The sequence below is a fragment of the Chrysemys picta genome, chromosome 13, assembly GCF_011386835.1.
Source record: "Chrysemys picta bellii isolate R12L10 chromosome 13, ASM1138683v2, whole genome shotgun sequence".
Classification (NCBI taxonomy): domain Eukaryota; kingdom Metazoa; phylum Chordata; order Testudines; family Emydidae; genus Chrysemys; species Chrysemys picta.
In genome coordinates this window covers 15,455,977-15,600,155 of record NC_088803.1, presented here as the reverse complement: position 1 = coordinate 15,600,155, position 144,179 = coordinate 15,455,977, and the positions used below count along the sequence as shown (strand labels likewise).

Genomic DNA, 144,179 nt, shown 5'->3' with positions numbered 1-144,179 from the left:
GTAGGTATGTCGGGTGAATGACGCATCTGGTTTCCACCTTAGGGCTCTGAACCGCCGACGGGCATGCTCGGGTGTTAGCCCCATTCTGAGTCTGCCACTTCTGCTAAGGGTCCACTGAGCTGTGGCCTCAGCTCTACCATGTACTGGTCTGTAGTGATACTGTATCCAAGGCAGGCCCTTTCAAAATTCTCTAAGAAGGCCTCAGTATCGTCACCTGCCTTGTAGGTGGGGAATTTTGGGATGGGAAGTGGTACCTGGAGAGGGGTTGTTAGGATTGGCTGTTGTATCCGGCCAGCCTGTGCTAATTCCAGTTTTTCTCTCAGCTCCATAGCTCTCTTGTTGGCCTCCTCTTTGGCTTTTTCTTCTCTTTCTCTTTGCTCCATCTCGGGTTTTTTTAATTGAAGCAGTCTCTGATGGTTTTTTTTTCATTTTCTTCTACTTCTAGTCTGGCCAGTTCTATTTTGTTAGCTACTTCTTTGGTAGTCATTTTCCTGTTTTCTTGTGCTGGGCCACACCTCCTGCCGTTGACTGAAACTGGGATGCACTCAGCTCAGGCTGCTGCTGAGATAACAGAGACTTTCTAACTGGCTATCCCCGAGTAGAAAGAAAAAAAACAACAACTCAGGTTGTAAATTCCTTTTACCAGTTGTTTGCTCACTGATTGAACCCTGCTCTTAACAAAGACCCTTGTTAAAAATAACTTAACTTAACTTAACACCTCTGCCTTCAGGCAAGGAGAGATAAGATATGCATCTACCTTCAGCTCTGCTTTCCAAGCAGCTAGAAAGGAGAAAAAAATCTTACTGGCTTTTGGTTTAAAATGATCCCACCGCTCTGCCAACATGTCAAGGCTGCTTCCCCACTTTAAACTTTAGGGTGCAAATGTGGGGGTCTGCATGAAAACTTCTAAGCTTAACTACCAGCTTAGATATGGTCCGCTGCCACCATCCCAAAGCTAATTCCCTTCCCTGGGTAGCCTTGAGAGACCTTCACCAATTCCCTGGTGAATACAGATCCAAACCCCTTGGATCTTAAAACAAGGAGAAATTAACCATCCCCCTCCTTTCTCCCACCAACTCCTGGTGGATCAAGATCCAAAACCCTTGGATCTAAAAACAAGGAAAAATCAATCAGGTTCTTAAAAAGAAGGCTTTTAATTAAAAAACAAAGAGTAAAACTCCTCTCTGTAAAATCAGGATGGAAAAATAACTTTACAGTGTAATCAAACTTAAAGAGCTCAGAGGACCCCCCTCCCCCCCTCTAGCCTTAGTTTCAAAGTACAGCAAACAGAGATAAACACTCTAGTAAAAGGTACATTTACATGTTGAGATATCAAAGATAAACTAATGCACCTTGCCTGGCTGGTTACTTACAAGTTTGAAATATGAGAGACTTGTTCAGAAAGATTTGGAGAACCTGGATTGATGTCTGGTCCCTCTCAGTCCCAAGAGCGAACAACTTCCCAAAACAAAGAACACAAACAAAAGCCTTCCCCCCCCCCCCGCACAAGATTTGATAATATCTTGTCCCCTTATTGGTCCTTTGGGTCAGGTGTGAAATCAATCTCATTTGATGGTATGTGCTATTGTCTTATGTGAAGATATGGAATTTGGCTAGGTATGTGTTACTGAAGCATGTTGTGAGGTTGAAAACACCCACAAGCAGCCTTTCAGGCACAATAGTAAAAAGACCTAACAATCTTAATGGCTCATTTAGAAAAAGCACACAACCACAAGGATTACCCCAGGAACTGTATACAGTGGAAACCTCTCAAAGATAGCACTATACAATGGGAACCGTTTGACTCCGGTCACAGCAAAAGAGCTTTCCAGCAAGTGGGAAGAAGATATAAAAGGGGGGAAATGACATCATGATGGTACCTCACTCCTTCAACAACACACCTGGAACCACCTGAGGAACAAAGACTGAATTGTGAGAAGTGATGGTCCCAGGCTAGAGGGATTTTTAACCTGTGTATGAAAACCTGGGAAAGCCAAGGCAGCTTGTGCCTTAAGAATCTACCAGCCTGTTTATCACTCAGGATGAGAATTTGCTAATTTATATCCTACCTATTTAATGTGTTAAGCTCCATTTGTGGTTTTGTTTATTTACTAAGATAATCTGCTTTGATCTGTTTTCTATCTCTTATAATCACTTACAATCTATCTTTTATAGTTAATAAACTTGTTTTGTTTTTTTCTAAAACCTGTGTGTGTGTGAATTATAACTTGGGACAGAAAGCTGTTGCATATCTCTCTCCACATAGAGGGAGGGGGAAATTTTTATGAGCTTACTCTGTACCGTTCTCTGTACACCAGAGGGGGGTGCATGCCTTAGCAACTGGGAGGTGCTTTAGCTGAGCCTTCACATGCAGAGCTGATCTCAGCATCTGTGCATGAAGCTGCAGCTGGGTATGTCCCCATCTGTGTGTATGCTGCTGAAAGAGCAAGCTTGGAGAGCTTGGCACCACAGTGTGAAAGGGAGCCCAGACTGATGGGTCAGTTGGGCTCAGTGGTACCCAGGTTCCAAGTAACACCCTGGGGAAAACCCGTCACAATCATCATGGTCTCTTGTGGCCTTGGAGTCCATAAATCTATGATCTCCAGTAAACTGTCGCGTTTGAGTGACTAAAAATGAACATAAAGCAAATGAAAAGCTCCACAAACTTTTAAGGATTCCCCTTGTGACAGAACCCCCAAGGCTCTGAAGTAGCATTTTTTATCAGGCTCTGTAAATCTCCGGGGGATTTTAGAGAGTCATTGATGTTAGCTCCACTCTTAGTGTATGGGTCAGACATGATATAAAGGGAAGATTTCTGGGACTTGCTCCTTTTTAGAGCCAAATACCCTTCCCCTACATGTTGGGAGAACAATGATCAGTGATTAGTTTTGACTTCCCCAGGCCATCCTTAACTGTTTGGAGGCAGCTCAATTTGAGATCACTGACATGGCAGGTTGTGTGAGGTAGTGAGTATTTTTGTACAAAATCTGAAGTGTATTACTAGTGATAGGCTTTGTTATTGTGGGCAGGGCGCAGGGGAGGAGACACACGGATGGGCAGCTTTTGAAATATTGGCTTGGTTTTTTTGAGGACTGTAAGTGAGATAGGAGAACAGCCCCAAGAGCCTTCACTACCAAACCTACTTGAGACTTTTGTAAGAATAGCTCTGTCTGACAAGGCTTTTCCGTGGGTAGTGGACCTGTGCAACTCTGATATCAAAGATGTTATCTCTAGAGGAGGCTGGAGCTGCTAAGTGAAAATTGGAAAAGGTCCAGAGATGTGCCCTGATCTATGGTTAAATCTTGAGTGAGATTCCTTGCACTTAGCTTCTTTTTTCCCCTGGAAAGTCCAAGACTGAGGGGGGATGTGAGTTATCCAGGGTGCTAGAAGTCATCCATGGTATGGCAAAAATTGAACCCAACTCCTCAGAATCCAAAGAAAGTGATTTACGCACAAAGCCATCTTCCCCTGTCCCCACAGCATTCTGCCTCCTTTAAGGGTCAAATTTTTAGATCTGGCTGATATTTTTTGCCACAAAAATCAAATCAAATCAAATCAAACCAAATCAAATCAAATCCTGCATAAATTTAGATTTCCACAAAACCCAAATTTGGGGGAAGGAAAATCTTTTTCCTTTAATAAAACAGATAATATTAACTGGACATTTCATTTCTTAACTTTTCATATTCAAGAAAATGTTTTTTTCCACCCCTGACCACAAACATACAATTTTCTCACATATTTTTATTTTCTTCTCATTTTTACCTTTGGAAAAAGTGAAGTAAAATAAGAAACAAAGGAGCAAACTAGTGCACAGGGACACTGAAAGTGGCACAGCCTAGCAGACAGAGAACAGCACTAGCACTCAGAAAAACTACATTTTTGTTCTGGCTCTACAGGCTATATAGAACAACTCCCCTCCCCTCTCTGTCCTTTGGGTTACCCATCTGTAAAACTGCAATACTGATAATACATATCAGAGGGGTAGCCGTGTTAGTCTGGAACTGTAAAAAGCAACAAAGGGCTGGTCTACACTGGGAGGGGATCAATCTAAGAGACGCAACTTCAGCTACACGAATAGCATAGCTGAAGTCAAAGTATCTAAGATCGAATTACCTGGGGTCCACATGGCGCAGGATCGACAGCCCCGGTTCCCCCGTCGACTGCACTACTGCCGCTCACTCTGGTAGAGTTCCGGAGTCGACGGTGAGCACGTTCGGGGATCAATAAACAGCGTCTTAACTAGACGCGATATATCGATCCTGGATAAATCGATCGCTACCCACTGATACGGCGGGTAGTGAAGATGTACCCAAAGCGTCCTGTGGTACTTTAAAGACTAACAGATGTATTGGAGCATAAGCTTTCGTGGGTGAATACCCACTTCATCAGATGCATGTGACATGCATCTGACGAAGTGGGTATTCACCCACGAAAGCTTATGCTTCAATACATCTGTTAGTCTTTAAGGTGCCACAGGACTCTTTGTTGCTTTTAATAATGATAATGACCTCCTTTGTAAGGTGCTTGGAGATCTACGGATATAAAGCACTATAAAGAGCTAGTTATTATTTAAATTGAAAAAGATCTTTATTTTGTTTCCCAGGAAAGGAACCAAAGTTCACATTTCAATTTGAATTTGGTATTTAAAAAAAAATGAAATGAAAACTAAATTAATACCAGTGAAATCTGAACTTTCATATTTTTTGCTTTAGAAATTTAACCATGATTTTTTTTCTAAAACACCCAAATATTTCATTGACATGTTTTATCCTGGTTATGTGACACCTAAGGCATGTTGTGCATACACTCAGAAGAAGATTGGGAAAAAATGAGTTTTCAACAGCCCTAGAGATTTTCAAAAATGCTAGTGGAAGTTCATTAACCAAAATTCCTTGGCAGCTTTGAATATTTCACTCTAGATGCATACCTGGAAATCTCAATGGGTTCTCCATTTTCCAGTGCAGGTGTTTAAAGCTCAGCACCAGACTCCATCAGCACTGAAGTACAGTGACTTGATTTTTCAAAGCTGTTGATCAGATGCTATTCAAGCGGAAGTAAATCAGCCTAAATACTTGCTCTTTTGGCAGACACTACAAGGGCTCAAAGACAATTATCATGTTAAGGTGGGTTACAGGTGTTCGGTACTTCGATATCAAGTTCATGAATTAGGAATCTGGATCCCCTAAATTGGTGGTTCTCAAACTTTGTATTGCAACTCCCCTGCCATCTAATGAGAATGTAGCTGGGACCTCCATCCAATTTAACATCTGTGACCCATTTGATGGGAACCCCTGGACTCTAAGAATCTCCACCTAAGCATATTCCCTGCAAATCCACATTCTTCCCAAACCTGCAACTCGGGGCCCCATCACAAAACTGGTGACTGCGATAGGTGTGCACCATCAGAGCTGAAGGAAAGTGAATGGAGACAGTGGTTAGCAAGGGGCTTGTTTGGTTGTGTAGACCACTCCTGTTGACTCCCAATTTTCCCCAGAATTGTGGATGACCACTGGTGAAGCTTATAAGTTCTCCTGAAGCAGAGACACTCACGATCAGGACTGAGGATATAGTTGTATAATTTAATAAATTAATTCTCAAGCTAATGATATTGTTAAGGTGGAGTTAATATTCATTTAATATCAGTAATGTACTGGTTTTACACCATAATTATTGTTATCACAGTTCCCTCTGCAAGCATACCTTTAGGTTGATAAATGGAGAAGAAGAACATCATCAACCCAGTGACAGAATTTGTCCTCTTGGGCCTCACCCAGAGTCTTGAGCTGCAGCAATTGCTCTTTGTTGTTTTCTTAATTATCTATGTGAACACCTGGCTGGGAAACTGCACCATCATCACCACCGTGATCACCGACCACCAGCTCCATACCCCCATGTACTTCCTGCTGACCAGCTTGGCTTTCCTAGATGTCACTGATGTATCAGTAAATGCTGCTATATTGCTCTCAGGTCTCTTCTCACAGCGTAAAACCATCTAGTTCAATGAGTGACCTAATTTCAACTAATGAGGAATCCATGAAAATCAATATATTATCCAAAAAAAGTATCATAACTAATGTACTGATTGTAGTGAAGAAATTACTATAGCATGCTACAATAGATGAATAGGAACTTTCCCTTATGCCTTATTTTTTATGCTTTATACGTATATACCATCTATGTGCATTGGTCATATAACTTCTTATCAAAATGGCTTAATAATGTTGAGACTTTACTTTCACAAAGGTTTTTTTTTTGTAATTTTCTTACATTATATTTCTATTTCTATCTCTGATGCCACATGTTAAACTAAACTCACTTTGGTAGCTGTTTCTGCTAATCCTGATAAAAATGCCCCGTTATAAACAAAGGAAGAAAATATTTTTATTGGATTTTCTTAGCATCTCATTTTCTCTGATAATATATAAATAGTATTAAAAATGCTTTCATATGCTTTCCAGATTTACATTTTCAAGAAAAAAAGAGCAAGTAACTTTCCTAAATATATTTAGTTTATATTTTTCTTCATTTACTCCTTTTTTTCTAAGAAAGAAAGTTACATATTGCCCCTCTGTTGTGAAATTTGAGAATAAGAGATAAACACGGTTTATTTTAAAAAAAAATCCAAATGAAAATATTTGTGTAATTTTTTTAAAGAATATTTTGATTCTTCTTTTCTTTCCAAGCATGTTCTATATTTTCAAAGTTCAAGTACTAAAGAGACAGCTCTACACTGAAGAATATTTAGGTAACAATAAGCACTATTTCCTGAACAGATCTGCACTGCATGTGTATCAGAATTGGATTTTCAGATCCAAAAAATTAATTATAACTATTTATACCCCTGTAAGTCCTCTTAAGACAGTACTGCTCTGAGAGAATAACTACAGCCTATTTCTGTCAGTAATATCTTTTAAAAACCCACTTTCCATGACTTTCAAATAAATTACACACATATATATATATATATAATGGATCAAGTGAACAGGAATGTAAAAAAACAAAGGAAGTATAGTCAGCAGAGGTAAGTGGGGACAGAGAGTGAAGGGGAATGGACTGCACAGAGTCACTGAGGGCAGAGGCTGAAGGGGAAGAGGATTCCCAGTGTTTAATAAGGGCCAAGTGCTATAAGGACATTTCACTCTCTTTCCCTTGTCAAATGACCATGAATTGTATGCAAGGGAGTTTAAGCTGTCTGTCCAGAGGATGAAAATATCATTGATGTATCCCAGGTATATCATTGGTTTTATGATGCATTTGTCCAGAAATTCTTCTTCAATGTGGCCCTATTGTTATCATGAATGGCTATGAATTGCCACTACAAATTGCACTATATTCTCTGGCCTGAGTGATAGTGAGTATTACTCTTCTGCATGAGCACCCTGGATAATTTCTACTGCAATGTCCAACAAGTTATCAATCTGGCCTGCACCGACTTCTACCTGGTCAGGCTGCTGAAGGTCTCCTACTCTAGGATGCTTTTCAACGAAATCTTCACCCTCTTGCTCATTTCATAAACCACCATGTTAGTTAAAATAGCAACACACTTCATACAAGGGAAGCCAAGGCTCTGTCCACCTGCAGATCCAAGTTCTATGTTTACAATTCCTACCTTGGATTGTCAACTACGCTTGGCCCTTCCAGAAGTTCCCTGAAGATAAGTTGGTTTTAGGCATTTACATCATAATCACTCCAATGCTGAGCCAATCATTGACACGCTGAGAAATGCCCAGATGAAGAAGGTCATCAGGAGACTGGGAAGTAAAATGCTGTTCTTAGGGAGGAAACCATAATAACATAATTTATTTTTGAATGATCTTTTTGGTTTTGTAATTATTACTGTACATAAACTTTCCATCAGAGTATCAGTAAATCTCATTTATAACTATTTATTAATTTAAAAATGTACTGGGGGTCAACCTCTTCTCATGATGTTTATACTGAAAATGATCAAATTCCAAACATGGAAATAATTAATCACATACTCTGCTTGCCACTGATTAGGGATCTCTGATATTTTTTTCCATTGGAGGGACTCCCGGTACTTAATTTCTCCATGCTACTAATGTTGGTGTGCCTCTCTCTCTCTCTCCAAACATGAACTATCACAGGTCTGGCTAATAGCAATAATTGTGTAATCAGTGGGTCCTTCCCTGAGGAAGTCACCAACTTTGGACTATAACTATGTTTTCCGCAGGTGGTCTAATTTTAGGAGTCTTGAAAAATCATTCTATTTTCCTCTAAAATATTGTCCTATTGATGTCCTATCATCTTGGAGAGACAAGGTGGGTAAACTAATATTTTTTACGGGACCACATTTTGTTGGTGAAAGAGATAAACATTCCAACTACACAGAGTTCTTCTTCAGGTCTGTGTAGTTTTAAAGCTTTTCTCTTTTGCTAACAGTACTTGGACCAATAAAAATTATTACCTCCCCAAGCTTCTTTCTTTCATATCCTGGTCCCAGCAGAGCTACAGTGAAATTGCAAACTATTTTCTTAGGGAATTCCCAGCATAGATGAAGGAAGGCTACTATTCCTCCACATCTTCTTGAGCTTTTATGACTCCCTTTCTTATATATTTTCCTTAGCTTAGGTTCAGTGAGGTACCACTGATAAAGTATTTTTTGTTAAAAATTTTCCTTAATGATTACACAGACAGATGTGTTTTTATCCTGCCTCCAGATGTTTTCAACATGGTTTCAAGTGATATCTGCTTATAGCTTCTTTTCCCATTTTCCATAAATGTTATCTTGTCTTCCTAGTGCATCGGTAACAATTCATCATACCAGAGGTTTCACATTCCATAGCTTCTGCAGGCAGAACTCTTTGCACACACCAAGGACTCCTTGCATTTTCCCCATATCTCCCAGTTTGTAAGCTTCCCATATCCCTCTATTTTAGGCTCTCCCTGCAGCTCCCTGCAAACCTCTCCCACCAAATGTTCTGTGTGCCCCCCGTACCTCCTCCTCCCATACTTGGGTGCTGCTTCCTCTCCCCCATTCTCAACATGTGCGCACCCCATTCCCATCTTTCCCCCACATTGTATCTCTCCTAGTTATTTGTCTCCTTTCTCTCTGGGTAGGAAGACTGGCAGTGTGCCAAGATGGTGGATGGGCAGAGATGAGTTGGAGTATTGTTCTGATGGAAGGCCCTGAAATCTTGGAATTGACCAGAGACAGCATTCAAAAGTTATCTCATTACAGACAGACAGAGAAATTGTGATGAGTTTAAGGTAAGGTCTTGGAAAGCTCGGCCAACCACAGGGAATTCAGGCTCTTTGAGGTATCCTTTACCTTAATTACTGGTTCCATCATTGTTAACAGTCTGTTAAAACCTGGACTTCCCAGACCTCACATTGGAATGTAAAGCTTTTAGTTGCCTTTTCCCCCACCCTGACATAAAAAGTTGTTCTAGCCGTGTTGATCCCTGGATCTGAGAAAAGCAAGGTAGGAGATCTCAAAAACCTGTCTCGTCCACCAATATTAACTGGTCCAATAAAATATATATTACCTATGTTGGCTTTTGCACACAATGTGTTTAGCTGGTCAGAATTTTTTTTAAAAAAATAAAATAGCATTTCATTTAATGTTGAAAAACATAAAATTTTGCATATTTTTTTCAAATAAAAATTAGAAAATGGAAAAATAATCATATTTTTGTGTGTATGTTTTCTCCACCACTACCCTAGTTTTTCTACTTTCCCCACCTTTTATTAGGAAACATACAATTAATTAATTAATAATTAATTGCCGTTATTATTATTATTAATCACCTGACTATTTATAGTGAAAATGTTCAAAAATTGAAAAATCAGTTCTTTTCAGAAATGTAAATGTTAAAATTATTTTAATTATTTCAAAAATCATTATAAAATATGCTTTCTTTTCTGACCAATTCTATTTTTATAACAGTTAAGTAGTTAAAATGTGGTTCAGGTCTGAAAAGGAGAGATTAAATATGGCCTCTTCCTACTCAACACACAGAGTTACTAAGTATGTGTAGCCAAGCCAGATTTTCAGGGAGATATATAAATAAATAAATAAATAAATAAATAAATAAATAAAAGGTAAATACTGTTACTCCTGCAAGACCTGATCAGTCACCACAGATCTGTGACAGTGGCTGGCTGCAAGATCATAACACTTTTCAGAGCTAATTTCTCATCAACATCTCCTTTGCAAAACCACTGGAAGCAGCAGGAGGGTCACCGAAGGCAGGGTGTGAAGGAGAGAGGGCTAAAATTTGTGTTTGCTCACAGTTTGTTGCTGGTGATTATGAGAGAATATGAGACACAGCTTCACTCTCAGGCTATGTCTATCCCAGTAAACCAACCAAGTTATGCTACTCCAGCTACGTGAATACCATAACTGAAGTTGACATAGTTTAGGTCAACTTACTGCAGTGTCTACACTGAGCTGCATCCATGGGAGATACTCTCCTGTTGACTTATCTTACACTTCTCATTCCTGGTAGAGTACTGGAGTTGGCCAGAGAACACTTTGCCATCAATTTAGTGGGTCTTCACCATACCCACTAAATCAACCCCCTTGCATCGATCGCAGCAGCGTTGATCCTGTGGTAGAGTAGTCATAGCCTCAACTCCCCAGCTGAGGTCACAGAACACGTAGGTGGGGAAATAAAGTTTAATTTGTAAACTGATGCAGTTTCTGGAGGGTCACAACACTGTCCTTTTTACAGATACATTTCAACAAGTTCATAGAATATCAGGGTTGGAAGGGACCTCAGGAGGTCATCTAGTCCAACCCCCTGCTCAAAGCAGGACCAATCCCCAATTTTTGCCCCAGATCCCTAAATGGCCCCCTCAAGGATTAAAGTCACAACCCTGAGTTTAGCAGACCAATGCTCAAACCACTGAGCTATCGCTCTCCCCAAGTTGTTTAGTAGAGCTCAGAAACTGTCCTCAAAGTTTGGTATTTTCAAAGGAGTCTGATGGATTACAATATTTGACCTAAAAAAGCCAATAATCATAATAATAATCATAGGTTTATGTGGCTAATCTTAGCATGTAACCACACTGAACCACTTCAGGAATTTATTAATGAATCCCCTTGTGGCAGACTCCTGCAATCTCCAAAGAGGCAGCTCTCTTGATCCTGCCCAGCAAAGCTGATGGGGATTTCAGAAAGTCTTTGATCCTAGCGCCAGCCTTAGTGCAGGGGTCAGATATTATATAAGAAGATATCTGGGGCTGTCTCATGTCCACTTCCCCTGCCTATCAGCACAGCAGCCATCAGCTCTGAGATGTGACTTCCCCAGAGCTTGCTCATTCCTTTGGAGGCCACTCGCTCTGTGATCATACTGGGTGAGTTATTGACTCTTGGTTCATAAAATGTGTAATGTGGTACTAGGAATGGGCATTGTTATTGAAGGGGGGATGCTCAGAGACCATGGTGAGAAGAAAGGAGAGGTCTGGTTGGGGAGAAAACACTGAGTACTTATATCATCTTTTATTCATAAAGGTTTTCAGATATTGCCTCAGGCTTTCACACTCCTGCAAAGTGGGGAATTATCAGTCACCCCATTTCAGAGATGGGGAAAAGAGACAGGGAGATTTTACTTTTGAGACGATCTAGAGGGTTCAGGCATCCAACTTGCAGTTACGTTCCATGGGAATTGGACACCCAACTGTCTTCCTCTGTCTTGAAAATCCAGGGTCTGATTTTCCCATGGTCCACGGCAGGGCAGAAATGGAACCCATCACCCAGCAGTCTTTGGCAATAAACATCAACAGATTGGGGATGGAAAAATTCAGCTTTTGGGGGTTTTTTTAGGTTTCATCAGAAAATTTCAGTTAAAATGATTTTCCCCCTGGAATTTTAATAAAAAATCTTTTCTGTCAAAAAACAGGTTTTGTTAGAGTCACAATATTTGATGGGAATATGGCACTTTTAATGAAAATTTGTGATTTTCAATGAGAAAATTTCAAACTAAAATAAAATATTTTCATTTGGGTGTCTGCAGTGTTGTTGTAGCCAGTTTGGTCACAGGACATGAGAGAAATAAGGTGGAAAGTTTTTATTGGACCAACTTCTGTTGGTGAAAGGCATAAGCTCTGTGGAGCTTGAAATATTCTGTATTTCATCAACCGAATTTGGTCCAAAAACAAGGGAAAATAAAATACGTCTCTTATTTCATTGGATTAATTTCTTAATCTTCATACAATAAATTTGGGAGAAAAAGTTATTTTTTTCACTCTATCTCATACTTTTCAAATTTCATTTTCACAATTTTATAGTAGAAAAGTAAAGCAGTGAGAGACAAGGAGAAAAGGTATTGAAAATCCAAAAGCTGAACACTGAACACCAACATCTGGCAGGTCTGTTGCACCAGGACTGTGGGAGGGTGAAAGGGTGTTGTGGTGGGCAGGGGGCTCTTTTGGTGTGTAAACTACTCCACTTCCCTCCCAGGGCCCCTGGATGGAAGATCACCATGGATGGGATGACTCGGGTTTGCTGAATCAGGGTTTTTTCTTAAGTGCGGCTGAGGACATTGTGTTCATAGAGAAAAGTCCCAAGCAAAGTGTGTTTCCTAATGTGGATAAAAATAGATTTAATATCAGTAGCCTAAAGGGGGGATAGAAAAATGTCATGATTATTATTCTTTCTGTTTAATGTATATTTTAAGGACACCACATGGATCAGCAGAACCTTACCACAACAGTGACTGAATTTGTTCTCTTGGGCCTCACTCAGAATCATCAGCTGAAGTATTTTCTCTAAATGTTCTTCTTCCTAGTCTATGTGATCACCTGGCTGGGGAACTTCACTATCATCATCACAGTGATTGCCGACGACTGACTCCACACCCCCATGTACTTCCTGCTGGCCAACTTGGCTTTCATGGATGTCAGTGATTCATCAGTCAGTGCTCCCAACTTGCTGTCTGTTCTCCTCTCCAAGTATAAAACCATCTCATTCAATGACTGCATTCTCCAGATGTTCTTCTTCCACTTCATCGGGGGTGCAATGTTTCTTTTTCTTGCAGGGATGGCGATCGATCAGTACGTGGCTATCTGTAAACCTCTGAGATATTTGATTATCATGAACCAGGGAGTGTGTGTGGGGCTAGTGGCACTGGCACGGCTGGGTGGATTTGTTCACTCTGCTGTTCAAATTGGACTGCTCCTCCAGTTGCCATTCTGTGGGCCAAATGTCCTGGACAATTTCTACTGTGATGTCCCACAAGTCATCAAACTGGCCTGCACTGACACCCACTTGGTTGAACTGCAGATGGTCTTCAATGATGGAGTGCTTCTCATAATACTATTCATCTTTTTGCTAATTTCCTACGCTGTCATCTTAGTCAAGATCAGGACACATGTCATGGAAGGGAAATGCAAGGCTCTGTCCACATGTGGAATGCAGATTATCGTGGTGTGTTTACTATTCATACCCAGCACCTTCATCTATGCTCGGCCCTTCAAGAAGTTCCCCCTGGACAAGGTGGCCTCAGTCTTTTTCACTGTAATCTCCCAAATGCTGAACCCAATGATCTACACGCTGAGAAATGCAGAGATGAAAAAGGCCATCAGGAGACTGGTGAGCAGAATGCTGTTCTCACAGAGGAAAACAAAGACATAATTTATTTTTGAATGATCATTTCTTTTGTAAAATAGACCTTAACACCTATGTGCCATGTGAAATGTGTATCCCATCAAAGAGATTACAAAGGGCACACTCATGACAAGTTGTGTTTATGAATAAATAACAGCCCAAGGGCCACAATCTCCATTGAAGTCTATGGGGTTAACTTGTTTAAGTCAGGGTAGCTACCCTGGAGTTCATGTACCTCAACTGGTGTAAATCAACATAACTTAATTGGAATCGATGGACCATATCCCCAGCTCTTTTGAAGCTGTGTAGATCCAATGGAGCCAGTGGGTCAGATCCCCAGCTGGTTTAAGTCTTTATAAATCCATTGGCATCAGTGGCTGAGGAGAGAACTGACATTTTCAAATATGTTGAAAAAAATTGTGTCGTAAATAATTGGCATGAGAATTATTTGTATTGAGTGTTATAGTAGATGATATGGGTATTCTAACATTCTATGGCTTAGTTTTTAACTTATATTTATTTGCAGCTTATTTGTACTTTTCATGTGCCTAGTTAGCAGTTTGAGTTACTATTTATTTATTTTCACAGAGGATTATAGTTAATTCTTTTTGACTATATTTCCATTTCTATTTGTGTCTCTATAGGTTAAACTGAAGTTGTCTTTGGTTGCCTTTTCCCCTAATCCTGACATAAAATATGTATATATATGGAGCTAGTCAATGTTTCTCTGATGGAATTTTTGTTATTGTTGTTGTTAAAAAGTGGGATTTTCATGAAATTTAAAATTAAAGTGAAAATATTATCGCACATTTTCCAAAAAATTTTGGGGGAGAGGGAGGAAGGCAGAAAGTAATGCATTTATTTACTCTCTGGGGCTTACTTTTGTTCCCCCTTTTCTCCTCCTCTGTTAACATTTTGCTTAGAAAATTGGAAGAAAAGAAAAAAGGTAAAAAAAGGGAAGAAGTAGGAAAAAACTAAAACCTCCAAATCTAGCCATATTAGATAAAAATGCCATTCACATTGATTTTAAAATACAAGTTAGTTTCAAAACCTTTGCAATTAATTTTTTTTGAAATTGTTCAATAATTTTGTGAAATATTCTTTTCTTTTCCAATCAGCTTTATATTTATAACTTTTAAGCATTTCAATTCCTGATCTGCTGTGAAATCTAGTTGAGTACAAATGCTTCTTCTTACCCAACAGATCTGCTAGCCAGGTGCATCACAGTCACATTGCCATGGCGAAAATTAATTTTAATTACCTTTTCCTCCTGCTAGCCCTGCTGAGCCAACAGAGCTGTGGGACAGAGGATGGCTGTTATTTGCAGCAGGAAGAGCAAGAGAACTGTGAAATCAATGACTCCTGTGCAAAAGCATGGATGCTAGTAGGAGGGCGCAGGAATAGCTGAGGGCAGGATCATAAGGAATGGTATTGAACATGGGTCACTGAGGGCAGGGTGTGTAGAGGAGGGGGTTGCAGATGGGTCACTGGGGACAGGATATGAAGGGGAGGAGGATGCTCAGGAGTCACTGAGGCAGTGCTACATTGATGGAGACCATCTAGGTAAACAAAGAAAGGAAGAAGGAGGAAGGAAAACAGGGATACTTTCATGTCCGTAGGGTCACCAGACTTGGGTTGTGCTGGGGAAAATGGAAATCAATTCCAAAATCAAGATTTGCTGTAAATGAGATGCTCCTAACCCAGCAGGTTAGAATTCTATTCAATTCTATTTGATTCTATAACAAACTAGAAAAGAGGAGTCTAGTCTATTTTGTTCTATTTTATTTTAGGCCTACGGTCCATAATTTTTAAGGTATTTAGGGGCCTAGTGGCATTTTCAATAGCATTCTTTGCAATCAATGGGTTTTAAGCACTCAGATGCTTTTTAAAGTCCCACTAGGTGCCTAAATAGCTTTAAAAATCTGGTTCTAATTCTCCAAGGCCCCTGCTGCTGCCTGCACACATCCAGGCATGTCTGTCATTGAGTGAACAGCTCAGCCTACACACGCAGCAATGTCTATTAGTGATCCCATCCCAGTTGTTCCTGACCTGTCTGGGACATCAGTGAGAAGACCATGCTAGTGCATATTCTTATCCCTGGCCTCTCACTGACACATTATGTTCTCTTGCTCCTGTTAAACTGGAATATTGAAATTCATGGACTCTGACTGTTTATTGGCTGCTGAGTCCAAAAGGAAACCAATTTTGACCTTTCAGTCAGAGCTCACCAGAAGGACACCAGGATCTTAATCCATGCTCTTGGCTAAACTATGTTCTAGTGAACATGAGCAATTTGACACCACCCCTCTTTCTTGTTTCAGCCACTACATCCCACTCCTCAGATATTATACATGGGGAAGGCTTCTGGGAAGGTGTCATTTTTGGAACCAGGTCCTCTTCCCCAGCAGGTCCTGACCAGTGAACATCTCTGAAATGTGACTTCCCCGGCTGTCCTAAATCATTTTGCGGAAGCCAACTCTGAGATCACCAATAGCATAAATTGTGTGATGTAATGACCTTTATTGCACAAAATCTGCAATGTACTACTAGTTATAGGCATTGTTATTGCAGGTGGAAGGGCAGCTTTTCAAATATGGGCTTGCATTTTTAGAGGAGCTTATGTGAACTAGAAGGAGAACAGTGAACATACCCGTTATATTAAATCTGAGACAGTTGTGAGATTAGCTCTGTCTGCCCAAGCTTCTCCTATGGCAGTGGCTCTAAGCTGCTTTGAACTGAAACAAAATTAAAAAAAAAACATTTTCTCTGGAGCAGGTTGGAGCTGGGAAATAAAAAATGGAAAAAGACCCTGGGAAGTGCTCTGATCTGTGCATATAACCTGAGTGAGATTCCCTGCTCCTAACTCCCTTATTCTCCTTTGACAGTCCCAGCCTGGGAGGAGATGTGAGTTATCCAGGGTTCCCGAAAGATGTCTGTGGCAGGGCAGAAACTGAACTCAAATCCCTAGAATCCATGGTCAGAACTATACTCACAAAGTCATCCTCTCTCACTGTGCACAGCTACATGGTCCTGTCCTGTAAGGATCAGATGTTTAGGACTGGCTGACATCCTTTAGAAAGAAAAAAAGTCATACAGAAAAATAAGCTTTCCTGAAAACCCACGTTTTGGGTAGGAAAATGTCTTTGGTCATTTTGTTAAAAAGTTGAATAGGAAGTTTTACTTCTTAATATTTCAAATGTTAAAAAGTAAGAGGAAGAGTTCACCACCCACTCACACACCATTTTTTCACATATTTTATACCATCCCCGTTTATTTAATTCAGAGGAGGTAAATTTTAAACAAGGAGGAATAAAATGAGGGCAGGGGGAGATTGAAAGTAGCATGGCCATGCAGATCTACCACTGGTTTGGAACTCAGAAAATCTGGGTTCTATTCCTAGCTCTGCCAATGGCCTTCAAGTGACATTGGGTAAGTCATGTTCACTTTGTGTGCCTCAGTTTCCTTATCTGTAAAACATAGTTAAAACAGTGACTTCCTCTGTAAGGTCCTTTGAGCTGTATGGATTAAAAGTGCTTAAGGTCATTAAAACTGACAAAAATAGTTCAAAGTTTAAATGAAAACCTGAATTTGACCAACAGTAAGATGCAACCTTACATTTTCTTTACTTTAGAAATCTTGCCATCATTTTGTTAAAAAAACAATCAAATACTTATCTGAAGTGTTTTGTCGAGGAAAAATGAGCTTTTAATCAAATCAACAAATCATAGACATATAGGGCTGGGAGGGATTTTTGAGAAGTCATCAAGTCCAGCCCCCTGCACTGAGGTAGGACCAAGAGAACCTAGACCATCCCTGATGGGTGTTTGTCCACAATTCAAGAAGGAAGTTGACAGGTTGGAGAAGGTTCACACAAAGAGCCATGAAAAAGATTAAAGGATTGGAAAACATGGTTTGTAGGACAGACTAAAGGGGCTCGATCTATTTAGCTTACCAAAGAGAAGGTTAAGAGGTGACTCGATCACAGTCTAACGTACCTACATGGGGAACAAATGTTTAACAATGGGTTCTTCAATCTAGCAGAGAAAGGTATCACACAAGCCAGTGGCTGGAAAGTGAAGCTAGACAAATTCAGACTGGAAATAAGGTATAGATTTTTAACACTGAGAGTAATTAAACATTGAAAAATGTGTGTGTTTCCCGGACTCTTTTCTTGAAAATATTTCACACCATTGAACCCTCAAATTTTCTTCAAAAAATAAATTTTGAGAAAAAAAATAAATTTTGAGTTTTTCAACAAATACATTTTGAGAGAAAATGTTCCACTGGCCCTAATGTTCTTGTAGCTAAAGTACAGCCTGTGATTGTCTGTAGAGCTGGATTCTGCTCCTGCTTGGGCATCAGATTTACTGTGCTACTGTGACTAAGTAACCGTACTGTCCTGTGCCTCAGTTACCCCATCTCCAAAGTGGAGATAACCACACAGGATTGTCACATGGGGATGTGGTGCTGTGAGGACTGTAGCTGGAACTGTAGTGATGAGCAACCTAGAAATACCTAGCAAAATTTCCTCTTTGACCCAGTCAAGCCATCTGGACCCTATAGCATTTGCACTCAGGTTGGAAGCAACCTTCATTACATGTTCACAGTCTCTGGCAATGTACCGGAGAAGTTTTACCCATTACTCCTTCAGTAATAGTCAATGCATAGGAGAAGGCAGCTCAATAATTTTACTCAAACATCCTCAATGTCTGAGCAGAGCGGTCTTCTTGGATTGATGGAATTTGTCATTGATCCTTTTAATCCTCTAGGTGAAATCCGCAAAGTCCAGAAGTGGCAGGAATTCCTTCACAGCCCAGGAACTCAGGGAGGTTACTTATCAGGCCTATACTCCCTCACAGCTGTTATGATCAAATTATAATGACACAGGACAAAACAGAGGTCTGAATGGCACTTGCAAGTTATGATGAGCACACCCCTGGCATAGCTGCTCTCTCATTAACAGTAAAAGAAACCAACCAGACAGAAAGAACCAAGGAAATCTCCCATCCAGAAAAGAGGGGAGAAGGCTAGGGTTAATGGGAGTTGGTCATCTAACCCACTTAGGCCCTTTAAGAAACACAGGCCACAAAATCACTTTCAAGTACAAGCACATTAATTTGTTTAAATATAGATTTAAGAATCATTCATCCTGGAATTTCAAACAGTATCCAAACACACAGAGATGTATCTGCTTCCTTGCAGAAATGATATTGATGTCATATGTTGCAACGTCGGACCAGGGGTCCTTCTGGCAGAGGACATACGGGGTGCATAAGGATGCCCTGGGTCTGGTATTTTCATTCTCATTCACCAGAGTGTGTAATGAAAGCTGGCACCACACTGGTGCTCTTAATCATTGCGAGAAGTCTCCTGCCTCTCTTCTCAGGCCATTATGCAAGTAGGACTTTGGATCAAGCTATAGCACCTTGTTCCTTACCAGGCATGAATAACAAGAGATGTAGGTAAACAAGGAAAGTAGGGTTAGGCCCCCAGGACTTTACTGCTTGTAGTGTTGAGCTACTTATTGCTTCTGAGTTACCAGAGCACCTCATATTAAGCCAACAACTAACTGTTTAGGATACCTGGGTACTTTCCATATGGCCATGGTGTTCCATCTCGGTATTATCAAAAAGAAGACTGAGAGGAGACTTGATTATAGTGTAAAAATACCTTCATGAGGAGAAATTGCCTAGTACTCAAGTGCACTTTTAATCTACCAGGACCAGAACTAATGGCTGGAAGCTGAAGCCAGACAAATGTAAATTAGAAATAGGGCACAGATGTGTCACCGTTAGGGTCTAAAGGGGTATGCTGGCCTTACACTGGCTGGAAAGAGATTAATGATGGTCTGTGCTCTCAGTCAGCCCTACCCTTTTATACGTATGAGAGGTATCAAAGCCTGGAGGGAGGAATTAAAAGAGGAAAATCCCAATAGAGTAGGGGCTGAGGAGGAGAAGGAATGGAACTCCAGTGCTAGCACCTTGAAGGAAGGCCTGGCTGGGGCCAGAGAAAACCTATAGATTTCATGGAGGAAGGCTCATCTTGGGCTAGGGGCTATCTTGAAACTGCTAGATGCCAGAGCTTCCCTGGAGCAGATATGCCCAGCATGGAACACTTATATTTTTTTTGTTCACCATAACTTATCCTCTTTACTTCTGGGATCTGTGGAGGAGTGAGCCTGAGAAGGGGTTGTAAGGAAAGCCAAAGGACAGGCCAAGGTAGGAATTAGCTCTTTGAGGAAGAAGTGGGACTCAATAGACAGGCTAATGGGGTTGTGGGTGTGTGTGAAATTGTATATATTCCTGAGTTTTCCAGTTTGGAGGCGGAACACCTTTTTCCCGTGCCCCCCACCCAACTATGACCATGCTGGAAGGCCAATAAAACCGAAAGTGAGGGTGAAGAACCAGCATTCATCTGCTGAACTGATGTTGAACTGGACTCGGTTTACTCCACAAAGGGTGGCAATAGATGCAATCCAGATAGAGGGCTGAGTCACAAGAAATAGACCACAGCATGGCTGGAGTTACAGTCGGCAGGGGGCCGCAGAAAAGAAGACCCTTCTACGCCATCCCAGACATGAGGAAGCATGCCAGCCAGGGTGTCACTCCTCAAGAGAAGATGACTAACCATTGGAACAAGCTACCAAGGGAAGTTATGGATTCTCCATCTTTGACTCAAGTCTGGATGTTTTTCTGAAAGATAGTTTAACCAAACACAAGTTACTGGGTTCAATACATGGGGAATTTTGTGAAATATAATATCCTGTTTTATACAATATATCAAAGTAAATGATTCAATGATGATCTGTGAATCTATGAACCCTCTTCTAAAGCAGTTGTTACTCGCCACTTTAGAGCCAGGAGACTGAACAAGGTGGATGACTGGCCTCCTCTACAGTGTTAAATCCCATTTTCCTTAGACGTCGTAAAAGGAAACATCTCTTTTGACACTAGACATTTTCCTGTCTCTATAACTTTCTCATTGAGGTTAGGAGTTCACCTATTAAGCTCATTAATAAGTTCTAAAAATAAATGTATTATGAACTCGTTGAAAATTTCCATTTGTAGAAGTTTCCAGGGAGATGTTTCTCTCTCAGATAATGAATGAGAGGAGGCATTCACTTTCTGGTATCAGGTAAAAGCCGGCTGTGTAAGGCAGGAAAATAGAGATTGAGTCCTCTTCAGCACTCTCAGGTCTCATTATAGAGATCCATGAAAAAGATGGAGACAGGACATAGACTCTAGATCCTGTATTCTGATATATGAAAGGCTGCATGAAGAAGTCACATCAGCGATTCTAGTTCTTGTTGTACCTATTTTGGAGGAAGCACAACCTTTCTCATCAGATTCACAGAAGGTAAAGGATAATGTATATTCTCATGCCCGATCCCTTCTGTCCAGTACATATTTTTCCTGTACACAACAGGATGTACTAGGGTTTGGTGAAAGTTTTCCGTCAAAACTCTTCATGTTGGGAAACTGGGTTTTCATCTAAAGAAAAATGTTTATAGAAAGTTTCTGCTTTCCTTCAAAATTTTTCACTGAAAATTCAAAAACCTAAAACCCATCAATTTTTTCCTTTTTTTTCTCTGAAAAAATCAAATTTTGGCTTTAAATTTGGGAGTTTATAGATGCTTTTGCTTTTGGGATTTTTGACATTTTAATTAAAAGTCAAATCTATCCAGGGTGGAAAAATAAGATCCTAAATATAACTCTAGAATCTACTGTCCTGAATGACAGATAACAGAGACAGTGTCTTTATGTGAGACCCATCCAGACTAGATAGGTTTAGATGTATGTAGAAAACTTGGGTTTATAAAGAATCAGGCCTAGTCAGAGCTCGGATGGCTCATAATTTGTGATGATTTATAGGAATTTGAGCTGCTCCTCCTCTAGTGATCTACACTGTGACCATGGGTGGGAACATCCTCATTGCTGTGTTAGTTGTGGCTGATCATCACCTTCACACCCCCATGTACTTCTTCTTGGGGAACTTGTCCTGCTTGGAGAACTGCTCTTTCACATATAGTGGCACACCCACATCAGTGTGCCACTATATGTCAAAGAACATATTATTATTATTCAAGCATGCAACGTCTATCCATATAAAGTCTATGTAACAGTTTGATTCATTTAATATTTTAACTCCATTTGATTCTTTCACATATAGTGGCACACCCTCATCAGTGCAACCTGCTCTGTCATTCTTATCTATTTTGTACCCTTTTATTACGGTGTCCCATTGATTTTCATTGTTCCACCAAGTTTCTGTGACACCTATTATATGATCTCCAAAATAAGAAGTAAACAACAAATATGAGGTGAGATAGAAACCACGGCAGATGCAGAACAGTGAAATCAAACATCCATTACGGGATTCATCCTCCTGCGCTTTGGGAATCTCCATGAACTGCGAATTCTTCTCTTCCTGCTCTTTCTAGTAATCTACATTGTGACCATGGGTGTGAACATTCTCATTGTTGTGTTAGTTGTGGCTGATCATCACCTTCATACCCCCATGTACTTCTTCCTGAGGAACTTGCCCTTCTTGGAGACCTGCTACACCTCCAACATCCTGCCAAGGATGCTGGACAGTCTCTTGACTGGAGACAGAACCATTTCATTTGCTGGATGCCTCCTACAATTTGATATATTTGGTTCTCTGTTAGCTACTGAATGTTGTCTTTTATTAGCGATGTCTTATGATTGGTATTTAGCAATATGTAAACCACTGCCTTATGCAGCCTGTATGAATAATGGATTTTCCTTCTAGCTAGCAGCTGGGTCTTGGTTAAGTGGCTTTGTCACCAGCACCGTCGCAGCATGTTGGATATCACAAATGATTTTCTGTGGTCCCAATAAAATTGAACATTTCTTTTGTGATTACACCCCGTTGATCAAACTGTCCTGCAGCCAGATGGTTCTTGTGGCCTTCCTTCTCACCTCCATAATTACCCTGCCCCCATTTCTATTAACCCTCACAACTTACGTTTGTATCATCACAACCATCCTGAGAATCCCTTCCAGCAGTGGGAGGCGAAAGGCCTTTTCCACCTGCTCCTCTCACCTCATCCTGGTGACAATTTTCTATGGAACCCTGATCATTGTCTACATGCTCCCAGATACTGCTACACTGCGAGACCTGAACAAAGCGTTCTCTGTCTTCTACACTGCCCTGACTCCCCTGGCCAACCCCCTCATCTACAGCCTGAGAAACAAGGAGGTCAAGGAGGCCCTGGAAAAAGCTCTAAGTAAGACTATGACTTTTATAACCAATCACAAACTAGGCATTTACTCTAAGTTGTATTAAAATATGTATAGTAGGAGCCCATCATGTGGTGTAATGTAGCAAGCCACAGAGCATGTGGGTATCTTTAATTATTAGGGCTGTTCCAATACAAACAATGAGACCCCAGGTGTGAGGAAGGGCCCATTTATAAATAAGAACTGCAGTGCCATGTATTCTCTGACTCTCACGGTAGACTGGATGGACCCTAGACCTGCATGGGGCTACAATGAGGTGCAATTGCTGCACTGCAAGACAGTCAGAACACATCCAGGACATACTGAACTCAACTCCACTGCTAGACTTAAGGGGTTTATTAATGACGAAGTTTGTTACAGTGCAGGGTGTCTACATGCGTTATTCGTTCTTTGCTGTGTTGTTGCAGCTGCATTTGTCCCAGGATATTAAAGAGACAAGGTGGGTGAGGTAATATCTTTTATTGGAACAACTTCTGCTGGAGAAACAGGCAAGTTTGGAGCTTACAGAGGGCTCTTCTTCAGGTCGGAGGAAGGTTCTCAAAGAGTCACAGCTAAATATAAGGTTTCAGAGTAACAGCCGTGTTAGTCTGTATCCGCAAAAAGAAGAACAGGAGTACTTGTGGCACCTTAGAGACTAACAAATTTATTAGAGCAGAAGCTTTCGTGGACTACAGCCCACTTCTTCGGATGCATATAGAAGTGGGCTGTAGTCCACGAAAGCTTATGCTCTAATAAATTTGTTAGTCTCTAAGGTGCCACAAGTACTCCTGTTCTTCTTTTAGCTAAATATAAGTGTGGAACAGATAAAGAGTTAGCACATGTTGCAAGAGACCGTTCATGGTGAGCTGAGCAGTGAACACCTCTGCAGTCATAGGACAAAGGAGGGTTAGTTGGTTAAAGATCATTGCAATGAGCCATAAATCCAGTGTCTTTATTAAATCCATGATTTTTGCTTTTTATCAGTTATGAATTTAAATATCATTAAACAATTACAATCCATATTCTCTGGGGACTGAATGAAAATTTTCCCAATCCTCTTCTTATTGTTCTTCAAACAACTCCCCAACCCCACCAAGCTCATATTCAGAAGCAAGCTGCCCACAGACTAGGACCCACCATCTCAAAGCGGCACCAGCCCCCTGCCATAAGAACAGATGCAAAACCTGCAAGACGTATCTCCTCTGCTATGATGGTTAATATCCCCACAATTCACATTTCAAGATTCATGGGCCTGAGGCATGCCTATCCCTACATGTGGTGTACCTCATCTAGTTGGCAGTCTCAGAGCAAGTGCAACAGTGCATGAAATGACAGGGAGAGGAGAACGTTTCTCATAACTTTTAGCCCTCTGCTTAGGGCAGTCAGTGTATGGGAGACCCCAGTTTAATTTCCTTCTCTGCCTTAGAAGAAGGGATTTGAACATTGGGTTCATTGAGTCTGGAGAAGAGAAGACTGAAGGGGGATATGATAACAGTTTTCAATTGCTAAAAGGTTATTACAACAAGGAAGGAAAAAAAATGTTCTCCTTAATCACTGAGGATGGGAGAAGAAGTAATGGGCTTAAATTGCAGCAAGAGCAGTTTAGGTTGTGTAATAAGAGGAATGTAGTAAGAGTAGAAAGAGGGCCTGAAACCTAAGCCCATGAATCAGAGGCCGGGTATGAGGCCTGAGGCCTTGGCTAAAGTAGTCAAAACTCTGCTGATATAAAGCAAAGTTAAGTTGTGAGCAAGAGGCAGGCCCTGCTCTCAGAATTTGGCAAGCATAGGGATGATATTGCAAAACCACATATTACCTTAGAGGTCCTAGGCAGAAAGAATTCACGCAAGCACGTTCCAGAAGGGTAGTAACAGAACATCCCGATACCCAATATGGTACAAACACATTCCCCAAAGATAACAGGAACACCCTGACCCATCTTAAGGATGTCAGGATGACAGCATGATGAATAGAGATGTTTTGATCAAACGTACAGGTACAAGGCAATGGGTGGCACCTGATACATCAGAGGTGATACGTAACTTGTTTCTATCAGTGTATAAAATGAAGACTCAAAGGGAGCGTCTTTGGCCAGACGAAGGGTGAATGGAAAGTCCCGCCATTCACTGAGCTGCATCCATTGTCACAGGCATACATGTGCTAGTATAACTGTAGATATTGATCCGGGGAGTGAGGATCGTGCTTCATTGACAATAAACCTGGCTGGGTGCCTTCATATCTAAACGGATCAGGTGGACATTGGACGGTTTGCTTGAGATCTGCTGTGCAAGCTGTCTGCACACAGCTGGGATGGCCACAGGGAGAACGCACAAATGCAGCACATTAGAAAATTCTTCCTAACTGTCAGGGTAGTTAAGCACTGGAATAACGTGCCTAGGGAGGTTGTGGAATCTCTGTCATTGGAGATTATTAAGAGCAGGTTAGACAAGCACCTGTTAGAGATGGTCTAGCTAATCCTTATTTCTGCTATGAATGCAGGGGACTGGACTAGATGACCTCTCAAGGTCCCTTCCATTCCTACTATTCTGTGATTTTAACTGTCTGTTCTCATCCTCCCATTCTGATTAGCAAAACTGCAAACGTGTAGCTATTTGGTCTTGCCATTCAGAGTCCTAAAAATTATTCTTAGCTATGTGGTATTTGGTTTTCAGCTAACAGTGACTGGACACACAGCTGACTGCTGTAATGTCAAGTTTTATTCTCCCATAACAGGTTTAGGCCTCTTCTGAGCACAACTATTCAATTCGGCCCTGCAAGCGAGTGCAGCAGAGGAATGGCTGTCTTCTCCCACTTCGTGAATTGTGCTGATGTGTCAAGAAGTTAATAAGTGTCTGGACACCAGTGTGTTCAATTCCCTTTTCTGCCTGATGAGAAGGGATTTGCCCATGGGTGTCCCACCTCTCTGTGGGGTGTTCGAACCACTGTACTATGGACTCATTCTCACTCTCCTTGTTGCTCAGTTTATGTTTAATTATCTCAGACAAAGTGGAACAGCTTCAACAGGAGAGATTTTCAGCCTACAATATATCATAGCCCCGTGGATAGGGCACTCACCTATTGGGTTAGAAACCCAAGCCGCAATACCATCCACCCATGACACAGGGAGTGGAATTGAACTCAGGTTTCTGACATCACAAATGAGTGCTCTAACCACCTGGATAAAGGTTATAAGTGAGACCTCACTTGCCCCCCAACCATTAAGTGCCACTTTAGGTGTTGCTCCTAGCCCTTCTACTAGTTTGAGCCCCACAGGCTAAGTAGTTGGTGCAACATCTAATCTTAGGACCCCATTGGGGCCTATGTATGTGAGAGGCACTGAGGCACCTAGACCAAAGTTGCTGTGCACATGCTGACTGGCAGGAACTAAGTGTCTCAGGGACCTGGATGTTGGAATATCAGGTGCCTGCAGATTTTAAAGTTCCCTTGGGTTAAGCTTCACCTATTGAAGTCCCGAGACATCCACATCTGAAAGCCCACCTACATCTGAAATCCCCTCCCTCAGCCTAAGGGGAGGAGTTACTGAACCCAGGGCTCAAGCAATTCTGGGGACAATTAATGAGAAAACAGGGACACTAGTGAGGGTTATAGGTCAATAATCAGGGATTCAGAGGGGGACACTGAGCAAAAAAACCCAGAGAGTGCCCACTTCTCCTCAAAGGTATCTAGGGAGCCAGCGGATACGCCTGAGAGGAACTCTGCCCAGATACGTGAGCCAAGGGAGGAGCGGAAATAGGCCCCACAGTCACAGAGCACCTCCTTGTCCAACATCCTCCTCCTGGTATGGTGGATGGCCACCTTTGCCAGTGAGAGGAGTAGGTTGACAAGGAAGTCTCATGATTGCCTAGGGCTATGTATGAGGTGTGCATAAATCAGGAGGTGTGCCAAAAGAGCAGCCAGAATTGAAGAAGAAATATCTGGCAGAGCCAGGAAAGGGGCTGCAACTTGGCGCACTCAACATAGATGTACGTCAGAGTCTCCCTGGTGCTGAAGAATGGGAAAGTTTGGAGGGGGGGCGGTGAACCACACCAGGTATACCTCCATGCTCCTGGCTCCATGAAGGAGCCACCAACTAATATCCCTGGTGGGCCGTGGGACCAAGGTGGAATACAGACTGGCCCACCAGGGTTCCTCCCCTTCCACAGGTTGTAGGGGGTCCCACCACTAGTGTTGTGGTAGGACACATGTTTGAGGAAAGGGAAAGTGTGGAGCATTAGTGCATACAGCTGTTTCCTAGGAATGGTTTGGAAATGGCCTGCCTTCAGGTCACGCAGCTGGCTCAGGTTTTGGGGGGGAGAGGGATGCCTCATGGGGCAGGGGCCTAATGGGGGTGAGGGGTGGGTGGGGAGCACCCTTCCACAGGGCCCACTCAAGGAAGACCCGAGAGGCAAGTGGTAAGGCTGCCCTCACCCCCTGGAGTATGCACTGGTGGGTATGAGGGGTGGAGAGCCCCATGCATGGGCCAAGCACCAGGGGATCCATCCACTCCTTCCAATGGTAGTTCAGGAGGTCTCCAATACTGGTTAAGCTGCAGCTGAGCAGGGGTTCGTGGATCTCAGTGAACTCAGATGTTGGACTTAGGCACTTAAACTATCCATTAGGTGCCCTAGTCTTTTTGTGGTGTACACTAATTTAATTAGGATTTGGCTATGGCTTAGACCTATTCTTTGGATATAGGAAAAAATATACAAAAGAGTAAATACTTTCCTGCTGTTAACATGATATATCTTAACTTTTCAGAGAAATAGACATACAGCATCAGCCCAGTGTTCCTCCTCATCCAAGCACCCCTAGGTAATGGTGGACAGTATCAGTTGCTTCATAAAAAGGACAATTATAGGATATATTGTGAGGAATATTTCTTTTAGCTCAGGCAGTGACTAGTTGTTTCAAGTTTTGTAGCACTAAGGTCTCCATAAATGATAAAGGCATTTTAGAACACTGTAAATCTCTGAATAATCTCCGGCGCCACTGATGTGCACAGGTATGATTGGAGAACTAGCTAGAGAGAGACACAGAGGCAGGTGGTAGCAACAGTCAAAAACAGAAAGAGAGACAGAAAGATGAGCTGTTACACTACTTGTCCACCCACTTATCTCAAAAACTCGTGTTATAGTTGGACAGGAAATAAGGAAGAAAATCAATCAAACATTTTGTCATAATTTGATTTTACTTTTTCTACTTACCCCAGATTTTTTAGGGTAAATTAAAAAGAACCCTGACACGGTGTGCTCAGTCTCTATGTTCAATGGCAATGCTCATTTTGTCAAGGATTTGTGGCCCATAGCCCTGCTCAAACCTTCTCTCACATCCTTGTTCCTACATCTTTAGATGAAGGGATTCAACATGGGGATGACAAAGGTATAAAACACTGATACTGCTTTCCTTGGGTACAGAGAAGACAGCCAAGTGGGCTGGGCATACATGAAAGCAGTGGTCCCATAAAATAAAGTCACAACTACCAGGTGGGAGATGCAGGTGGAGAAGGCTCTCTGTTGGCCCTCGGCAGAGCAAATCCTGAGGATAGTGGAGATGATATAAAAGTAGGAGATGAGCACAATCAGGGCAGTGATTGCTATGGTGAGGCCACATAAGATAAACATCACAATATTATTGACAAAAGTGTCACTGCAGGACAGACTAATCAAGGAAGGGCCATCACAGAAGCAATGATCAATCTCATTAGACCCACAGAAGTTCAGCTAAAGGTGAAGCCTGTTTGTACCAACGGAATTCACACAACTGCAGATATACGACCCCACCACCAGCTGAATGCAAACCCACTTATACATGGTGATGGGATACATGACTGGGTTGCAGATGGCAGTGTATCGATCATACCCCATCGCTGCCAGGAGGAAACCTTCAGTGGTGAGGAAGACAGCGAAGAAAAAGAATTGAGTGGCACATCCATTGTAGGAAATGGCTTTGCTCCCTGATAGGAAGCTCACCATGGTTCTGGGGGCGATGGTGGAGGAGTAACAGAGGTCTATGAGGGACGGGTTCATGAGGAAGAAGTACATGGGAGAGTGCAGGCAAGAGTTGGCTCTGATGATGAGGACCAGGATGGTGTTCCCCATTATAGTTACTATGTAAATCACTGGTAATCTTGCAAAGGGGACCACCTGGAGCCCTCATCCCTTTCCAAACCCCATCAGGATGAATTCTGTGACTGCTGTGCGATTTCCCTCTCTTACTGTCTCCATGGCTGTTAAATCCTTGGGAAAAGGAATGAGATAAGGATTAATGAAAGGGCAAATGAAGAATATGCAATGAAGGGCTTAATGAAAAGAGGGAGGATGGATAAGGGGAAAAGACCCTGGTGAGAGACCCTGCTGATCAATGTTCATTTTCCTGCTCTGGCACAGCCTTCCCTTGCATCATTGGATAAATTTCTTATGCTGGGATTTCCAAAGCAGCCAAAGGGAATTGGGCACTCAACTCGCATTTGATTTCAACAGGATTTTGTCATCGCGGGCCAGATTTTTAAAGGTATTTATGGGCCTAGTGGAACTTTCTAAAGCACCTAGGTACCAAAATCTCACTGAATTAAATGAATGTCACCTAGAAGCTTTTGCAAATCCTGCTAGATTCCTAGATTAATAGATTCCAAGGCCACAAGGAGCCATTCTCATCAATACTTTTAATTCTGAATACATGAATATGCTAGACTGATCACAAATGCCTTTAAAAATCTGCGGTCTATCCCTTAAACTCCTGTGAAAACTCTTAGCTTTGATATTTCTGCCTCTCAGCTCCCCTTCCTGAAAATGAAGATAACATTATTACCTGAATCCAGAGCCACCCAACACCCATTGAATTTAAATAATACTTTAGTGCTTAATTCAATAAAAGTTCTATTGAAAATCTCATCCTATATGGATTGAATTTGATAGAAAAGTAGCTTTTGACTTCACTGTAAGCAAATCAGGCCCTCATAATCTAAGTTAAACAAATTCCTAATACAATTTGAGCTGCTCTTTTGGAAGGCATCTTTTCTAGAGTAGTAGCCAAAGTATCTAACTTTCCATGCAGTTGTAATACAGAGCACACCTACTCAGCCATGTTGGACCATTCCAGAATCTATTCACCCATGTGTGATCCCATTGATTTATAAAAAGTTGGCAGAATTTGGACTTTAACCTGAATTATTCATACACTATCAGTCTATGAATTAACATATATGATTTATTTATTGGACCTGAAAAAGCCAAACATAATACTGATATTAGAAAAGGGGAGCAAAGAGGATGTGCGAATTTGTAGAGCAACTTTGATACCTGGAACAATACAGGAATAAATTATTAAACAATCCATTTATAAGCATCTAGAGCATAATAGGGTTATAAGGAATGGCCAGCATGGATTTGTCAAGAAGAAATCATGCCAACCCAAACTAATTGCCTTCTTTGACAGGGCTGCTGGCCTAGGGGATGGGGCGGGGGGGGGGGGCGGGGAAGCTGTAGACATGATATAACTTGGTTTTAGTAAGACTTTTGATACAGTCCACATGACATTCCCATAAGAAAACTAGGGAAATGTTGTTTACGTTAAATTGCTGTCAGGTGGGTGTGACATTCTGCTGGGCATACCCAGAGTGGTGAGCCACTGTGTTACCTCCCTGCCTCAGCAAGAGTGAGCTCTGCTGGTGATAAGACTGTGTTAGCTCCCTGCCACACCAGCCTGTCTTCCCCACCAGCAAACTCCTCAAGGCTCTTCCAGCCGAAACCTTGCCTAGCCCATAACAGCCAGTGAACTCGAGGCCCCAAGCTCCTCAGAGAGGTTTCTCTGCAATGCACAGCAACTACCCTTGTACATTCACAGAAGACATTGAGGTTGCTGCTCTGGTAAAGAGCTAGTACATTACAGCTTATTAATGTAACTGAAGTATAGACACATTTCCCTGCAAACACAGAATTGGACTGGTTCACAGGAAAAGTAAAACAAGTGTATTAAACAAAAACTTGGTTCAGTGATACTGCGTAGCAGGAATACAGGCCGACAGGGTCACAAACGAACACACATAAAAATACACATTCTAATAGCTGAGACCTAACTCAATACTCTAGAGCCTTTGTAAAAGGGAGCTTCCTCTCCAATCTGCCTTTCCCAGCAATGGCTAATTAGGGTTCAGCCGGGATCCCCGCAAAGTCCAGGGCACTGTGTTTCCTTATCTCCTCAGTGAAGGATGACTTAGGAGTTCACTCGCTCTCTCTTTATAGCCCATTAAACCTTTGAAATGTGTTCTTCTGACACGTGTCCCCAGATAAAGTTCCTTTTCCCTGCTGGCTATGGATGCCAGACTGTCTGGGGTGGCTTCCATGCTGCCTTCTCCCCCACTGGCAAATAATCTCTTCCTGTGACCTTCGATACAAACAAATAGCTCATTCAATTTGGCCACACCTGCTTTGAGGTTTGGGCTGTTTTTCTTTATCTGGGGAAAACATGTTTAGCAAACCCTCCCTCCCCGCCCCCCCCCCCCCGACATGCTTGGTTTAAACTTCTTTTAGTCAGACTTAAAAGCACAATATCAGTGAGTATCCAGAATTCCACATGTAATATTATGACACACATTTCTTAATGATATTATTGACCAGTGTGTTATCAGTTTTTGAATGATACCTCAGAAGGCATATTTTGTACAAATATTATTGCAGTAGTGTGTAGGTTGTGAATACATGTGTGCCTAGACTGTACTTAAAGAGCAATTGTCAAATTGGAAGGACATGTCTAGTCAGGTCCCACAGGTTCCATTGGAGAAGACAGGGATTAATATGAGAATTGAAAGGTGGGTAAGAAACTGGTTGAAAAGGAGAGCACAAAGGGTCATACTGAAAGGTGAACTGTCAGGCTGGAGGGAGTTTACTAGTGGAGTTGCTTAGGGTTTGGTTTTGGGACCAATCTTATTTACAACTTTCATTAATAATGTTGGCAGAAAAGTGTGAGAGTGCTAATAAAATTTGCAAATGACACAAAGTTGGGAGGTATTGCCAATACAGAGGAGGACCGGAATATCACACAAGGAGATTGAATGACCTTGAAAACTGGAGTAATAGAAATGGGGATGGAAGAACAACATGAAATTTTTGCTATATGCTGCAGACATACCAGTTAGAAGCAAAGACAGTAGGAGAAAGACCCGAGTTTATTGGTCAATGACAGAATGACTATGACCTAGTAATATGATGTATCCATGAAAAAGGCTAATTTTATCATCGGATGCATCAGGCAAGGAATTTCCAATTGAGATAGGGAAGTGTTTGTACTATTATACAAGGCTCTGGTGAGGCCACATCTGGAATACTGTGTGCAGTTCTTGTGCAAATTTAGGCTTGACATTAGATGATAGTTTCAAACCATAAGAGGAGTCAAGTTCTGGAAAAGTATTCCAAAGAGAGCAGACGGGGAAAAAAACCTAACTGGTAACAAGACTGAGCATGAAAACCTTAAGGAGGGGATGGTGTGATGAGACTACCTATAATGGCATGTAACCCATCTGCAACTTCTACTTGCAAATAAATCCAACAGCCAGACACTAGATGGGGAGAGCTGTAAGTTATTACACTGAATTCTTTCCCATGTATCTAGCCAGTGGGTCTCTCCCACATGCTCAGGGTCTAATTGATCACAGTATTTCTGGTTGGGAAGGAATTTTCCCCCTGGTCATATTGGCAGACCACGGAGGTTTCAGCTTTCCTGTGCAATGTGGTGCGTAGGTCACTTGCTGGTTTTAATTAGAATAAATGGTTGATTCTCTGTAACTTGAAATCTTTAACTCATGATTTAAAGACTTTAGTCACTCAAACAGAGGTTATGGGTCTAATTCAGGAGAGGGTGGATGATGTACTGAAAACTGCAAAATTCAGGAGGTCAGACTAGATGATCATAATGGTCCCTTCTGGCCTTAAAGTTTTTGAGTCTGGGTTTGTCCTGGGTCCAGTACTATTCAATATTTTCACTGAAGACTTGGATAATGGTGTGGAGCAGGGGTAGGCAACCTTTCAGAAGCGGTGTGCCAAGTCTTAATTTATTCTCTTTAATTTAAGGTTTCGCGTGGCGGTAATACATGTTAACATTTTTTAGAAGGTCTCTCTCTATAAGTCTATATTATATAACTAAACTATTGTTGTATGTAAAGTAAACAAGGTTTTCAAAATGTTTAAGAAGCTTCATTTAAAATTAAATTAAAATGCTGATCTTACGGTGCCAGCCTGCTCAGCCCGCTTCCAGCCTGGGGTTCTGTTCACCTAGGCCTGCAGTGGGCTGAGCGGGGCGACTCGAGGTCAGGGCAGAGGGCTGGGGTGTGTGTGGAGGTGCAGGGCAGAGGGCTGGGTGTTGGGGTGGACTCGAGGTCAGGGCAGAGGGCTGGGGTGTGTGTGGAGGTGCAGAGCAGAGGGCTGGGTGTGTGTGAGCATGCAGGGCAGAATGCTGAGTGTTGGGGGGAGGTCAGGGCAGAGGGCTGGGTGTTGGGGGAGACTCGAGGTCAGGGCAGAGGGCTGGGGTGTGTGTGGAAGTGCAGGGCAGAAGTCTGGGTGTTGGGGGCGACTCGAGATCAGGGCAGAGGGCTGGGTGTGTGGAGGTGCAGGGCAGAAGGCTGGGTGTTGGGGGCAACTCGAGGTCAGGGCAGAGGGCTGGGGTGTGTGTGGAAGTGGAGGGCAGAAGGCTGGGTGTTGGGGGGAGGTCAGGGCAGAGGGCTGGGTTGTGTGTGGAGGTGCAGGGCAGAAGGCTGGGTGTTGGGGGCGACTTGTGGTCAGGGCAGAGGGCTGAGGGGTGTGTGGAAGTGCAGGGCAGAAGGCTGGGTGTTGAGGGCGACTTGAGGTCAGGGCAGAGGGCTGGGTGTGTGTGGAGGTGCAGGGCAGAAGGCTGGGTGTTGGGGGGAGGTCAGGGCAGAGGGCTGGGGGTGCAGGGCAGAAGGCTGGGTGTGGGTTGGGGTTCAGGGCAGAGGGCTGGGGGTGTGTGCAGGTGCAGGGCAGAAGGCTGGATGTTGGGGGTGACTCGAGGTCAGGGCAGAGGGCTGAGGGTGTGTGGAGGTGCAGGGCAAAAGGCTGGGTGTGTGGGGGGGTTCAGGGCAGATGGCTGGGTGTGTGTGGAGGTGCAGGGCAGAAGGCTGGGTGGGTGTTGGGGGGAGGTCAGGGCAGAGAGCTGGAAGGTGTGTGGGGGTGCAGGGCAGAAGGCTGGGTGTTGGGGGAGGTCAGGGCAGAGGGCTGGGCGTGTGTGGAGGTGCAGGGCAGAAGGCTGGGTGGGTGTTGGGGGGAGGTCAGGGCAGAGGGCTGGGCGTGTGTGGAGGTGCAGGGCAGAAGGCTGGGTGGGTGTTGGAGGGAGGTCAGGGCAGAGGGCTGCGGGGAGCATGGGGGTGCAGGGCAGAAGGCTGGGGTGCTCAGCTCGTGGGGGTGATCCCAGCTCCCTGCCCTGAGCGGCTCATGGCAGGGGGCTGGGAGGGATATGACCTGTTCCAGCCCCTTTCCCCAGGCCCATCCCTACCTCTCTCTACCTGCTCTAGGGAGCTGTGTGCAGGCTGCCGCTCTTCCCCCTCCCCCTCACAAGGGCCATCGCGGGCAGGGAGGGGGAGGGGAAGGAGGAGGAGGGGCCAGAATGCACCAAGCTGTGGTAAGAAGCGGGGGAGGAGGGAAACTTGGCTGCCGCAGGAACAAGTTTCTGCCTCCTGCCCCCGCAGAGGACAGCACTGGGCGGGGGGGCTGAGTTGGGCTGGGGGCCGGGACCCCACCACACCGCTCTCCCCTGCGGGGGGAAGGAGACAGAAGCTTGGCCCTGCCACAGCCAAGCTTTCTCCCTCCCCCGCTTCTTCCCCCAGCGTGGCACTTTCCGGCCCCTCCACCCTTCCTCCTCCTCCTCTCACCAGGCAGGCAGAGTGCCACTCAGAATCGGCTCACGTGCCGTGTTTGGCATGCGTGCCAGAGTCTGCTTATAAAATGTGTGGATGATACCAAACTGGAACGGGTCTAAAGCACTTTGGAGGACAGGCTGACAATTCAAAAGCATCAGGACAAATTGGAGAATTGGTATCAAATCACAGGATAAAAGTCAATAAAGAAATGTGCAAAGTACTTCACTTAGGAATAAAAAATCAGCTACAAATCTATAAAGTGGGAAATAACTGGCTAGGTGGGAGTACTGCTAGAAAGGATCTGGGGATAATAGATTCATAGATTCTAGGACTGGAAAGGACCTTGAGAGGTCATTGAGTCCAGTCCCCTGCCCTCATGGCAGGACCAAATACTGTCTAGACCATCCCTAATAGACATTTATCTAATCTACTCTTAAATATATCTAGAGATGGAGATTCCACAACCTCCCTAGGCAATTTATTCCAGTGTTTAACCACCCTGACCGTTAGGAACTTTTTTCCTAATGCCCAACTTAACCTCCCTTGCTGCAGTTTAAGCCTATTGCTTCTTGTTCTATCCTTAGAGGCTAAGGTGAACAAGTTTTCTCCCTCCTCCTTATGACACCATTTTAGATACCTGAAAATTGCTATCATGTCCCCTCTCAGTCTTCTTTTTTCCAGACTAAACAAACTCAATTCTTTCAGCCTTCCTTCATAGGTCATGTTCTCAAGACTTTTAATCATTCTTGTTGCTCTTCTCTGGACCGTCTCCAATTTCTCCACATCTTTCTTGAAATGCAGTGCCCAGAACTGGAAACAATACTCCAGTTGAGACCTAACCAGCACAGAGTAGAGTGGAAGAATGACTTCTCATGTCTTGCTCACAACACACTTGTGATGCATTAATCATGTTTGCTTTTTTTGCAACAGCATCACACTGTTGACTCATATTTAGCTTGTGGTCCACTATAACCCCTAGATCCCTTTCTGTCATACTCCTTCCAAGACAGTCTCTTCCCATCCTGTATGTGTGAAACTGATTGTTCCTTCCTAAGTGGAGCACTTTGTATTTGTCTTTGTTAAACTTCATCCTGTTTACCTCAGACCATTTCTCCAATTTGTCCAGATCATTTTGAATTATGACCCTATCCTCCAAAGCAGTTGCAATCCCTCCCAGTTTGGTATCATCTGCAAACTTAATATGCGTACTTTCTATGCCAATATCTAAGATGTTGATGAAGAGAGGGATAGCTCAGTGGTTTGAGCATTGGTCTGCTAAACCCAGGGTTCTGAGTTCAATCCTTGAGGGGGCCACTTAGGGATCTGGGGCAAAATCAGTACTTGGTCCTGCTAGTGAAGGCAGGGTGCTGGACTTGATGACCTATCATGGTCCCTTCTAGGAGGTAGGACATCTCCATAAATTTAAAAAAAGATATTGAACAGAGAAGGTCCCAAAACAGACTCCTGTGGAACCCCACTTGTTATACCTTTCCAGCAGGACTGGGAACCATTAATAACTACTCTCTGAGTATGGTTATCCAGCCAGTTATGCACCCACCTTATAGTAGCCCTATCTAAGTTGTATTTGCCCAGTTTAATTATAAGAATATCATACGAGACCATATCAAATGCCTTACTAAAAGTCTAGGTATACCACATCCACCGCTTCTCTATTTGTGAATAGTGGATCACAAACTGAATGCGACGCAGTTGGAAAAAGGGTAATATCATTCCCAGGTTTATTAATGGAAGTGTCATCTGTAAGAGACAGGAAGTAATTGTCCCACTTTACTTGGCACTGGTGAGGCCTTAGATGGGTAGTGTGTCTGATTCTGGCCACCACACTTTAGGAATGATGTGAACAAATTGGAGAGAGTCCCTAGGGAGCAACAAAAATGATTAAAGGTTTAGAAAACCTGACGTACGAGAAAAGGTTAAAAGAACTGGGCATGTTTAGTCTTGAGAAAAGAGGAGACTTCAAACATGCTAAAGGCTGTTATATAGAGAACGGTGAAAATTGGACAAGAAGTAAGCACAAGGCAGGGATGGTCTAGGTTTACTTCATCCTCCCACAACACAGGGGAATGGACTATTTGAATTCTCAGGGTTCCTTCCAGCCCTACATTTATATTATCACCACGATTATATCTTCTCCTGTGAGATTTTAGGGATTCCATTTGTGAGCTTTTACCTTCATCTCTGTCCTTATAAAGGTAAACTCCAAGGGAGCTTTGCCTGAGTAAGGAAGGAGTAAAGTCTTAGTAAGAATCTGAGGACTTTTATTTTAACTAAAAGACACTTCAAAATAAGCTGGATACAGACATTTAGTGCCAGATTCTGTCGCCTTTGCTCACATTCTGTGGAACCTTATTCCCAGAGTAGTTCCACTGATGACTGGATATTTTCTATTTACTGTATTTTGCTTCAAATTGTAAGGGGATTCACCAATATCCACCATCGGTATGCTTCTCTTCTATCAGATGAATGGCAGCTACGATCTTGTCAGGGAATCTTCTGAAGATGGAGACATGTCTCTATTTCTTTGGTTCTACTTAATTGTTCATTCTGCCTCACACTACATGAGTGAGCCTGGGATTCTCAGTGATGTTCATATTCTATTGAACTGTGTAATGTAGATTATTTTTTGGAGGGAAACCATTCAATGGTCTTCTTTAATTCTGTCTTTTCTCCATTTTAGCCCTATCGCAATCCCTTCCCCAAGCCCAACCTGTCCCTATACCCCCTGAAAGATGTTAGAGGTATGAATATATTCACTGTTGTGAGTACAGTAGCTTGGACACATCATAAAATCATAGAATAATAGCATATTAGGGTTAGAAGAGACCTCAGGAGATCATCTAGGCCAACCCCCTGCTCAAAGCAGGACGAGCCCCAACAAAATCATCCCAGCCAAAGCTTTGTCAAGCTGGGCCTTAAAAACCTCTAAGGATGGGGATTCCACCACCTCCCTTGGTAACCCATTCCAGTGCTTCACCACCCTCCTAGTGAAATAGTGTTTCCTAATATCCAACCTAGACTTCCCACACTGAAACTTGAGACCATTACTTCTTGTTCTGTCATCTTCCACCACTGAGAACAGCCTAGCTCCATCCTTTTTGGAATAGTTGAACGCTGCTATCAAATCCCCCCTCACTCTTCTCTTCTGCAGACTAAATAAGCCGAGTTCCCTCAGCCTATCCTCATAAGTCATGTGACCCACCCACCTCAATCCTTCTTATCAAATGTATGTCTCTGAATAAGGAGGTTAATTACCTTTGTATACGCCACTGGAGAGACCATTAATGTTCACTTCTTGTGTCCATTCTTCCAAAAAAGACATTGATAAAATGAAAAGGGTTCAGAAAAGAGATACAAGAATGATTTGAGGTTTTATAATGAACTAGTAAAGGAGATCAATCTATTTACATTATTCAAGAGATTATTAAGACTTGCTTGGATCACAGTCTATAAAGGCCTGATGGTAGAAGATGTTTGCTTTTCTGGACACAACATCACAATTGAAGCTCATTAATGCGCTGTTGCCCTCAATTCATGTAGGAAAATTGAAGAGGGTGCAGCCAAGAACAATAGAAATAATTTGAGTGGTGGAGAAAATACCTTGGAGTGAGAGAATTAAAATATCACTTATTTTAGCTTACCAAACAGAGATCAAGAGGTGACTGGATCATAGAACCTTTGAAATACAGTGCTGGAAGAGACCTTACGAGGTCAGCTATTCCATCCCTCTGAGAAGAGACAAGACCAAGTACACCTAGACAATCCCTGACACGTGTTTGTATAACTTGTATAACTTGTTCTTAAATTAAACCTTCCTATAGTTTTTTTGCCTAATATCTAACATTAATCATCTCTGCTGGAGATTAAGCCAGTTTCTTCTTCTCCTACCTTCAGTGGACATGGAGAATAATTGATCTCTGCCTTCTTTGTAAAACATCTTCACATATTTGAAGACTGTTATCAGGTGTCCTCCACGCCCTCACCCCCACTCGGTCTTCTTTTCTCAAGACTAAACCTGCCAAGTTTTTTTAAACTTTCCTCACAAGTTAAGTTTTTCTAAACCCTTTATCATTTTTGTTGCTCTCCTCTGCATGCTCTCCAGATTGTCCACATCCTTCTTAAAGTCTGGTACTGAGAACTGACACAGTACTCCAGCTGATGGTTTGGGAATGCCAAGTAGACTGGAACAATTACCTCCCATATCTTGCATATGACAATCCTGCTAGGATATCCCAGAATATTAGTTTTTTACACATCTGTGTCATATTGTTCATTCATATTCAATTTTTGATCCACTATAACCCCACCCCCATTCTTTTCTGAAGTTCTACAAAATAGCTAGTTGTTTCCCATTATAGAGTAGTGCCATTTAATTTCTTCCTTGGTGTAGTAATTTGTTCTTTTCTTTACTGAATTTCATCTGGTTGATTTCAGACCAAGTCTCCAACTTGTCTACGTTGATTTGAATTCTAGTCCTGTACTCCAATGGGCTTGAAAACCCCACCCAGACTGTTGTCATCCACACATTTTATAAGCATAGTCTCCACTCTATTATCCAAGTCATTAATGAAAATACTGAATAATACCAGACCCAGGACAGACCCTTTCAGGCTCCCACTACATATGCCCCCTGCCCCCCAGCTTGACAGCAACCATTGTCAAATGATTATTTGAGTAAAGTCTTTCAGTTTTGTACCCACCCTAGGCTAATTTCATCTAGACCACATTTCCCTACTTTGCTTATGAGAATGTCATGTGGAACATTCAAGATATGTCAAATCTAGAGCTTCCCCCATTCACTATGTCAGTAACCCAGTAAAAGAAAGAAATTAAGTTTGTTTGGCATGATTTATTCCTTACCTGTCCATGTTGGCTACAACTTATTACCCTAGAAGTTGAAATATAAAAGGGAACCATATCTTATAGTAAGGAGTTATACTTTAAGCACGTCTCCTTCTTGTTTGTATGCAGCAGATGAGGCTGAATGACCAGTGACAGGTGGGTCTTCTGATTTACATCATAGTGAGAATCAGCTCCAATGACTCCAGCTGACTTACTCCTGATTTAGACCACATTGAGTGAGAGGAGACTCAGACCCTCAGTCTGTAACCTGACCCTGACAAGTTCTTTGAACATCTTGAAATTTGAATTTAGGTTGATTAGATTTGATTGGGCAACTAGGGTAAATGGTATTTTTTTCTCTACTCCCTGAAACAATTAATTTAAATCTACTCCTAGGGGAATTCTGTGCCAAAAAATAAAAAAATTCTGCACCAAAACATTAAAAATTCTGTGCACAATATATTAAAATTCTGCAAAATTCTGCATACTTTATTTGTCAAACTGACACAATATAATCATGCCAGTTTCAATTATTTTGGTAATTTATTTTAAAATACCTGTCATCAAGAATGTCCATAACAACACAGACAACAAAAAAATCTGGTAATTTTTTTCACAAATAGATTCCTTATTAGGCATGTTAATACAGAACTTTGAGTAATTCATTGAAACTACAGAACACAGAAACATATTTCCCACACCCGTCAGAAGTTGTGCAAATGCTCTGGGGAGTTAGGGGTAACAGAGGAGCTGTGGGAGGGGGAATGAGCCTGGAGTGAACCTGGTGGGTTGTTGGGTGTGGGTAGGAGAAGTATGGAACAGATTTTGTTGGGGGGGAGGTTAGGGATTGTTAGGGAGTTGGGGAGCCTCCCTTGTGCAGACCTTGGCTGACCCAAAACCTCTCCCATTCAGTCAGGCACAACTGCCCCTTTCCCCACACACCCCATCCCCATGTGGCCTTGCATCCCCCTCCCCCATCTCCATGTGTCCCAGCAACCCCACTCCCATTCACCCCCTGGCTCAGTGCTGTCACCCCACTAGCTCCTGAATCTGTGCCCCAGTCTATCCCCATGAAAAGTCATTCTGAACCCCAGTCTGTGAGTTCCCAGCAGCCCTGTCTGCCCCATGTTGTCTGTCTTAATATGGGTCCATGGGCAATGTGCTGTGATGAACTTCTACTCCTGGGGGAATTCAGTGGCATTGCACACATTTTCTTTCTCCACAGAAAATACATTCTGTTGAAGAAGTGCTGCAGTTCCACCTTTTGCTCACCAGAGGCCTCTGGCTTGTCAGAAGAGCCAGCAACTGGCTGCATTCATGCCTCTAGCTGTTCTGGCACCACAGCTGTTCTGGCACCACAGTGGAACTGCAGCACTTCTCAGGCAGAATGTAGTGTGGAGGAAAAATAGTCTAAGGCCTAAACTTTGGTCAAGTGAACTGTATGTAGGGTCAGGTGAATTGTATGTGTGGCCTGGAGGAAGGAGAAAAGGGGGGGGAGTAAAAGGAGAAGGGTAGACAGAAATCATAAAAGCAGAACTAACTGTAGACATTATAAAAGTAGAATTAACCTTTGTAACAGATTATGATTAATAGAAAAAAAATTCTGCTGCTGGACAAGAATTAGGCACATACGCAGTAGTGAAGAATTCCCCCAGGAGTAATTTAACTCTGTGAATCAGGTCTTGGGTGTCACTCTCTGTATTTCTCTGTTTAATAATTCCCTGAGAGGTGTGAGGGTATCCGACAATTTACTGTGGGCTTTTAGCTCATGCAGTAGAGGCCTATGTACCCCACACACCTTCTGGGTGTGGTGTTGTGTCCCATATAGTAGTACCAAGGCCACTTAGAGAGAGCTAAATGAGTCTGCTCTACAGCCTTAACTAAAAGCCAACTCAGTATTATTAGATGGGACACAACACCATACACAGAAGGTGTATGGGTTACATACTTCCCCTAGCTGAGGAGACGCGACTTGAGCTTCAGAGACTTCCCAGTTGAAATCCCGGATGAGCCCGCACTTGTAACGCTGACAGTCCCTGGTCAGCAGGATTAAACCGGGATCTCTGAAGCTTAGTGCTTCAGCCTCTACCGCATGAGCTAAAAGCCAACTAGCTGTTAGCTAAGGCTGTAGAGCAGACTCATTTTATGTCTCTCTTTAAGTGGTCTCAGTGCCACTAGCTGGGACAGAACACCACACCCAAGAGGTGTATGGGTTACAGAGACACTTAGTGAAATTTTCAAAAGCATCCAAAAGCATCAGGAAGAGGGATAGCTCAGTGGGTTGAGTATTGGCCTGCTAAATACAGGGTTATGAGTTCGATCCTTGAGGAGGCCACTTAGGGAGCTGGAGCAAAGTCAGTACTTGGTCCTGCTAGCGAAGGGAGGGGGCTAGATTTGATGACCTTTCAGTTCTAGGAGATAGGATATCTCTCTTTATTTATTTATCCAGGCACTGAGGATCCACATAAATCAGTGATAATTAAGCACGTAGGTGCTTTTGAAAATTCTACTAGGCACCAAATTTCCTTTAAAATTTGACATTTAGTGTAGCTGCAGTAGTATTGATTGCGAACTTATTTATGGTTGTAGCAGAAAGAGATCTGAAAAATAAGGCCCTTGTATCAGAGGCCTGGTGTGAGTCCTAAGGCCTGAACTAACGTAGTGGTCAAGCTTTGCTGATATAAAGCAAAGAAGCAAAGTGAGCAGAAGTCAGGCTCTGCCTGCGTGCAAGCTCACATAATCTGACAAGAACGGGGCTAATATTGCTGAAACACACATTCATATGAATTACTAGGTACAGAACACTCTCACAAACACATTCCAGAATTGCAGTACCAGAACACCCCAACACGAAGATTGGTACAAGTATGCTCCCCATAGATAAGTGAAGCACACTGACCCATCTTAAAGATAAGGTCAAGATGATAGATAGAAATGGTTTGATTGATCCAACAGGTACAAGGTGATGGGTGGTAGCTAGCTATGTCAGATGGTGGCACATAAACATATCAAAAGGGTAATACATAACTTGTTTGTATTGGGATATAAAAAAGTATCATTGAGGGGGAGTCAGGGTCTGGCCGAGGGGATAGAGGAAAGTCCCACCACTAACTGAGCCAGTTCTTTGTTACAAGCATACATGGGTTAGTGTACCTGTAATCATTGAGCTGGGGCAAGAGGGGTGTAAAAGAAAGAAGGAAAAAAAGAAAGAAAATAAATCTCTTAGTTTATGCTTTGCCAAACAGCAGTGCAGAAAGGAATTCACATACTGGAAGCAGACAGAATTCAGCTCTCTTCATATTTAGATTTTTTTTCAAATGGTACATTCAGAATTTTATTAGTTATGTTTGCAGGAAAATCCTCATTGAGGGTTTGATCTGGCAAGACATACTACACCAAAATCTCTCCTGAAGTCAAGGTGATGTTATCCTCAAAAAATGGTTCAGGATTTGGCTCAAAGTTTGGTGTTCATTTCATGACCAAATGACAAGGGGAAATGATTTTTAGGTTTTTTTGTTTTACTAAGTTTATTACATCTTAAAATGTAGAGCAAATGGGCCTGATTCTCCATCAATTTACACAAGTTTTAGAACAATATAAGTGCATTTACTTCAGCAGAGCAACTCCTGAATTACGTCAGGGTGAACGAGAGAAGAGTCAGGCTCATTGTCTCTAGTGCAGTTACTCTTGATTTACAGAGAGGTAGTGAGAGAGGAATTAGGCCCATTGACTCCTGAGGTGTTACTGCTGATTTACATCAGCACGTGTAAGGACAGAATCAAATCAGACCCATTGATTTGAATGTGGATGCTAGTGATTTACACATGGGTGAGTGAATGTTCCTTATTTACACAAATATGAGTGAGATTTGAATCAAGAGTACTTGTGGCACCTTAGAGACTAACAAATGTATTAGAGCATAAGCTGTATATACATCTTCGGATGCATCCGAAGAAGTGGGCTGTAGTCCACGAAAGCTTATGCTCTAATAAATTTGTTAGTATCTAAGGTGCCATAAGTACTCCTGTTCTTTTTGCGGATACAGACTAACACGGCTGCTACTCTGAAACCTGTCATTTGAATCAAGACCACTCGCTGTATTGAGCTGTGTTGTAGATATGACATGGGAGTATTATACATAGGTGATCGCATTGAACATGGACTTCCTCAGTTTCTGTTACCTGATACATGTGTCCTATTGTTCACAATTTCCAAACTGCTATCTCAAGAGGGCATCAGTTAAAATTCAAGGGCTAAATCATGAACTAGTGTGGATCAGTGTAGATAAACAGAAATCAGATTAGTTAACCCAGTTCACATTATCAAAGGATTTGGACTGAGGTGATTCCAATTCATTATCTTAAATATGTTGTATGGTCAGTGTTCTGGAATGTTATAGGAAAAAGAAAGAACCATGCAGAAGAAGCCAGTCTCAGTTGTTTAAAAAAAGAAAAGATTTGTATGATAAATCATGGAGAAAATCTACTCCTAACTCAGACAGACAGTAGCAGACTCATACCCTGAAGCATGACTAAATTATATCCAGGGGCAATGGGTTCCACAGGTCAGCTGGTAAGATAGTAGGAGAGAGGGACAGAGAGAGAGTGACAGACAGCCATACAGAAGACAGACAACCAGATGGACAGACAGATACTGTGGATCCCAAGGGTTTATTTGTTTATACCTGGAAAAGCTACTCCCCTGACCCCACCCCACCACAAAAGATACACATTTGGTCACAACTTGTGTTGCTCTATACACTGACCCACTCCGTTTCATCTCTATGTTCAAAGACAAAGTTTATGTTTTCAAACTATTCTTGCCCATAGTCCTTCTCAAAGCATTTTTCACGTCTTTGTTCCTGAGGCTGTAGATGAGGGGATTCAACATGGGAATGAAAAGGGTATAAAATACAGACACCACTTTTCTTTGGTACAGAGAAGATAGCCAAGTGGGCTGGGCGTACATGAAAGCTGTCCCATAAAGTAAAGTCACAGCCATCATATCGGAGGTGCAGGTGGAGAAGGCTCTTCTTCTGCCCTCAGCAGAGCAAATCCTGAGGATGGTGGAGATGATATAGATGTAGGAGACAAGCACAATCAGGGCAGCAATTGTTATATTGAGGCTGCATAAGGTAAACATCACAAGATTATTGATGAACATATCACTGCTGGACACACTAATCAGGGGAGGGCCATCACATCACTCCTCATGTGTCTGTAAGAGCAGTGGGCCCAGCCGAAACATGCTAGATCCCACTGCAATGCCTTCCCAGCCTTAGTTATATTCAATACCATTTCTGTCAGCAACTTCTGGGTCATAGAACTAAGGGCAGAAATAACATTACACTGCTCTACAGCCAAAATGCTTCTGAAATGAATGTAGTCAAACTTTACTAATTCTGGGTCACGGAGAACAAAAATAATGCTTAAAATTGTTGATTGGCTCTAGTTTCCAAGATATGCTATTGGGTCAGTATATACGACCCTTGACTTGGGAATGGCAGAGGATAAGTGAGTTATAAAGGGAAGGGATCTCAATTTAAACCAGAAATGACTAAAATACATCTTTGACTGGATCTATGAATAAATCTATGACTGGGTTTGGACAGTACTTGCTTTTTAGGCAAAACAATGAATGATGCAATCTGAAGCTGGTATTGCATCATACATGATATGAATTGCATCATGTTATTCCTAGAAGTGATGGATGATGCAATCATAACGAAGCTTACATCACTCTGCGGAAAAAATTGCCCTATATCAGCTCTAGAAATCATACAGTGTCATGCTCTCTTATTTGTTAGTGTTTGATTTTGCAAAGGGACACATTTCTGTTTAGCCAAAGTGACCAGAGATGCCTCATACTTCTGTGACAGTACAGATAACTTCTGCTATGTTTGTGGTGAAGTGACTTTTGCATCACAAAAGCGCAGTATAACCACTATGGTTAAGAAAGCCTATCACCTTTATTTTGGCTGCAAAATTGGAGATCAGGGCAAGAGGTGGGCCCCACACATATGCTGCAACACTTGTGCAACAAATCTTCACCAGTGGTTGAACAGGAAAAGGAAATCTATGCCTTTTGCAGTGCCAATGATTTGGAGAGAGCCAACAGATCATACCAGCAATTGTTACTTCTGCGTGGTGCCTCCAGTTGGGAAAGGTGTGTCAAAGAAGAAAAAGTGGACTGTGCATTATCCAAACATTCCATCAGCTATACGCCCAGTACCCCACGGAGAAGGACTGCCGGTTCCTGATGCACCAGAATCATTCTCACTTGAGTCAGATGAGGAAGAGGATGAAACTTTGGTCCTGAACCATCAATGTCACAGGCCCCATATTTTCTCCCATCCTCGTCCTCTGAACCACACCTCATAACACAAGGTGAACTGAATGACCTTGTCAGGGATTTGGAACTACCCAAGAGTAAGGCAGAGCTGTTGGGCTCCAGACTACAGCAGTGGAATCTCCTGGCAGGTGATGTTAGGGTTTCCATGTTCCGTGACCGTCAAAAGGATCTTGTCCTATTCTTCTTCATGGAAGGTGATCTTGTAGCCTGTAACAACATCAATGGGGTGAAGACTATTCATTGATTCATTGAAGACGAGTCTTAAAGCTCTTTTACTGCATCATGGCAATGTTTTGCCATCAATTCCAGTTGGTCATCCAGTCCATATGAAGGAAACCTATGACAACATGAAACAACTTTTGATGTGCATAAACTATGACCAACATCAGTGCCAGCTTTGTGGTGATTTGAAGGTTGTTGCTCTCTTGCTTGGTCTGCAGACTGGATACACAAAGTACTGCTGTTTTCTCTGTGAATGGGATAGTCGTGCAAGAGATTCCCACTACATCAAGAAAGATTGGCCACTCCGACAGTCATTGGAGCCTGGGAAGAAAAGTGTTCAGCATCCACCACTTGTTGAATCAAGGAAGATTTTGTTACCACCCTTCCACATCAAGCTGGGTCTGATGAAGAACTTTGTCAAGGCCATTGACAAAACACAAGCAGCTTTCAAGTACCTCCGTGGAAAATTTCCAAGATTAAGTGAAGCTAAGATAAACGAAGGTGTCTTTGTTGGTCCTGAGATTCATGAACTTCTTCGAGATGATGCATTTGACCATGCTCTGTGTGGCAAGGAAAAGACGGCATGGAAAGCCTTCCAGTTAGTGGCAATAAATTTTCTCGGAAACAACAAGGCAGACAACTACAGGTTGTTAGTGGAAAACCTCCTTAAGGCATACAAAAGCCTTGGTTGCAACATGTCACTAAAGATACATTTTTTGCACTCTCATCTAGATTTTTTCCCACCGAACTGCGGAGCAGTGAGCGACGAGCACGGCGAGCGATTTCACCAGGATATTGAAACAATGGAGAAACGCTATCAGGGCAAATGGAGCCCATCAATGCTTGCAGACTATTGCTGGACAGTGACAAGAGATGCTCCATTTAATGAATACAAGAAACAAGCCAAGAAGCGCCGAGTAGACACTGAATAGGACTAAACTATGTACATAATAGTTTTTTGCCTTTTGTTTCATAATAAATTTTATTTATATAACCCATTTGCTGATTTTTAAAGTGTTATATAAACAGGACAGGTGAAATATTATCATGTAAAGCAACCATAAACACATGAAAAGACCTAGGTTTACAATTTATGATTAAAACTCTACTATCTACACAATATACATTGACATAAAATGTAAAAACTTGAATATCTTAGAAACAGTAGCCAATCAGTTGTTTTAATTGTCATATTTGAATTCAGCACATCAAAATACATAATAAATAGCACATTTTATCTCTGAAGCAGACGACTTCTAAAAAATTGTAGACCAGTGTTATTAGTTACTGGTATAATTTCTAGGCAGGTAAAATTTCCAGTGGCAGAACAAACTCTTTGGGTATTCATTTGATTGCTCACTAATTGGGTGACCAAATAACAATAAGGGCCTCTCTCATTTAACACAGTGCAAATTCCAGGAACAGCCATCATATCTACTTCGCTATAGAACCCATCAATTGCAATTACAGATCCTTGGGGTTCATTGGTAGTGATATCATATACTTTTATCTCCACCGATCCATTTATTTTCCACTCAATTGTTCACTTATATGGGATATCCTGAACCTTAAAAATATTTTTTCAAACAATATTTAAATAAATCACTAAAGTGTGAAGGCCTTAGTCATTGGTTTTATCAAACATATGGCATTGTCTGTATTGGATGTGTTACAGGGGTAATAGTGTAATGGGGAGATGGCGGGGCAATGGCAACAAGGTGCCTTTGGTACTTATCATTTAAATCCAATTAGGGAGGGCAATACATGCTGAAGGACTTATCCAAAACACAGGGCACAGCCTGTAGAATAAACCCCAAAATCCAATCAATACCACGTTCCCAAGCATGGGTCCCACAAGTTTCTTCCTGCCAGTGTGTAATTCTTTGTTTCTTCACCAGGGTCAGTTCATAATGTCTCTTGTAGTCAGGAATCCCCGGACTTTGTGGTTTCAATGAAGCAAGTGTTCCTTCTTCTCTTTTCCTGAAACAGTGTGGTTTAGCATCATACAAGGGAGAGGTTACTAGCACATCACCCTGTAATGGTTTTGCTTCTTCTAGAAAAATCCAAAGGCACAGTAGGTCTGTCAGTGGACAAGGGAGAGGTTACTAGCACTTCACCTTGTCTTTTTTTCTTTTTCCTGCTGTCCAGAAGGCACAGCAGAGCTAGAAGGAGAAATAGGCTCATCATCAGTCGGAGAGTCCTCCCGAGGTGGAGGGGTCTTTTTACAGTGAGAAGCATGGGTCCAGGCAGGTAGTCCTTGGCACTTCACAGCAGTGTTGGTGGTTAACAGGACTTGGAAAGGGCCTTTCCATTGTGGAGCCAAAGCAGTCTTTCATTGATGGACTTTACGTAGACTCAGTCTCCTTGTTTCAGTGAATGGCAGGGTGCTAGGGTCTTTGGGTAGCACTTCTTTTATCTGTGAGAAAAGAAACCTAACACATTTCATTAATGCCTGGCAGTGTTTTGCAGATCTCATAGTTGCTTGGGCACATTCAGGCCCCCCTTTTTCTTGGCTGTCAGCCAAGTCTTAGCTGTGGGCAGTGTCCTTGGATGGGGCCAGTGTCTTATCTTTGGACTGAGCTTGCTAGCTATTTTTTCCAGTTAACTCGTTCTGTTCTTTTCCCTTTTCCCTTCTTGGCTTCTTTTAACCTACAAAGGAAACTTCCACTCTTCACTCATACATCTTTTCCCAACAATGAACACATACACATTGTCATTACACAGTACATTAGTCTTATTATTCAATATATGCCATGTACACCCTTCCAGTAAAACAACTTTATTAAAGAGCTTTGGAGCAACAACCCAGGACAAGCACACCCACTTTTGAGGAGTCCACTTGGTACAATCTCTGGTGTCCAATAGCTTTCCTCCCTCCCCAGCCCTCTGGCTAGAAATCTGAGGTAGCCAGAAGGATCCCATGGGCAATATGGGGAGTGGGTTAACCTTCCATGTCCTTGCTTCCAAAGACTGTTGCCATGCAAATTTTAACAACAATTTTTCAATTAAAAAAAATCTTACCAATGAAGTTTCTTTTTCTTACTTAAGCAAATGTATTAGACTTTAGTATATCACATTTTCCTGATTTATCCAAACACTTTGTATTCCAAGTTGAATAAAACAAGTATCTGCTTTTTGATTTAACCCTTCTATTTAATTTTGAACTAGACTGTCTTATGAAAATATTAAACCCAACAATTTTGGCCACAAGACGAACACCACAAGACAGGACATAGAACACAAAAATAATTCCTATTGTACCAGTAAATGCATGGTACGTTGAATGCTGTTCAGCTGGCATCCGTTTTCTCTGATGATCTGAAAGACAAAAGAACAGAGGTCTACCCCTTCTGGGTAGTCAGTCATTGCTTAAAATATTTCCTTTAGATACACATACTCTTGTTGATTTTAGACAAAACAGAGGAATTACTCCATATTTCCTTGTATTTGTTTCATAGGCACAGGGTCGGCTTTAGGAAGTGTGGGGCCCAATTCGAACAGTTTCGACGAGGCCCCAACAGGGATGACTAAAAAAAAAAAAAAAAACCACATAAAAAAAATCACGTGGGGCTTGTACTCACCGGGCCGTGCTCCTAGTCTTTGGGGGCGGGTCCTTCACTCGCTCCGGGTCTTCGGCGGCACTGAAGGACCCGCCGCCAAAGTGCCGCCAAAGACCCGGAGTGCCCCCGGGTGAGTAAAAATTAAAAAGGCACCTCTAGCCAGGGAAGGGATTCTCTGCCACTTGCCCCCCACTCTGGGCGGCCCTGCCACTGGGCGCGGGGCACCCTTAGGCGCAGGGCCTGATTTAGGGGAATTGGTGGAATTGGCCTAAAGCCAGCCCTGCATAGGCAGCCCAGGTTTCAATGGCTTTTACCTTATTAGTTAGAAAATTGCATTAATACAGATGCTTTCTGGCTTGCTTCCAGATCCAAAGCTATCCACAGCTTAAAAATTCTTACATAAAAAGGCACACAATTAACTTTCCCAGACTTTTGATTGCCTTTTACTTCTAACTCCTGCTTTCAAACACCCAGTGATCTGAAAAAGACAACACAACCTATATTGGTAGGTTTGCATTTCTTTTACCTCTGCTACAATATACACTGTACATGTTCTGGGGAAAATGCACATCCTATCCACAATTCAATTTCCACAACACTAGCCACATCGATTTTTACACAAGGTGTAACTATTTCTTTTGTGCTTACAAAATCTCCATGCACCCCTAGTAAAGTGACAGCTCGACCACACAGAGCCAGGGGCACTGTCCTTCTCTCTCTTTTTACCAGATCTTTTATCTGCTATTTTGTTACCCAAAAACAAATTCAAATCTTTTATTCTCCTGGCTCTGACTACCCTGCTGCAGCCACAACCTTTGGTCTTTAGTTAAAACATTTTAAATCGTGTAAAGCATTAAGTCACCTTAAGGATTAAATGCTAAATACCATATTAAACAACACTAGTTTCCTGTGTCTGGCAAAAGTATTCTCGGTTTTTGCAACTTTAAACAATACCAATTCATCTCAAACTTATAAAACACAACAGAGGGTCCTGTGGCACCTTTGAGACTAACAGAAGTATAGGGAGCATAAGCTTTCATGGGTAAGAACCATCTGAAGAAGTGAGGTTCTTACCCATGAAAGCTTATGCTCCCTATACTTCTGTTAGTCTCAAAGGTGCCAAAGGACCCTCTGTTGCTTTTTACAGATTCAGACTAACACGGCTACCCCTCTGATACTTATAAAACACAGATCCCACAAAAACCAATAATCTATTTGTCCCGGTGCCTGGTTTTCCAGTACCAGGCGCAAGGTAGTTAAGTAAGTTGGAATGTCAAAATATCCAGATTCGGGCCAATCAGTGCCCAGGGCTGGCCAATCCTGGGTGCAAAGCTGCATCAAGCGTCTCTTCGACATTCTTTTCTGAACACCGGGTAAAGGACATTTACTTAACATAACTTAACTTAACAAAGTGCTATCCTTAGAGGGTTTTACGAGAGACCCACCCATCTGCCTGCTGACACTCTAACAGAGAATTACACAGAGAACAGAGGGAATTATGGCCTAATAGGATCCTATTACAGGAATTTCTACTAATACTGACCGCAACAGGGGACGGGACAGAAGGATCCCAATTCGACCTCAGAGCTTCATTGCACGCGATGGCTTCCACTCTGAGGAATTACGAATGAGAGGCTCAGTTCCATCCACACACCTATCGCCCAAATGTATAAGACAGAAATTCATTAACCGAAGTCACCAGTAACTGTCGCTGAAATATCGGGTCCACCTAGCTGAGAGCCAATAACAGCCAGACAGGGATAAGGAAGAGTTGCTTTATTCTGCAGAAGAAAGGAGAGCCTTGCACCTTGGTACAAAGACTCTGTCTTACACACATTTTACCATTCCAATTGTTATCCTGGGGATTTGAAATCCCCATGCTTATAATTACTTACTCCTTTCCTTCCACTATGCCCTCAAAGTTTCCAACCTGTTTTCCAATCTCTCTATCTGTTGCCTGCCTGCTTGGGCCTGATCCTGCTTTTCTCGCTGAACCATCCTTTCCATGGGCACCAGCTTTTTCACTACCAATTTAGCTAGGAGGGTGGGCTTCTCAACTAGCCCCCACCCTTCCTGGTCTCTTCTCTTAAACATTCTTACTCACAAGGCTACCCAAGTCCTCCCTCATGAGGTTTGCCACTTGGGCAAAACACATAGCCCATTGGCATTTAACTATTCAATTTTCTCTTGTGGCAAACACACTGCTGTTACAGCATATGCAAACACAAATTGTTAAATTCTGACAAGTCCCTGAAGGACTGGTACTTGCTTAGCCAGGGCTTCCTTTTCTGCCTGCAAGTCCTGTCTCAAGGCTTGCAACTTGCCCTGGACATAGGTTTGAGTTGCTGCCTGGTTCATGATCTATTCTCTTAATTGCACAATTCTAGTTATCAAGTACACAACTCTTCCCTTTTCTCCAACTTCTCTATTGCCCAGTCCTGCTACGACTGGGGTAGATCCACCTGACACCCTTCCTGGTCAACCAGGGTGGAGAGAGGAATGCTAAATTCCTCTCTGGTTCTCAGACTTACTGCGGCTGAGAGTCGGCACACTTTCATACTCACACACATACATCCAGACTGGCCACGTCTGTGTATAATGTTCAGAGAAGGTGCTGTGCAATCTTCAACTTGCTTCCTCTCTTGGGAGGGCAGTTCTTTTACACCCTGAGGTCTCCTGGGGCGTCTTTTCAGTGATTCCAGTCCAGACCGGCTGCCTGTGGCTTCTTCAGCGTCCCCAAACCACGCTGGCTCCAGGGTTGCAAAGGCAGACTGTTGGATCTCACTGGACAGTTAAGCTTTGCAAATGTAATCTTAGCACTGTAACTTGTATTGCCTTTGGTTTTACTAGGTCTGTATTTTTTCACAGCCAGCTGGGGCCAAAAGCAGTTTTTCTTTGTACTTAGCCTGGTCTGCATTGATTCTTGACCTTGAATGCAGATTAACTTTCTCTTTATCTCTGGACCAAACTGAATTTCAAATTAACCCGTTCCTTTCCTCAATAGACAAATTGCTCCCATTGTGTGTCAGAGGCTTTTTGGTGATTAAAAGCTAGTCTGAGATGTATGATTTATCTAGATTGAAGGTACCTTCTAGTGGGCATTGTTTAGATGAATTTTCACGTGTGTAATGATTCCAATTCTCTAAATACCTGCAGGTTTTAGGACCATAATATACGCACATGAAATCAGCTGGGGTACCCTTAGTGGGTGAGAGGGAATCCTTAGACTGTCCCCCACCCATTTTCCAATCACACACACAGGGAGGATGCCCTGTCTGCTCTAGCGGCACATAAACTAAGGATCTCTCCCTACAGGGTATTCACACAGGAGAGGCTAACGAGGATGGCCACGACCCTCCTACACCTCCCTTCAGCAAAGAGTGTCAGCTAGTCTCAGAGAGACGGCACCGCTTACTCTCGTTGCCTCCAGTGAGATGATCAGACTGTCAGTGGCTCACACAGAGAGGAAAAGGGGAGGGAAGATGGGTTCACACACTCCTAGACCCAGGTAGCCTCCTCACCGGACGATGCCAGGCCGAGTTAGCCCACCGTGGGTTGGATCTCCTAAAAGATCCTCTAGTTACCGGGCTTGCATTAGAGTAGTTCTGGTCACGAACCAAAAGACTTCACAGAGTACTCTGGGCGTCTTCCGGTAATTCTCAATTCACACTAGTGTACACACACACACACACACACACACACACACACACACACACACACACACACTCCAAAGCCTCTATTTCCAGGTACTATTCCCAAGTACCATGATGCATCTACACTATGAGGCGGTAACAATCCCTCTTGAGGCGGTAAAAACCCCTCAGCACCAGTGCATACCCATGCATCTCTCATATGCATATATGGGGGCGGCCAAACTAACAGGTCCCCAGAACCGCATACAACTACCTTATTGGGGGCGGCAAAACAATTCCCCAGAACCACTCTGCATCTGACCTTGCTGCACAGTCAATAAGTTTGGATGGCGTGAGCCCCACAGGGACAGATGGCCCCACGGACAGTCCTCCTCCGACACCCCAATAGAGATTTCAAAAGGTCTCCTACCTCTATTGTGGCACCATGGAGTTTGAAGGGGAACGATCCGCAGCAGCTGCCGGTACCTCTGCGGGCGTTGCCATCCCGGACGAACCCCCAAATGTATAAGAATAACAGAGTTCTCACTTTTTGTTTGGGTACAGCAAGTCAGATACTTTATTTTCTCTAACAATTGCTTAGAGGGAGAGAGCTAAACAGGTCTCTCTACAGGTAAACAATTACAGCAAACCTTTATACCTTTCATTACAGACAATAATAAGCAACAGCTGCATTTTGTTTATACATAGTCCATCTTGATATCTTATTTTTCTCACTTATTTTGACTCTAGTCTACATACAATATTTTCTACACATTATCTACACAAGGTCGCAACAACTTCTCACACATTTCTTTCCCATTTGCCTCACACAATTCTCGCTTCTACAAATCTTGTGTTATTAGGGTTACAGTTAGCCTGACTCTTGCTAATGAACTGTCATGCATTGCATCTCCTTCTTGACAGTTCTTTCTCTGCTTCCACACCATGAAGCTCAAATTAATCAACTTCTTCCTACAATCGTGATTCTACACTCTTCTTCTTGAATGAGTAAGACATGGGCAAAATCCTGCAAGAGCAACAGCATTGATTTATAAATGGCTAGTGGAAATGGGCCCCTTTACATCAACTAATCTATTCCTTTCAGTGTCTGAATATTTAATCATACCTATATCTATATCAATATCTATAGCAATCATATATCATATATCATATTATATCTATCACATATCATATCTATATCTATCTATATCTATATATAAGGATTTATTTAATTATCATTTCTGCTCTTGAGTGACTTCAGTAGTTCTAGTTGAAAGCTTTAACCTCTGTAAAGAATATCCTTACTCAGGGACATTCAATGGGATTTGTGCCTGAGTATTGACAGACTAGAGTCTGAATAAAAATGTATGGACTCGTTATTTCTTTTAAATAAATGTTTTAAATAACTTTAGCTAGATTGTCAAGTATCAGAGGGGTAGCCATGTTAGTCTGAATCTGTAAAAAGCAACAGAGGGTCCTGTGGCACCTTTAAGACTAACAGAAGTATTGGGAGCAGCTCCCAATACTTCTGTTAGTCTTAAAGGTGCCACAGGATCCTCTGTTGCTTTTAGCTAGATTGTGTGTTATATGTCTGATTACGACACCCATACTCACATTGAGTACATTCCTCCCAATGTAGCCCTCTTGATAACAATGGATTGTTCATTTCAACTGTTCTATAATCAATTTTCTGAATACACATATTCATGGTTCATCACCCTAAATGTGAGTCTCTTTCTTCAGATGAATGGCCTTTGGAATCTCTTCACTGGAATCTAGGTCAACAACTTACAGATGTCCAGTTAATTCTGTCACAAAATGTGGGTCAACCGGACCCTTCACAAAGCATTTCCTGGTTTTCTAAACTTTGGGTATCTAGCTACCTATTTAGATCACTGCTTGACAATATCTCTATTCAGGTCCTGATGCTGTGAAAAAAAAAACATTTATGCCTAATATTCTTGTAGCTAAAGCACAGCCTGTGACTCTCTGTAGAGCTGGATTCTGCTCCTTCTTGGGGATCACATTTACTGCGCTACTGTGACTAAGTCACTGCACTGTCCTGTGCCACAATTTCCCCATCTTGAAAGTGTAGAAAAACACACAGGTTTGCCTCATGGGGATGTGTTGCTGTGAGGATTGTAGCTGGAACTGTAGTGATGAGCAACCTAGAAATACCTAGCAACATTTTTTCTTTGACCGAGTCCGGCCATCTGGACCCTACAGCCTTTGCACTCAGGTTGGAAGCAACCTTCATTACATGTATACAGTCTCTGACAATGTACTGGAGTCGTTTTACCCTTTACTCCTTCAGTAATATTCAATGCATAGGAGAAGGCAGCTCAATAATTTTACTCAAACATCCTCAAAGTCTGAGCAGAGAGGTCTTCTTGGATTGACGGAATGTGACATTGATTCTCTTAATCCTCTTGGTGAAATCCACAAAGTCCAGCAGTGGCAGGAATTCCATCACAGCCCTGGAACTCAGGGAGGTTACTTATGAGGTCCATAATCCCTTGCAGCTCATGTGCTAAAATTATAAAGACAGGACTGCCATAAATATAAAGGGAAGGGTAACAAGCTTAATGCATGAAGTAACACAAAATCCCTCCCGGCCAGAGGTAAACTTACTTGTAAGTGGTTAATCAGTTCAATTAACCTAGGTGGCACCTGACCAGAAGGACCAATGGGGAAAGAAGATACTTTCAAATCTGGGTGGGGAAGGTTTTGTTTGTTTTGTTCCCTCTTGGGCCAAAGAGAGAGGCCAAGCAGGTAAACCAACTCCTAAAAATGATACATCTAAAATTTCAGAAATTGTAAGTAATAGCAAGGAAATGTGTTAGATTATCTTTTGTTTTATCTTCTGAATTTTCCCTATGCCAAGAGGGAAGTTTATTCATGTTTTTTGTAACTTTGAGGTTCAGCATAGAGGGGAATCCTCAGTGTTTTAAATCTTTTTATTACCCTGTAAAATTACCTTCCATCCTGATTTTACAGAGGTGCTTCTTTTACTTTTTCTTTATAAAAAGTTCTTCTTTTAAGAACCTGATTGATTTTAGTGTCCTAAAGATAAAAGGTCTGGTCAGTACTTTTATTAAAGGCAATTGGTTGGTATATTATTCTCAAGCCTCCCCAGGAAAGGGGGTGAAGAGGCTTGGGGGAATATTTTGGGGAAATAGATACTCCAAGTGGTCCTATTTTCCTGAATCTTTGGCTAAATCACTTGGTGCACTTGGCAGCAATACCGTCGAAGCACAAGGAAAGGATTTGTGCCTTGGGGAAGTTTTAACCTAAGCTGGTAGAAATAAGCTTAGGGAGTCTTTCACACGGGTCCCCACATCTGTACCCCAGAGTTCAGAGTTGGGAGGGAACCCTGACAAGGACAAAATGGGGCTCTGAACAGTACTCACAAGTTATGATGAGCACACCCCTGGCATAGCTGCTCTATCATTAACCTAACAGTAAAAGAAACCAACCAGACAGAAGGCACCAAGGAAATCTCCCATCCAGAAAGAGGAGAGAAGGCTAGGGTAAATAGGAATTGGTCATCTAACCCACTTAGGCCCTTTAAGAAACACAGGTCACAAAATCACTTTCATGTACAAGCACATTAATTTGTTTAAATATAGATTTAAGAATCATGCATCCTGGAATTTCAAACAATATCCAAACAAAGACAGAGGTATCTGCTTCCTTGCAGACATTATATTGATGTCATACATTGCAATGTGTGACCAGGGGACCTTCTGATGCCAAATGGCAGAGGGCATACGGGGTGCATAAGGATGCCCTGGGTCTGGTATTTTCATTCTCATTCACCAGAGTGCGTAATGAAAGCTGGCACCACATTGTGCTCTTAATCATTGAAAGAGGTCTCCTGCTTCTCCTCTCAGGCCATTATGCAAGTAAGACTTTGGGTCAAGCTATAGCACCTTGTTCCTTACCAGGCATGAATAACGAGAGATGTAGGTAAACAAGGAAAGTAGGGTTAGGTCCCCAGAACTTTACTGCTTGTAGTGATGAGCTGCTTATTGCTTCTGAGTTACCAGAGCACCTCATATTAAGCCAACAGCTAACTGTTTAGGATACCTGGGGACTTTCCATATGGCCATGGTGTTCCACCTCGGTATTATCAAAAAGAAGACTAAGAGGTGACTTGATTATAGTGTATAAAATACCTTCATCAGGAGAAAGTGCCTGGTACTCAAGGGCACTTTTAATCTATCAGGACCAGAACTAACGGCTGGAAGCTGAAGCCAGACCAATGTAAATTAGAAATAGGGCACAAATGTTTCACCGTGAGAGTCTGAAGGGGTACGTTGGCCCCCCACTGGCCAGAAAGAGGTTAATGATGGTCTGTGCTCTCAATTAGCCCTACCCAATTACACTAACGAGAGGTATCAAAGCCTGGAAGGAGGAATTAAGAGAGGAAAATCCCAATAGAGTAGGGGCTGAGGAGGAGAAGGAATCGACCTCCAGTGCTAGCACCTTGAAGGAAGGCCTATCTTGAAACTGCTAGATGCTAGAGCCTCCCTGGGCCAGATAGGCCCAGCATGGGACATTTATATTTGTTTTGTTCACCATAACTTATCCTCTTTCCTTCTGCGAACTGTGGAGGAGTGAGAATGAGAAGGTGTTGTAAGGAAGGCCAAGGTAGGAATTTGCTCTTTGAGGAAGCAGTGGGTCTTAATAGACAGACCTGAAATGCTTTATACATGGTCCCTGGGCTGGAACCCAGAGAGCAGGACTGGGTTCTCCTACCAGCCCACCAAGGACAATAGCAAAAAGACACCTAGAGACGAGAGCGAGAAGGCATAGGCTTAGTTTGATTTCTATATCTGGGGCCGGGGGGGGTCAGCTCCAGTCAGGCTAATGGGGTCGTTTTTGTCTGTGAAATTCTTCACATGCCTGAGTTCTCCAGTTTGGAGGTTCAACACCCTGCTTCCCCCACTCCCAACTACACCCATGCTGGAATGCTAATAAAGCCCGAAGTGAGGGTGAAGAACAAGCATTCATCTGCTGAACTGATGTTGAACTGGACTCGGTTTACTCCAGAAAGGGTGGCAATTGATGCAACCCAGATGGAGGGCTGAGTCACACAAAATAGACCACAGCATGGCTGGAGTGACAGTCAGGAGCGGGCCCCAGAAAAGAAGACCCTTCTAGGCCATTCCCAGCCATGAGGAAGCATGCCAGCCAGAGAGTCACTTCTATAGGGAAGATGATTAACCATTGGAACAAGCTACTAAGGGAAGTGATGGATTCTCCATCTCTTGATGTCTTCAACTCAAGTCTGGATGATTTTCTGAAAGATGGTTTAACCAAACACAAGTTACTGGGTTCAATACAGGGGGAATTTTGTGAAATATAATGTCCTGTTATATACAGTATATCAAAGTAGATGATGCAGTGATGATCCGTGAACCTATGAACCTTCTTCTAAAGCGGTTGTTACTCACCACTTTAGAGCCGGGAGACTGAACAAGGTGGATGACCAGCCTCCTCTACAGTGGTAAATCCCATTTTCCTCAGAAGTGGTAAAAAGAAACATCTCCTTTGATGATAGACATTTTCCTGTGTCTATAACTTTCTCATTGAGGTTAGGAGTTCACCTATTAAACTCCTTAATAAGTTCTAAAAATAAATGTATTATTAACTCATTGAAAATTCCCATTAGTAGAAATTTCCAGGGAGATATTTCTCTCTCAGATAATGAATGAGAGGAGGCATTCACTTTCTAGTATCAGATAAAAGCCGGCTGTGTAAGTCAGGAAAATAGAGCTCAGAGTCCTCCTCAGCATTCTCAGGTCTCATTACAGAGATCCATGAAGAAGATGGAGACAGGACATAGACTCTAGATCCTGTATTCTGGTCTCTGAAAGGCTGCATGAAGAAGTCACATCAGCGATTCCAGCTTTTGTTACACCTGTTTTGGAGGAAGCACAACCTTTCTCATCAGATTCATGGAAGGTAAAGGATGATGCATATTCTCATGCCCAATCCCATCTGTCCAGTACATATTTTTCCTGTACACAATAGGACGTGCTAGGATTTGGTGAAAGTTTTCTGTCAAAACTCTTCATGTTGGGAACCTGGGTTTTCATCTAAAGAAAAATGTTCATAGAAAGTTTCTGCTTTCCTTCAAAATTTTTCATTGAAAATTCAGAAACCTAAAATCCAACAATTTTTCCTTTTTTCCTCTGAAAAAATGAAATGTTGGCTTTAAATTTGGGAGTTTATAGATGCTTTTGCTTTTGGGATTTTTTTTTTTAATTAAAAGTCAAATCTATCCAGGGTGGAAAAATAAGATCCTGAATAACTCTAGAACCTACTGTCCTGAATGATGGGTAACAGAGGTAATGTCTTTCTGTCAGACACACCCAGACTGGATAAGTTTAGATGTATGTAGAACATCCTGGGTTTTTAAGAGTCAGGCCTAGCCAGAGCTCAGATGACAAGAATTTGTGATTGTTTATTAAAATTTGAGCCGCTTTACTTGTGCACTGATTATAAAGTATTGTTCAGTATTGATGTTGGTTAAAGCCCAGTGGCAAAAATAAACTTATTCTTAGGGTAATGTAGTTAATGAATCTTGGTAACGAGTTTAACGTAGTGGGAGATACAAACCTTGGACTACAAAATCTTAAATGAGGTATCTATCTAGCTGACTGCCCATCTGTTGCTAACGATCCTTCCCTCCACAATCTTTCTTTCTTTTCACAATATCTATCTATCTATCTGTATTAATTTGCCATCTGGGTGGTTTTCCATTTTTGTAACCTCTCTAATCAACCTGAACATTTCATAATCACCCTCACAATACTGGTGAGCTGGTTGATTGCATATTCCTACTGCTATATTCTTATTATTCAAGCATGCAACGTCTATGTTACAGTTTGATTCATTTAAGATTTTTACTCCATTTGACTCTTTCACATATAATGGCAGACCCCCATCAGTGTAACCTGCTCTGTCATTCTTATCTATTTTGTACACTCTTATTACAGTGTCCCATTGATTTTCATTGTTCCACCTAGTTTGTGACACCTATTATATCGCCTCCAAAATAAGAACTAAACAACAAATATAAAGTGAGACAAGATAAAACAAAATTATCTATTTTATGACATATTTCATAGGCTATTGTTGCTATTTAAATATATATATATAAAATGTATATATTAAATTATAATATTTAAATATATATATATATATATATATATTTCTTGATAGAACCCATGGCAGATGCAGAACAGGGAAATCAAACATCCATCACGGGATTCATCCTCCTGGGCTTTGGGAATCTCCATGAACTGCAAATTCTTCTCTTCCTGCTTTTTCTAGTGATCTACATTGTGACCATGGGTGGGAACATCCTCATTGTCGTGTTAGTTGTGGCTGATCATCACCTTCATACCCCCATGTACTTCTTCCTGGGGAATTTGTCCTGCTTGGAGACCTGCTACAGCTCCACCGTCCTGCCCAAGATGCTGGCCAGTCTCCTGACTGGGGACAGAACCATTTCATTTGCTGGATGCCTCCTACAATTTGATATATTTGGTTCTCTATTAGCTACAGAATGTTGTCTCTTATCAGCGATGTCTTATGATCGGTATTTAGCGATATGCAAACCACTGCATTATGCAGCCCATATGAATAATGGATTTTCCTCCCAGCTAGCAGCTGGGTCTTGGTTAAGTGGCTTTGTCGCCAGCACCATTGCAGCATGTTGGATATCACAAATGATTTTCTGTGGTCCCAATGAAATTGACCATTTCTTTTGTGATTACACCCCGTTGATCAAACTGTCCTGCAGTGACACCAGCCAGATGGTTCTTGTGGCCTTCCTTCTCTCTTCCATAATTACCCTACCCCCATTTCTTTTAACCCTCACAACTTACGTGTGTATCATCACAACCATCCTGAAAATCCCTTCCAGCACTGGGAGGCAAAAGGCCTTTTCCACCTGCTCCTCTCACCTCATCATGGTGACAATTTTCTATGGAACCCTGATCATTGTCTACATGCTCCCAGACACTGCTACACTGCGAGACCTGAACAAAGTGTTCTCTGTCTTCTACACTGTCCTGACTCCCTTGGCCAACCCCCTCATCTACAGCCTGAGAAACAAGGAGGTTAAGGAGGCCCTGAAAAATGCTCTAAGTAAGACTATGATTTTATAATCAATCACAAACTATTTTGTAGGCATTTACTCTAAGTTGCATTAAAATGTGTATAGTAGGAGCTCATCATGTGGTGCAATATAGCAAGCCACAGAACATGTGGGCATCTTTAATTATTAGGGCTGTTTCAATACTGACAATGAGACCCCAGGCGTGAGGAAGGGCCAGTTTATAAGTAAGGACTGCAGGGCCAGGTATTCACTGACTCTCACGGTAGACTGGATGGACCATAGATCTGCATAGGACTACAATGAGCTGCAATTGTTGCACTGCAGGGCAGGTAGACCACACCCAGGACATACTGAACTCAAGTCCACTGCTATCAGTGGGGACTTAAGGGGTTTATTAATGATGAAGTTTGTTACAGTGCAGGGTGTAACATTCATGGTGAGCTGGGTAGTGAACACCTCTGCAGTCATAGGACAAAGGAGGGTTAGTTGGTTAAAGATCGTTGCAATGAGCCATAAATCCAGTGTCTTTATTAAATCCATGATTTTTGCTGTCTAGCAGTTATGAATTTAAGTATCATTAAACAATTATAACCCATACTCTCTGGAGACCACGTCCTGAATGAAAGTTTTCCCAATCCTCTTCTTTCTGTTCTTCAAACAGCTCCCCAAACTCGCCGAGCTCATATTCAGAAGCAAGCTGCCCATAAGAACAGATCGAAACCTGCAAGATGTTTCTTCTGTGCTACAACGGTCAATATCCCCACAATGCACTTTTCAAGATTCATGGGCCCGAAGCATGCCTATTCCTACATGTAGTGTACCTCATCTAGTAGGCAGTCTCAGAGCAAGTGCAACAGTGCATGAAATGACAGGGAGAGGAGAAAGTTTCTCATAAGCTCTAGCCCACTGCATAGGGCACTTAGTCTATGGGAGACCCCAGTTCAATTTCCTCCTCTGCCTGAGAAGAAGGGATTTGAACATGGGTTTTCTACCTTCTAGCTACATGCTCTAACCACTGGCCTAAAGGTAGGCTTGAAGGATCAGATATTAATTGATCAGATATCAGGAATCAAAATACTCAAAAACCAGTGGGAGAACACTTTAACCTGTCTGGTCATTCAGTGTCAGACCTGCGGGTGGCTATATTACAACAGAAAAACTTCAAAAACAGACTCCAACGAGAGACTGCTGAGCTAGAATTGATATGCAAACTAGACACAATCAACTCCGGTTTGAATAAGGACTGGGAATGGCTGAGCCATTACAAACATTGATTCTATCTCCCCTTGTAAGTATGCTCACAGTTCTTATCAAACTGTCTGTACTGGGCTATCTTGATTATCACTTCAAAAGTTTTTTTTCTCTTAATTAATTGGCCTCTCAGAGTTGGTAAGACAACTCCCACCTGTTTATGCTCTCTGTATGTGTGTGTATATATATCTCCTCAATATATGTTCCATTCTATATGCATCCGAAGAAGTGGGCTGTAGTCCACGAAAGCTTATGCTCTAATAAATTTGTTAGTCTCTAAGGTGCCACAAGTACTCCTGTTCTTCTTTTTGCAGATATTAATTGGTAAGTGCCAGTAAACTGGAATTTCATTGTACACACACAAAATGACATATTTCAATGGCTCAGAATAGAAGATACAGCTAGGCAAAGTAAGAAAAATGCTGCTTGAGAACTTATTAAAGTTTGATTTAAGGACATTTACCTTGTGTATTTTAACATGTGATGTTGTTAGATTATGTTTTAATTGTTATAAAGTTTTAATTTTTTGAAGTCAACACCTACCCTTCTGACCTTAAAGTCTATGATTCTATGACCCTAGAGATGGAGATAGGTGCCTAGTGATATTTAAAAGAAAAAACTAATTAGAATAAAATGGAACAGCATAGAAGTGTTTTTAATGTTTAAAGGAAAAGATCCATAAAATGTCTTTCTTGAGGATGACCAGTTCAACACCAAGTTAATTGATCAAGTCTTTCTGGTCAAAAGGCCAGATCCCCAGCTCCATTAAATCTGATGTTAATCCCAGTTAGTGTAAATTGACATGGCATCACTGAAGTCTAAATCCCAAGATAGTGTCAGTGTCAAAGCTCCATTGGAGTCAATGGTACCAGAAGCTCAGCATGTGTCAATCAGCCATTGCCCCAGTGGAGTCAACTGGCCAGATCTCCAGTTAGTATAAATTATCATTGCTCAACTGAGCCATTGAGGTCAGTGGATCTGTGCTGATGTATAGCATTCTGAAATGTTCTGGTTCAATTTGTTCAAGTGACACAGACACAGCTTATCTCTCACTGAACACACAGGGTTAGATTCACAAAGGGACTTAAGTGCTTAAATCCCAGGATCAGGCAACACCAGTATTCACAAAAACCTGCTCAGCTGCCGCCTAACTGTGGAGGGGCCTAAACCACTTGGCACCTATGTTTTTACAGTCAGTGCTCCCTAGGGGCCAATGTTTCTGCCTCTGAGCATGTGTGTGGCTACCTCACTTTAGCCATAAGGATTCCTAAGCCCTAGAGAGATGAACGAATCAGGGGAAGATTCTCTGCCTAACTTCCCTGCAGGCCTGATCCATTAAGCATGCTCAGGCCACACCTAATTCCACATAAAACAGCCTGTGGGATGGGGGAGGAGGAAGAGTTTGCTCATAATTTTTAGCCCAGTGCTGGAGTACTCCGCTAGGATGTTGGAGACCATGGGTTCAACTTCTCCCTTCACCTGACAGGGAGAAGGGTTTTAAACAGTAATCTGCTAACTCTGAGGGAAGTGTCCTAGATTTTGGGTTATGGGATATTCTGATATGGGACTCCGTCTTTATCTGCCATTGAAGCTGTTCCATTTTGGATAAATAATCAGTCATTGGAGGAGGTCGACTGGATTCTGGGTGTCTGCTCCAGTCACCAAGTTACAGGGTCATTCTCATGTGCTCTCACTCTCTCTTTCTGGCTCTGTGTCTCTTTCATAATTTAATCCAAAGTAGGACAGCTCAACAGGGGACACTGAGAGATCCCCACATCAAAATATCGCAGAGCTCAGTGGGTTGGGCACTCAGCTACAAGATGGCAGGTCTCTGTTCAAATCCCTTCTCTCCCCTTGGGTTGAGGGGGGACTTGAGCCAGGGAGCTCCCGCATCCCACGTGAATATTCTAACCACTGCACTAAAAGGTAGGACGGAGCTTCCCCGCTGCAGATTATTGCAAAAATAGAGTGGGTGCCTAACTAGAGGAAAGGGTTCACAGATGTGACTTCCACCAGAGGAAGATGCCTCCCTCCAGCATGGGTTTAGGCCTTGAACTCCCTTCCTTGCCATCTCCCATTGGTAGCCTTAGAGAGCATCCCGAGTAGTCTGCTGGGTCTAGAGAATCCCATTCTGAGGCCCTCTAGCCTTTACATGGGGAGTGTAGGTGCTGAACTCAGGCTTTTTGAATCACAGTGATTTCCTAGGCATCTAAAAGTTAGGCACCAGGGACACCCAGTGTTGCGCCTTCTAAGTCCCTTTCTAAATCTGGTCCACAGAAGCAGGAAACTGCACTCAACCAACTCACCAATCATGTTTCCCTTTAGCCACTGGAGTCTTTTCTTTTGGTAAAGCTTCTCTCTCAAACTATTGCCAGGTGCTGGAAAGTCAAAGGTGACACCCTGTGTTTCACAAAGACTCAGGATGCATGCACCATGGCAGAGGGGAGGGCTCCATCTAGGGCCCTGTACAGTCCATGAAAAGACTGCCATTGATTTCAATGGGCTTTGCCTTAGGCCATAGGGTCAGAACCTGTCTGTGAGGTGAGGAGTCATCCAGGAACTACAACCTGATTAAGGCACATGCGGTGATGAGTCATTCCTGTGCTAGGCTCCAGCCAATCCACTAGCCAGGCGCTGGGCTGGTGGCTCTCAGGACAGGTATATAAGCCCCACAGGAGGAACAGCAGCTCAGTCTACTCAACATCACTTCATGGCTTGGACTTTCCCCTGCCTGATAGCGGTGACAGACTTCATAGGCCTTAGCCTGATCCAGCTCCAGCTTTGTTCCCATCCCGGCACAGACTCCAGCTTTGTTCCCATCCTGGCTCTGACTCCAGTCTTGTCCCCAATCCTGCTCCAGAGCTGCTCTGACTCCATCTTGTACCCAGTCTTGCTCCAGACATATTCCTGTTTCAGTCCAGCCCTTATGTCACCAAATGGGTCACAGCTGAGAGGGCCAAACTCAGGCCACACTGTCAAAACCTGGGAAGACACCCCCACAGTGGTGGTATATACTATAATTAGATTTAACTAAACCAGCAATAAATGTGTGCTCCTGGATTGCTATACTAGCTTAAAATGGAGCCACAGATAGGCCCCTTAGACACTCCAGCCTATGTTACCACCCAGACAAACTGGACTTCTGTGATGAAAGCTTATTAAAACCAAAAATCACCACACATTAGGTTCTTCCAGCCCCAGAGGGCAAGTCACTTACCCCGGTCAATTGATGCTCAGGACCTTACTTCAAAGACAATGCTGTAGTCAATACTTTAGTAAACTAACTTTTTTAAAGATTTATTAAGTAAGAAAACAAAATGAGAGTTACTAAAAGGTTAAAGCAAATAAAATACATTATAGTTGGATCAAAGTATGTAGTCCAAAATGCCAGCAGGAATGTTAAATCTGCTAGCTTTCTGTAAGTCTCTCTGAGTTGCTCAAATAGTTCTTAGGGACCTCAGTTCTTTTGTTTAAAATTTCCCCTATCAGAATTCACCAGTCCAGAAATGGGGCAGGAAAGAGGTGACCAGGATCATTTTTTCTCCCTTTTTATATCTTGACCCTTTTTCTAGAAAAATCCTTGCTGTGTCATGGACTCAAGCAGTTCAGTGATGTACATGCTTTGCCATCAGTTCATCAAACGAATTACAAATTCTAGTTTGCACCTTTTGTGTCCATGCCATTTGAGGTGATTTTGAGAATGGCATGCAGACGCTCTTGTTTACAGTTCCTTTGTTAGTCCTAAAGAGCTAGCTTGTGGACGTTTCTCAGACACATAAAATGTTTGAGTTATAAACATATAGTAAAATTTCCTAACTCAACACACAATGTTGTTACACACATTATAATAAAATGATAATACTCGGCAGATTACTACTTTTCCAATGATACCTCACAAAGCATACTTTGTACAAGGTTTATCACAATTTTGTAACAGTGGTGAACATATTAGTGTAGACAGCCAACTTCCCCTTTAGACAGCATCACACTTCGTTCTAGCCTGACTCCCAGCCCCATTCTTGCTTTGTTCCAAACCAGCTCTTGAATCCTGACTCCAGATATAACCTTTCTCTCCAGTTCCTGGCCTGGCAGTGCTGACCACTAGTCCTGACCCTCCACATCCTGGTTTCTGACACTGGCACAATATGTTGTGGCTCAGATAGTAACATATGCAGTTAGCTGACGTGAAGAGAATAGCCAGGGACATTTTGTTTATAATAAGTGCTACCCCGCATTCTTTTGAAATCACTAGTAAAACTCACATTGACTTGAATGGCAGCATGACTGCACTCAAATTGATCAGCAAAAGTAAAGTCACATCACAAGCACATGATTCTCTGCTCCCCATGAAATAAGGGCCGAATTGTGAGCTTCTTACTCTCACTGTGTAGCAATTACTGACATTAACAGTCCATTTGACAACACTAAGACTCCTCAAACGAGGAAGGGCAAGATTTTAAAATATATTTAGGCACCTAACTCTCATTAAAATCAGTGCTTATGAATGAGGGAGGGAGTGCCACATGCTGGCCTTTGATCTTTTGCAAGAGGGATGTGAAAGAAAGAAAGAATCTCTTAGCTTGTCCTTTGCCAAACAGCAGTGAAGAATGGAATTCAAATACTGAAATCAGACAAAATGCCTCTCTCTTCATACTTAGATTTTTTTATTTTTTTTTTGCATATGGTATTTTCTAAATTTCATTAATTAAGTTTGCAGGTTAATAAACTGGGAGTTCCATGGTAAATCCACATAATAACTTCAATTTGGAAAGACATCATGCACAGAAATCTCCCCTAAAGTCAGGGTGATGTTATTCTCAAAAAATGCTGCTGAATTGGACTTGAAGTGTGGTTTTCATTTCATGACCAAATGAAAAGGGAAAAGGTTTATTTAGTTGTTTGTTTTATTAAGGTTATTGCATCTTAAAATATAGAGCAAATGGGGCTGATTCTCTATTTATTTATAGAAGTTTAGAACAGTGTAAATGCATTTTTTCAGCAGAGCACCTCCTGATTTACATCAGGCTGACTGATAGAGGAATCAGGCCCATTGACTCCCATGGTGTCACTGCTGTTTTACACCTGGGTAAGTGAAGGTTCCTTAATTACACAAATATGAGTGAGTTTGGAGTCAAGGCCACTTACTTTTTTGAGCTGTGTTGAAGACACAACATAGGAGTATTGTACATAGGTGATCCAACTGAATATAGACTCCATCAGTTTCCATTATCTGATACAAGTGTGTCACTTTGTTCACCATTTCCAACCAGCTACCCAAGCAGGACATCAGTGATAATAAAAAGGGCTGGATCTTCAGCTGGTGTAGATCCGTGTAGATGCACAGAAGTCAGATTAGCTCACCCAGTTTACATTTCCTAAGGATGTGGACTGAGATGATTCTTTATCGAAGTATCTGTAAATATTGTGACAAAGTTCCTCCTCTGCCTTGGTGGGTCCTGCGCTTATTGGCGGATTTGCTCACCTCAGAGATTCACAGCAGCCCTCAGTTTGGCCACTTTTGCTAGTGGCTCAAATCTGCCGTTCACTCAGCTATCCTCATCACTGGCCAGCATGGGGAAAGGGAGGAGAACAATCCCTTCAGTCTCTGCTGACCCACCTAGTGGGTCGAGGGATAGGCCAGGGACCGTCCCCACTGCTGGGACCCACAGTCCATATCACCTCCTCTTGTCTCAAATAGAGAGTTGAGGGAGATGGGGGGTGACCCAGGCCCACCCTCTACTCCGGGTTCCAGCCCAGAGCCCTGTGGATTGCAACGGTCTACAGTGTCTCTAGTAACAGCTGCGTGACAGCTACAACTCCCTGGGCTACTTTCCCATGGCTGCCTCCCAAAACCTTCTTTATCCTCACCACAGGACCTTCTTCCTGATGTCTGGTAATGCTTGTACTTCTCAGTCCTCCAGCAGTACACCTACTCACTATCAGCTTCTTGCGCCTCTTGCTCCGAGCTCCTCACACACACCTCACTAACTGAAATGAGGTCCTTTTTAAAACCAGGTGCCTGGAGTAGCCTGCCTATTATAATTGATTCTGGTAGCTTCTTAATTGGCTCCAGTTGTCCTATTTAGCCCACCTTAATTGGTTCCAGCAACTTCCTGATGGTTCTGAAACAGCCCATTATCTTACTCAGGGAAAAGGGACCTGCTTAATCTAGCGCTAATATATCTACCTTCTATCACTCTCCTGTAGCCATCTGGCCTGACCCTATCACAATATGGAAATATATACAGAAATATATTATTGTCTTAAATATGTTCTATGGCCAGTGTTCTAGAACATTATAGGAACAGCAGCATCCTGTCTCCAGTGGTGGCCAATATCAGCTGTTTCAAAGGCAGAACAATTGTATTATAAATCATGGAAAAAATGTATTACTAACTCAGATAGTAGATGATTCACATCCTGAACCATGAAATCCCTATGACTATCAAAGACAATTTAGAATTCTGAGAATATATTTAACTGAATAATATCCAGAGACAATGAGTTCCACAAGTCAGCTAGTCAGGTAGGTGGAGATAGAGAGAAAGAGAAAGCCAATGACAGGCACATGGAAAAAAGATAGATAGACTGATAGATACTGTGGATCCCAAAGATTTGTTTATACCTGAAAAAACTTGCTCATATAAAAAATGAACATTTGGTCAGAATATGCAGTTGTATTGCACAATAACTTGACCCACTGGATTTCAGCTCTATGTTCAAGGACAATGTTTATTTTTTCAAGCACTTCTTGCCCATAGGCTTTCTCAACACATCTTTTATGTCCTTGTTCCTAAGACTGTAGATGAAGGATTCAACATGGGAATGAAAAGGGTATAAAACACCGACACCACTTTCCTTTGATACAAAGAAAATATCCAAGTGGGCTGGGCATACATGAAAGCATTGGTACCATAAAATAAAGTCACAACCATCATATGGGAGGTGCAGGTGGAGAAGGCTCTTTGTCTGCCCTCAGTAGAGTGAATCCTGAGGATGGTGGAGATGATATAGAGGTAGGAGACAAGCACAATCAGGGCAGTGCTTGCTATGATGAGGCTGTGTATGGTGAACATCACAAGATTATTGATGTACGTATCACTGCTGGACAGACTAATCAAGGGAGGGCCATCACAGAAGAAATGATCAATCTCATTAGACCCACAATAGTGCAGCATAAAGGTGAAGCCTGTTTGCACCATGGAATTCACACAGCTGATCCCACCACCAGCTGAATGCAAACCCACTTGGACATGGTGGTGGGATACTGGAGCTGGTTGCAGATGGCGGAGTATCGATCAAATGCCATCGCTGCAAGGAGAAATGCTTCAATGGTGAGGAACAGAACAAAGAATAAGAATTGAGTGGCACATCCATTGTAGGAAATGGCTTTGCTCCCTGCTAGGAAACTCACCATGGCTCTTGGGGCAATGGTGGACAAGTAGCAGAGATCTAAGAGAGACAGGTTCATGAAGAAGAAGTACATGGGGATGTGAAGATGAGAGTCAGCTCTAATGATGACGATCAGGATGGTGTTTCCCAGCACAGTTACCATGTACATTGCTAAGAACATCAGAAAAGGGACAAGCTGGAACCCTGGACCTCTTCCAAACCCCAGCAAGATGAATTCTGTTCCTGCTGTGCAGTTCCCTCCTCTTACTGGCTCCTTAGCTGACATTTCCTTTAGAAAATAGAACAAGACAAAGGTTAAAAAAGATTCAAATATAGAAGACACATTGAAATTTCTCCTAAGTGTTCTTGACATCAATGGAGGTTACTCACCTAGATGTTTTGGAAAATCCCACTAGGTGCTTAATCACCTTAAAAAAATCTGACACCAGTTTGTCTGTTTTTTTTTTAAATTTACTCTGAAGTCCAAATTAATAATATTTCCCCTTTAATCCGGATTTAAGACTCTTCTTCTTGGCTGAGTAAGAAACAGGCAATATCCCCCATGAGCAATGCCATTGATTTAGAAAAGGGAGGTGGAAATGTGCTCTTTTACATCAATTACTCTAATAATTTCTGTCTGTGAATCAGGATATGCTCCTGAGAGACTGAAATAATTCTAGTTGACAGGTTTAACCTCTGTACAGAGTACCCTTACTCAGGGACATTCAATGGGAGTTTTGCCTGAGTACTGACAGAGTAAAGTATGAATATATACTTTGAAATGTTGAAATTTTCCATGTTTTGAGTAAATCCAGCAAGGAAAACCAATTAGGCCATTTGATATGTGACCCGCTCTGTGAGGCAGTTTCAGCAGCCCAAAGGAGTGGCTTCAATTTTTCTATGGACTTCCTTTCAAGACTTCACTCACACCGGCTTCAGCCCCCACCCAGAAACCTGTGAAATGATGTACATCATCTTGGCACCCTTGATGGAAACTTTTCCCCACTGGCAAGCACTGAATCCAGGGAGAGAACTTTATTTGCGGTGGGCAGACAGGAGGAAGAGAACAGACTGGATTTAGTAAAATCATCAATCAATAAATTAAGAAGTTCTATGGTGTGAGATTCCCCCTGGGTATTTTAAGAGCCGCCCCAACCTCGGTCCTCCTCTAGCCAGTGTAAGATGCTGACGAGTTCTGGCCAATTCCCTCTTCCCCAGCTGCCCCCTCACCATTAGTCATCCTGGGTTGGAGAAGTCCAAGGATTTTAGCTGGTCAGTGCTCCAGGGGCTACTCTACTACCTAACCCAGTCGCAGTGATTTCAGCTTTCCTTGCTGGGTTGGGAGGCCTGGACCAGTGTCCCTTGGGTTGGCTGCTGTTCTTGCTGTGGCTTCAGTCCAAGCTGCCTAGCTCTGCCTCCTTCTGTCCCCTCACAGTTGCCACCTTTCCTATCCATTGCCTGAGCCATCCACTGCCTCTGAGAAGCTGCCGGTGCAGCCTCTCTGTGCCACCCCTCACATTGGAGCTGCTGCCAATGCTGATCTCTCCCACCCATGGCCATCAACCTGCCCCAACAGCCACAGTACGGCGCTGTTCGACAGTCTCAGCTCAGCTCTTGGGAAGGGATCAGTGGTGCTTAGGGCTCTGGAGAAAGGCCTTACCACCTGAGAGGCACAAGCAGCACATTTTTCCCTCTTATTTTCCTTCTTCTAGTTCTATCCAGGTTCCTTTGTCTCACTGTGCCTGACAGACGTCGTTTGTCGTGGCAACTTCAAGCACATTCAATGTTAATGTCTTGTCCTTCTAGCTCCTAACAAGGTCAATTGCACTTTACCTCCCCCCCCATCCCAAAACTCAAAATTGAACTGCACTTTAAGCAAAATGCTCCACACTGTCATGTAACTGAAATGCAATGAGGCCAGGTCCATCCAGTTAATTCCCTTTGCTCTCCAATAGACAGTGGCAGGGAGCTCCCTCAGCAATGGAGTCCTTCCACATCCGCAGGGCCCCTCTTGCCCCATTTCATCCATAGGTGACAGTGCTGAGCTCCCTTCTTTCTACAGCTTAGATCACAGAGTTCACAGGTAGATCGATAGAGGAGAGAGAAAGGGAGACAGACAGACAGAGACTTTCCCTGTTGGATACTATGTACATTTTTTTAAAGAGATCTTTCTTCCAGGGGCTGCAACATCTTAAAAATCCAACTTCTCTCTGAAATTTCTTTTGCCCGCCATTATCACAATTATCACTAAAAATCCACTGTTAGTAAAAGAGCTTCGAGAGCAAACATTATTCAAGGTTCTCCAGTGAGATCACGACATGTTTTACACAGAAGTCACCTGTGTAAAGTCACTTGCTGTGTTTCCACCCTTAAATGGTCAGTTTTTCCTGTTGTTTGTGCTACTGGTTAACACCCAGCAGAGGAGACAAAGCATTTTAAAATAAATCATAAATCCCCAGTGGACGGCAGGGGATGTCACACCTGAATACACCAGCATATGCCACACCAGAATCTCTTTAAAATCTATCTATTGATTAGATTGCTGGTTAACAAAGTCCCTATTAAGGTCCTGATGCTACAGACAAACTTACTCCTGTGAATAACTTGAGTGAATAACACATCTCAGGGATGGTCTAAGCATACTTAATCCTGCTTCAGCACAGGGGGCTGCACTAGATAACCTCTCGAGGTCCCTTCCAGCTGTACATTTCTATGATTCTCTGGCAACACTCTGGTTGAAATCAATAGCCTGATTCCTAACAATAAATATCTTCATTGTCTTTTTTGTGTTTCCAGGAGCAGACTCCAATTTTAAAAATTATTTATTTATTGCAAGAGCAAGTTTTTTTTGTGATGTGGAATGGAAGAACTAGTTGATTGCCAAAAACTTAGCAATTTTGGACCCAGTTCTCTAAGCACTTCCCTTGTGGCACAGTGCTCACTATGGTGAAGTTCTTCCATTGACTACAGTGCTATTCGTGGTGATAGGTAAATGAAGAAATGGACAAAAAGTCTTTTTAGTGCTACGCTAAAAAAAATATAATTCATATCTTGTACTAAGAAGGAAATTTGTGGGAGTGTTCACCTAAACTCAATTACACTTGAGAGCAGACAGACAGATTAAGAAAGAATAACCAGGAAACCAATAAGGCAATAAAGCTTTAAATACCTTTTACCATTGTTTGGAATCCAGGTAAAATCATCAGAATATCAAGTGTCTGGGGGAACTGATGCCTGTTTTATCAGGGCATTATGACAAATCTCAACTGCTGTGTTTGAAGAGATAACACTGGACATTCGGCAGAGAACAGTTTGTTCTATTGTAGACTTCATCTATCTCAAACATAAACTCAATATCTTTGCTAAACTAAGCAGCAGTACAAAGTAAAGTATGCACTGTATCCTCGAACGGAAACAGCCCTGCTTCTAGTCGTTCCACCAGGATTTCAGAGGCCAGGCCAAAGTAATAAAAGAGTTAAAGAGATGCCCAGAGAGCTGATGTGAGACAAGTCAAGCCTTGAAATGAAGCATGGTTAATGTGTTTGAACTCTGTTAATATTTCCCCAGAGGAGGCACAAGAAACTTGTACTTATGATCAGACTAGTGGGAATAAAAGAAATCCAAGTGATTAAGACATAGAAAGAGTGTGCTTAACCAGAGAAAATAATATCTATCTCTCTATCTACATCCTCATGTTAAAGAATTTCAAGGTCATTACTCTGAATTTACCATGGACTTATTTCCATTCTGAATTAATCTTACATCTTCTTCTGGCCACTGGATCCATGTTATATCTTTCTCTGCTATGCTGAAAAGACCATTTAAAAATATTTGTTCCCCATGCAGAAACTCACAGTGATCCTTAACCTTCTCTTTGTTAAGCTAAATGGATTGAGCTCCTTGAGTCTATCACTATAAGGTATGTTTTCTAATCCTTTGGTATCCTCAAGGCTCTTAGAATCATAGAAGATTAGGGTTGGAAGAGACCTCAGGAGGTCGTTTAGTCGAACCCCCCTTCTCAAAGCAGGACCAACCCCAACTAAATCATCCCAACCAGGGCTTTGTCAAGCCAGGCCTTAAATCCCTAAGGATGGAGATTCCACCACCTCCCTAGGTAACCCATTCCAGTGCTTCACCACCCTCCTAGTGAAACAGTGTGTCCTAACATCCAACCTAGACCTCCCCCACTTTAACTTGAGACCATTGCTCCTTGTTCTGTCATCTGCCACCACTGAGAACAGCTGAGCCCCATCCTCTTTGGAATCCCCCTTCAGGTAGTTGAAGACTGCTATCAAATCCCCCCCTCACTCTTCTTTTCTGCATACTAAATAAGGGTTCTTGTCTGAACCCTTTCCAATGTATCAATCTGGGGAATTTCGGACACCAGAACTGGACATAGTATTCCAGCAGCTAATGGAACACTACCAAACAAAGCATTAAAATAACCTCTCTACTCCGACTCGAGATTTCCTTGTTTATGTATCCAAGGACTACATTACGCAGTGTTGCACCAGGAATTCATATTCAGCTGGTTTTCCACCAGGCCACCCAAATCATTTTCTTTGCTTTCTCATTCTCTAACTATGGCCTACATTTCCCCTAGATGTATATACTTACAGTTAGCCATATTAAAACTCACATTGTTTGCTTACACTCAGTTTACCAAGCAATCCAGATTGAGCTGTACCAGTGACCTGTGTTCTTCATTATTGCCCACTACCAGATACTGGTTTCACATTGCTCACCATTTTCCAGCAGTTGACTACACTCATAGACTCATAGACTCATAGACTTTAAGGTCAGAAGGGACCAGTATGATCATCTAGTCTGAACTCCCGCATGATGCAGGCCACAAAAGCTGATCCACCCCCTTTCCCTTGACTCAGCTGTTGAAGTCCCCAAATCCTGTGATTTAAGAACTTCAAGTCGCAGAGAATCCTCCAGCTAGCGACCCCCGCCCCATGCTGCGGAGGAAGGCGAAAAACCTCCAGGGCCTCTGCCAATCTACCCTGGAGGAAAATTCCTTCCCGACCCCAAATATGGCGATCAGTAGAACCCCGAGCATGCAGGCAAGATTCTCCAGCCAGACCCTCATTGACCATTGATACTATTTACCAGCGATGGCACGCTGTTGATTAATTGACTAAAATCACGTTATCCCATCAAACCATTCCCTCCATAAACTTATCAAGCTTAATCTTAAAGCCAGAGAGGTCTTTCGCCCCCACTGTTTCCCTCGGAAGGCTGTTTCAAAATTTCACCCCTCTGACGGTTAGAAACCTTCGTCTAATTTCAAGCCTAAACTTCCCCATGGCCAGTTTATATCCATTTGTTCTCGTGTCCACATTAGTACTGAGCTGAAATAATTCCTCTCCCTCACTGGTATTTATCCCTCTGATATATTTAAAGAGAGCAATCATATCACCCCTCAGCCTTCTTTTGGTTAGGGTAAACAAACCAAGCTCTTCGAGTCTCCTTTCATACGACAGGTTTTCCATTCCTCTGATCATCCTAGTGGCCCTTCTCTTTACCCGTTCCAGTTTGAGTTCATCCCTTTTAAACATGGGAGACCAGAACTGCACACAGTACTCCAAATGAGGTCTCACCAGTGCCTTGTATAACGAAAGCAGCACCTCCTTATCCCTACTAGATATACCTCGCCTAATGCATGCCAGGACCGCATTGGCTTTTTTCACGGCCATATCACATTGCCGACTAATAGTCATCCTGCAGTCAACCAGGACTCCGAGGTCTTTCTCCTCCTCTGTTACCTCCAACAGATGCGTCCCCAGCTTATAATTAAAATTCTTGTTAGTCATCCCTAAATGCATCACCTTACACTTTTCACTATTAAATTTCATCCTATTTCTATTACTCCAATTTACAAGGTCATCCAAGTCTCCCTACAGAATATCCCAATCCTTCTCCGAATTGGCAATACCTCCCAACTTTGTGTCATCCGCAAACTTTATCAGCCCACTCCTACATTTGGTTCTGAGGTCAGTAATAAATAGATTAAATAAAATGGGACCCAAAACCGAACCTTGAGGAGCTCCACTGGTGACCTCCCTCCATCCTGACAGTTCACCTTTCAGTACAACCCGCTGCAGTCTCCCCTTTAACCAGTTCCTTAACCACCTCTGGATTTTCATATCGATCCCCATCTTTTCCAATTTAACCAATAATTCCTTGTGCGGTACCGTATCAAACGCTTTACTGAAATTGAGGTATATTAGGTCCACCACATTTCCCTTATCTAATAAGTCTGTTATTTTCTCAAAGAAGGAGATCAGGTTGGTTTGGCACAATCTGCCTTTCGTAAAACCATGTTGTAATTTGTCGCAATTGCCATTGACCTCAAGGTCCTTAACTACTTTCTCCTTCATAATTTATTCCAGGACCTTGCATACTACAGATGTTAAACTAACAGGCCTGTAGTTACCCGGGTCACTTTTTTTCCCTTTCTTGAAAACAGGAACCACATTAGCTATTCTCCAGTCCAACGGTACCACCCCCGAGTTTATAGATTCATTAAAAATTATCGCTAACGGGCTTGCAATTTCTCGCGCCAGTTCCTTCAATATTCTCGGATGAAGATCATCCGGTCCGCCCGATTTAGTCCCATTAAGGTGTTCAAGTTTGGCTTCTACCTCGGATACGGTAATGTCAATCCCCCCTCCTTTATTCCCCTCTGTCATGCTGCCACTATTCCTAAGCCGTTCATTAGCCTCATTAAAGACCGATGCAAAATATTCATTTAGATATTTTGCCATCCCTAGATTATCCTTTATCTCCACTCCATCTACAGTCTTCAGCGGTCCCACTTCTTCTTTCTTTGTTTTCTTCCTATTTATATGGCTATAAAACCTCTTACTATTGGTTTTAATTCCCCTTGCAAGATCCAACTCTACATGGCTTTTAGCCTTTCTCACTCCATCTCTACATGCTCTGACCTCAATAAGGTAGGTTTCCTTAGTGATCCCTCCCCTCTTCCACTCTTTGTACACTTTCTGTTTTTTCTTAATCACCCCTTTGAGAGGCTCGCTCATCCAGCTTGGTCTAAATCTCTTTCCTACTAACCGTTTTCCCTTTCTCGGGATACAGGCCTCTGACAGCTCCTGCAACTTCAACTTAAAATAATCCCAGGTGCCATCCACCTTTAGATCCATAAATATGTTAGCCCAATCCACTTCCCTTACCAGTCCCCTTAATTTATTAAAATTAGCCTTTTTGAAATTGTAAACCCTAGTCTCTGATTAATTCTGTTAATCTTTCCATTTAGTTTAAATCGAATCAGCTCATGATCACTCGAGCCAAGGTTGTCCCCTACAACCATTTCCTCAACGAGGTCCTCACTACTCACTAAAACCAAATCTAAAATGGCATCCCCCCTCATTGGTTCAGCTACTACTTGATGAAGGAATTCATCAGCTAGCATGTCTAGAAACATCTGAGCCCTATTATTGTTACTAGCATTTGTTCCCCAATCTATATCCGGGAAGTTAAAGTCTCCCATGATTACACAGTTCCTATTAGTATTTACTTCCCTAAAAACATTCAATAGTTCTCTGTCCATATCCAGGGTAGATCCCAGCAGTCTATAGCACACCCCAAGCACTATCCCAGGGGAGGCTCTAGTAGTTCTTTTGCCCAGTGTGAGTGTTGCCCAGACAGACTCCGTCTTATCCATTCCATCAGTTATTATTTCTTTACAGTTTACCTCATTATTGACATACAATGCTACCCCCCACCTTTACCTTTGTTCCTATCATTCCTAAACAGCACATACCATTCCATACCTGTACTCCAGTCCTGACTACCGTTCCACCAGGTTTCGGTTATTCCGATGATATCCGGTTTCATTTCTCGGACCAGGAGCTCCAATTCCTCCATTTTGTTACCTAGGCTTCTCTCATTGGTGTATAAACATCTTAATGTATGCCATTTAGCCTGTCTCCCATTAGTCATGCAATTTGGTACAGACCCCTTGCTGTTCATCCCCCCTCTCCTTCTTATGTTCAATCCCTTCCCCCCGGCTATATCTGTTCTTATCTCATCACCCTCCTTTTCAATGTTGGAATCTGGCGTGGAGATTAATTGGACATCTCCCAACCATCTCCCCCAAATTCCTAGTTTAAAGCTCTTTGGATGAGATGAGCCAGCCTCCCTCCAAGAAGTCTATTTCCTTCCCTACTCAGGTGAAGTCCATCCCGTGAGAACAGTTGTCTGTCGCCGAAAGCCTCCCAGTGGCCATACATCCCAAAGCCCTCCTTATAGCACCACTCCCTTAGCCAGCTATTTATCCTCACAATCCTGTCAGCCCTTTGCTGCCCTTCTCTAGGAACAGGCAGAATCCCACTGAAGATGATCTGAGCCTCGATTTCCTTGAGCGTCTTCCCCAGTCTGGCATAATCTCCCTTGATTCTCCCTAACGAGAACCTAGCTGTGTCATTTGTTCCTACGTGAAGGATTATCAAGGGGTTCTTACCCGCTCCTTTTAGGATCCTTTTCAACCGTAGGTCCACATCCTGTATCTTAGCACCCGGTAGACAGCACACCCTTCTGTTCTCTGGGTCCGCCCTGGTCACAGGCCTGTCTAACCTCCTCAGTAAGGAGTCCCCAATCATGTAAACCTGCCTTTGCCTGGTGACAGTGCGATCTACTAATCTATCCTCTGTTCCCTCTAGTCGTAACCTGTGTCTGTTCCTATTTTCCCTTATACTCCCCCTTGTGCCATTCTGTATCCCCCCGGGGCCCAGATTTGGTGCTGTCTCCATCAACTCCTCCCCTCTCTCTATTGGACTAGCTGCTCTTCTCTTCTTCCTCACCCTCCCACCTTCAGTTACCACCTGCTGCCCCCCCTCCTCGCTATCCAAACACCCAAACCTGTTCCTGAGTTCTATTTCCCCTTCACTAGCCCTCCTTTTCCTTGGCCTGCTTCTCACGGTAACATGCTTCCACTGTCCTTATTCTCCCTCAGATATTCCCCCCTCACAGACCTTAGCCCCTGCTTCCACCTGTATCCCTGTGCATTCCCCTTCAGCCCCTCCTTGCCTTTCCTCCATCAGCTGCTCGAACCCCCTTCTAAACTCCACCAGGGTATCTACCTGCATCTCCAACCCTCAGATCTTTTCTTCTAGCAGCTCTTTTAGGCGGCACTTCATACAGACATACCTCTGTTCAGGCACCCCCGCTAGCACCATGTACATACCGCAGCTTCCACATGCAATCATCTGCATTGTGTCCCCTGCTGCCTGACTCATGGCTGCTGTAGTCTCTGCCCACTGCACCTGGGGAAACAGAGCACACAAGACACCGCGCCCTCCTGCCTCCCATTCCACCTCCCCCGGTAAACTCCCACTCAAACTCCCCTGTTAGCAGCCCTGTTCGCTGCCTCCTGTGCCACTGTCTGGCTGGGCGGCCGCTTTTATAGGCCCCCTAATCAGCCAAGCTCCTCCCCCTACTCAGGGCTCAGCTTCCCTCCCAGCACAGTGCCCCTACAGGCCTCTACACACACAAGCACTAAGATACTGCGAAACCCTCAGCTGGTCTAAATCAGTGCAGCTCCATGGAAATTTTTTGGGTCTATATTCACAACAGGTACTTAGGCATTCAATGCTTAACTTTAAGGCACCTTGGCCTGGTTCACAGAAGTGATGCATGGAGGGAGGAGGGGCATGCAGAGTCACATTCTGCCCCCCTCCCCCACTTTGCTGCTTGGCTTACACAGAGCATGCTCACATGGACAGAGCATGCCCAGTATTAATGCTGAAGCTGGCTGCCCTCACTCTCACCCCCCACTATCGGCAGGCATGGGTTGTCTCCGCTGGTTCATCAAGGTATTTAGGCACCTAGGCCTAGAATCACAGAAGGATTTATGTGTTGTGATGATCATATTCACAACTATCTACTTCTAGGTGCTTTGAAATAAATCACTGGGATTAAGAAAGCTTTAGTTAGGTGCTCAGATTTCCCATCAGGGAGCTAGTTGTCTGAGAACAGACTTTTGCAAAGCAAGCACACTGGATTGCCCCTCACCTCAGCTAGCCAATAAGACATGCCAAGAAGAAAGGGGAGTGTTAAGCCCTGCCCCTTTAAGAGATTTCTGCATCTAGCTTAATTTGGCATTCTCAGCTATGAACCCTTTTCCTGAGTTTGGTGCCTAAGGCATTTCTTCAAAGGAGAAGAGAGAGAGGAAGAAAGTCTTCCCTTGTTGCTTTTTTCTCCGTAGTACAGGTACTCAGAAAGGATATGGGAGACGACTGGTTCACATCCCCCATCCGCTGAGGGCAAGAAGTGATTTGAACAGGGCTCTGCCACTTCCCATGTAAGACTCTAACCACAGAGTTATGGGATGTTCTTATATGGGGAATCCATCTCTCTCTCCTGCTGATGCAGTACCACTGTGAATAAATAACTAAAACATCACTGGAGGTGGGGGTCCAGATCCAAGGTCTGGATGAGTGCACTAACCACCATGGTATAGAGTCATTCTTGTGCACTTTCTCTCTTTCTTCCTCCCCTCCACTGCCCCACCAATGACACTTTTTTATTCATCTAAATTGCAACACCTTGAACAAGAGAAATTGAGGGAATTCTAGAGCCAAAAATCCCATAGCTCAGTGGTTTTGACACTCACCTGAGAGGTGGCAGATTCCTATTCTCATCCCCAGGGGCAGTGGGGGGAGGGGCTTGATTGAACTAGGGATATCTTAACCCCTAGGCTAAATGCTATAAATAAAGTCCTCCCTTGCTCTATTTTAAAGTGGATTTGTTACCCAGGGGTTTCAGAACCCAAAGCAATGGTAACTTAATTGTTTCTCTCCAGCCAGTGTCAGGAATAAATCAATGGGAACACATCTCCTCCATCTGATGAATGATTGATACAAACCAGAGTGCTTTTATCTAAAACTTACTTTTTATTAGTTCTCAAGCACACATACATGTATGCAATGGCAATAGGTTAAGAGCACCCCAAACTATAGTTACCCAAAGTCTGAGATGGTTTTGAGTGATCAACAGCCAGGCTTCTGGGGCCCTCCCTCTGTCCAGCTGCTGGGGAGTTTACAAGTTAGATCCTTGACTAAAGAGAAGATCCCTCGGACTGCTCCAAAATGTATATTTTACTTAACCTTTTATAGCTTAATTAAACAGAGCACATAACTCATAGCGACTCCTAGTGTATCACCATAGTAACCCCTAGTGGGTGACCAATTCTCCTAGTTTCAGCAAATTACTCATCATCTCTTATCATCAAAACATTTCTTGTCATAACAACAATAAAACTTATATGTCAGAGGCACTTAAAACCAAGTTTGGCTGTCCAAACATTGTTTTCATTCTCATGATACATTAACTCATGGCAAGTCTATGGGGAAAAAAAGTTCAAGAGAGATGGCAGTTTTTCAAATAGAAACTATTAAGGGCACAAGCGCAAACTATCCCATGGCATAGAACAAATAGGAAATTTGGCAAGAGACCACTCTGGTTTCATGAGGAGATTCTCAATGATCTGAAACTCAAAAAGAATCCTACAAAAGTGAAAACTAACTCAAATTACAAAGAATGAATATAAAAAAACAACAACACAAGTTTGTAGGGACAAAATTAGAAAGGCCAAGGCACAAAATGATATTCAAATAGCTAGAGACATAAAGACTAACAAGAAAACATTCTACAAATACATTAGAAACAAGAGGATTACCAAGGACACAGTAGGCCCATTACTAAATGGAGGTGGGGAAGGGGGGAAATGATAAAAGAAAAGGTGCAAATGGAAGAAGTGCTAAATGACTTTTTTGTTTCAGTTTTCTCCAAAAAGTTTAGTAGCAATTGAACATCTAACACAGTGAATGCCAGTGAAAATGAGGTAGCATCAGAGGCAAAAACAGAGAAAGAACAAGTTAAAAATTACTTAGACACGTTAGATGTCTTCAAGGAAGCAGGGCCTGATGAAATATATCCTAGAATACTAAAGGAGCTAACTAAGGAGATATCTGAGCCATTAGTGATTAGCTTCAAAAAGTCATGGACGATGGGAGAGATTCCAGAGGACTGGAAAAGGGCAAATATAGTGCCAATCTATATTAAGGGAAATAAGGACAACCCAGGGAATTATAGACCAGTCAGCTTCACTTCAGTTCCCAGAAAAATAATGGAACAAATAATTAAGCAATTAATTTGCAAACACCTAGAAGATAATCATGTCAAAACAACCTAATAGTTTTCTTTGACAGGGTAACAAGCCTTGTGGATGGGGGGAAGCATATCTTCACTTTAATAAGGCTTTTGATACTGTCTCACATGACCATCTCATAAACAAACTAGGGAAATACAACCTAGATGGAGCTATTATTAGGTGGTAAATGGTTGGAAAACCATTTCCAGAGATTAGTTATCGGCAGTTTACACTCAAGCTGGAAGGACATATCAATGGGGTCCCATAGGGATCATTTCTGGGTCCAGTTCTGTTCAATATCTTCATCAATGATTTAGATAATGACAGAAGAAATGGGCTTAAATTGCAACAAGGGCAGTTTGGGCTGTGTAGTAAGAGAAATGTTGTAAGAGTAGAAAGAGGGCCTGAAACATAAGCCCATGTATCAGAGGCCTGATATGAGTCCTGAGGCCTGAGGCCTGGGCAAAAGTAGTCAAAACTTTGCTGATATAAAGCAAAGTTAAGTTGTGAGCAAGAGGCAGGGCCTTCTCTCAGAATTTGGCAAGCATAGGGCTGATATTGCAAAACCACATATTCCTAAGAGGTGCTAGGCACAAAGCACTCATGCAAGCACATTCCAGAAGGGTGGTACCAGAACACCCCTATATCAAACACATTCCCCAAAGATAATAGGAACACGCTGACCCATCTTAAGGAGAAAGTCAGGATGACAGCATGATGAATAGAGATGTTTTGATCAAACCTACAGATACAAGGCAATGGGTGGCACCCTAATATGTCAGAGGGTGGCACCCTGATACATCAGAGGTGACACATAACTTGTTTGTATTGGTGTATAAAATGAAGTCTCAAAGGGAGCGTCTTTGGTCAGCCAAGGGGGAAATGGAAAGCCCCGCCATTCACTGAGCTTCGTCCATTGTCATGGGCATACATGTGCTAGTATGTGAAGCTAGGACCATGCTTCATTGACAATAAACCTGGCTGGGTGCATTCATATCTTAACAGATCATGTGGTCATTGGGCAGTTTGCTCAGGGTCTGCTGTGCCAGAGCTGGGATGGACACCGAGAGAACACACAAACGCAGCACATTAGGAGATTCTTCGTAACTGTCAGGATAGTTAAGTACTGGAATAAATTGCCTAGGGAGGTTGTGGAATCTTTGTCATTGGAGATTTTTAAGAGCAGGCTAGACAACTCCCTGTTAGGGATGGTCCAACTAATCCTTAGTCCTGCCATGAATGCAGGGGACTGGACTAGATGACCTCTCAAGGTCCCTTCCATTCCTACTATTCTATGATTTTAACTGTCTGTCCCCATCCTTCCATTCTGATTAGCAAAGGTGGAATACAGACTGGCCCACCAGGGTTCCTCCCCCTCCACAGGTTGTGGGGATCCCACCGCTAGTGTTGGGGCAGGACACGAGTTTGAGGAAAGGGAAAGTGTGGAGAATGAGTGTGTACAGCTGTTTCCTAGGAGCAGTTTGGAAATGGAGTGGCTTCAGGTTTTGCAGCTGGCTCGAGTTTTCTAGGGGGAGGGATGTCTCATGGGGCAGGGGCCTATGGGGGGTGAGGGGTGGGTGGGGAGCACCCTTCCACAGGGCCCACTCATGGAAGACCTGAGAGGTGAGTGGTAAGGCTGCCCTCACCCCCTGGAGTATGCACTGGTGGGAATGAGGGGTGGAGAGCCCCATGCATGGGCCAAACACCAGGGGATCCATCCACTCCTTCCAGTGGTAGTTCAGGAGGTCTCCAATACCGGTGAAGCTGCAGCTGAGCAGGGGTTTGTGGATCTCAGTGTACTCAGATGTTGGATTTAGGAACTTAAAATATCAGTTAAATGCCTAGGTCCTTCTGTGGTGTACAGTAATGTAATTAGGATTTGGATATGGCTCAGACCTATTCTTTGATTATAGGAAAAAAATATACATAAGAGTTTGAAGTCCATGGAAATACTTTCCTGCTGTTAACAGGCTATATTTTCACTTGTCAGAGAAATAAACATACAGCATCAGCCCTGTGTCCCTCTTCGTCCAGGCACCCCTAGATAATGGTAATAAGTATCAGCAGCTTCATAAAAAGGACAATTATAGGGAAAATTGTGAGGAATATTTCTTTTAGCTCAGCCAGTGAGTGGTTGTCTCAAGTCTAGTAGCACGAAAGTCTCCATAAATGATACTGTAAATCTCTCAATAATCTCCAGAGCCACTGATGTGCACAGGTCTAATTGGAGAACTACCTAGAGAGAGACAGAGAGGCAGGTGGTAACAACAGTCAAAAACAGAAAGAGAGACAGAAAGATGAGCTGTTACACTACTTGTCCACCCACTTATCTCAAAAACTCGTTGTGTTATAGATGAACAAGAAATAAAGAAGAAAGACAATGAAACATTTTGTCATAATTTGATTTTACTTTTTCTTGTTACTCCAGATTTTTTTGTACAAATTAAAAAGAACCCTGACACGGTGTGCTTAGTCTCTATGTTCAATGGCAAGATTCATTTTGTCATGGATTTGTGGCCCATAGCCCTGCACAAACCTTCTCTCACATCCTTGTTCCTAAGGCTGTAGATGAAGGGATTCAACATGGGGATGACAAAGGTATAAAACACTGATACTGCTTTCCTTGGGTACAGAGAAGACAGCCAAGTGGGCTGGGCATACATGAAAGCAGTGGTCCCATAAAATAAAGTCACAGCCACCAGGTGGGAGGTGCAGGTGGAGAAGGCTTTGCGTCGGCCCTCAGCAGAGCGAATCCTGAGGATGGTGGAGATGACATAAAAGTAGGAGATAAGCACAATCAGGGCAGTGATTGCTATGATGAAGCCGCATAAGGTAAACATCACAATATTATTGAGGAACGTGTCACTGCAGGACAGATTTATCAGGGGAGGGCCATCACAGAAGAAATGATCAATCTCATTAGACCCACAATAGTGCAGCGTAAAGGTGAAGCTTGTTTGGACAATGGCATTCACACAGCCGCAGATATATGATCCCACTATCAGCTGAATGCAAACCCACTTGGACATGGTGACTGGATAGAGGAGTGGGTTGCAGATGGCGGTGTATCGATCATACCCCATCACTGCCAGGAGAAATGCTTCAGTGGTGATGAAGAGACCGAAGAAGAAGAATTGGGTGGCACATCCGTTATAGGAAATGGCTTTGCTCCCTGATAGGAAGCTTACCATGGCTTTCGGGGTGATGGTGGAGGAATAGCAGAGGTCTACAAGGGACAGGTTCATGAGGAAGAAATACATGGGTGTATGGAGGTGAGAGTTGGCTCTGATGATGAGGACCAGGATGGTGTTCCCCATCATTGTTACTATGTAAATCACCAGAAATATCACAAATGGGGCCACCTGGAGACCTCGTCCCTTTCCAAACCCCTGCAGGATGAATTCCGTGACTGCTGTGCAGTTTCCCTCTCTCACTGGAGCCATGGCTGATAAATCCTTGGGAAAAGGGATGAGATAAGTATTAATGAATGGGCAAATGAAGAAGATGCAGTGAAGGGCTTAATGAAAAGAGGGAGGATGGTAATGGGGAAAAGACCCAAACCAACCTTATTTTCTTCTTTGACAGGGCTGCTGGCCCAGTGGGTATTTGTCAAGCTGTAGACATGATATAACTTGCTTTTAGTAAGGCTTTTGATGCACTTCACATGACATTCTCATAAGCAAACTAGGGAAATGTGGTTTATATTAAAGTGCTGTCAGGTGGATGTCACACTCTGCTGGAGATACCCAGAGCTGTGAGCCACTGTGTTACCTCTCTGCCTCAGCAAGAATGAGCTCTATTGGTGATTAGACTGTGTTAGCTCCCTGCCATACCAGCCTGTCTTCCCCACCAGCAAACTCCTCATGGGTTTTCCAGCCCAAACCTTGCCTAGCAGGTAACAGTCAGTGAACTCCAGGCCCCAATCTCCTTCTCTGCAATGCACAGCAACTACCCCTGTACATTCACAGAAGGTTGCAGCTCTGTTAAAGAGCTAGTACGTTACAGCTTATTTACTTAACTGGGGGATAGACACACTTCCTTGCAAACACAGCATTGGATTGGTTTACAGGAGAAGTAAAACAAAAGTTTATTTAATAAAAGTCTTGATTAAGTGACACTGCGTAGCTAGAATACAGGCAGACAGGGTTATAAACAAAGACAAGTAAAAATACACTTTCTAATAGCTGAGACCTAACTTAATAAGTTAGAGCCTTTGTACCCAAGGGAAGTTCATCTCCAGTCTGTCTTTAGCAGCAATGGCCATTAGCATTCAGCTGGGATCCAAACCGAGTCCGAGGTGCTGGTTTTCCTTGTCTCCTCAGGTGAAGGTTGACTTAGGGGTTCACTCCCCCTCTCTTTGTAGCCCCAAAAACCTTTGAAATGTGTTCTTCTTACACCTGTCCGTAGATAAAGTTCCTTTTCCCTGCTGGCTGTGGACATCAGGCTGTCTGGGGTAGTTTCCATGCTGCCTTCTCCCGCTTTGCTGATTGTTACAGTGCAAATGATCTCTTCCTGCAGCCTTCAATACAAATGAATAGCTCATTGAATTTGGCCACACTTGGTCTGAGGTGTGGGTCTCTTTCCATTATCTGGAGAGAACCTTTTATCAGCTCCCCCTGACATGCCTGATTTAAATCTCTATTCAGACTTAAAAGCACAGACTTAAAATAACAATATCAGAGAGTATCCAGAATTCCACATGCAGCATTATCACATACATTTCTCCTGGATATTATTGACTGGTGTGTTATCAGTTTTTGAATGATACCTCATGTTATCAGTTTTTGAATGATACCTCATCAGGCATATTTTGTACAAATATTATTGCAGTAGTGTGCAGGGGGTAATCAACAAATTTTGTAATAAAAATAAATATAAAGTGAGCACCATACACTTTGTATTCTGTGTTGTAATTGAAATCAATATATCTGAAAATGTAGAAAAGGTCCAAAAATATTTAAATAAATGGTATTCTATTATTAACAGTTGGATTAATTGTGATTCATTTTTTTAATCCTGCAATTAATCACAATTAATTTTTTTAATCGCTAGACAGCCCTAATGGAAATTACTTCACTTAGGAAGAACATCAACTACAATGCTACAAAATGGGCTAGGTCGGAGTACTGCTGGAAAGGATCTGGAAGTTATGGTGGATCAGCCATTGAATACGAGTCCACAGCGTGGTGCAGTTGGACAAAGGGTGATGTCATTCTCAGGTTTATTAATGGGAGTGTCATCGGTAAGACACAAGTGGTAATTGTCCCACTTTACTTGGTGATGCTTCAGATGAAGTACTGTGTCTGATTCTGACCACCATGCTTTTGGAAAGATTTGAACAAATTGTAGAGAGTCTCAAGAAGAGCAACAAAAGTGATCAAAGGTTTAGAAAACCTGGCATATGAGGAAAGGTTAAAAGAACTGGTCATGTTTAGTCTTGAGAAAAGAGGACTCATAGGGCACCTGATTAGAGTCTTCACATATGCTAAGGGCTGTTATATAGAGAACTGTGAGCAATTGTTCACCATGTCCACTGAAGATAGGACAAGAACACAACACAAGGGAATGGACAATGAAATCTCAAGGTCCTTTCCAGTCCTACATTTCTATTGTTGCTACACTTATATCTTCTCTTGTGAGATTTTATGGGTTCCATTTTACCTTCATGTCTTTATAAAGGTAAACTCAAAGGGAGTTTTGCCTGAGTAAGGAAGGACTAAAGTCTTAGTAAGAATCTGAGGACTTTTATTTTAACTAAAAGGCACTTCAAAATAAGCTGGTTACTTACATTTAGTGCCATATTCTGCCACCTTGGCTCACATTCTGTGCTACATTATTCCCAGAGTAGTTCCACTGATAACTGGAAAAAGAACAGGAGTACGTGTGGCACCTTAGAAACTAACAAATTTATTTGAGCATAAGTGATAACTGGATAATTCATTTCTACTGTACTATGCTTCAGATTGTAAGGGGATTCACTGATAGCCACCATAGATATGCTTCTCTTCTGTCAGATGAATGGCAGCTGGGTCTTGTCACTGGCATCTATGGCAGCACCTGAAGATTCTATTCCAGTGCTTAACTATTCCTATAGTTTTTTGCCTAATATCTAGCCTAAATCATCTCTGCTGCAGATGAATCCAGTTTCTTCTCATCTTGTCTTCAGTGGACATTGAGAACAATAGACGTATCTCTTCTTTATAACACATCTTAATGTATTTGGAGACTGTCATCAGTCTTGCCCCACTCGGCTCAGTCTTCTTTTCTCAAGACTAAACATTCCAAGTTTTTTTTAAACATTCCTCATATGTCAGGTTTTCTAAACACTTTATCATTTTTGTTGCTCTCCTCTGGATGCTCTCCAAATTGTGCACATTTTTCTTAAAGTCTGGTACCCAGAACTGACACACTACTCCAGCTGAAACCTCAACAATGCTAAGTAGAGAGGAACAATTACCTCCCATATCATACATAGGACATTCCTGCTAGGGCATTCTAGAATACTAGCCTTTTACACAACTATGTCACAGTGTTCACTTATATTCAGTTTGTGATTCATTACAACACGATTCTTTCCTGGAGTTCTACAACATAGCTAGATGTTTCCTATTTTATAGTTGTGCAAATTTATTTCTTCCTAGGTGTAGTGCTTTGTTCTTTTCTTTATTGAATTTCATCTTGTCGGTTTCAGACCAAGACTCCAACTTGTCTAAGTCGATTTGAATTCTAGTCTTGTCCTCCAAAGTGCTTGCAAACCCCACCGAGATTGTTTTCATCCACACATTTTATAAACATACTCTCCACTCTATTATCCAAGTCATTAATGAAAATACTGAATAATACCAGACCCAGAACAGATCCTTTCAGTTCCCACTACATATGTCCCCTCCCCCACAGCTTGACAGCAACCATTGATAATCATTTGAGTAATGTCTTTCAGTTTTGTACCCACCGTATGGTAATTCCATCTAGACCCCATTTCCCTACTTTGCTTATGAGAATGTCATGTGGAACATTCAAGATATATCACATCTAGAGCTTCCCCCATCCACTACGTCAGTAATCCTGTCAAAGAAGGAAATTAATTGCTTAATAATTTGTTCCAGTATCTTTCCAGATAGCATAGTTAGGCTGACTGATGCACAATTCTCTGGGTCCTCTTTCTTCCCCCATCTTAAAGAGAGGAACCATATTTGCCCTTCTCCAAACATCTGGGACCTCATCCATCCTCCATGAGTTCTTGAAGTTAATTGTTATGGTTCTAAAATTGCTTCATCTATCTCCTTAAGTACCCAAAGATGAATATCATCAGGCCCTGTTCACTTGAGTATGTCACTTATCTATATATTTTTCAACATACTCTTTCCCTTTCTTTTGTTCCTTCCTTCTTCTTGTTAAAATTAACTGTGTTATATATCTGGTCACCATTAACCGTTATAGTGACGACTGAAGCTGAAGAAATGTTAAATACCTCAGCCTTTTTCATATTATCCTTTATTGGCTCTCTTTTCCCACTCAGAATAGGAACTACACTTTTGTTCTTTCTTCTCTTGCTCCTAATATAGTATGAAAGAACCTCTGCTTTTTACCTTTTATGACATAGGCTAGGCATTATTCATTTTGTCTCTTAGCCTTCCTGATTTTGTCCCTTGTGATGGCTCTATCCTTTTGTACTCATCATTAGTAATCTATGTTTCCACTTTTGGGGGATTCCTTTTTGATTTTCAGGAAATTAATGAGCTCCTGATGGAGCTATCTTGGCTCTTACCATTCTTCCTGTCTTTCCTTCAAATAGGGATAGTTTGCTCTTGCACCTTTAATATTGCATTTTTGAGAAACTGCCAGCTCTCATAAACTCCTTTTCCCCTTAGATTATCTCCTCATGAGACTTTACATGCCAGTTTGCTGGATTAGTTAGGCTGTTTTTATTATTATTATTATTATTATTGTCCTTATTAGCTGCTTTCATTCCTTCCTTTCCTTAGAATCATTAAATTTATCATTTCAGGATCACTTTTACTCAATTTGCCTTCAGTCTTCTGATTCTCAACCAATTCCTTCCCGTAGTCTGAAATGACTGTCCCCCGAATTACTTCCTCCACCCTTTGAAAAAAACTTTCCCCCTGCATGTTCCAAAAACATACCAAATATTTATGTTTTGCCTTGTTACTTTTACAAGAGAAGACTGAGTAGTTAAAGTCCCCCATTACTATTAGGTCTTGAGTTTTGGATATTTTTTGTTAATTGTTCTAGAAAAGCCTCATCCACTTCCTCTTCCTGATCTGGTGGTGTATAGTAGACCTCTATCCCCCTACCAAGACATCAACTCTGTTTTTTTCTTCTTTTAGCTTTACCCAGAGACCTTCAACTGTGTGTGTCTCCCCTCCACCTGGACCCAAGAACAACTGTGTATATACTCTTGATATATAATGCAACGCCTCCCTTTGTTCCCTGCCTGTCATTCCTGATTAAGCTATACCCCTCTATACCATTATTCCAGTCATGACATTTCTTCTACCAAGTCTCTGTGCTGCCAGTTAAATTATCATGGCATAAAAGGAGATAAAATATAATGTACTAAACAGCTCTTTCATCTTGCAGAGAAAGGCATAACAAGAATCAATGGCTGAACATCAAAACTAGCCAAATTCAAATTAGAAATAAGGCAGAGATTTTTAACAGTGAGGGAAATTAAACATTGGAGCAAACTAACAAAGGAAGTGTTGAATTCTCGATCTGTTGATGTCATTTTATCCAGACTGGATGCTTTTCTGGAAGATAAGCTTTAGTCTAATAGACAGTGCTGGTCTCAGTACAGGGGTAATTGGGTGAAATTCTATAGCTGGCATAATACAAAAGATAAAACTAGATGATCTCACAGTCCCTTCTGGCTTTACAGTCTATGAATCTATAAATCTATGTTATCACCTTAAGGCAGCAAATTATTTAATTTAAGGCTGCTTTAAAAATCTGACAACCTACTCGTCTAGGAGACATTCTCATTCAGACACACTGAAACTCATTCACACTCATGCTTCCTCCACCAAACATTTTTCTGTTAAAAATGCATATTAGCATATTTCATATTAGCATGTATCCCTTCTGACAAAAGTTGAATACTAAAAGGATAAAGGTTACATACTTAAGAAAGTCCTTCAAACTTTGTGAATCTTATGACACTTCTTGAATATTGTTTGCTGTTGATGTTGATTTTCTGTGCTCTGCTGTATCTTTTGCCAGCCTGTGAAAATGATCTCCAATTACTGATGTTATTTTCCTTCACCCCATTGGTGGACAGCCAGGACTGATGCAGAAATACCTCTTCACCTAGTCCTGTGGCTTTTGGATATAAAAATACAAAAGCATAAGTTGATGACTCATCTGACATGACTTCTTAAAGTTTCATGGCTTTATTTTCCCCTCCCTCATGACTTTCCCCAGGGGCTTCAAGACAAATCAGAAAATAACACTCCCTCTATAATTACTAGCCCATGCAGCCAACAGGGATAGATTCAGACATTTTTATCAAAATCAGGATGGTGAGGTGAGTTCCCTCAATTTTGGAGAAATCATCTGAAAACTCCCCAGCCTCAGCACTGTACAATTGAACATTGCTGCGGGTCTGTTTTCAAACACAGAAATGTGTATTAGAAGTTGAAATGCAAAAGGGAATAATATCTTATAGTAAGGAGTTATACTTTAAGCATGTCTCTTCTTGTTTGTATGCAGTAGATGAAGCTGCATGACCAGTGCCAGGCGGTTCTTCTGATTTACACCATGGTGAGAAACAGCTCCAATGACTCCAGCTGACTTACTCCTGATTTAGACCACATTGAGTGAGAGGAGAATCAGACCCTCAGTCTGTAGCCTGACCCTGACAAGTTCTTGAACATCTTGAAATTTGAAATTAGGTTGATTAGATTTGATTGGGCTACTAGGGTAAATGGTATTCTTTTCTCTACTCCCTGAAAAGATTAATTTAACTCTACTCCTAGGGGAATTCTGCGCTAAACACACAAAAATTCTGCACCGAAGAATTAAACATTCTGTGCACAATATATTAAAATTCTGCAAAAATTCTGCATATTTTATTTGTCAAAATGACAAAATATAGTCATGCCAGTTTCAATTATTTTGGTAATTTATTTCAAAATACCTGTCAGCAAGTATGTCCGTAACAATACAGAAAACAAAACAAATCTGGTAATTTTTTTCACAAATAGATTCCTTACCAGGCATATTAATATAGAACTTTGAGTAATTCATTGAAACTACAATACAGAAACATATTTCCCACACCTGTCAGAAGCAGTGCAAAGGCTCTGGGGAGTTAGGGGTAACAGAGGAGCTGTGGGAGAGGGAACAAGCTTGGAGTGAACCTGGTAGGTTGTTGGTTGTGGGTGGAAGAAGTATGGAAGAGATTTTGGGGGGAGGGAGAGGGGACGGATTCTTAGGGAGATGGAAAGCCTCCCTCATGCAGACCATGCCTGACCCCTAACCTCTCCCATTCAGTCAGGCACAACTGCCCCTTTTCCCACACACCCCATACCCATGTGGCTTTGCATCCCCCTCCTTTATCCCCCCCCCATCCTCATGTGGCCCGGCATAGTTGCTTTCTCCTGCTTTGTCTATTTACGTTGCGAGATCTTTAGAGCAGGGACGTTCACTTACTATGTCCAGCAAAAGTAAAGTGGGGGCCTGGCTTTGACTGGGGTTTGTAGTCAGTAGTGTATTATAAATAATACTAATATGAGAATCCTGAACCCTGGAGGTTCATGGGCAGGGACAGCTGATACAAACTTCTACATGTGGAAAGACACCTGCATAATTCTATTCAGGTTTGTCCTTTCTTTCAGGTTTTCGGCCTTTCTTTCTTTTGTCTTTTTGCCCTTTCTTTCATTCTTCTACTTTTTTCCTCTGAACACTGTCATATTGCAGACAATGTAACATAAACAACAGGACTTAGGTTCATAAGTCACTTAGAGTCAGATTTTCAAAGGTATTTAGACCCCTGAAAATGCAGATATGTGCCTGGAAGAATTTTCAATTGCAGAAGAGTAGAATAGAAAAAAGATCAACCAAATGTATTTAAAACACCCAGTTCAACACCAGGTTAAGTGAATCAAGTATTTTTCTTTCTGGCTCAATTTCTGTTTAATAATTTAATACAAAGTGGGACAGTTTCAACAGGAGAGATTTAGGAAGCCCCAGATCACAATAGCCTAGAGCTCAGTAGGTTGGAAAATCAGCTAAAAGATGGCAGATATCTGGTCAAATTCCTTCTCCCCCACTTGGGTGGATGGGGGGGGGGAGGAGCTTGAACCAGGGAGCGCCTACATCCCAGGTGAGTAAACTAGCTGTGACATTACACCCCATTTTCTTCATAGAAATATTGTTATAATATGAATATGGAATACCTAAGATATGTTTTATGCAAGATGGGTCACATGAGATATCATTGGAAAGGTTATGATTTACTGAATATGATTATCCAATTTGTATGCATGTATCATTTCTGTATCTAAAGTTAGGAATATTGACTATGTAACAATTACAACTTTCTGTGTATTTGGGAAACACTAAACACTCACCAGACAGCAGGCCATAAGCCTTGATGGGCCATTAGGAAGACACTAATCTCTCTCCTTCCTGAGAAGCATCCTGAGACATTGCTGTAATACTACAAAGTTAGGTGGTCATGTCACCTGATATTAAACACCATCTTGGACTTCTAGTGCTTTTCCACTAAAAGGAGGGGGAAGTCAAGAATGGGGAGGGGGGGGGAAGGTTCCTGCCTTATGTAAATTCTATTTAAGGCTGGGGAGTTGTCAAGGCTGCTTCCCCACTCTGAACTTTAGGGTACAAATGTGGGGGCCTGAATGAAAACTTCTAAGCTTAACTACCAGCTTAGATCTGGTCCACTGCCACCACTCCCAAAGTGCTAATTTCCTTCCCTGGGTAGCCTTGAGAGACTCTTCACCAATTCCCTGGTGAATACAGATCCAATCCCCTTGGATCTTAAAACAAGGAGAAATTAACCATCCCCCCTCCTTTCTCCCACCAACTCCTGGTGGATCAAGATCCAACCCCCTTGGATCCAAAAACAAGGAAAAATCAATCAGGTTCTTAAAAGAAGGCTTTTAATTAAAGAAAAAGGTAAAATCAGGATGGAAACTAACTTTACTGGGTAATCAAACTTAAAGAGCCCAGAGGAATCCCCTCTAGCCTTAGGTTCAAAGTTACAGCAAACAGAGATAAACACTCTAGCAAAAAGGTACATTTACAAGTTGAGAAAACAAAGATAAAAACTTGCCTGGCTGTTTACTTACAAGTTTGAAATATGAGAGACTTGTTCAGAAAGATTTGGAGAACCTGGATTGATGTCTGGTCCCTCTCAGTCCCAAGAGCGAACAACCCCCAAAACAAAGAGCACAAACAAAAGCCTTCCCCCCACCAAGATTTGAAAGTATCTTGTCCCCTTATTGGTCCTTTGGGTCAGGTGTCAGCCAGGTTACCTGAGCTTCTTAATCCTTTACAGGTAAAAGGATTTTGGAGTCTCTGGCCAGGAGAGATTTTATAGTACTGTACACAGGAGGGCTGTTACCCTTCCCTTTATAGTTATGACAAGAGTAAGTTGATCTTGGTTCACTCTTCACTGAATCCCCACCCAGGCTGACAGCTGGAAAGATCTGAGAGACAAAGACATAGGGAAAGGGAGCCCAGGCTTGTGGAGCAGGCAGGCTCAGTGAAACCCCAGTACATCAGATGACACCCTGGAAGGGGGGTCCAACCCATCACGCTAGACACAAGGCTAAAAGTTATGAGGAAGCTCCCCTCTGCAGATTATTGAAAGAAATAGAGTAAAGAGTGCACAGATGAGACTCCTGAGCAGAGGATTCTGTTTCTTTGCAGCCTGGGTTTAGGCTCTGAACTCCCCTCCTTGGCATCACCCCTCCTTGGCATCTCCCACTGGTTACCTTAGGCGGCACACATATGTTTTAGTGAATCCTCTTCTGAAGTGCCTATTTCTCCCTCCAACCATTACATGGGGAGCCCAGGCACTGAACTCATGCTTCGTGAATCACAGTGATTTTCTGGGCACCTAGAAGTTATGTGCCGCCTGCATCATCAAGCCTAACTCCCTTTGTGAAGCCAGTCCATAGAAACAGAAAACTGCACTCAGCGAACTCACCAATCCCATTTCCCTTTAGCCACTGGAGCCCATTCCTTTCATTTCTTTTGTAATCTTCTCTCTCTCTCAATCTATCACCATTTACTGGAAAGTCAAAAGTGACACCCTGTGTTCCACAAAGACTCAGACTGCATGCACCACAGGGGAGGGCAGGCTCCATCTAAGGCCCTGTACAGTCCATGAAAAGACTCCCATTGATTTCAATGGGCTTTGCCTTAGGCCATGGGGTCAGAACCTGTCTGTGAGGTGAGGAGTCATCCCTGAACTACAGCCTGATAAGCCACATGCCAAGCCACAAGCCAGGAGGTGGGCTGTTGACTCTGGGCAGGAATATAAGCCTCACAGGAGGAACTGCAGCTCAGTCTGCCAATCTCACTTCCTGGCTTGGACTCTCCCCTGCCTGATAGCGCTGATAGATTCCACAGGCCTTAGCCTGATCCAGCCCTGCTCTTACTTCAGCCCAGCTCTGACTCTAGCTTTGTTCCCATCCTTACTAAAACTTCAGCCTTGTTCCTCGTCCTGCACCACCCCTTCTCCAACTCCAGCCTTGTTTCCAGCCCTGCTCTGAATTCAGCCTTGTTCCCCATCCTGTTCCAACTTTGCTCCTGTTCCAGCCCAGCCTTTGCTCCACCCTGGCTCCCAGCCCCACTTCTTTGTTCCAAACCAGCTCTTGAATGCTGACAACAGATATGACATTTGGGTCCCGTTCCTGGCCTGGCCACCATAGTGCTGACCACTTGGCCTGACCCTCCACACCTTGATTTCTGACACTGATATAAATGAGTGTTAGTCACCTAGATGGTTTTCCAAATCCTACTAGGCTCCTAGAATCATAGATTCCAAGGCCAAGGGGGCCATTCTGATCAACACCTTTAATCCTAAAGGCCAAAATACTCTAAATTGATCATAAATACTTTTCAAAATCTGGGGTCTCTCCCTTAAGCTCCTGTGCAAATTCTCAGCTTTGATATTTATGCCTCTCAGTTCCTCTTCCTAAAAATGAGAATAACATTATTTCCTGAACTCAGAGGGCGTTGTGAAGATAAATTCATTAATATTTGGGAGAGTTCAAATGCTACCATGGTGAGGGATACAAAAGTATCTTGCAACTGATTTTCAAAATGAGCCACCCAACTCTCATTGACTTCCTATAATATTTGGGTCTTTAATTCCCTAACGCTCTATTGAAAATCTCATCCTATATATATTGAGTTTGAAAACAAAGCTGCCTTTGTCTTCATTGTAAGCAAATCAGGCCCTCATAAACCAAGTTAAACAAATTCCTAACAAAATTTGAGCTGCTCTTTTGGAAGGCATCTTTTTCCAGTGTAGTAGCCAAAGTAACAAACTTTTCCTTGTAGTTGAAATACAAAGCATGTCTACTTAGCCATGTAGGAGAACTGCAGAATCTATCCACCAATGTTTGATCCGTTTGGTTTCTAAAAGGGTGGCTGAATTGGGACTTTAACATCAATTATTCCATTCCCTATCAGTCTATGAATTAACACATATGATTTATGTATTGGATTGGAAAAAGGCAAGCATAGTACCTACAGTTAGGCAGTCACTCCCTCACCCTCTGGCCAGAAGTAGAGTGATGGGACAGGAAGCTTGAAAGATGGGCCCTTCAGCTCAGTTGTGGGACAGCTGCTTAAAGGAGCAGACATCTCACCCATTGCCGAACTCTGTGACTGAGACTGAGCTCTACAGTGCCCGAGACCCAGAAGAGATGACAGGACTTGTGACTTACAGTTGGACGGGATCCCCAGGGTACAAGGTGGAACTGGGTACCACTGTGCCTGCTTAGCTCTCCAGCATGGGCTGTCTCTCACAATGCTTTGCTACTGCAAAGCAGCAAAGCCCCCCGGGAGCTATCACTCCACACACAGCTAAGTGGCATGAATGCTCCTTGAGCCTCACACAAAGAAAGGCACTAGCAAATTTCCAGAGCCCCTGGCCTTGCATCCCAGAACTGTACCTCCTCGCCCTGGTCAGAAGCCTGACCAGTGTACGTTTATTACCCAGTCCACCTCTCCCTTGATGTGGAGAGGACACACACACTAGCCTTTTTAAGCTGTGCTGAGATTTCCCAATCATTTCAACCAAAACACACTGCTTTAGGTAAAATATAAAATTGATTTATTAACTACAGAAAGATTCATTTTAAGTGATTGTAAGTGGTAGGCACAAAAGAAGTTACCAAAGAAAATAAAAGGTAAGAGCACAGTGTAAATCTTAAACCTTATTAGGCTAGGCAGTATTTCGATCAAGCAATTTTTCTAATTCACTGGATGTTACATTTCTTAATACACAGGCTTCCCCTTTAAGCCTGGTCCAGTCTCCTCAGTTCAATTCTTTGTCTTCCCAGAATTCTTGTTGCTTCCAGCATAGGTTTGGAAGGAGAAAGGCCACTTTCCCCTATTTTATATCCTTAATCCATGTGCCTGGAAAACACTATCCCAGGCATGCCTGGTGGGCTTTACTGAGTCACGGAGTTGAATAGTCCCCCATTGCGAGTGCTTGTACAACCCTCATTCAGTATTATAAATTCCTTGTTTACAACTCCCCTACTGATTAATAGTCGCTTAACCCTTGTCACTGAGGAACAAAGAGTAGTGACTCTCAGGGTATGTCTACACTACAGGATTACTCCGAATTTACAGAATTCGATTTTGGGCAACAGATTATATAAAGTCGAGTGCATGCGGCCACACTAAACTCATTAATTCGGCAGTGTGCGTCCATGTACCGAGGCTAGCGTCGACTTCCGGAGCTTTGCACTGTGGGTAGCTATCCCATAGCTATCCCATAGTTCCCGCAGTCTCCCCCACCCATTGGAATTCTGGGTTGAGATCCCAATGCCTGATGGGGCAAAAAACATTGTCGCTGATGGTTCTGGGTACAGCCTCACCTCTCCCTCCATGAAAGCAATGGCAGGCAACCATTTCACGCCTTTTTTCCTGGGTGAACTGTGCAGACGCCATACCATAGCATGCATCCCGCTCAGCTCAAGACAGTAGTAATGAACATTGTAAACACCTCACGTGTTATCGTGCAGTTTATGCTGAACCAGAACCTGGAAAACCTGGCAAGGAGGTTTTGCAAAACGCTGTGACTGCAGCGCGGTGACGAGAGTAATGAGGACAAGGACATGGACACAGAATTCTCTCAAACCGCGGGCCCCGGCGTTTTGGAGATCATGCTGTTAATGGGGCAGGTTTGAGCCGTGGAACGCCGATTCTGGGCCTGGGAAACAAGAACAGACTGGTGGGACCGCATAGTGTTGCACGTGTGGGACGATTCCTAGTGGCTGCGAAACTTTCGCATGCGTAAGGGCACTTTCATGGAACTTTGTGACTTGCTGTCCCCTGCCCTGAAGCACCAGAATACCAAGATGAGAGCAGCCCTCACAGTTGAGAAGAGAGTGGTGATAGCCCTGTGGAAGCTTGCAACGTCAGACAGCTACCGGTCAGTCAGGAATCAATTTGGAGTGGGAAAATCTACTGTGGGGGCTGCTGTGATGCAAGTAGCCAAAGCAATCGCTGAGCTGCTGCTACCAAAGGTAGTGACTCTGGGAAATGTGCAGGTCATAGTGGATGGCTTTGTTGCAATGGGATTCCCTAACTGTGGTGGGGCGATAGATGGAACCCATATCCCTATCTTGGCACCGGAGCACCAGGGCAGCCAGTACATAAACCGCACGGGGTACTTTTCAATGGTGCTGCAAGGTGCTGCAAGCGCTGGTGGATCACAAGGGACATTTCACCAACATCAACGAGGGATGGCTGGAAAGGGTTTATGACGCTCTCATCTTCAGGAACACTACTCTGTTTAAATGGCTGCAGCAAGGGATTTACTTCCCAGAACAGAAAATAACCGTTGGGGATGTTGTAAACACCTCGCGCATTATCGTGCAGTTTATGCTGAACCAGAACCTGAAAAGCTGTCTGGCGTTGCAAGCTTCCACAGGTCCTTGGGGACCCAGCCTACCCCTTAAAGCCATGGCTCTTGAAGCCATACACAGGCAGCCTCGACAGGAGTCAGGAGCTGTTCAACTACAGGCTGAGCAAGTGCAGAATGGTGGTAGAATGTGCATTTGGACGTTTAAAGGGTTGCTGGCGCACATTACTGACTCGCTCAGACCTCAGCCAAACCAATATTCCCATTGTTATTGCTGCTTGCTGTGTGCTCCACAATCTCTGTGAGAGTAAGAGGGAGACCTATATGGCGGGGTGGGAGGCTGAGGCAAATCGCCTGGCCGCTGATTACGCGCAGCCAGACAGCAGGGCGATTAGAAGAGCACACCAGAAAGCGCTGCACATCAGAGAAGCTTTGAAAACCAGTTTCATGACTGGCCAGGCTACAGTGTGAAAGTTCTGTTTGTTTCTCCTTGATGAAAACCCACCGCCCTTGATTGACTCATTCTCTGTAAGCAACCCACCCTCCCCCTTCGATCACAGCTTACTTTAAAAGGAAATAAAGTCCTATCATTTAAAAATCATGTATTCCTTATTAATTGATTATAAAAATAGGGAGAGAACTGACAAGGTAGCCCGGGTGGGGTTTGGAAGGAGGATAGGAGGGAAGGAAAAGGCCACTAAAAAAGTTCAAAATAATGACAGCCTTTTGGTTGGGCTGTCCACTGGGATGGAGTGGGAGGGTGCACGGAGCCTCCCCACTCCCGCGTTCTTACACGTCTGGGTGAGGAGGCTATGGAACATGGTTAGGGGGGAGGGTGGTTATAAAGGGGTTGCAGCGGCACTTTGTGTTCCTGCTGCCATTCCTGAAGCTTCACCAGACACCGGAGCATGTCCGTTTGCTCACGCAGCAGCCCCAGCATTGCATCCTGCCTCCTCATCCTACTGCCACCTCTCATCTCGAGCGTCTCTCCTCTCCTCACGTTGGTCTCTTCTGTCCTGAAGTTTGTCCCTCATGTCTTCATGTTGGTCCCTCCTGTCCTCACATTCACTGGCATCTTTCCTGTACTTTGATACCACGTCCTTCCACTCATTCAGATGAGCTCTTTCACTGTGGGTTGATTCCATGATTTCAGAAAACATTTAGTCTTGCGTCCTTTTTTTCTGCCACCTTATCTGAGTTAGCCTTCAGGACAGAGGAGGGAGGCTTGAAAAATTTGCAGCTGCGGGAGGGAGGGAAAAAAGGGAGAGAATTATTTAAAAAGATACATTTTACAGAACAATGCTTATACTCTTTCGCGGTGAACAACACTATTCACATTACATAGCACATGTGATTTCAGTACAAGGTCGCATTTTGCATCTTAATATCGAGAACCTGCGGCTTTGGTGTTAGAGATCACAGACTCAGGTCCGGGCAACAGAATTCAGCTTGCATGCGGCAATGGTAAGCCATCGTCTTTCGGCTTCTGCAGCCTTCAGAAAAGCAGCACCCTCCTTTCCCACATACCAAGCAAAGTCCGTTGAGTTCTGCAGTTTTCCTGTTAATGTGCAGCAACAGAAACCAAACTAACACTGTCCCCATCCAATTCTCTGGGATGATCGCTTTATCCTTCCCCCCACTGCATGGCTGGTATCAGGGAAGATCCCTGCAGAAACCAAACTAACCCCCCCGCATCCAATTCTCTGGGATGATCGCTTTACTCCACCCCCCACCATGTGGCTGGTATCAGGGAAGATCCCTGCTAGCCAAATGCGAAAAACTCAGTGCCAATCCCCCCTAGCCCCCACTTGGCTAACTGCAGGGAAGGATTTCTTTTCAGCCACAGGCAAACAGACCAGTAGGAAGGGCCACCTCTGTCCCCTTAATTACATTCCCGTATTTCAATCAAGTTACCATGAATTATATCACTCTCCTGAGGATAACACAGTGAGATAAAGAACAGATGTTGCTTGAATGCCAGCATACACTGGGACCATACGCTGCCAGGCTTTGTCATGCAATGATACCAGATTACTTGCTACAAGCATGGCGTGATCAAGTGTCCTACCATGGAGGACGGAATAAGGCTGCACTGCCCAGAAACCTTCTGCAAAGGCTTTTGGAGTACCTCCAGGAGAGCTTCATGGAGATGTCACTGGAGGATTTCCGCTCCATCCCCAGACATGTTAACAGACTTTTCCAGTAGTGTACTAGCCACGAATGCATCCTCAGGGCAAATTAATCATTAAAAAAAGCTTGCTTTTAAACCATGTTTTATATTTACAAAGGTACACTCACCAGAGGTCCCTTCCATGGCTTCATGGTCTGGGATACTGCCTTGGGAGGGTTGGGAGGTTACTTCAGTCAGGCTGAGAAAAAGATCCTGGCTGTTGGGGAAAACGGAGTGCTGTGTGCTCTCCGCAAGCTCGTCGTCCTCCTCCTCCTTCTCCTCATCTTCCCGTCCGCAGAGTCCTCAGGCATGGCTGAGATTACCCCGTCCTCAGAATCCACGGTCAGAGGTGAGGTAGTGGTGGTGCCCCCTCCCCCCCCCAGAATTGCATGCATCTCAGCGTAGAAGTGGCATGTCTGCAGCTCTGCCCTGGACCTTCAGTTTGCTTCTTTGGTTTTCTGGAAGGCTGGTCTGAGCTCCTTAACTTTCACGCGGCACTGTAGTGAGTCCCTATTGTGGCCACTCTCTATCATGCCCTTGGAGATTTTTTCAAAAGTTTTGGCATTTCATCTTTTGGAACATAGTTCTGCTAGCACGGAATCCTCTCCCCATATAGCGATCAGATCCAGTACCTCCCGTACGGTCCATGCTGGTGCTCTTTTTCGATTCTCGGATTGCATGGTTACCTGTGCTGATGAGTTCTGCGTGGTCCCCTGTTCTCTCCACTCTGGGCAAACAGGAAATGAAATTCAAAAGTTCGCAAGGCTTTTCCTGTCTACCTGGCCAGTGCATCTGAGTTCAGACTGCTGTCCAGGGTGGTCACAATGGTGCACTGTGGGATAGCTCCTGGAGGCCAATAACATCGAATTGTGGCCACACTAACCCTAATTCGAAATGGCACTGTCGATTTCGACACTACTCCCCTCGACAGGGAGGAGTACAGAAATCAATTTTAAGAGCCCTTTATATCAAAGTAAATGGCTTCGTTGTGTGGACAGGTGCAGGGTTAATTCGATTTAACGCTGCTAAATTCGAAGTAAACTCAGAGTGTAGACCAGGCCTCAGACCAACAACATATTTCAGTTACAACCATACTGTAAAATCTCATAACTTAATACACATTAACGCTACACATATTTAGACAGTACAATGGGTTTCAGATAGGGCCGTCGATTAATCACAGTTAACTCACACGATTAACTCCAAAAAATTAATCGTGATTAAAAAAAATTCATCATGATTAATCACAGTTTTAATTGCACTGTTCAACAATAGAATATCAATTGAAATTTATTAAATATTTTTGGATGTTTTTCTACATTTTCAAATATATTGATTTCAAGTACAACACAAAATACAAAGTGTAGAATGATCTGTTTATACTATTATTTTTATTAAAAATTGCACTGCAAAAATGACAAAAAGTAGAAATAGTATTTTTCAATTCACCTCATACAATACCATAAAGCAATCTCTTTATCATGAAAGTGCAACTTAGAAATGTAATTTTTTTTGTTACATAGCTGCATTCAAAAACAAAACAATTTAAAACTTTAGAGCCTACAAGTCCACTCAGTCCTACTTCTTGTTCAGCCAGTCACTAAGACAAACAAGTTTGTTTACATTTACGGGAGATAATGCTGCCGACTTCTTATTTACAATGTCATCTGAAAGCAAGAACAGATATTTGCATGGCACTTTTGTAGCCAGCATTGCAAGGTATTTACGTGCCAGATATGCTAAACATTTGTATGCCCCTTCATTCTTCAGCCACCATTCCAGAGGACATGCTTCCATGCTGGTGATGCTCATTAAAAAAATTATGCATTAATTAAATTTGTGACTGAACTCCTTGGGGGAGAATAGTATGTCTCCTGCTCTGTTTTACCCACATTCTGCCATATATTTCATGTTATAGCAGTCTCAGATGATGACACAGCACATGTTGTTTGTTATAAGAATACTTCCACTACAGATTTGACAAAACGCAAAGAAGATATCAATGTGAGATTTCTAAAGATAGCTACAGCACTCAACTCAAGGTTTAAGAATCTGAAGTGCCTTCCAAAATCTGAGGGATGAGGTGTGGAACATGCTTTCAGAAGTCTTAAAAGAGCAACACTCCGGTGTGGAAACTACAGAACCCGAACAACCAAAAAAGAAAATCAACCTTCTGCTGGTGGCATCTGACTCAGAGGATGAAAGTGAATATGTGTCAGTCAACACTGCTTTGGATCATTATTGAGCAGAACCCCTCATTAGCATGGACGCATGTCCTTTGGAATGGTGGTTGAAAGATGAAGGGACATATGAATCTTTAACGCATCTGGCATGTAAATAACTTGCAATGCTGGCTACAACAGTGCCATACAAACACCTGTTCTCATTTTCAGTGACATTGTAAACAAGAAGCGGACAGCATTATCTTGTGCAAATGTAAACAACCTTGTTTGTCTGTGTGACTAGCTGAAAAAGAAGTAGGAATGAGTGGACTTGTAGTCTCTAAAAATTTACATTGTTTTATTTTTGAATGTAGTTATTTTTTGCACATAATTCTACACTTGTAAGTTCAACTTTCATGATAAAGAGATTGCACTACAGTACTTGTATGAGTTGAATTGAAAAATACTATTTATTTTGGGCTTTTTTACAGTGCAAATATTTGTGATAAAAAATAAATATCAAGTGAGCACTTTGTGTTCTGTGTTGTAATTGAAATCAATATATTTGAAAATGTAGAAAACATCCAAAACTATTGAAATAAATGATATTCTATTATTGTTTAGCAGTGCAATTAATCATGCAATTAATTGTGATTAATTTTTTTAATTGTTCATCAGCCCTAGTTTCAGCAGATCATGACTTTTCATATGATATCTTACATGGCATGCTTTGTATGAAATATATCATAATTCTATAATGGGTGAATATGGGTTTTCCAGAGTGGTGCTTTGAGGTACGGAGTGCCACACAGTATCTGGAGGAGTTACTGGAATTGCCAATAGCCATGTACATTGGGGAGACAGAGGAACCCCCAGAGATGGAGGTATGCTTAGAAGGGGTAGTAGGAAGTGGCCCAGGGACACCAGATATTAGTCCGGTTGTAGGGATATTAAAGAAGGTACTAACAGTGATTTCCCCAAGTGACAGTGACCCCCCAATAATTTATCCCCCATACTTTAAAATCTAACAGTTTCACCAAGTACAAAAATCTCTTGGGTCTTCGGTTAAAACTTGTAAGCTACTGTCTGTAGAAACCATTGATTGTATCAATCCTGTGAAAGATACTTTATTACTATGTAAAACTTACAAACAAGTTAATTGACTTTTTTCTTGAAGTAATTGATACAATGTAAACAAACACTATAAGCCGTTAAGTGACTTTCACTTAATTCAATGGCTCCTAGGACAGACCCCCACCCTCTGTGATTAAAGGGCCGGGAGTCTCAAATGAATTAGCACACACCCCGAAATTGGTGGAGACAATAAATTAAAATATGGTTAAGATATGGAATGTATGCTGATGAATGCTTGATATACATGAATGGTTAGGAAGGTGCCAGCCTAGAAAGGGAGTATCCATCAGCCGAAGAATGTGTCAAGTAGATGACCAGACAACCCCCGGAGGGTAAACTGGGATCCACCCCATCACCTGGAAGGATGAGAAACACAAACTTTGGACAGTTTGGAGCCACCAGGAATGTGCCCAGGAATGTGTCCAGGAATGTGCCATCTGCTGATTGAGTCAGCAACAGCAGAATGAAACAGCTCCAATAGACTAACATAGGAATTAATTCCTATAAGAACGGACTGTCAAGACTGATGACTTTGAGTCTCTGGTTCTGCTGCCAGCCTCCAGGAGCATCAGGTGCACCTGACACAGACTCGGCTCCATTCTCATGACCAAGATACCTGGCCAGTAACTTCGCATGAGCAAATTCTAGGATGGTAACTATAACACCTATACAGAACTTGAATAAATAATTGTGTAAATGAATCTATATATGTGTGTGTGTGTGTGTGTGTGTGTGTGTATAAGGAATAAGTAGTAATAGGAATAAGTAGTCAAACAATGTTGTTTACTTTTATCTTTTGCTTTATCGTTATATTTACAATAAATGTGGCATCTTTGCCTTATCCCTCTTAATAAGATCCTGCTGGTTTTTATTCTATTGGTATAACACGGTTGTATTGCCAGAGTCTAGGTCAGCGTGTTTCAGTGGGATCCCTGATGATCCAGTGGCAGAACCTGGGCTGGGACCTGGTGGAGTAGGGTGGGCCCAGGTCCTGCTACCCCTTGTGGCCAATCCTTGTGTCCTCAGGTGAAGGATGACTTAGTGGTTCACTCCTCCTCTCTTTATAGCCTAGCAAACCTTTGAGATGTGTTCTATAGCTGGAATTATACAAATGCTCAGGCTATATTATCACAAGATTCCTTCGGGCCTTATAATCTATGAATCTACAATCTATGTTCTTTACTATAGTTTCAAACAATTTGCCTGGGACTGAAGTTAGGCTTACTGGCCTGTAATTTCAAGGATCCCCACTGGAGCCTTTTAAATAATTGCTGTCACATTAGCTATCCTCCACTCATCTGATACAAAAGCTGGTTTTAGTGATAGTTTACATCCCACAGTCAGTAGTTAAGTTTTGAAAAGCACCTAGGCACCTAACACCCACTGAAATTGATGTGTCCTTTTGAAAATACTACCAGGCACCAAAGTACTTGTAAAAATCTGACCTTCAATATAGATGTAGCACTATTGGTTATGATGTTATTTATACTAATGTAGTCACGTCCCATGAATTAGGTATTACAATGTGGTAGCTTTACTCAGTAACTGCAAATTGAAATTACTATGTGAACTTTAAATGTAAATTCACAAGAATAAGCTATATCCATTTAAATATCTTCATATGTGTATAAATGTGTCCATATGAGAGACTGTCGTAATTTAACTGCATAGCTACAAAATCACACTCCTAAATAAATAATTCAATCAGTAATGAAGGTAATTAGAAATTTGAACAATTTTCCAAGGATTATGGGGGGCAATTTTAAAATCAAGATTGGATTTTTTTCCTAAAATATATTTTAGTTCAAAGAGGAATTAATACAAGGAAATTCTATGTCCCTGTGTTATACAAGAGGCCAGACTAGATGATCACAATGGTCTCTTCTGGCCTTAGAATCGATGTATACTGAATGCACAAATTGTGTGTAGACCAAGCCTAATTGTCAAAGGGTTTTGCCTTTCATAGAGATGACAGGTGGTTGAAAATGGAGGCAAATTTTTTTGTGAAAAATGCAGATAATTGTAAACCATTTTCATATTCAAGTTTTTTGTTGTGAGTCATTTCTTCCTATTTTCTCTCTTTCATGGGATTATTATTGTTATTGGGGTGAACAGCTGTGATTTTCAAAGGAATTTACAGAAATTAGGTGACCAACTCCCATTGGCTTTCACTGTACATGGGCACTTATCTGATCCTCCTCAAGCTTATTTGAAAATTCCAGTCTAAGGACTGGTTCATGCAGTCCCATATTCATATAAATTATTATTATTATTATTATTATTATTATTATTATTATTATTATTATTATTATTATTATTATTATTATATTAGTAATAATAATATTATTATTATTATTACTCCCCAGGGGCAAATTTTTCAACACTTATTTCAGAGGACTACTTGCATCCATAAGTGCTACCCAAGGAGAGTAAGGGTCGTAGAACAGGACACAAGGTTGTTTTCATTAGGTGTGTTCATTTGAGGAAGGTACCCAGGGTCTATATGGAAAGAAGATGAAAAACACACTCAATGCATGAGATCCCAATATTTCTGTTTGGGGAATTATTGTAATCCAAATGAAATTTTGCCAAAAATCTTGCTGACAGGGTGTTTGTTGTCTTCCCGCCTGAAGTTGTGAACCTAACGAGGCACCCAGGGAGGAAGACCCAAAGGTTCTGGGAACCAAGCAGAAATACTCATCTATGGAGCCAGTGCTCATTGTTCAGAGGTCGCTGAGGAGGAAACATGGGCATTTGCCAGAGGTAAATGTGACTTTTCAGGCTAGTGATAGAACTATAACTGGTCACAGTCCTGGCACCTGAGTTGGGAGGGGTGGATTTTCACCACCCAGCTCCCTCGGCTATGTTTAAAGGAGACTAACTTCCCAAGTGCTTGGGCTGTGTGACAGTGAGTTGTGCAGATCTGTTGATACAATAGTCTGTGTTGTTGCTATTAAGGTTTTGCACTTGAGTGCGAGTTGAATGAAGCTGTGGTATATGTTGCTTCAAAGTATCTGTTGCAGATGGAAATGAAAGTCATATGGAGAGTAGGGGCGTGCTATTGACAGTGTATAGACAATGAAAATGACAAGGAATGCAGTAGACTTTTTCCTCCACTTCTAACTTCCATGCTTTATGGTTTTGGTGGGTCAGGTGTGTCCTGACACAACCTGAAATGTCATTAAACCTGTATTTTGTTTGTGTTTATTCTTATTAGAGCTTATTTAGGTGCCTAAAATCTGGCCTTAGCTGCTTTTGAAAATTCCACTAGGCACCTCTTTGTACCTTTAGATGCCTAAATACCTTTTAAAATCTGGCATCTAGGCTCCCAACTCAGTTCACTGGGATATGAGGACTCTGTCCTTTAAAAATTCCAGCCTTACTACATGAGGAGTCTAACTGAAGTCAGTTGGGTTACTCAAAGTCAGGTACTTCACACTGTAAGAGTGCCCATTGTAAGCCGGATTTGAAAGAATGTTATGACCCTTCCTAATCTTGAAAGTGAGAGAAGAAACATCATAAAGCCCATATGATGAGTCTCCTAATACTGAAAAAAGTTGATAGATGGAACATCAGCATTGATGTAAGCTGGGATTTTCAGAGACGCCTAAAGGATTTAGATACCCAACTCCCACTGATTGTCAGTAGAAAAGAAAAATCCCACCTATAGTTTTTAACTTTTAAAAAGTTGTTATGATTATTATTTTTGTGTGTCATTGCAGTGAGGAAGAGCCCCAGTTATGGACCAGAATCCCCTGCAAATGTTACATTGGCAATGCAAAATTGTTGTTATAGGAGTGCTTGATAGTGCTACCGATTATTAAGGTTACCCGACACTTCCCTTTGTAAGACCTTGTTTTCAGTTCCTTTCTAATGTGGCAAAATGCTAATTATCTGTGCTGAAATATTCCAGGCCAGGTGTCAGCCTCAGGCTGATTTCTTTTTGGAAATGTTCAGCTAAAACTGTTCAGCTGGTCCCAAGAACGAGTCAAGGGAAACACACATTGTTTTGCCTGGCTTAAAAATTCTGGTGGCCTCATCTTTGAGAAGCTCTAGCGCCTCTAGCTTTGGAGCAGGAACTTTAAATTGGGCAGGGGGTGGCCTTTGTGTCAGAGATGTGCCTTTTGCCAACCCATAAAAATCTGTCAAAATTTGTCCAAGTTATAACATTGAAAATTAGCGGTTTGTGCCTCCACTGTAGAGACTTAGTTTTAGAAGCTAAATTCCCCAAAGGTTCCATCCACACTGAGCATTCCTCAGTGTGGGGCTGAGAAGGACTTTCCCTGCAATTGCAGCTCTGAGCTGTGCTAGGTCCAGAATCTTTTCACTTGAACTGAGAGAAAAGGTCTATCCCTCCTGTGCTCTTAATCATCTGGCTGGCAGCATAGAGGAAGAAGGTGCCTGATTCAAGTGCAGTGGAGAAAAGAGCCAGACTTGGGTGGGGGCAGAGGGAGTAGATTGGGAGAAGGACCCTGGTGGAAAGGCAGGGACTGAAAGGTGGTGGGGTGGGGAGAGGGAAACTGGGTAATGGAGTGGAGACTTGGACAGGCTGGGCAAGAATATTGGGACTGGGAGTGGGGGGCAGACTTGGACTTGTTGGCAAAGATACTAGTACTGGGGGCCAGAGAAGGGATCAGGGATAGGGATTGGGTGCCAGTTGTCAAGGGGGAGACTGAGATCAGATGAGGAGCTGCAGGGGATACTGGTACTTGTGGAGCAAGAAGACTGGGACTGATAACCAGTGGGATGGGGGGGAAGGAGATGAGGGAGGATGGGAGACAAATCTGATGAGGATCCTGGATGAAGGGGCAGAATTGTCACTGGCTGTGCAAAGTGGGTAGGAGTAAGAGCTGTTGGAGGGAGACACGAAGATTGAATGAGGAGCCTGGGAAGGTAGATTGGACTGGGAATCAGCAGGGAAGGGGAATGTTGTGATGGTGGGAGGATGGGAGCCATGGTGGGAGAGAGAAACAAATCAGGTAAAAAGCTGGGGGAGGGGGACTGGCTTGACAAGGAGACTGGGACTGGGAATGGTACGGAAGACTGGGACAAGGACTGGGAATCTGGAGGTGTCAGACTAGGATTGTTGGTCATGGAGACTGGGATGAGAAGTCGGAAGATTGGAGATTGAGACTGGTAAGGTGAGGAGGCTGGGACTGGGACAAGTAGCCGAGGGGGCAAATGAGAGACACATGACACACGAACAGTCTGGAGGGGATGGGGCAGAAGAGATCAGGCTTGGGAGAATGAGCAGAAAAGTCTGCACCCTGTAGAGCACTCTCCCCTCCAGCGCCTGGAACCCAAGGTTCCTGGGTCTTATCATTCCTCTGCTATCAGCAAATAGCTTTGAAACTCACTGGGAAACGGTCCCACCTCTCCATAGAACTGGTCCACATAGATGATGACAACCCTGTTTCCAGTATCTTAATGACCAGCTAGTCAATATTTTGTTTTATCCATATTGCTCAGTGTGGGGCCCCTGGCCTCATTTACTGCACACTAGTCAAACCTTGCTTTGAAGAAATAATTTATTAATTTCTTCATAGGCTTTTCTCTGGTACCCATCCCTGTACTGTCTGAGTGCTTCAAAAATATTCATGAATTTGTTATCATAGCACCCGAGACCAGGGAGATGTTGTGTTAACTTACATGGAATATAGGAGCCACATGTGTTAACATAACACAGCCACTGTTCAACATTAAACACCTTTAAACAAGGTTTGGGGTTGGTATAAAGAGACCTCAACCTACTTAGTGCCATGGCAAACCCACCATTAAACATCCTTTTAACCCTGAATTAAAGATGGGGGGCAGTTAAAGCCAATGTTTCTCCCCAAAGACTTTTTAAGGGCCCCAAAGGGGAGCGATGAATGGAATAGCCTATCCCCTCCTTATTTTGTCCTAATTTCCAATACTCCAGTTTTGGCTCCTTGATTTTCACTTTCAAAATGTCCTTGTTTACCAGGCATGATTTCAACACAGCTCACAAATTATGTCAGCAGTTCTCTTCGTTTGGACTCATTCAGTCTTTCAGTCTCTTTTTTGCACTTTTTCCTATCCACATATGTTGCAAGATGTTATTGTGATATCTTATGAAATTTTGCTCGTTTTTTACAGCTGAGCTCACAATCAGGGTACATGTGGGGGCCTATTTATTTTAACAGGAATTATATTCTCTATTTTACAGATGGGGAACTGAGGCACAGAGAGATTCAGGTCAAAATTTTGGCTGCCCAATCTGAGATGCGTAGCGCCTGATTTTTCAGAGTGCTGAGCCCATCACCCAGTGACTTCAGCTGCAGCTGTGATTGCTCAGCATTTCTTCGTATTAGATCCCAGGGTCTCAGGTAATGCCCCCAGAACATGAGGAACACACAGTTAGTGACCACCTGTGAAATGTCTGTTTTAAGTGACTTGCAGGGGTAGAATGTAGTTTACAAGGGCAACATTCAACTGCCGTACCTGCCTTAGACCATCCTTTCTCTTGCTGCAGTTCCCTGCCTCAATTTCTAAACACCTTCCACCTTCTGCAATAAATGAGGCAGGGATCCTACAGACTAGAGCTTCCTTCACTACACAGCCATGATTCATTCCCCAGAGCACTGTTCCACCTTTGCACTGAATGAGGCGGGGGTCTGGTGGAAAAAAATAATATGTGATCATGTAATTAAAAACTATCTCATAATGGATATATACAAGGGGGCTGAATTAAGATTGCATGGGCATCTTTAATTCCAATGTTTCCTAACTTTTGCGTACTTGTCTTTCAGTCTTAATATCATTCTTTTAATGTAGTTTTTTAGTGAGCAATTTAAGGTGTGTAACTCTATACAGGTGAAATTCACACTATGCAGGGGGCCAGTACAAATAGCAGGAGCCAAAATAATGTTGGACTTAAGCTCTAGGTTGAACCCCAGTCTACGGGAATCATTAAGCCAGTATTGCAGCCTTGCAATTGCACTTATTTTACAGGAAGAAACTGATTTTTTCCATTCACTGACAGATTTTAAGGCCAGAAGAGACCATTTAGTCTGACCTCTTGGGTAGCACACACCAGAGAAACCCACCCAGTGACTCCCACATCTGTTTAAGCTAGAGCAGATCTTTTAGAATGACGAGTCTGACTGCTAAGAAGTCAGTGAAGTTCAATGGAAATCACCCAGCAGGACCGGTCCTATGACTGTATTTACAGCTTATTGTTAATGCTGGTATTTGGATGGGGTGCATGTGTTGGAGTTGATGAGAAGCAATCTGATAAATCTGTTGACTCATCCTCTTGAGTAATTACTGTGGCATGGGCAGAGATATGCTCTAGTTCACCTAAAAGTTATTGGGCAAGAGGTCATATTAGATGCTCATATTGCTCTCTTCTGGCTTTAAGCTATATGAATCTGTGGATCGAGGGCAACATTCCACCACACAGACGCATGTTGAATAGCACCCAGACATGGGCATCCTTACACACTCATGCAGGGAGTGGGTAAAATTACTTTCACTCACAGGAGAGTACCATGGATTTCAAAGAGACAGGGTATCCATGTGGGTTACGAGATAATCAGAATTTTGCACTATCAAAGTCCACTCTCACAAATCATTATTACTTGAGAAATGTAATACATTTTTGCTTTACAGCCAAAAAGGTCAAAATTCACACAGAATTTCTCAAGGTTTGTTCAGAATACATTTAACTAGTTTTCCAGAGTTTCTGACCATTGTTAACAAAACCAATGGGAGTCTTTTGCTCGACTTCAATGAGGATGAACCCAAACACACCTCTAGCCTGCTGCAATCTATCCAGCACCTTTAGTTCTTCTTTAAACTTGTATCTCATCACTTTTCCAAAGGAAATGTCAGCGGCGGAGCCAGGGAGAGATGCAAACCACACTGCAGTGACGGAATTCATCCTGCTGGGGTTTGGAAGAGGTCGAGGGTTCCAGGTGGTCCCTTTTATGACATTCCTGGTGATTTACATAATAACTGTGCTAGGAAACACCATCCTGGTACTCACCATTACAGCTGACTCTCGCCTTCATACCCCCATGTACTTCCTCCTCATGAACCTGTCACTCTTAGACCTCTGCTACTCCTCCGTCATTGCCCCCAGAGCCATGGTGAGCTTCCTAACAGACACCAAAACCATTTCCTACCGGGGATGTGCCACCCAATTATTCTTCTTCTCTCTTTTTGTCACTACTGAGGCATTCATCCTGTCGGCCATGGCATACGATCGATACACCGCCATCTGCAACCCTCTCCTGTATACTGCCACCATGTCCAAGCCAGTCTGCATTCAGCTGGTGGTGGGGGCCTATATCTGTGGCAGCATGAACTCCATGTTGCAAACAGGCTTCACATTTACTCTCAGCTTCTGTGGCTCTAATGAGATCGATCACTTCTTCTGTGATGTTCCACCCCTGCTAACCCTCTCATGCACTGAAACCTATATCAATCAAATGGTGCTGTTTCCTTTATGTGGCCTCATCATAGTGAGCACTGCCCTGATCATTCTTGTCTCTTATGCCTATATCATCTCTGCTGTCCTCCAGACTCGCTGTGCCGCGGGCAGGAACAAGACCTTCTCCACCTGCACCTCCCACATAGTGGTTGTGAGTTTACTTTATGGGACTGTTTTCTTCATGTATGCCCAGCCAAGTTCATTATCCTCTCCAGATCAGAGCAAAGTGGTGTCTGTGTTTTACACCCTGGTCATCCCCATGTTGAATCCCTTCATCTACAGCCTAAGGAACAAGGATGTGAAAGAAGCTTTGAGAAGAACCATAGGCTGCATAATGGTTTCGAAATGAACCTTTTCTATGAACATTGAGCTAAATAATCCTTTGGTATATTCGAAGGATCTATCTATCTATCTATCTATCTATCTATCTATCTATCTATCTATCTATCTCACTTAAAACACTGTCCTATGCCACTAGAAAAAAATGTAATAAATAAATCCTCCATGTGATTATGTTATTTTTCACATTTCCCTTAGAAATGCACTGATCTAGAAATCTGGATCCAAACACCCTTGAACCTTGGGGAGAAATAGTTGTGTGTGTGTGTGTGTGTGTGTGTGTGTGTGTGTGTGCGCACGCGTGCATGCGTGCACACTTTATCTGCCATTGGTTATTTTCAGTCAAACCAGAATTTCCACCAGGTGTGGCTTCTAAGGATAATTGGTCCTATCTGTGTCATCTTACCCCCTTCTAGGATCATGTGGTGTGATTACACAAAATTAATCAAAAATTAGAAAAAAGAAATTGGGAATGGGGAGAGTTGCCCATTCCCAGCTTCTGGCAAACAGAGGCTAGGGATATCAGCCCTGCCCATACTGACTAATAACCATTGATGGACCTATCCTCCATGAATTTATCTAGTTCTTTTTTTAACCCTCTTCTAGTCTTGGCCTTCACAACATCCTCTGGTGAAGAGTTAAACAGGTTGACTGTTCATTGTGTGAAGAAATACTTCCTTTTGTTTCTTTTAAACCTTTGGCCTATTAATTTCACTTGGTGACCCCTTGTTCTTGAGTTAGGAGGACTAAATAACATTTCCTTATATATTTTCTCCACACAAGTCATTATTTGATAGACCTCTACCATCTCCCCCCTTAGTAGTCTCTTTTCCAAGCTGAAAAGACCCAGCCTTATTAATCTCTCCTTATATGGAAACTGTTCCATACCCCTAATAATTTTTGTTTTCCTTTTCTGAACCTTTTTTAATTCCAATATATCTTTTTTTGAGATGGGGCGAGCCCATCTGCAAGATGTGGACATATCATGGATTTATATAGAGGCAATGTGATATGTTCTGTCTTATTATCTAGCTCTTCATTCTGTTAGTGTTTTTGACTGCCGCTGCACATTGAAATGATGTTTTCAGAGAACTATCCACAATGATGCCAAGATCTCTTGCTTGAGTGGTAACAGCAAATGTAGACCACCATCATTCTATATGTATATCTGGGATTATGTTTTCCAATGTGCATTATTTTGCATTTACCAACATTGACTTTCATCTGCCATTTTCTTGCCCAGTCACCCAGTTACCTTTGTGTCTCATTGCAGTCTGCTTTGAACTGAACTATCTTGAGTAGATTTGTATCACCTGCAAATTTTGCCACCCCACTGTTTACTCCTTTTTCTAGATCATTTATGAATATGTTCAGTAGTACTGGTCCCAGTAGAGACCCCTGAGGGATACTACTATTTACCTCTCTCCATTCTGAAAACTGACCATTTATTCCTACCCTTTGTTTCATATCTTTAACCAATTATTGGTCCATGAGAAGACCTTCCCTCTTAATCCATGACATCTTACTTTGCTTGAGAGCCTTTGATAAGGGACCTTGTCAAAGGCTTTATGAAAATCTAAGTACACTATATCCGCTGGATCCCCCTTGTACACATGCTTGTTGACCCCCTCAAAGAATTCTAATAGACTGGTGAGGCATGATTTCCCTTAACAAAAATCATATTGACTCTTCCCCAACAAATTATGTTCAACTTTGTGTCTGACAAATCTGTTGAAACAAAGTCTTGTTCAATTTTTCAGTGAAGCAAACAAGTAAAATAATTCTTTTTGGATTGAACAAAATATTTGCTTTGACAAAAATTGAAGTGTTTTGTTTCTTTTTTTTAACGTTTGTTTTAAAATAATATAGCAAGCACCATTCTAAACAAAAATGTATTTTTGTGAATTGAAACATTTCTTTTAAAAATATTAAGACTGATTCAGCTTTTTCTGATCTAATTATTTATTAAATTATTTATTTATGTCTTTATTTATTGTGGACTGAAACTTTTTGGTGAATTTGACCCACATTCATGAAATCTTTTGGCCAAGCGAAATCTACATTTTTTTGGCTGAAAAATGCTTGCCCAGCTCTACCCATGAGTTTGTTCTCTCACTCCTTTCATTTCCTGCTACACATAGTTCCTTTCTCCAGTGCACTTTTATGCAACTTTAAAATCAAGATTGTAGGCTTTTGTAAAAGGTTATCTCTAGTATTTATTTTGGGGAAGTTTTATGGCCTGTGTTTTACAGCTAGATAATCACGGCTGTCCATTCTGGTCTTGGAATCTATGAGTCTATAAACCAGAGATGTGTTTGAACTGAAAACTGTGGATAAAGTTTGTGAATATCCCCAAAGGGAGTTTGGCACCCATCTGCCACTGAGCAACAAAGGGAATTAGGCCCCTGTTTCTTTTAGGCCACTTTTAAAATCACCATCACAGAGCACAAAGCCCTGCAATTTGAACTGAAAGCATAAGAATAAGATTTTCAGAAGTGTTTGCTGTTAGCCTAAATCTGTCCCCATTGAAGTCAAAGTTAAAATGCCCATTGACTGCAACACTGAGTGTTCCCAAAAATCCTACCTTAACCCCTTTGGACAATAGCAGGGCGTGTAGCAAATGAGGTCGGCAGTAGAGGGAGATACGATAACACACTTCTGTTTGCCAGAAGTTGCAAATGGGCAACAGGGGATGGGCAACTCTCCCCATTCCCAATTTATTTTTTTCTAATTTTTTATTCATTTTGTGATCGGGTGTTCACACCACATGATCCTAGAAGGGGGTAAGATGGCACAGATAGGGCCAGTTAACCTTATAAGCCATACCTGGTAGAGATTCTGGCTTGACTAAAGATGACCAATGGCTGATAAAGCCCAGCTGGTGGAGAAACTGGCTAAGGAATAAAACCAGGAAGTGTGCAGCAGAAAGGGGCTGCAGTGTGGAAGCCACCAGTGACTCTCAGGGCTTGGAGATGGAAAAGGAGGAAAGCCAAGTGGAGTGAGAAGCCCTGGGATCCTGGCCTGATGGAAGGGTTTACCCAGAAGGGTGGAGAAGAGAGTCTGTTGGAGGCAGAGTAGAAAGCAGCCCAAGGAAAGAGCAGTGAGATTTGAGATTGTGCAGAGCTTGGCTGCTGACTGTAGGGTCCCTGGGCTGGAACTTGGAGTAAAGGGCTGGCCCTGGTTTCCCTACCAGCCACTGGACACAGGATTGTGGGAGATGCCAACTGGACAACTGGTCTGGAGGGATTTTGTTATCCTGGAAGGGGGCAGGGGACTATACAGTGATCCAGTCGGAAGGCTGAGTAGCGAAGGAAGAGAGCACCCTGATTCAGAGAGAGAAAGAGAGCGAGAGGGCTCAGAATGAGCAAATGATAGAAGACAGTGCCAGACTGGACCAGAGCTCATTTCCCAGACACAGACACAAGGAGTTGTCCCTATTACACCACCATTGAACAGAAAAATCAGTTATTTGCACAGCACTACTCCTGGGTAATGGAGAGATTATTACTCTCTTAAAGAAAACCCACTGTGCTCACTGAAGCCAATGACTGTTGCACCTGAAAAAGAATAGATATGGTAACAATTGAACTGGAGATCACCCACAGAATCTAACTGACATCATGATGCTTATACTGGAGATTATCTGTCTGGAATCCTAGGACAATAAAAGGGAGTTGCACCTAGGATGATAAAGCTGATTAGCAATTGAGCTGGGTATGTGCCTTTCCATCTATTTATATTAAAAGTAATGCCATGAAGCCTCAACTGTGATCAGAGCCCTATTGTGCTAGGTGTCCTACAAGACACAGAGTAAGTCCTGGTCTATACATAGCTTTTGTATCTATTTTAGTTAGGGGTGTGAATTTCTTGTTGTTGAAATAGTTATACAGATACAACCCATAGTATGGACACAGTTATACCAGTAAAATGTGCCTTATATTATATAATTTATTCTTCTTCCAGTACAGGAATAAGTAATCCCACTATTACTTCCATCATTTGCTCATTCTGAGCCCTCTCTCTCTCTTTCTCTCTCTGAATCAGGGTGCTCTCTTCCTTCGCTACTCAGCCTTCCGAATGGATCACTGTATAGTCCCCCGTCCCCTTCCAGGATAACAAAATCCCTCCAGACCAGCTGTCCAGTTGGCATCTCCCAACTATTTCATCTTTATGATGCTATAAGTGCATCCACATGAGAGGAGTTGTACATACATGATGTAGAAGAGGAACTAGAGAAGAGAAAGGGCTTGACTAAGGTCAGAAAACTGGATAGTGTCAGTGCCAGGAATAGACCTGGAGTCTCTTGAATGACAATTTTGCATCCTGTTGGAAAGGGTCTGTTGCCTGTCAAACGTCAGACTGGCTGCTCTGGAGACAGTCCACTGTGAGTCCTAAGATTAGTGGGGGCTTGGTTTTGCCTATACAACCCAGTTTTGCATTGGTAGTGGTTGGAGACAGATCCGGTCAGTCACAGAATCCTTTGAGATATACTTACCTCCCACCACACTGGAGTTGCGCCCAGCTTTTCATATAAGTGTAATGGATTATGGAGGCTCTTCTGCCTTGTAACTAAGGATGGTTGGACATTTTCTATGGAAATTGTTTTTCTTTGAAAATTAAGCTTTTTACTAAACTTTTTTTTCACCAAAAGTTTCTGCATTCTGGATAGGGGGAAGGAGAGAATCAAGTTTTTCTTAAGAACTATGCATTTTTTAATTTGTATCTGAATAAAGTAAAATAATAATTAAAACACTGCAACTTTGGTGTAAAAATTGTTAATCGAAAAATGATTTCTTGGCAAAAGTTTTGGTGTTAGTTTTTCAAAGAAAAGTCAAAATTTTTCATGGAAAAACAACCATTTTCAAGTGTGTCCTATCTGTAACCTTTGCTGCCAATGGCATGCTCAAATGGTGCAACCATGGATATCATTACACACATATGCAGAGAGTGGGCAAAATTTGTTTAAGGCTGGGATTTTCAAAAAGGCCTGAAGGAGTTAGACTTCCAGTTCCCTTTAAAAGTCAATGGGTATTGAGCACCAATTTCACTTATGTCTTTTTTGAAAATACCAGTTTAAAATATTGTGGTCTCTCCTATGGCCTGTGTTATGTAGGAGGTCCAAAACCAAAAAGCTTTGGGCTGAAAAATGTTCTGTCTAAAATGATTTTTTGGCCAAATTTCAAACTTAAAAAAAAAGTCAGCCCCCAGAGCCCTGGCCAATTTCTTCACCCAGAACCAGGCCATTTCTTATGCAGGATGCGTGACCCAGTTGCTGCTGTTATCCCTCTTCATCACCACTGAAGAGTTCCTCTTGGCTGGCATGGTGTATGACCGCATCATTGCCATCTGTTACCCACTCCTCTACCCCATTTTTGGCAATGAGGCAGTCCCGTTTTTGGCCCTACAATACAAGAAGAATGTGGAAAAATTGGAAAGAGTCCAGCAGAGGGCAACAAAAATGATTAGGGGGCTGGAGCACATGACTTATGGGGAGAAGATGAGGGAACTGGGATTATTTAGTATGCTGAAGAGAAGAATGTATGGGGATTTGATAGCTGCTTTCAACTACCTGAAAGGGGGTTCCAAAAAGGATGGATCTAGACTGTTCTGTGGTAGCAGATGACAGAACAAGGAGTATGGTCTCAAGTTGGAGTGGGGGAGGTTTAGATTGGATATTAAGAAAAAAACTTTTTCACTATGCTGGAATGGGTTACCTAGGGAGGTGGTGGAATCTCCATCCTTAGAGGTTTTTAAGGTCAGGTTTGACAAAGCCTTGGCTGGGATGATTTAGTTGGGGACTGGTCCTGCTTTGAGCAGGGGGTTGGACTAGATGACCTCCTGAGGTTCCTTCAAACCCTGATATTCTATGATGCACCACAGCCATATGACTTGTATGATGTACCACCTCCCTTCATCAAGACTTTACCTGTATGGTAATGAGACTGGAATTCTTAAAGGAGGCTGATGGAGTTAGGCACCTGATTCCCTTGGAAATTCAATGGGAGATGGCACCTAACTCCCATAGGAAATCTCCTCAAATTTCAGTGATTTCTGAGTTCTCAGTGGGAGTTGAGAACATTTAAGGGCAATTCCCAGCATCTTGTAGGATTGAACCCTATGCAATCATGGTGCTTTCATTCACTCATATCAGGATTCTCAAAGAAGCCTAAAGGAATTGGGCACCTGACCGTCACTGAAATGCATTAGGACCCCAGCTCAGCAAATGAAAGATCAGCTCATCAAACCAAGTATGATTCAGTGGAAGAAGAGATTCATTTCAAAGCAAAAGCCATCTCTCTTCCAAGAATATGGCATCATTAGTACTATTACTGTTTTACACCACATAGGGACTTGGCCCCATTGACTTTGAGAGAGCTACACCAATTTACACCAGCTGGGGTTCTGGCTCATGAGCTTTATAGTGTAACAAACTAGCAAAGCAGGCCTACACAGAGTGTAGCTTTGAGAATTTTTGAACCCTAACCCTAACCTTTAACTCTGAAGAAACCATCAAACTATGAGGTGAACTATTTTCTACCCATCTTGCCATATTAGCAGATCAGGATCTAATTAGGAATATGTGAATTGAGGATCCAATTAGCAGATAAGGTGTCCAATTTTGGTCACCAATGTATAGAAAGGAGATAGAGAAATGGGAACGAATCCAGAGGTGAGAGATAAAGATGATCAGAGGGATGGAATGCAAGCCGTATGATCAAAGGCTGAAGGAACTGGGTATGTTTAGTTTGGAAAAGAGGAGATTAAAGGGGGCATGATAACGGTCTTGAACTACTTGAAAGACTGCCATAAAAAAGATGGAGAAAAGTTCTATTTTGCCATAGAATGCAGGACAAGAAGGCATTGGGTTCAAACTACAGCAGAGCAGATTGATATTAAACTTCCTAACTGTAAGAACAGCAGGACAATAGAGCAGACTGCCTAGGGAGGTTGTGGAAGTTCCTTCACTGGAGGTTTTCAAAAGGAGGCTGGATAAGCCTCTGTCTTGGATGGTTTAGATATAACAAATCCTGCATTTTGGCAGGGATTAGATTAGATGACCCTTGCAGTCCCTTCTAACTGTATGGTTCTATGATTCTATGATCATGGTGGGGAAGCTTTGTTAGTTTGGTTCAAGAATATCTAGGCACCACTTGCAAAGTTATTTTATTTGAACTTCCCAGGACTAAATCTAAACAGTGGCATCTGAAGAAGTGAGGTTCTTACCCATGAAAGCTTATGCTCCCAATACTTCTGTTAGTCTTAAAGGTGCCACAGGACCCTCTGTTGCTCCAAACAGTGGTGTTACTCTTCCGAGCTCCGTCCACACCCTAAATTCCACTGTAACAAGGAGGCGTGACCTCCCTTGGAGATTGACAGGGAGGGACATCCTCACACACCCTAGTAGGCGGAACCAAAAAGTCCCCACCTCCCCGGAAGCAGAGGGGCAGGACAGGAACAGGCAGTAGAAAAGGAATACCCTGAAGCTCAGTTGGTCTGGAGCATCCGAGGGAGACAGATTCTTCTCCTCTGCTGCCAGAGTGGGATGCTGAGGACCGCTGCTGCCCCAAGGATTTGCCTGAGCTTCCAGATCATCCCGCCACTCCAAACACCAAGGAGCTACTAGGACTACAAGTGACAGTGTATCCCTGGGAGACAGAGGATGACCCCTGGATCGAGATACACACCAAGGGTAGGATAGTAAGTAGCCCAGGGACAGCCAACTCTAATCCGGTTGCGTCTTCAGGCAGCATGTTGCAGCTGGGTTTCCCGCTGACCCAGTTGTGGAATACTCCATCACTGTTAGGGCCCTGGGCTGGGACCCAGTGGAGTAGGGTGGGCCCCGATTCCCCTGCCCACTGCCACCCCACCCCTGAGGTGGCAGCCTTCCCACTGTAGGCCAGGAGACCTCTGTAGTCTATCGTCTACCAGAGTTAGGATGCTAGAGACCCTGTACTGCTCTGCCCTGCCTGAGGGATGGAGCCTTAGACTCCTTGGTGCCTTGCCCCGCCTAAGGGCCTGGGCCCCTAGACTGTTTGTTGCTCCACCTTGCCTGAGGCCTGAGCCCTAGACTATTTGGAGCTCTGCCTTCCATGAGGACCAGAGCTCCCGTAGACTATTTGTGCCCCACCCTGCTTGAAAGTCTGGGTTCAAAGATTACTTACTGCTCTGCAGAGGGCCAAAGCCCTAGGCTGTTTGGGGCTTCCCCTTGCCTGAGGGCTTGAGTTTCAGAGCCTGATTACTTCCCAGTCCCACTCAGATGGCCTGGACACCAGAGACAGCTGATTTCTCTCTTTTCCAGATTGCCTTCTTAGGAACGAGACAGCAAGGAGGCACGGCCTCCCTCCAAGATAGACAGGGAGGGATGGCCACAGACTCCTACATCCACCCATTCGCAATTCAAATTAAAATGTCACTCACAACAGACTATCCATCTTCTTCCTTGCTTCATTTCATCAGCAGGGAAATAGTTAATGGCTTCTTTGGCATGTACACAACCACCATTAAGTTTCAGGATCAATATCTTACTTCCAGGGTTTGTCAAAAATTGGGTTTGTGACAAAACAAAAACTTTTCTCCAAAATCTGCTTTCTGCAATATGTGTAATTTTTCATGTGAAAACTGAAAATTGACACCCCCAAAACTTTATTTTTTAGTTTTTGACGAAAGCAAGTAAGATTTTGGGTTTTCCCTATTTTGACAAAATGTCATTTTTTCAGTCGAGAGGAAAAAAGAAAACAAAAACAATCTCTCACCACCTTTTCTGAGCCACTCTGCTTTCTGCAGTGAATAGGAGCAGCTTGTACCTACCCCACAGTCATTGTCTTAGGCTCTCTGCAGACTCCGGAACACACTACATTTTTTCACTAAAGTCCTGGCCCCATAAAGATTAAAGGGATACTAACCACTGGGACAATTTACCAAGGGCTGTGGCAATTTTAAATTCCAGATGGGATATTTTTCTTAAAGATCTACTGTAGTTCAAAAAGGAATTAATTCAGGAAAGGGCTCTGGCCTATGTTATACAGGAGGCCTGACTAGATGATCACAATGTCCCTTTCTGCTTAATATTTTATGAATCTACAGGCTCAGGTTGGGATTTTCAAAAGATCCTAAGGGATTTAGGCACTCAAACTCTATGGATGCTTTCCTCTATTGACCTTTTTTTTAAAAAAAATCCCAACTAAAACTAGTTGTAATGGCAACAATCCAGGGCAACTTTGTCTAAGCTAACCTTGAACTATCTGCTTCATCTGGAAACTCATCATTTAATAGCATGGGGCAAATTTTCACATCTTTGCTCAGTACTGGGCTTGATCTGGGTCTGTCTTCTCTGTGGCGTGCCACTTTGGGAAGACTGGTTTCTCTAGGGTTTCGGTGCCCGACCCCAACCTCATGCACAGGGCTGTCCTATTTTGCCTAGTTATTTTGTTGCCACGAAGATAGAAAAAAATAAATAAACTACTTGTTGGACTCCTTGGTTTGGCAGGCTGAACCCTTTGAGTGCCTGTTCTCCCTCAGGCAGCAAAGAAAAGAATGAAAGAAAAAAGCTCCCTGGCTTTGCAGGCTGTCAAAAGGAAAAGTGTCCTTTTAAAATCCTGGGGTCTATGCTTCTGGTTCAAAATGATCCCACTGCTCTGGCACCATGTCAAGGCTGATTCCCCACTGGAGTGCAGAAGGTGGGGGCCCACAAGGATTCTAAAAATTAATACTGGCCACTCCAGGCTTGTATTAAACTCCCAAGGTTACAGTTTTTCTCTGACCTTGGATGAGTAGATGCTGCCACCACCCAAATGCAAAAAAAACCCTTTGAACCCAAGAAAGCACACTTGGGGTAACCTCAAGCCCTTTCTCCCACCCCACCCCCGTCCAGGGAAGAGCTGAGAAAGAAAAGAAAAGAAATCAGCTGTTGCCACCAGCTAATGAAACAGCATATGCACAAACTCTTAGGACACAAACCCCCCCAATCCTGTTCTTTAAAAAGGTAAATTTTATTCAAAACATAAGAAAAAAAATAGATCTGGAACTTAGGCTACTGCTAGATTTAAAAAGAGCAGAGATAATAATTAAGCATAAAGAATGGTTTTCTTGAGGGCCAGCTTAATGGTTACAAGCAAAACAAAAACATTTGGGGTTAGCACAGAGGAGTCAACAAGCATTACAGAAATAAAAGAGATGAACCTAATCGCGTCTTTCTAGACATTTCCTGATCTACTTACATATCTGGGGTTTCAAATTGAGTAGTTTCTAGGTATGATCTGGTGATTTTCATACCTGGTTCACAGCTTTTTACAGCATAGCTCCAGCCCTGTCTCTGCTCTGTCCCGTCTCTCCGGAGAATAACAACAGACAGACAAAGGGAAAGTTTTTTTCCGATTTTAAAAAGTTTTAGCTCTCCCATTGGCTCTTTTGGTAAGGTGCCAACTGGCTGGCTAGGTGTCCATAAAAGGGAGCTCCCCACCCCTTCATTTATCACAGGTTCTATTTCTGCCCATAAATCATCACAGACAGAGTTAGGCAAAGACATTTCTGACAGAAAATGCTGATTCTATTTTGTCAACGTATATGTGGGAAATTATCAAAAGGTGGCTAAAAAGTAAATAAATACAGGAGACCATTTTGGGAGGAAATATAAACACAACACCCCCCATTGAAAAAAATGAACATTTTCATGTTTCAATATTTTATTTTTAAAAATTGATCAAAATGACTTTTTTTGGTGATTTTTTTTTAATTTTTGGTCAAAAAACTGATATTGTGACAATATTTTCATCCAGCTCTAATCCCAGCCTGAGTGATGATAAGATAGATAGATAGAGAGTGTTTGACAGGAGAGAGAGAAATCTATCTATCCTGATACACACTCCTCTCTATATATAGAACCAGGATCCTGTGAATGTTCATGCATATAACTTCCCACAGCTGAGTAGCTCCATTGAATTCTGTGGAACTCCTCAGGAGTATAAAGTTACTCATGTATGTAAGTGTTTGCAGCATTGGGGCCTGCACTGCGAATTCCTCTAAGCTATAACGACCTTAGCTGTCCCTTGCAAGTGAGGCCCAAAACCTATCTGCATTGCTCTGGGTGCTCAGGGGTGAAAGTAAAATGGAGTTCTTACTGGTACGGGGCTGCTCTGCCCCCCCCCGAAGGGGTGGAGCCTCGGGCAGAAGGGGCGGGGGTCAGCATCCCCCAGCCAGTCCAGCTGCACTCCTTGGCCTGCACCACCCAGGGCTCCAGCTGTGATTTAAAGGGCTCGGGGCTCCGGCCGGCACTGCCATGGTAGTGGCAGCTGGAACCCCTGGCCCTTTTAAATTGTGGCCCCGGGGCAGCTACTTCTGCCTGTCCCCACCGTCGGTGGCTGGGGGGCAAAAGGGGCAATGACATTAAAGTGCTGCCCCTTTTGTGCCCCACATTGGTGGCCCTGCCGGGTCATTGCTGCCCCTTTTGTGCCCCCCCATTGATGGCTCTGTTGGTAGGGCAGAGTTCTTAAAGCGCTACCGCGGCAGCACTTTAAAGTCAGTGGTACGGGCTGGTACTGGTGGCTATCTTTTACCAGTACACCGTACCGGCCGGTACACCCTTACTTTCACCCCTGTGAGTGCTTAACTTTACTCACATGAGGAGTGCCATTTAAGTCAGTGGGATGATAATCGCCTGAATAATGCATCCCAAGCAGGACAGCCAAATGTCCTGTATCTGCATGATACTCATGCATCTGACAGCGCCATCATGAGTCTCTGCAGCCTGGACTCACAGATAGCATATGCTGAGCTGAGCTGCAACAGAGCCTGGTATCCCTGCCACAGAGATGCTGTGTTAACTACAGCCCAGGCAGCCTCTGTGCCTCCCTCCAGGATGCCAGCTGCGAGGGGCCCACAGGGGCAGCAGTGCAGGCAGAGGTGTCAAGACAAGAAGGGGAGGGGCCCAAATACTGCCCCGCCCACATCCTCAGCTTCTTCCTAGATACCATTGTCCAGGTCCAAATCCCTCACCTCAGCGCAGCCTCAGGGAGTATCATTATTCCCATTGTACAGAGGGGGAAACTGAGGCACAAAGAAAGGAAAATGACTTATCCAAGGTCATACTGAAGCACCGGTGGGAATAGACCTGAGGCCTCCTGCATTCTAGTTCTGTGTCCCTACCTCTGGGGCATCAAAGGTTGCTGGGTAACATTCCTGGAAGCGCCTAAGTTACTTTAAATGAAAAGTGATATCTCACTTTAACTCTATCAGTTTAGTTAAAGCCTGCTCATGTGGATGCAGCTAACCTAGTATGAAGGTGTTTACACTGGCATAGCTGTTCTTGTATAGGAAGGTGTGTAAGCTATCCTGGTAGAAGGCACTTTTATACCAACCTAACCTTATCCACAACAGAGTTAGTATCAGTATAAATATCTTGGTGAAACCCTACACCCCACGATATGGTTATACCTGTATTGGGTGTAGACAAGGCCTTAGGGCTTGTCTACACCTGAAACACGGCTGTGGGGGAGCTGTAGGGCTTATGTGTACATACGCCCTGTGCTGATGGGAAGGGTTCTCCCATCAGTGTAGGTAATCCACCTCCTTGAGAGGCAGTAGCTAGGTCGATGGAAGTGTTGTTCCATCAACCTACCACCGTCTACACTGGGATTTAGGCTGGTTTAACTATGACACTCAGGAGTGTGGATTTTTCACACACCTAAGAGACACAGTTATGCCAATCTAATTTTCCAGTGTACAGCAGGCCTTAGAGTAGCCAAAGAGACATTGTGTCATGGCCACCATCTTGACTGACACACTGGGGTTTGAACTGGGGACCTCTGAAGCTTGAGCTAAAGAGCCGGGGCTCTGTAGCTGCTGACTGTAACAGCTCACATCCTCTGAAGATAGGCACACAGGGGGGCCTGTTACATACCCTCACCAATGGGTGGCAGTTGCACCTGTTGAACTTGAATCAGTTTAATCAAACCAGGGCAACTTTTATGTGTGGATTCTCTTACAGTGGTTTAAAACTGGCCATATAGATTCAGCTGGTGCCTGTAAATTTGCAGGCACAGGCTTAAAATGCTATGTGCAAGACTGAAACTGATCTAAGACCTTCCACCCATAGAATCTCAGGGGTTCACCTAAATCAGTATAAAATCAAACCTTCAGTTATATCAGTACCAGTTTGCATGGCTTCCAAGCTTAAGTCCCATTGGCTCTGAAAGGGAACTGGCCCAGATTAAAAAAAAAAATTTCAGGCAAAGTTACATAAAAATTAACATATTACTGAGACAAGGTGATATCTTTTGTTGGACCAACTTCTGCTGGTGAAAGAGAGAAGCTTGCAATCTTACACAAAGCTCTCCTTTAGGTCTGGGAAAGGTACTCAGAGGATCAGAGCTAAACACAAGGTGTAACAGCTTGTTTAGCATAAGGAGTTAACAGGTTGTAAGAGACCATTCAAAAGGAAGCAGGCAGTTAACATACTACGTCATACCACTTAGCATTTTACTAATATTCAAACAATCTTCCCAAATTTATACAATTCTCCACTTCGTGCAGCAAAACCAAAGGCTCAGATGCACAAAGGTATTTGGGAGCCTAACTCCCTTAGGCACCTAAATACCATTAAAAATCCAGGCCTATGTGACTTAGATGGGCAAGGCCAATTTTGAAGCATGATTTACGGTCAGATTTTTAAAGGTATTTAGATGCCTAAAAAGCAGTTGGCTGCCAAGTGGGATATTTGAAGTGCCCAAGCCCCTAACTCCCCTTGACATTTGTATGTTTTTAAAAAATTGGGCCTTACACTCCTAAATCACTTAGACACTTCTGTAAATTGTACTTGTTAGCCTCAAGTTTCTCAAGCCCTGACAAAGTTCTGGGGGTGGCTGGGGCCTCAGGTGCTGCCATGATACAAATAATAAATGATTATAATAAATATTTCTGTTTGGCTCAATCTGCCACAATCACAGTGATTTTTGCAGATGGGTATTCCTGCCAGCAATTCTCAGCTGCTAGTTCATATGCAGGACTGTTCCAGGGGCTTTACCAGCGCTTGTGTACATTGAAAATGCTGTGAATGACCCAGCTAGGCTCAAATAGCAGGGGATGCACAGGAGGATGGTGGTTTCACACTTAATTCAATTGCGGGCTCTGGCCAGGGATGCAGGACCCACAGTAAGAGGATGATTAGACCTGAAATGACAAGCATCGGGAGTATCAGTCATTGCGGTTACAGTCACACAAAGATGCTCCCAGCTTTGCCTCTGGGATGCCCAGCTGCCAAGAACCCCAATCTGCTAGTCTAATGAGTCCCCTTAGGGCATGCTGCACAACTACAGTGCTTCCTGGCCATGGCTTCCTACCTTAATTAGCAGGGAGACACTTACTAACCAGGATCTCTAATGACTCCCTGCAGACCCAGGGACCTTACTGGGCCAAGAGAAGTCTTCACATCGTTAAACACCTGGAAAAAAGTTGCTTTCTGATTTTATTCTTTCACAGCTTAGTCCCCTGCTAACAAAAGAGAGCAGAGATATGAATCTCTGTTAATATGCTACTATAATACACTGGGTGAAACAAGGAGAAAAATCACAGTACAAATAAAAGTCTAGTGTTATTATTATGAGTACACTGGTCACATATTACAACAATAAGCTATGTTTGTAGTCTTATTGCTGCCAGTTTGTGGATATTGATGATGATCAGAAATTGGCCTACACTCATACTCCTATTGTATTATAACAATAGTAATAATGACAGGGAATAATAAAGGCCTATGCAAAACTTCAATCATATGTTGTCCAATAAGGAACAACTTCCGTGGTGTATTGGAATTGTGCTGTCTCTTTAGACAAGGGTTTGAATTTTCAAAAGGGCACTTTACTCCTATTGAGATTCATTTTGAGTTGTGTGTCAACTGAAAATCACAGCCTGGGTGAATTTCACCCAAAGTGATATCAAATACACGCATTTGACAAATGAATCAGTAGAGGAAAAAACAATTTTCTTCTAAATACATTTCATTTTTCTAATCTGAGGTGTGTGTCTGGCAACTACAATTATTTACATTTTGGCTCAGAATGATTAGAATTGTATCGTAAATGTCATTTCACCGCACGCATACAAAATGATGAAAAAATATTTCCATCGATAATATTCAAAATTTACAGATAGACTAAGTAAGAAAAATGTTGTTTAAGAACTTATTAGAGTTTGCTTTAAGGATATTTGCTTTGAATATTTTGACATATGATGTGACAATTTGTGTTTTAATTGTTATAAAGTGTTAACTTTTGATTCTCAGCATATACTGTCATTAAATAATTATAATCTAACCTCTCTATTATACCCTCCCCCATTATTTCCTGCAACTATGAAAATGGAAATCAATAATAATTGAAAAAAATATTAAAATATATCATTTTGTGCAACTGTAGTTAAATAGATAAAAATAGAAAAAAGTTTAAAAATAAACACAGATATTATCCATCTAAATTATATATATTGCCAAGCCCAATGATAACACCTATAACAAAAATTCCTGAGCATAGTTTGTGTCAGTCTCTCAAAACTGAGCTCTCAAAACTGGATGTTCTCATGAAAAAACAACTCTCCACACAAACTTCCTCATGGATTGACTTTACAAAAACTAGACAAGCCATTTACAAAACAAACTTTGCTTCTCTACAAAAGAAAAAGGACACTAAACTATCTAAACTGCTACATGCCACAAGTAGCCACAACAGTAGTTCCCTTAAAACACCCAACAATATTGTTAATCTTTCCAGCTATACTCTTAGCCCGGCAGAAGAGTCTGTCCTATCTCGGGGCCTCTCCATTTGTCCCTCCAGGCCCACTAACATGATGCAGTTCTGCGGTGACCTAGAATCCTACTTTTGATGTCTCCAACTCAAAGAATATTTCCAGCACACCTCTGAACAACATACTAACCTACAGAATCCTTCCTACCAACACTACAAAAAGAAGGATTCTGCGTGGACTCCACCTGAAGGTTGAAACAACAGACTGGACTTCTACTTAGATTGCTTCCGTCGATGTGCATGGGCTGAAATTGTGGAAAAGCAGCATCACTTGCCCTATAACCTCAGCCGTGCTGAACACAACGTCAGCAACAGCCTCAGGAACAACTCTGACATCAACAAGGCTGGCAAAGGAGATGCTGTCATCATCATGAATAAGTTGGAATATGAACAAGAGACTGCCAGCCAGCTCTCTAACTCCACATTCTACAGGCCATTATCCTCTAATGCCACTGAGGATTACCAAAAGAAACTACACCATCTGCTCCAGAAAGTCCCTGAAAAAGCACAGGAACAGATCTGTACAGACACATGCCTAGAACCCTGACCATAGGCATTCTATTTGCTACTCAAGATCCATAAACCTGGAAATCCTGGACGTCTCATCATCTCAGGCATAGGCACACTAACAGCAGGATTGTCTGGCTATGTGGACTCTCTCCTCAGGCCCTACGCTACCAGCGCTACCAGCTATCTTTGAGACATCATTGACTTCCTGAGGAAACTACAATCCATCAGTGATCTTCCAGAAAACACCATCCTGGCTACTATGGATGTAGAAGCCCTCGACACCAACATTCCACACAAAGATGGACTACAGGCTGTCAGGAACAGTATCCCTGATAATGCCACGGCAAACCTGGTGGTTGAACTTCATGATTTTGTCCTCACCCACAACTATTTCACATTTGGGGACAATATATATACCTTAAAGTCAGCGGCACTGCTATGGGTACCCGCATGGCCCCACAGTATGCCAACGTTTTTATGGCTGACTTAGAACAACACTTCCTTAGCTCTCGTCCCCTAACGCCCCTACTCTACTTGTGCTACATTGATAACATATTCATCATCTGGACCCATGGAAAAGAAGCCATTGATGAATTCCACCATGATTTTAAAAATTTCCATCCTACCATCAACCTCAGCCTAGACCAGTCCACACAAGCGGTCCATTTCCTAGACACTACTGTGCCAATAAGCGATGGTCAAATAAACACCACCCTATACCGGAAACTTACTGACCACTATACTTACCTACATGCCTCTAGCTTCCAGCCAGGACACAACACACGATCCATTGTCCACAGCCAAGCTCTAAGATACAACCACATTTGCTCCAGTCCCTCAGACAGAGACAAACACCTACGATATCTCTATCAAGCATTCTTAAAACTACACTACACACCTGCTGAAGTGAAAAAAAAAAACAGATTGACAGAGCCAGAAGAGGACCCAGAAGTCACCTATTACAGGACAGGCCCAAAAAGAAAATAACAGAACGCCACTAGCCATCACCTTCAGCCCCCAACTAAAACCTCTCCAGCGCATCATCAAAGATCTACAACCTATCCTGAAAGATGATCCCTCACTCTCACAGATCTTGGGAGACAGAACAGTCCTCGCTTACAGACAGCCCCCCAACCTGAAGGAAAAACACTAACCCAGGAACCTATCCTTGCAACAAAGCCCGATGCCAACTCTGTCCACATATCTATTCAAGTGACACCATCATAGGACCTAATCACATCAGCCACACCATCAGGGGCTCGTTCACCTGCACATCTACCAATGTGATATGTGCCATCATGTGCCAGCAATGCCCCTCTACCATGTACATTGGCCAAACCGGACAGTCTCTATGCAAAAGAATAAATGGGCACAAATCTGAGATCAGGAATCATAACATTCAAAAACCAGTAGTAGAACACTTCAACCTCTCTAATCACTTAGTGACAGACATAAAGGTTGCAACAGAAAAGCTTCAAAAACAGACTCCAATGAGAAGCTGCTGAACTTGAATTAATATGCAAACTAGATACCATTAACTTAGGTTTGAACAGAGACTTGGAGTAGCTCGGTCATTACACTAATTGAATCTATTTCAACATGTTAAGTATCCTCACACCTTTGTGTCAACTGTCCGAAATTGGCCATCTTGTTTATCATTTCAAAAGTTTTTTCCCCCGCTGATAAATTAATTAGCCTCTTACAGTTGGTATGGGTACTTCCACCTTTTCATGTTCCCTGTATGTATAAATATCTTCTTACTATATGTTCCATTCTATGCATCTGATGAAGTGGGCTGTAGCCCACAAAAGCTTATGCTCAAATAAATGTGTTAGTTTCTAAGGTGCCACAAGTACTCCTTTTCTTTTTACATTCCCCAAGGAGGCTTCCACTGGCATGAGCTAGGGACTGCCTAGATGCTACTTCCATTGCTAATTACACCAGACAGATTCATCCCCACATCAGTGACTTCACCTGAATTCATTTGAACCCCATACATTTATTGACAACTTTTCTGAAGGCCCCCTTGACCTCCTTGTTTCTCAGGCTGTAGATGAGGGGATTGATCAGGGGAGTCAGGACTGTGTAGAAGACAGAAAACATTTTGTTGAGGTCTCTGAGTGTATTGGAGTCTGGGAGCATGTACACTATCATTAGGGTCCCATAGAAAATTGTCATCACTATGAGGTGAGAGGCACAGGTGGAAAAGGCCTTCTTCCTCCCAGTGGAGGAAGGAATTCTCAGGATGGTGCTGATGATACAAATGTAGGATATCAAGGTGAATAGAAATGGGAAATGGCATTTAGGGTAGTGGTTATAAAACTAAGCTGTGTGATCAGGCTGGTGTCACTGCAAGAGAGTTATAATTGCGGTAAAATCACAAAAGAAATGGTCAATTTAATTGGGACTGCAGGAAGTTAATTGTGACAAAAACATATTATTATTGTACAGTCCAGCAATCCACTTATCCAAGGCCAAACTGCTACCTGGATGGAAAACCTGCCATTCATAAGAGTTGCATAATGCAGTGGTTTGCATATCGCTAAATACCAATCATAAGACATTGCTGCTAGGAGACAGCATTCTGTAGGCACCAGACTACCAAAGAAATACAATTGTACAATGCAGCCACTGACAGAAATGGTTCTGTCCCCAGGAGACTGGCCAGCATCCTGGGCAGGATAGTGGAGCAGATCTCCAAGCAGGACAAGTTCCCCAGGAAGAAGTACATGGGGGTCTGAAGATGTCAATCAGCCACAACTATCACAGCGATGAGCATGTTCCCAGTCTTGGTCACAAGTAGATCACTAGAAACATAAGGAAGAGAGGTTTCAGAGTAGCAGCCGTGTTAGTCTGTATCCGCAAAAAGAACAGGAGTACTTGTGTCACCTTAGAGACTAACAAATTTATTAGAGCATAAGCTTTCGTGGGCTACAGCCCACTTCTTCGGATGCATAGAATGGAACATATATTGAGGAGATATGTATACACACATACAGAGAGCATGAACAGGTGGGAGTTGTCTTACCAACTCTGAGAGGCCAATTAAGTAAGTGAAAAAAAACTTTTGAAGTGATAATCAAGCTTGATTTTTTTTTCACAAGTACTCCTGTTCTTTTTATAAGGAAGAGAAAAATTTGCAGTTCAGGTTGATTTTTGAATCCCAGTTGAATGAACTGCATGATGATTGTTTGATTGTCTTCTTCTGCCTTCTTTATCAGGTGCAGTTAGATAAATATAAAAATACTAAATTTCAGAGGTAGAATTTTCAAAGGTACAAATAGGAGGCAAATGCCCATTGATGTAGGGACAAATTTTAAAGGTATTTAGGTGCCACGGGGGATTTTCAAAAGCATTTAGATATCTGATACCTATGACATATCTCACTAGGTGCCTAAATACCTTTGAAAATCTGACCCTTGATTAAGGTTGCAGATAGATTCTGTGATACAGGAGGGCCAGAGAGCAGTGGGAAGTGGTAGAAGGGAAGTATATAAACCCTAGATTAATTAAGTCATGGTTCCCTGTAGACTAGGGAGGGTTGCTACAGGTTAATTGGAGCACCTGTAATCAATTAAGGCCCTTTTAGAAACCTAATAAAACCCCCTGCTTCAGGCAGTCAGGGGGAAGGAGAAAGGACTGGAGTTTGGAGGTGTGTTGTGAGACTTGGAGGAACAGAAAACTGGAGTAAGGGAAACCCTGCCCCAGCAGGGGAGGGATATTCCCTCCCCTCCCCTTGTGTTTAAGGACTGAAGGTACCCCACCCAAGGGGGAAGAAGGTAAGAACCTGCAAGGGTTGAGAGGGGCTGGGATTCAGAGTGAGGAGCAAACCCAGACCCCTCCCCTGCTTCCCTCCTTTATCACCTTCCTGGGCCACTAGTGGGGCCCTTGGGGCCCCAAGAGCAGGGGTAAGGGGTGGTATTTTAGCCCCCCTGACCAAGAAAAGTGCAGGACCCACCATACTATATCAACCATCTTGTCACAATACCTAGTGGGTGTTTCAAAGGCACCTAGCTGCTTTTAAAAATCTCACTAGATACCTATCTACATTTTAAGGCACCTAATAACATTAAAATATGACTGTACATGTTTTGCTGAATAAGCACCATTAACAGACTATGCAAAGTAACAATGGATTTGTGGTTCCTCAAGCCTCTGGTAAATACCAAACTCAGCATATCTGAGAAGCTAAGAGAGAGTAAAGAAATGGCTTTAATATTAATGGGACCAAAACAGATTTTTTTTTCCCACCAAAACCTCAACATTTGGGTTTTGACCATTTTTTTTTCCAGTTTGTGTCTGATTTTTTTTTTTTTATGAAAACATAACATTGTCCATGGAAAGCAGAAAGTACTCCGGGGAAAAAAAATAGTTGAACACCCAATTTTCCATAACAACAACAACAGTTTAATGGACCTGCTGTATTTAACACTTTATCAAACATGAAATAACACCCTAAAAAGCTTTATAAAAAACCTATATATTATAAATTTGCACAAAGAAAGGGCTAAATAAGTAATAACTCTAGACAAATAATGTATCACTGTTACAAATTACACTCAATGGTCACTATTACAACAGATCAATTGTCATATGACCAAATTAGGATTCAGTTTCCAGAAGAAGTAATCAACCCTTGGCCATGACCAACATGCAGAAACCTGTAAGCACATCATATCCCTCCAAACCTACTATTTTCTTTCTTTATAGGAGTTCAAAACCGCTGATTTGGCTTGCCCCATTAAATATACAGCTACATGGGGAACAATAAACAAACAAAAATGGTCACTATATCTGATTCTTACAATAAACCATGGCTTGGAAAATAGCAGCACTACTGTGCTTAAAAGTTAGTGCAAAATATCAGAGAGGAACCAAATACAGGCAATCAAAGAAACTGTGAAAAACTGTCAGGGACAGGGCACAAGAGGGAATGCTCAGAAGCCAAAAGAAAGAGAAAGACAGACAGATTGGTCCTTTGTCCTTTAATTGCCCATAAAAACAAATAAAACAAAACAAATAAAAGGTTTAGGTGGCAATTTTTCAACCACCCCTACCATTTACTGTGAGCGTGTAGGGTTGACTAATGGATTAGTATGGGAGGAATGACAGGTTTATCAATGGTGGCTGGTTTGGGGAATCATGATCCAGTTTCCACTGTCATTCTTTTGTCTTCATTTTCTTCATACACATTCACTTACACTGTTAATTTTTCTCTTCTCTCCTTTTCTTGATGGGGTGCTGGCCCTGCTACCCTGGCTCTTCTATTCGGCTGTGTACATTACACAAAAGGCCCATGTCAGCTTTCTCTCGGTTACTATAGGCTTTATAGAAGAAAGCAAGCCCTTCTCTGGCTGTTGGTGATGGAACAGCCACCCCCGAGACTGATTGCAATCATCATATTTAAATTGGTATGAGTGGGATTAGATGATATTTTGCATTTCTAAAGGGAGAAATTAACTAGACTGAAGAAAACAGCATACTGACATTGCTAAGTATTTCACTCAGTAATAATTGCATCAAGACCCTATTTTCAAGTTGAGCTAGCTTACTGTTGCTAGGAGAACATATAAACCCAAAGGACATACAGAGACACACAGGAAGCTTGGGGAAGGAGAGAGGGACATACTTTCATAGTAGGGATGTCCTGTTTAACTGTAAGACCAGTGAAAGTCAGAGAAAGCTATCTGACCTAGAGAGAGAGAGACAGACTCCATGATTCTGAAGAGAAGCCATGAGCTGCCGAAGAAGGATCATGGATGCCACAGAGGACTCTTTCCAAGCTGAAAGAACTGTCCAGAGTGGTGAGGAAACTGAGGCAGGGAGTTTAGTATTTTGTCTAGATCTGTGTATCTCTTGTGCTGCTAAGTAAAGAGTAATAGAGTTTTAGAATCCTGTGCAAAATTTGCCTGTGTCTATTGGCTTTGACAGTCATGTGCCCCTGGAGAGTTAAACTGTAAACCTAGAGCATCCAAGTGGCTGGAGTTCTGGGAGGAGGTTTGTTTAAGGGTTTGTCTTCATTACCCACCTGGATCAGCGGGTAGAAATCGATCTCTCGGGGATCGAATTATCGCGTCTCGTCGGGACGTGACAATCAATCCCCGAATCGACACGCATACTCCAACAGCCCAGGTAGGTGTAAGCACAGTCGACGGGGGAGCCGCAGCAGTCGATTTGCCGCCATCCTCACAGCGGGGTAAGTTGAATTCGATGTATCCAATCCCTCTATGCTATTCGTGTAGCTGAATTTGCGTATCTTAAATCGATTTCCCCCCCCCCCCCAGTGTAGACCTAGCCTAAGCTACTGGGGAGTTGGGCTTGGGGGATCCACACTAGTCTCAGGGCCTTGACAGTTAGACTGCAGGGCATCAGTTCTGAGAAGAGGTGCTAGACAGGGGATCTGCACCCCTAGATTTTTGCCTAGTGACCCAGCCAGGGAGAATGCCTGGACTCTGTCTGACTCGAGAGGCTTAAAGAGCACAGTGAGACAGTATCAGAATTGCCAGGTAGCCGGCTGATGTAGGAGCAGATGCAGGCAGGAGCAGGGGGTGACTAGAATGGAAACAGTCATGGGCAGGAGCAAGGGCTGGCTGGAGCAGGAGCAGAAGCAGCAGCAGGCTGGAGCAGGAGCATGGGTGGTTTATCAGAATGACTAGAAAATGGGAGTGATCCCAGCCAGGTATTGACATTGTCAGACCTAAGATAGCTTCCATGAGATGCCTATATGCCTGCCTTGGGATCATCTGGGAGGCGCCTCGCCTGTGGATTCGCTGAACCCTGGTTGAATAGCTTGGGGCCTAACACAAGCCTCTTATGACTCATCAGTATTTGGTCCTGCCATGCGGGCAGGGGAATGGACTCGATGACCTCTCGAGGTCCCTTCCAGTCCTAGAATCTATGAATCTATGAATCACACTCTCTGGCTTAGGGATGACTCATTGGGCTTAGGCAGGTTCAGGCTCAGAGGTCACTGAGGGATGACTCATCACAGTTGGTCCCCTACCACCAAAGCTTGGGTACTGTCCACCATCGGGCATGTGGGAACTCTACCAGGGCTGTGATTGTGTACCAACTAAACCTGGTCAGAAAATGGTGTGGCTTTTTCCCCTCCTGGGAATTTTTTGATTTTTCACAGAAACCTCAAAATCTGAAATATTTTGGCCAAAAAGCCAATGCATTATGATTCTCCAGTACCACCCAGTTGTCTCAATGGGGTTGTAGTTCAGATGCCTTGTGAACCATTCTACTCTACAGGTCAGACTCCCACATTTTGGTCTACATATCTGGCGATATGCCAAGGTCTCCCCCTTATCATCATTATCATCATCATTTTCCTCAAAAAGAAAATTCCATTGAGAAATAGTTTCAATTAAAATTTCCCACCAGCCCTATGACCAACCCCTGTGATTCCAGGAGAATATGGGGAAAAAATGGTCACTGTTCCAATTCTGCTTGGCCGGAAAAAGAAGCCAAGAGCAGTCCTTACTACAGCTGAGTGTGAAACAGTTTTCTTGTGTGGTGAGAATTTGAGAGATTTAAAACAAACAAATAAAACCCATGCTGAATCAGGATGAAAGGTCAAAGTTTTCTCACACACACACAAGTTTTACACAAAAATTGAATCTGGTTGATCAAAATATTAAATCATGATAATTTCAAAAACATTCATTTCAATTTTGATCTTTGGTATTTTTTACTGTACATTTCCAAACAAAAAAGTCATTTTGAATGAAAAAATGAGTTTTTGTTTCATTTCATAAATATCCAAATGTCCCATTTTGACAATTTCAGAACTTGTTTCTCAAATACATTGAAAAAGGAAATTCATCAAAGTTACCCCCTTCCCCGCAAATGATTCTGGTTTCAGTGAACCAGCATTTTTTGATGTCAAAATATCAATAAATTGCTGACCATCTCTAGTCCTTATGTCCACAAGTACCCCCAGCCCTGACTACGTACCTACATTAAAGAAGGGACAACCTAGTACTCAGAAGTGATCTAAGGCAGAATTAACATTGGGAAAATTTTATTGGTCTGTAACTGTATCCCACATCAATGGACCAGATTCTGGTCTCATTTAAGGTTGAGTTAATCTGGAGTTACTCTAGATTAACACCAGTATGAATAGGCTTGGCAGAATTTGATTTGTATTTTTTAAATAATTTTGATGAAAAATGTCAGTTTATTTTAAGCACTTTTTTCAATTCTTATTGATTTACATGTTCACAGTTGTGGGAAACTGGGGGGTGTCAGACAATAGGGGTCAGAAAATAATTACTTAATGACTTTATAGCTTTGCAACCATTAAAACACAAATTGTCAACATCCCATGTCAAACTATACAAAGAAAATATCCTTAATCCAACTCTAATACATTCTCAGGTGACATTTTTCTTTTCCTATCTGTACATTTCATCTATTATAGATGGAAATATTTTTGTCAATTTGCATATATACAGTGCAATTAATGTTTATGGCATTTACCGATAAAATATATAATGTTTCCAAGCCTAAATACACCTGAGACCAGAATCCAGTTACATAACCAGAATGTGTTTGGCTGTTTCGTACTAGAATTGACCTATTATGTACTGGAAATGAAGTGAAAATGGTTAGCATTAGGTTCAGTATCCATCTATTCCAGTTTTGCTTTCATAGATTGGAAGGACAGAAGAGAACAATTGTAATCATGTAGTCAGACATACTGTAAAACAAAGGTCATAGAACTTCCTTGAAAGAACTCCTGTTTTATCTAGAGCAGGTCTCTTAGAAAAACAATCCAGTCTTGTTTAAAAATTGACAGTGATGGTGAATCCTCCACAGACCCGCGTAAATTGATCCAATAATTAATTACCCACAGTGTTAGAAATTTACATCTTATTTCCAGTCTCAATTTGTTTAGCCTCAACTTCTAGCCATTGGACTTTGATATGCCTTTGCCTGCCAAACAGAAGAACCCTCTATTATGAAATATTTATTCCCAATGTAGGTACTTACAGACAGTGATCAAATCATAAGAACGACCATACTGGGTCACACCAAAGGTCCACGTAGCCCAGTATCCTATCTTCTGACTGTGGCCAATGCCAAGTGCCCCAGAGGGAATGAATAGAACAGGTAATCATCAAGTGATTCATCCCCTGTCACCCATTCCCAGCTTCTGGCAAACAGAGGCTAGGGACACCATCCCTGTTCAATCACACTTTAACCTTCTCTTCCGTAAGCTAAATAGATTGAACTCCTTGAATCTATCAGCATAAGGCATGTTTTCTAATCCTTCAGTCATTCTCCTGGCTGTTCTCCATATCCTCTCCAATTTAACAACATCCTTCTTGAATTGTGGACACAAGAATGGACACAGTACTGCAGCAACAGTTGGATCAGTTCCAAATATAGAGGTAAACGTACCTCTTTATGAAAGGTTTCATGATATATGCATCCGAAGAAGTGGGCTGTAGTCCACGAAAGCTTATGCTCTAATAAATTTGTTAGTCTCTAAGGTGCCACAAGTCCTCCTGTACCTCTTTATGGCATCTCAGGATTTCCCTGTTTTTGCTTCCAAGGATTGAATCTGCTGCTTCTGGCTAATGTGTTGCCATAGCATCATAGCTGATAGCTCAAATTCAGCTGTTTATCCATCATGGCCCTCAAGTGTTTTTCAGAGTCATGGCTTCCCAAAATATAGCCCCCCATCCTGTAGGTATGGATTACATTGTTTATTCTTAGATGTGTAACTTTATACATAACTGTATTAAAACACCTCTTGTTTGCTAGTGCACAGCTTGCCAAGTGATCTAGATCACTCTGTATGAATCACCTGTCCTCTGCATTATTTGTCACTCCCCCAAATTGTTGACACATCTGCAAACTTTATCAATGATTAGTTTAGGTTTCCCTCCAGATCACTGATAAAAATGTTGAATAGCATAGGGCCAAGAACTGATCCAAAGCCCCATATATAACTGGACACATATAATTTGATTTACATCTATATTAGTATTTACAGCCCTGGGCTGACTTTTCCACATTGCACTCTCTATAGTCTTCTCCACACCACACATGATTTCTGTCCCCAAGAACCAATACCTGCAGGACCCCAAATAAGCATCAGCCCTAGCCTTAACACCAAATAAGATAGTAAATGCTGCAGTCTGGAAGCTGAATGAGAGATGAAGATGCTCCAAATTCAGGAAGTAGCTGTCTTTTGTGTGTGTGGCCTGAACTGGTAGGTGTCCTCTGAGAATGCCCGATGGATTGGGCTCCATAGCAAGGTCCCAAGCAGCACAGCAGATTCAGGACATAGCCAGTGTCGTGCATGCCCAATAAATTAGGCATCTTGGGGACGTTACCAGTGGAAAGACTACCACCTGTAGAATTAGATGGCAGCTGAGCAGGAGTTTTCAAGGCCTCAGTGGTGCCTAAATGTCGACTTTGGCACCAAAAGTGACAGTTAAGCACCTACGTCCCTTTATGGATCTAGCCTTGGGTGTCTAACTCTCTTAGCCTCCTTTGCAAATCCCAGCTGCAGGCTTCAGGAGAATGAGAGGCATGATGTGGGGGTAAATGATGGAAAGTGGGGTAGGGGTTTCCACCTGACTTTTGTGTTCCTGCATTGGATATATCTGAAGCAAAGAGGTCCAGGTTCCAAAGAGGATGGATCTAGACTGTTCTCAGTGGTACCAGATGACAGAACAAGGAGTAAAGGTCTCAAGTTGCAGTGGGGGAGGTTTAGGTTGGATATTAGGAAAAACTTTTTCACTAGGACGGTGGTGAAGCCCTGGAATGGGTTACCTAGGGAGGTGGAATCTCCTTCCTTAGAGGTTTTTAAGGTCAGGCTTGACAAAGCCCTGGCTGGGATGATTTAGTTGGGAATTGGTCCTGCTTTGAGCAGGGGGTTGGACTAGATTACCTCCTGAGGTCCCTTCCAACCCTGATATTCTATGATTCAAAGACTGATGTCTCTCTTTGTTTGATTGCATTCTGAGTTTATAACAGATTTATACAGTTCATCAAAACTGCTCCAAGTGCAAGCTATTTCATTACACAAGAATATATAGAAAGGATACCAGCTGTGGCAGATAAGGGGATGCAGCACAGCTGAGGCAGTCTGAGGCCATGTCTACACTATGGGGACTATGGTGGCCTAGCTCTGGTACCATACCAATGTTGGCATAACCCCAGAGTGTGGACACAGCTTACAATGGTGAGAGGCGTTTTTCCACTGGTGTAGGAACATCACCTCCCTGAGCAGTTGTAGCTAGGTCAAGAGAGTCTTCTGAACTTGTCCTAGCTGCATCTACAGCAGGGGCTAGGTGGGGATTGGTACATTGCTCGGGGGGTAGGGGATTTGTCACTCCCTTAATTGACATAGCTATGTTCACCTAAATTTTAACTGTAGTCCAGGCCTGAGTGTTGAGTTACAATAAGGATACATACTGTTATGCTGGAAACTGCTAATGGCTGCCATTAAGTGGGTGTTTCATCCACCACAGACCTGGTAGAAGCCAATGGCTGTGTTAATCACCCAATGGCTCAAGGCCCCGGGCTGCATGGGGAGGTCTGAGCAGAGCTGAGCCATGGGGTCTAAGGAATTCCCTGATTGCAGATGAGTTTGGTTTGATTTTTGCAAGCTGAGCATGTGTTAGGGGGAGAGAGGCAGCTGTGATCCTCACTTTGGGAGAAGCAGAGAGATGGAGCAGCTTGGGCACAAAGTTTGCTGGAGGGGCAGACCTGGGTATTTCTGAACCAGGTACTTGCCCTCTGCTGTTTGTCTCCACAGGATGCTGGGCATGCTTTGTAGATAAACAGGACAGTGCCAAAGAAATATTTGAATTGAAGCTTCAATTCCTCCCCCTAATAGAAACAAGAGAGCAAGGCCATGAATTTTGGTTAACATCTTGAGCCAAAGGGGTAACAACATAGGATGATCCAAAGCCCACTAGAGACTTCCATTCACTTTAATAATATTGGGTCAGGCCCATTATTTAGCTCTCAATCTAATACAGACAATGTGTTTTTTTTGGTTTCTCTTCATTCACATGCTCTGTCCATCCCCATTTCTACAGCCTTTTGCAACACTTGCTCATGGGTAATTCCTTATGATGCAAGTAGTCTCATTTCAATGGGACTATACATGGAATAAAGCTCTGATCCTGCCAGCTGATCCTGCATTGACAGGGAGCAGTTTGTAGGACTGGGCACAAGGACTTGGAAAGGAACCTTCAAGGAGTTAGTGCAACAGTGCCTAACTGCCTTAGGCTCATTTAAAACTCCTGGCCTAAAATGTTGTTCAAACTAAGTAAGAGTTACAGACATGAGCTAGCTCAGGTGTATTCTTGCCAGCAAGTTAATCTATTAATGCAATCCATACTTTATAAGGTGGATAGAAAGCTGGCTAGATTGTTGTGCTCAACAAGTAGTGATTAACGGCTCGATGTCTAGTTGGCAGCTGGTATCAAGCAGAGTGCCCCAGGGGTCGGTCCTGAGGCCAGTTTTGTTCAATATCTTGATCAATGATCATAGAATCGTAGAATATTAGGTTTCAAAGAAACCTCAGGAGGTCATCTAGTCCAACCCCGTGCTCAAAGCGGGACCAATCCCCAACTAAATCATCCCAGCCAGGGCTTTGGCAAGCCTGACCTTAAAAACCTCTAAGGAAGGAGATTCCACCACCTCACTAGGTAACCCATTCCAGTCCTTCATCACCCTCCTAGTGAAAAAGTTTTTCCTAATATCCAACCTAAACCTCCCCCATTGTAACTTGAGACCATTACTCCTTGTTCTGTCATCTGCTACCACTGAGAACAGTCTAGATCCATCGTCTTTGGAACCCCCTTTCAGGTAGTTGAAAGCAGCTATCAAATCCCCCCCCCCCCATTCTTCTCTTCTGCAGACTAAACAATCCCAGTTCCCTCAGCCTCTCCTCATAAATCATGTGTTCCAGCCCCTTAATCATTTTTGTTGCCTTCTGCTGGACTCTTGTAGTGTGGGGCCCAAAACTGGACACAGTACTCCAGATGAGGTTTCACCAATGCCGAACAGAGGGAAGGAATCACTTCCCTTGATCTGCTGGCAATGCCCCTACTTATACAGCCCAAAATGCCGTTAGCCTTCTTGGCAACAAGGGCACACTGGATCTGGTCTGGATGATGGGATTAATTGCACCCTCAGCAAGGTTGCAGATGACACTAAGCTGTGGGGAGAGGTAGATATGGTGGAGGTTCGGGATAGGGTCCAGAGTGACCTAGACAAATTGGAGGATTGGGCCAAAAGAAATCTGATGAGGTTCAACAAGGACAAGTGAAGAGTCCTGCACTTAGGAAAGAAGAATCCCATGCACTGCTATAGGCTGGGGACCGACTGGCTAAGCAGCAGTTCTACAGAAAAGGACCTGGGGATTACAGTGGATAAGAAGCTGGATATGAGTCAGCATTGTGCACTCCTTGCCAAGAAGGTGTCAGAGCTGGGAAAGGGGACACTGAGTAAGGAAACTGGAATCATGCTTGCTGGAAGTTCACCCCAATAAACATTGAATTGTTTGCACCATCGGACTTCAGGTATTGTTGCTCTCTGTTCATGGGAGAAGGACCAGGGAAGTGAGGGGGTGAAGGTGTAAGACCTCTAACAGGGGGTTCTAAAGAGGATGGAGTTAAGCTGTTTTCAGTGGTGGCAGATGACAGAACAAGAAGCAATGGTTTCAAGTTGCAGTGGGGGAGGTCTAGGTTGGATTTTAGGAAGCACTATTTCACTAGGAGGGTGGTGAAGCACTGGAATGGGTTACCTAGGGAGGTGGTAGAATCTCCATCCTTAGAGATTTTTAAGGTCTGGCTTGACAAAGCCTTGGCTGGGATGATTTAGTTGGTGTTGGTCCTGGTTTGAGCAGGGGATTGGACTAGATGACCTCCTAAGGTCTCTTCCAACCCTAATATTCTATGATTCTAAATACAGATATTGGCTGCAGTGACAAGAATTCTGAACAGGTGACAAACTTTGTGTCGTGTCATCATCAATTTGGGATATTTTCCATAGACTGGAACCATTGATGGAGAACACAAGAAACACAGACCACAGGGTTCTATGGTTATATCACAAACGGAATAGGTTTCTGGCAGTGTCAAAAGGCATCAGAATATAGTTTCCAGAAATACATGTGAAAGAAAGGGGGAAACATTATAGTATGACTTAATATTAGACTGTCTTTTGACAGGGACAGTTAGTCACTTTTTTCCTGGTTGGTTTTCCTGCAGATAAAGTAGATTTACACATAGT

At 42.7% G+C, this 144,179-nt stretch overlaps 2 protein-coding genes and 5 pseudogenes across 2 annotated transcripts; 4 read left to right on the top strand and 3 right to left on the bottom strand.

Moving 5' to 3' along the window:
- Positions 1–5,717: 5,717 nt before the first annotated feature.
- On the top strand, positions 5,718–13,603 carry LOC101954053 (olfactory receptor 4D9-like; annotated as a pseudogene).
- Positions 13,604–21,937: 8,334 nt separating this feature from the next.
- On the top strand, positions 21,938–22,885 carry LOC135975155 (olfactory receptor 6B1-like; annotated as a pseudogene).
- Positions 22,886–28,091: 5,206 nt separating this feature from the next.
- On the bottom strand, positions 28,092–29,042 carry LOC103306595 (olfactory receptor 9S13-like; annotated as a pseudogene).
- A 15,296-nt stretch (positions 29,043–44,338) lies between these two features.
- LOC112060464 (olfactory receptor 9S13-like) lies at positions 44,339–70,366 on the bottom strand (annotated as a pseudogene).
- LOC112060463 (olfactory receptor 6F1-like) lies at positions 60,542–61,521 on the top strand (annotated as a pseudogene).
- A 14,387-nt stretch (positions 70,367–84,753) lies between the features above and the next one.
- LOC112060465 (olfactory receptor 9S13-like) lies at positions 84,754–85,704 on the bottom strand. Its single transcript, XM_024110912.2, has one exon. The coding sequence runs from the start codon at positions 85,699–85,701 to the stop codon at positions 84,754–84,756; it is 948 nt and encodes a 315-aa protein (XP_023966680.1). The 5' UTR covers positions 85,702–85,704.
- A 26,959-nt stretch (positions 85,705–112,663) lies between these two features.
- On the top strand, positions 112,664–113,620 carry LOC101931449 (olfactory receptor 9S13-like). Its single transcript, XM_065566768.1, has one exon. The coding sequence runs from the start codon at positions 112,664–112,666 to the stop codon at positions 113,618–113,620; it is 957 nt and encodes a 318-aa protein (XP_065422840.1).
- The last annotated feature ends 30,559 nt before the right edge of the window (positions 113,621–144,179 follow it).

Bases quoted from the DNA above. Each gene is read 5' to 3' on its own strand.
- LOC112060465 (XM_024110912.2), bottom strand. From the start codon at position 85,701: ATGGCTCCAGTGAGAGAGGGAAACTGCACAGCAGTCACGGAATTCATC.
- LOC101931449 (XM_065566768.1), top strand. From the start codon at position 112,664: ATGTCAGCGGCGGAGCCAGGGAGAGATGCAAACCACACTGCAGTGACG.